Source organism: Spinacia oleracea, chromosome 2, assembly GCF_020520425.1.
Source record: "Spinacia oleracea cultivar Varoflay chromosome 2, BTI_SOV_V1, whole genome shotgun sequence".
NCBI classification, from domain to species: domain Eukaryota; kingdom Viridiplantae; phylum Streptophyta; class Magnoliopsida; order Caryophyllales; family Amaranthaceae; genus Spinacia; species Spinacia oleracea.
In genome coordinates, this window is record NC_079488.1 from 29,891,893 (window position 1) to 30,007,097 (window position 115,205).

Sequence of the window (115,205 nt, forward strand, 5' to 3'; positions counted from 1 at the left end):
TCATCGACATGGACCCTGCATATTGACGGTTCCTCCAACATACGGGGGACAGGTCTAGGCATTGTGCTAAAGTCGCCACAAGGGGACACCATAGTACAATTTGTCTGTTGCGAGTTCAAAGCTACCAACAATGAGGCGGAATACGAGGCTTTTGTCTTAGGTTTATCACTAGCACTTGGCATGGGTATCCGCCGACTTGAGGTACGTTGTGATTCATTATTAGTTATCAGTCAAATTAACAGTTCGTATGCAGCGAAGGACTCAAAGATGCAGGCCTACTTGGAGATAGCGAAAAGGCTCTTCAACAAGTTCGACTCATGCACCCTACAACAAATACCAAGAGATCAGAACACCCAGGCTGACGCCCTAGCCAATCTCGGCTCAAACATCAAACCCAAGCTCACTTCCATCCCCGTAGTCCACTTAATGTAACCAGCCATCACCAAAGACAACCTACCCATCACCGAACAAACTCCACCAATCCAAGTGCTTTCATGGAGTGACCCCTATATACACTGGCTCAAACACAATACCATCCCACCTGGAGTCACCCACGAAAAAACCTTCCGCATGAAAGCTTTCAGATTCATCTTAATCCATAGGGTACTATTCAGAAAATCAGTTGCAGGACCATACCTGAGATGCTTGGATCATTACGAGATCGAGTCGACACTGCGCAACATACACGATGGCGAATGCGGAAATCACGCCGGAGGACGAAGCTTAGCCCACAAGACTCTTACCATGGGATATTACGGGCCCACCATGAAAAAGGAAGTGCGACTCTTGCCAGCGGTTCGCATCCATCTCTCACCAACCTTGTGAAGTGCTCCATCCCATTTGGTCTCCCTGGCCCTTCATGAAGTGGGGGATGGACATAGTAGAACCCTTACCACAAACATCAGGGCAGCGCGTCTTCATGTTGGCAATGACTGATTACTTCTCCAAGTGGATCGAAGCGAAAGCATTCAAACGATTTCGAGATACTGAGGTCATTTCATTCATCAAGCGAAATGTCCTCAATGGATTCGGCATCCCTTCCGAGATCGTCTGCGACAACGGTTCTCAGTTCATCAGCAACAAAACCAAAGAATTCTGCAGCAGATACAACATCACCTTACACACCTCAATACCAAGGTACCCTCAGGAAAATGGCCAAGCCGAGTCAAGCAACAAAATCATCATCAACAACCTCAAGAAGCGCCTTGACGACGCCAAAGGAAGATGGACCGACGAATTACCTATGATCCTTTGGGCTGACAGGACAACACCCAAGACGGCAACTAATCATACTCCTTTCTCCTTGGTCTTCGGTTGTGAGGCAATCATTCCTCCTGAAGTCGAGCTCCCCACAGCAAGAAGCAGTTTCATGGCCCCAGGAATGAACGACTCAGTCCTGGCCTACGACATCGATACTGTCGACGAACTCCGAGATGCAACATTGGTCAGGATGGCATCCTACCAACAAGCAGTCGCGAATAGTTACAACAAGAATGTAAGAGCTCGAGTATTTCAGCAAGGAGATTGGGTTCTGCGCAAAGTCTTTCCAAACAAGAAGGATCCTCGACATGGCAAGTTAGCTCCGACATGGGAAGGTCCCTATCAGATTATAAGACGGACAGGTCATGGCGCATACGAGTTGGTTGACAGAGACGGTACATCTATCCCAAGGAGTTGGAACGCAACACACTTGAAACTGTACCATTTCTAAACACTTGGAATCTTTTCTTTTTTCTAGTTTTTCCTAACATACAGGAACTCTAGCATCTATCGCCATTATGTCGACACCCCTAAAAACGGTATAGGCATGACGTATTACGAACCCGATAACATCTCGGACGCCACCATGGCAAAACACAATTGCAAAGACAAAAGAAGTTAAGCCCCTTATCTGTGTCTTTTTTACTTCTTCCTTTTTTTTAAATCATATCATTATCATACTGACTTAGGCATCGGAGGGCCGTTGGCTCCACCAACGGCCAATCTTCACACCATTGTCTCGTTTTGCAGGTAACAACACGATGCCAGCATGAACTTACACCTAGAAGGAATAGCAAACACGTGTACACTTCTTCTAGTATTTCTCTTGAACCGTTTTTCTTTTCCTCTCCTTGTCGCAACTTCGTTTCATTTCACGTTGCTCTATACTGACTTAAGCATCGGAGGGTTGTTGGCTCCACCAACGGCCAACCCACACGCTCTGCTATGTTGGCAGTATGATGCTCACATGATGACGGATTCGACAAGGAGAGGGTGGATGGATTGAAGTTTACAAAACAGAGTACAGGAAAGCAAACTCGAAATCATACACACATATTCAAGGAAACAACGCAAGGAAACACTGAAAACTTTTTTCATGTTTCTCAAACATACTTGTATACATTACATATTACAAATCTTACATATTACAAAACACAATTTAGGCCATGACAAAAACGCATGTACATTACGTACACAATGGAATACAGATCTACATTTTTTGTCTACAGTATACATTTCGCAGCATCTCGCCGACAGGCTGGAGGCGTCGCCAAAGTCAAACTCAAGGTACGTGCGCAACCTGCAAAACAAACACAAACCCGGAAATATTTTTCCCAAACACAAGCATTCAAACCAACCAAACCTGGAAATTAGAAATCCACACATATTTACATGTCTTGTCCCCTTGACAAGCCCAAAAACACACAAAAGGCTGCCGCCATTAAGACGAACACAACCAATATTTTTCCGACCTTTTCATAGGCCAAACACAAAAACATTGTTTAAAAGAACCATTGTTTAAGAAAACACCATTGAAATTTTAAGGAGGGGGGACAGAGCTACTCCAGAGGGTCTGCTGGACCTGCATTCTCCCCTTGTTACCGTCTTGGCATTGGGGATGGTTGTTGTTGCACCCTCCTCAACGTCTTCCTCATCGCTCACGGCACCAGGGGCGATATAGTCCTCAGGGAATGAAGCGTTGAACTGGGCAATATCTTCCTCAAGAGTCTAGTTCACATGTTTGCCCGCCTTGAAGTCCTCCATCATCTCAGCTTTCATCTTCCAAGTGTAGTAGCCAGCACACTCGAAAATCCTCGCCTTGACTTTGGAGAGAGACGTCTTCAGCTCGTCGACCTCAACAGCTAACGTCTCTTTCTCGGCATTCAACGTTGCAATCTCAGCAGCCCCCTTTTCTTGCTCCGCCTGCAGCGCCTCAGCTCTGGCCGTCGCCTACTTGGCCACACCGCCAAGACGACCAACCTCCTGCTTTGCTTTCTTCATGTCGTTTTTCATTTTTACAATTTGATCCTCTAACATTATGACATGATGGCGTGTAGCCAAAGCAGATTGCAGGGCCTATGGTAAACAGGAAAAGAAAAGGAAGTCTAAATCATTGAATGATGACTCAAGGACGGCGGGCAATAAAGAGTAAAATAAACAGAGTAGGTCATACCTTCCAAGAATCCGAGACACTCTCGACAGTTGCAGCAACTGGGGACAGGGACTCTTGACGCTCTCGGCTGGCCGGCATCCATAGGCGGTCAACCTCAGGCCAAAGCTGGACTCGTGGCGCATCTGCCGACCCATAGTCGTCAGGAAACTCCACTGAGAGCTTCCTCTCCCGAGAAGGAGGCGGCAGCTTTTTCTCAGCAGGCATGGACGACCCGGTCTCCCCAGTCACCGGGGCATCGATGGAAGCCTTTGGTAGCCTCGGAGGTGATATCAGAGTGATGGGTTTAGGTCGAGACACACTCCCCAGTGCCTCCAACCTTCTTCTCATCAGCGCATCCGCAGAGGGAGCCTTGCTAGAGCGTGTCGACGGGCCAGTTCCTGTGCAAAACATTTCGACGACATAGTCTCGTCACAATAGTTGTAACTTATTTTTTGTTTTAAAGGGCAACGAACCCAAAATTGTAAACTAACCCTAACACATGTTTACCTGTTGATATCGACATGTTTGCAGGCTCAGAAATTTCTTCTTCTTGAGAAGGTTCTTCACGATCAAACCTGATGCCGATAAAAGCTTTGTCCTTTAGAGGGACTCCCAAGAGAACTGCAGTCTTTTCTACAGCCTCTACACCGACTCCAACAGTGTCGAATGATGCACCTACAAAAGCAAACAAGTGAGACAAAGTCAATTCAACAAGCCCAAAAAACACAAAAAGCAACAATAAATACCTCTAGCCATCCATTCCCCCGTCAAGAAGTCGGAGTCGGGCCCTAAACTAGCCAACTCTACAAAAAATAATCGACCCATCCACCCGCGGTCATTCGACTTGTCCGCACCAAGAAGAGCCTCTCTGTCATCCTTGACATGCAGCAAGTACCTACCAGCCCCATAATTTTGGACCTTGTAAGTGTAAACTAGGTCTTCAACCCGAAACTCCATGTCCAGTTGGCCAACCAAGTGGTCAACCAGATGCATTACTCTCCAGACCTACGGCATTAACTGCGCAGGCGGCACCGCCAGGGCCTTCAAAACTCCCCGAACCAGTGGAGAAAAGGAATAAGTGTACCCAATTCTGAAGGGGTACTCATAAAAGCACACCCAGCCGTCCGATGTCCAATCGGCCCGTTCATCGGGCTGCGGCAACCGAATTACCGCCGACGGAGGGAAGCCACACTCCTCACTGAGCGCGGCCACATCTTGTTTCCCCCAAGTTGCCGGCCGAGCGTTCTTCTTGTCCAAGATATGGGTAGGGCTGAAAATCGGCCCTTCGTCCAGATCGCACTCCACAACTACCTTCTTGTTCTTTGCGCGGGTGGATTTCGTCCCCATTCGTTGTGACATAGAAGAAATTGAAAAGAGAAAAGAAGGAAAGAAGATGGAAGGGAAGCGGTTACCTGAGAAAGGGAGAGAGAAAGGCGCCGGTTGCTTTTTCTGGGAAAGAGAAGAGAGAGAATGCGGAAATGTGTGGAAGTGGTGAAGCAAGCAGGCCTATTTATTGGCGCAGGTGAGCGGTTGGTCTCTCCAAGAAAAGTCATCATTGCATTAACACCGTCAGCGTTGGGAGGATCAAGAGGCAGTTTCCACCCTTTTCTCGTAAAAACCCATTTCTCCTTTTGAACTTCCCGGAATAAATTCAAAATGGGTTTTGGGGACAATTATTAGAGGGAAAATACCCTCTTGATGACATGGGCAGACGTGGAAAATGGAGCCTACGTGGCTGCCAGCAGGGCGTGTGGTAGCGTCCGTCTTACTTGTTCTCAACGCCTGGAATCAGTGCAGCGGTTACAAACCGTTGATGAGCCAACCTTCATTACGCATTTATTACTCAATTATGTACAATTAAGTACGAAGGTTATATTCTTATTACAAAAGCCTATTAAATGGCTTAGTTGTGTCAGTTTGTATATACGAAATATCAAGCAATAATAGTACTCTCATTCCATGCTCTTACAACTTGCTCTCGTTACTCTAAATTATCTTGCTCAATCGATTGTTAGCACCATCATCAAGGCAAGTTCGTCTCTAAGTAGAATTTGCCCAAAACACCTATCATTGCATATAAAGTAGACGGCTCACTTCCAGACGACTCAAGTCTAGCCGCCAAAATCAAGAAGGAAAGTTCTTGGTTTGAATGGTGGAATGGAGTTCTGTATAAGAAATCATTTTCCATACCTCTTCTACGATGTGTCACTCCTGAGAAAGGGAATGAAATCCTGGACGACCTGCATCAGGGGTTATGTAGCTCCCATATAGGAGGACGAGATTTAGCTGAGAAGGCTCTACGAACCGGTTATTACTGGCCCACTCTGAGAGAAGACGCCTTGTCCATGGTGCAGAAATGTGACAAGTGCCAACGATTTGCTCACCTCATTCACAGGTCGTCTCACCCACTCACTCCCATTTTGAGTCCCATCCCATTTGCTAAATGGGGGATGGACCTGTTAGGACCATACACGGAAGCCCCTGGAGGCCGGCGCTATGTAATCGTTGCCGTTGACTACTTCACCAAGTGGGTGGAAGCGGAGGCACTCAAGAATATACGGACTTGTGATGTAAGGGCATTTATTCAGAAAAATATCATGACTTGGTTTGGAATACCACAAGCTATCGTCTTTGATAATGGGCCTCAGTTTGAGACACCTAAACTGAAGGAATGGTTAGCAGACCACGGCATACAGAGCTATTTTGCTTCTGTTGGACGGCCCCAAGCCAACGGCCAGGTTGAGGCGTTCAACAAGATAATCTCTAAGGGGATTAAAAAGAAACTGGATGAAGCCAAGGGTCTATGGGCTGATGAGCTGCCAAATGTCTTATGGTCAATCCGCACCACGGCAAAGAATTCCACCGGCGAAACCCCATTCTTGCTAGCCTATGGTGCCGAGGCCGTACTTCCTATAGAAATGAGTGAACCTACACTGAGGGTCATGCTATATGACGAGAATGCCAATTAGGAAATGATGAAGTTGGCCTTGGACTTTTTGCCCGAGGTTAGAGGAAATTCGGCACTAAGGCAACAGTTGTACAAGATAAGGATGGCAAGGGAGTACAATAAGAAAGTCTTTAAAAGAGTGCTTAAGGTAGGATATTTTGTTCTCCGAAAAATGGAGCCTATGGGACGAGCCAACGAGCAGGGCAAGCTGACGCTCACTTGGGAAGGACCCTATGAGATCTATGATGAAGTCAGGGACGTAACATATCGCATTCAAGACATGCAAGGCCGACCTATTCTGCGCAGCTGGAATGCAGACAACCTCAAGAAATATTTTTTCTAAAATGTACTCTAACTTCGTCTTTCATAGAAGGATCTGTTGCCTAGAGAACGACCTCTGACGGTCCTGATAGGGTAGTAATCTCTCTTCAAACCGGCTAAATTTGCCTTACAAAGCTATAAATAATACTACTCTACTTGTTTCGTACTATTTATTACTCGCACGTCGAATACTAATTTATCTAACATATGCATGCAAAAAGCCTAATCGTATAAAGGCCTTAGAAGTGGCCCAGATTAGCAACATTCCCAAGCCTAATTAATTGAAGCCTAAGAAGTGGCCCAGATTAGAACAAGTATAGGCTGATCAACTATCAAAATTCTAGAAATCGTTCTCTTAAAACGAACGTTTATTTTTTTCCAAGGCATATAGAATTACTCCTATATGCCGCGGCATAAAACATGCCGCTTCCATTTTAAGACGGGTGCAAACCCCCAAAACAACCATCGCTCTCTTAAAACGAACGTTTATTTTTCCAAGGCACATAGGATTACTCCTATATGCTGCGACATAAAACATGCCGCTTCCATTTTAAGACGGGGGCAAACCCCCAAAATAACCATCGTTTTCTTAAAACGAATGTTTATTTTCTCCAAGGCACATAGGATTACTCATATATGCCGCGACATAAAACATACCGCTTCCATTTTACGACGGGGGCAAACCCCCAAAACAACCATCGTCTCTTAAAACGAACGTTTATTTTTTCCAAGGCACATAGGATTACTCCTATATGTCGCGGCATAAAACATGCCGCTTCCATTTTAAGACGGGGGCGAACCCCCAAAACAACCATCGTTATCTTAAAACGAACGTTTATTTTTTCCAAGGCACATAGGATTACTCCTATATGTCGCGGCATAAAACATGTCGCTTCCATTTTAAGACGGGGGCAAACCACCAAAACAACCATTGTTTTCTTAAAACGAATGTTTATTTTCTCCAAGGCACATAGGATTACTCCTATATGCCGCGGCATAAAACATGCCGCTTCCATTTTAAGACAGGGGCAAACCCCCAAACAACCATCATTCTCTTAAAACGAACGTTTATTTTTCCAAGGCACATAGGATTACTCCTATATTGCACGGCATTAAACATGCCGCTTCCATTTTAAGACGGGGGAAAACCCCCAAAACAGCCATCGTTTTCTTAAAACGAATGTTTATTTTCTCCATGGCACATAGGATTACTCCTATATGCCGCGACATAAAACATTCCGCTTCCATTTTAAGACGGGGGAAAACCCCCAAACAACCATCGTTTTCTTAAAAAGAATGTTTAATTTCTCCAAGGCACATAGGATTAGTCCTATATTCCGCGGCATAAAACATGCCGCTTTCATTTTAAGACGGGGGCAAACCCCCAAAACAACTATCGTTTTCTTAAAACGAACATTTATTTTGTCAAGGCACATAGGATCACTCCTATTTGCTGCAGCATAAAACATGCTGCTTCCATTTTAAGACGGGGGCAAACCCCCAAAACAACCATCGTTTTCTTAAAACGAATGTTTGTTTTCTCCAAGCACTACAAGAAAATAATGATTTTACGACTGAATTTTTTGACCGTAGGAAAAGTAGTCGCTAAAATTTGGTTTTTCCGACTAAATAAAAGATGGTCGTTAAATTTAATTTTTACCGACTAATAACTGGTGGTCGGTAAGTTACGACTACTTTACAGGTAAACTACGACTATTTAATAGTCGTTAATTAAGTCGACCAAAATAAAATTTCGAAAAAAACTTACCGACCAAATTCTTTTAGCGACCACTTATTGTAGTCGGTAAATTCCGACTACATTGTGGGTGGTCGTTGAACTCAAGTTTTACGACTGCTTGTAAGTAGTCGTAAAAAATTATTTGCTGACCGTTTTAAAAATAGTCGGTAATTACCGACCATTTTTACGGTGGTCGTTAAATTACTGACTGTTTTTTCTACTTTTACCGACCACTAGGGAAATTTCTATTTTAAAATATAAAAAGAAACCGACTACTTGGGCTTTCTTCCATTTAAGCTTAGCCCATTTAAAAGGAAAAACCCTAACCCCCCCCCCCCTCTCCTCCTAGTCCCAACCGGTCCTCTCTCCTTCCTCTTCTCCTCTCAGGCGCTCCTCTCTCCTCCCTCTTCCTTCTCTCTCCTTTCTGATGCTTTAATCTCTCATCTAGTCATCTTCCTGTCATATTCAATCTCTTATCTTTCTACTCCTCTTCTTCTTCTCGATTTTAAGATCCGTAAAGATTTTTCGAGTGAATTATGAGATTCCAGTTAAAAAATATTAGAGTAACTTCAGAGATTCATCAGATATCTTCATCATCATCGGATATTGGTGGGTTTTTGTTTTATTTTTTCCGTTTTTTAAATCTTTTCTCCTCAAATTTGTCTGGGTTTTATTTGTTTCTGTCATAAAATTTGATTTTTTTAAATATTTTCTCCTCAAATTTTCGTCATGAAATTTGTATTTTGGATTTGATTTAATTTAATTTGGATTTGATTTTGGGGGGTTTGATTTTATTTGGGGATTTATTTTATTCGAATTACGATTTGATTTAGGAGATTTGATTTGGACTTTAATTTTGATTTGATTGTGGGGATTTATTTTTTTATTTGATTCGAATTTATTTATGTTGGTGATAGTCAGGTACATAACGTTTGAGGAACAACTTGGTGTTCCTTATCATTTACTTGGCAACATAAATTCAGTGATTCGTCATGAGTTAAGTGCTGCTGAATTTCGGTCTCGTGCTTCATCGAAAATTTCAGAAATTACTGGTCGTAGGTAGGTCAAACTCATCCAAGGCAATCAAGCTATTTTCATGCTCCAAAGTCTGAATTGCTGCTGCTCTTCAAGATGTAGCTGAAGCTTACATTCTAGAATACTCACTTTAATTTAGATATATTTAAACTTTATTTTGGTGAATTTTCAATTTTCAGATCTAGTGTGTATTATAATTTTTTATATTACTTATAATTTATTTGCTAATGTAACTTTTGGTATTAATTATTCAATTTTGCATATCTATATATGCTCCACTCCACATAATTGAAGCTAGGAAATCAAACTATTCGTATGTTTTGGTTCGCACCATTCGCTGGGTATTCCCAGTGGATGGATTTGAATTTTTTTTTTTGTTATAAAATTACCGACTACCTCTTAGGTCGGAAAATTACGAAATACCGACTACTAATTAACGACTAACAAAATGGTCGTTATTTACCGACTAACAAAATAGTCTGTAATTTTACGACTACCTAAGTAGTCGGTAATATTTCGACTATTTGTAGTCGTTAAAGTAGTCGTAAATTTTTACCGACTACTTTATAGTCGGAATTTGGCCAATTTCTGACCAGAGTATTATCGACAACCCTTTTTCGACCAGTTTTAGTCGGTAAATTTTTTAGCGACCAAAATCGCTCTTTTACCGACTACATTTTGCGGTCGGAATTGGTATTTTCTTGTAGTGATGGCACATAGGATTACTTCTATATGCCGCGGCATAAAACATGCCGCTTCCATTTTAAGACCAGGGCAAACCCCCAAAACAACCATCGTTTTCTTAAAACGAATGTTTATTTCTCCAAGGGACATAGGATTACTTCTATATGCCGCGACATAAAACATGCCGCTTCCATTTTAAGACGGGAGCAAACCCCCAAAACAACCATCGTTTTCTTAAAACGAACGCTTATTTTTTCCAAGGCAAATAAGATTACTCCTATATGTCGCGGCATAAAGACATGTCGCCGCGAAAAGCAGCTCAACGATCCCCATACCCAAGTTCAGCGGCAATCATACTGATTGATTGACTTGCGTCAATCAATCAACTAAAATAAACTTGGGCATGGGAGTCCTGCACAGAGACTTACAAACGCCTGCTCTGCGGCACAAAGGTAGACGTCCAACAACACACATAACATACACAAATAACAGAGAAGGCATTTAAAAGTCTCAAAATAAAAACATTAACATAAAAATGTGACGAATCACCACCTGTTTGCGCACAAAACGGCGCCAAATCCAAACAAAAATTAAAAATTATCCAAACAAACGCCCTATGCGTCAAACGGAAATAAAATTATTCATTACAGACGCTCGCGGCACCATAAAAACTTGTTTTGAAGAGAAGAAGTGGAGTTAGGGTCTAGCAGGTTGAGCAGCGGGAGAGTTGGCAGAGGTCGACGCGTCTGCACCATCTGGACCGTCGACAGCAGGCTTTTGGGCTGGCTGAGTAGAACTTCCCTCCTCCTGGGCCGGTGAGTTCACCTCTTCACTTTCGGCGTCGGAATCCTCGAGGAGGAAGACCTTGTCGCTCGGCGGCAATGATTGCACCTTGCTTCTCAATCTGTCGTTCAAACCAGGCAAAAGAGAAGTCCTCCATGCAGGCGTCCCAGGCTCGGCGAGTTCTCTCCCTCGCCGCCAGCTTAGCCTCACCCCTGACTTGAGAAATCTCAGCTTGACAAGCCGAGACCATCTCCTCAAGACTAGCCACCTGTTGCCGCAGGCCCACGGCTTCCTTCACCTTGGCTTCGGCTTCTTGGAGGAACGACTGGGCAGAAAGGGCTTCGGCATTGAGAGTTTCAATAGCAAGTACTTGTTCATTTATTTTGATCAAGCACTGCTTCTTGTCACTCCTCAGGACGGCCAGCTCTTTGCTCTGAGCCTCAACGGTCTCCTGCATTTCCAGTCAAACCTTCTCCACCATCGCCATGGCATAGTCGCCGGCATTGGTGGCCCGATGAACCTGCCGCTGAAGCTGACTGGTGACGTCTGCTCACCAGCGTTTGAAGCCCTCAGCTTTAATGAGCAGCTACGAGAAAAATATGAGTTAGAAAAGAAATAATAACCGCAAAGTACAAAAACGAAACGACAACAAAAGTTGGACACCTACATCCAAGATAACCGCCTATATGGCCCCAAACTACGCATCAGCCGCTGGAGGAAACTGCTCCACATACTCCTACGGCACAGCCTTAATCACCGACGAGATAATCTTAGCCTTATCTCGGGAAGAGAAATGCCATGACGGAGGAATGTTGCGAATTTCCTCGTCCAGTGCCGCCTGCCGGCCAGAAGCTGCACAAAAAGAGACGGGAGTTTACAAGAGTACTTAATAAAGATACGACTAAACTCGAGAATCTAACACCTGTGAGGGGGTCGAAAAAGCATGAGGCTAATGCGTGACCTCGTCCCTCGTGGGTGTGACGCTTCTTTTTGTCAAATCAAGTGTAATTGGATTTCCTGTGAGTTTACACCCAATTCACTAGTAATATAGGAGTCGCCATTCAGTTTTTAATGACAATGAGAAAAACTGACAAAACCCGGTTATCGTGACATAAAGGGAGTGCAATTATGTTTGACCACGACGGCCGTAGGTTCCCTTGTGATCCCTGGTGGTGGGGATCGCTCAACGTACACCCGCAGGGTAGAGATTGAGGGTTCGGGGGACTGTAACTACCGAGAGGAGTACTCGCTCTTCGATAACTCCAGAGGCAGGATATCATTACTAGCTCAGCATAAATAATTGAAGGGACATGCGTTAACTATTAAACTAATCTGAGTCGATTTTAACAATATGCAACATATAGTACTAGATTGAACGCGATTATCTGATTTAGATTGTTTTAAGGGAACTAGCATGATAATCCAATTTCCCAAAAATATCATATTCATTAGGCGTGATCGAACAATCAGATTTAGTTAGTTTAACAGTTCATAAAAGGGCGAGGAAAGCAATTAAACCATGGAAAAGGGACACATTACGACGCACCCTTGAGAGGTGCGTCACGGTTCTCAGAAAACTAACCACTTTGACTTTGTTATTTCTCCTTTTATTTAACCAATCTCAAATTATGGGACAGGATACGTTCTGTTCGATTTATGGATCGATTGCGACAGAACGCGTGATCAGTTTTGCAGCGTGAGGCTTAGGCTTAGGGGTTTAGAGTCAATACTCAGAATAATAATTGTGTGTTGTTGTTTTCACGTCGAACTTAAGGCCCTATTTGTAGAAAAGAGTTCGTGGAAAGATAGAATTGTAGCACTCTAATCCACGAGGAATTAGGAAAAAACACGTACCAGGTATTTTCAGCGACCAGGCCTCTTCGGCGCCCAGAGCCAGACGTTGAAAATAGGACCGGGGCTGTTTTTCTTAGTCAGATTCGGACTCTTAGAATCCGGAGTGTATGAGACTTATCTAGTCTTTTAGTGCGTATTAATTTTATGATGGAATGCATCTGGGCCCGTTACGAAATCTAGGCTCGTTAGGATTTTAATTAATACGTAACTCTTACTTTCGAATCATATTAGGAATAGGATTCTCTCGCAATTTCTATCTCATTCAGGATTTATGTTGGAGTGCAACACCTAATTCTGACAGGTTTCTATCTTTTATGACTTGCCACTTTTAACAACTACCCATTACGGCAGTTACTATTTTTAGCAGGTTTCTATAAATAGCAGGTTTCGGGTGAAATGAAAAGGGGAATTGAGATTCGTTATTTTATAGGAGATGCGTTGTCAAGTGGAGATTTACGCTTTCATCATCGAACCTTCCCTTTCGGGAATGGGGACAAAAGTAGGTGTCTACAACACCTATCTGGGTCATCGCTCACCCGGTGACGGGGCGCCTCCGGAGTCTGGGCCGCCCTAGCTGTTGGCTGCTCGTCATCACCATCGAGGATCTCAACCGGCGTCGGCGAAGGAGCCCTCTTGCTGGGCCCAACTCCTCCCCTGGCGTCCCCCCTCTTGGCCGAACCCTCCGGAGTAGGATGCTGTCTTAGAGGAGTCACGGACATAGGAACAACCTCGACAGGGGAATCAGCCGACCTCTCAGCTACGTCCTCCCTCTTAGGACGCCTGATTCCCGCCTTAACCTTGGGACGCTTCCATGCAGTAGAGGCGTCCTTGTCCTCGGCCTTGCGCTTGGGGCCGACCTGACTCTTCTCGCCCTTCTACAATAACAGAACGGGTAACATAAAGGAAAATGCCGAGCCATATACCAAAACTAGAATAAAAAATAAACAACTTACTTTTGCCGGGGCACCTCCGACAATTCCCTTCAGCTTCTGGTCGACCATTTGAGTTAACCACTCTTTGGTGCTAATTCCTCCTTTTTCCTGGGCCGGGAGCTTAGACATGACAACGGCTGCATAAAATATTTTCATACCTTTGTCAGTTAGTAAAAAATATCTAACCCAAATAAGTAGTAATGTCTCGATACCTTGGTCTAACCCATGATCTAGACCAGCCGCTGCCAAAAACACTAGATCTTTAAACTGAGAACATGGCGGGAGCCAGGATTTAGGGATGTTCAAGTTCTTGGTCTGCACTGTCACAGACTCAGCCTGAAAGTGCATGGCAATCTGATCCCACTCATGTGCCGTTAAGGCGGGCAACTCCTCATTTCCCCCAGCAAAGCGGGTTTCCAACTGCCAAAGGCTGAACTTCAGCTCCGCCTCCTCGTCCGCGGTCCGCATCACCACCCATCTCATTCTCCAAAAATGATGTTTTGACGGCTTATCAAAGGTAGTAGCATACTCACCTTTGTTAGCCAATTGGAACCAACCTTCTGCTCCCTTTACCTTCTAAAAACGCACCAATCTTAGAAAAGCATTAAAAGACGGCCTCAGGCCCAACAACTCACACTTAGCTACGTACCCTAGTACGTTCGTCCACGAATTGGGGGTTAGTTGGCACAGACCAATGCCGAACCCATCCAGCACTTCCTCCACGAAAGGGTGGACTGGAAAGCGTAAACCACTCTTGAAAGCTCCACCATACACTGGAAACTCACCTGGGCCCACGTCAAAAATAGTGGACGCCTCGCTTTTAGGAAATCTCATCTCATAACCGGGGCCGGTATTCATGCCAGCGGCATGATTCTCCCCATGTTTCTCCAGCCATTTTAACCACTTCAGATCAGCCCCAATCTGATCCACAGAAATTTGAGCATTCTCTCGCTGTACACCTCCAGCAACAACTTGAGGCTCTCCAACTGCCTCATCCTCGGCACCTTCATCTACAACCTCGCCGTCGCTCTCATCTTGCTCCGACTTCTCAAACGAGTCGGCGGGTTGTCTCGATGGACCAACATCTTCCATCTCTTCCATCCAAAACTCATCAAAGTATGTAACCCCTTGACGGGAGTCTTTAGCTTCACCTGGAGGAGTCCGGCTTATTTCTCCCACCGGCACTCTAATAGATCTCCCTCCTGAGAAAGAAGTGTCCATCTGCTGGCCCCTTAGTCGTAAGTCAGCTATGTTTGTCGTCTTTTTCGTCCTCGCCATCGTGTCCTACATAAGACGCATAATGGGAGGCCGAACTTAACGACGGGCTTAAAAATGAGGGATATTGGTGCGGCGCAGATCAGACCACCATATCCAGAAGTTCCAATCTTAACGGCTCAAGAATCTTGGCACCGTCGGAATAACGGACGGTGCAAAAATTGACGAACACGAGCATGCAAAAAAAAAAAAAAAAACACTGCAGGAATAGAATTTGAGACGGGCTGGTTAGAAAAATTACCTTAAAAAATGTCGGAAGTGATGAATTTGAGATTAGGCGTCACAAATCGTGGACGGGGTGGCCGAAAAATCTTCTTCGTCCTTAAAATTGGCCGGGCCAAAGAATTCGTCAGACAAACTTCTCTGTAAATCCTCTCTCTAGAAAGCAAGAAGGTGGATTTTCGAAAGTAAAAAAAATGAAAATTTTACCTCTCCTTCATATATATAGGGAGGATAGAATTGGAAAAGTCGCCACTTGGCGCTTCCTCTTCGGTTCCCAGAACTTGATTGGTACATCCAACAGTCAAGAACAGGTACTACGAAAACAGTTTTACTTTACTACCCGTCTTAAGGGCAAATGATTTGGGTAAAAATACCCCGCTTACGTGGCCCAATTGCATTGAGCCACGTGGCACGCCTCAACCTGCTAAAAGGCCTACTTGGCAGCGGGTGTGGGCAGAAATACCAAGCCCACGTGGCCCAATTGCATCGAGCCACGTGGGGCCTCCCAACCGGTTAACTGACTACTTGGCAGTCATCATGAAATGGACAAATGATGATGAATGACTGAGGTAAGTGTACAAACTGTTAGGTTATGATACATATGACAATTCATAAATCATGCGGAAACAACCATTAAGCCAGGAATACATATTATTTACACATAATCATTTAGCATAGTTTAGATGCATACTCTTTGTTGCGTGCCTTCCCTAGCTGCGCCCGAACCGAACAAGAACAAGTCTTTAGGACTCCAAGTGTCGTCCCTCCGTAGATAGTCCACAGCACGTCCGGATCCGCCTTAAGATTGACCAACTAGAATCGCCCTTAAGGTACTATTAATTTTCGGCACTTTTAGGCAAGATGTGTGACTGAATTTTTCTCTCAAAAACTCACTTTGAATACTTGAAAACTCGTTATAAATTGTGAACCCAGGCCACATATTTATAGGGGTATGGAAAGAGAATTGGAATCCTACTAGGATACGAATTAATTAAATTAGAATCCTAGTGGAACTCTTATTTAATTAATTTATCTTTTAGGATTAGGAATTTAATCATTAAACGAATCCTATACGCTTTAGGTTTCGTATGCGAACACAAACACACATGCACGCACAGCAGCCCACGAGGGGCGCCATGCGCGCGCGCGCACAGCCCGAGCAACGCAGCCCACGACTGCCGCAGCCTTGGGCGCGCGCTAGGCCTGCCTTGCGGTGGGCCTGGCGCAGCCTTGGGCTGGGGTGTTGTGGCGCGCGTTTCCCTTGCTGGACGTGGGCCTGGCTTCGTGCTGGGCCTTCGTCTAGCAAGCTCGTCCGATGCTAATTCGTACGACGCGCTTCCGATTAATTTTCCGATTCCGGAATTCATTTCCGATACGAACAATATTTAACATTTCCGATTCCGGAATTAATTTCCGTTTCGAACAAATATTTAATATTTCCGTTTCCGGAATTATTTTCCGATTCCGATAATATTTCCGATTCAGACAATATTTCCGTTTCCGGCAATATTTCCGATTCCGGCAATATTTCTATTTCCGATAATATTTTCCGATACGTACCATGTTTCCGTTTCCGGCAACATCTACGACTTGGATAATATTTATATTTCCGATTCGATCCATATTTCCGTTTCCGGCAATATCATCGTTTCCGGAGTATTCTTTTCTTGCCTGTGACGATCTTAGCTCCCACTGAAACCAAGATCCGTCGATTCCGAATATCCATAGATGGAGTATTTAATGCCATTAAATACTTGATCCGTTTACGTACTATTTGTGTGACCCTACGGGTTCAGTCAAGAGTAAGCTGTGGATGAATATCATTAATTCCACTTGAACTGAAGTGGCCTCTAGCTAGGCATTCAGCTCACTTGATCTCACTGAATTATTAACTTGTTAATTAATACTGAACCGCATTTATTAGACTTAACATTAAATGCATACTTGGACCAAGGGCATTATTTCCTTCAGTCTCCCACTTGTCCTTAGGGACAAGTGTGCATTTCCTAATTCCTTTGTCGCTTGATGCTTGCTCTTGAACATAAGGTAAGAGTTGTCATCCTTATTATGTCCAGAGGTGTTCCTCGGTTTCAGAGTTCAACTGATCAAATAAACAGATAATCATAGCCTATGATTCATCCGAGCACGGCCATGCATTTCACAGTTTCTAGCTCTCCGAGTGGCCTTGTACAACTTTTAAGCATCTCATCACGATTTATGGGAGGACAATCCCAATCTTGCGATCTTGAGATTAGACTTCGTTTGATAGGTGATTACCTGAGCGTTGCCTTTATAGCCTCCTTTTACGGTGCGACGGTTGGTCAACGTCAAAGCAACCAGTTCTCAAACAAGTAATCTCAAATCACTCAGGTATTGAGGATTTAGTGTCTAATAATTTTAATGAAATTTACTTATGACAGACTTTCATCTCTTACAGTAAAGTTTCATAGGTCTTGTCCGATACTAGTCTTCCCAAAGTAAGTATCTATGCAAATGATTATGACATTGCCATGTCCACATAGTTCAAGAAACAGAACTACTAGTCATCTTGCATTCTAGTCGTCTAACGTTTTCTATGCGTCCAATTTTATAAAACTCCGATTAGGGACCATTTTCAACTTTTGACATTCAAGTTTACTTGATAGACATTTCTTAGTCACAGGACTGGTCCTGACAGTCTATCTTGAATATATTGTCAAATTGAAGGGACTCATCATTTAATACTAAACCAAGATTAAATGGAATGTGAAAATACATTTCACATATGATAAATGTTCAACCCCAATGTTTTACAACCATGGGCCTCAAACCCATCTTTAAAACAGTTCATGGAATTCAAAGCTATGCTTAATTTCCAGTGCTACAACGTGAGTGTTGCTTCTCACTTGTTGCATAGGTTTAGTTATCATGCTTTGCCAATATTAATATCCCTTTCATCGAATGTTTTTCGAGATAAGATGATAAGATCTTTTGAGTTTGTTTATTATGTGATCTAGTCTTTCTTACTTCGATAGTGGTTCTACGTATTTTGCAATGAAGAACCATCAAGTTAGCAGACATGTGATCCACCCAAGTTCAATGAAGAACTCATTAATATAAACAACTCTGTTTTATTGCTTCTTAGGAAATAAGTACTTTTACTTCAACTGTTTAGGTTGCTAGTGATGCTTTGTTTGGATTTACTTATCCAAGCAGTTCACAGACATGTGGAAGACTTTCCAGCTGTATCTTAGAACATAGAAATTAATATTTTAATTTCCCACGCAACAACTCATGGTCTCCAATCCATGTTGCCATTTCAAAACACGATGCTCTATAGCTCGTCCTTATCAATGGTTAACTCCAAAGGGTCTTGCTTGATCCTTTGCCAGTGTTTATGCGTGTAGCATCAATATTTAGCATATCTTTATTTCCTTGAATCAAGAACTATTCCTATGTACCTTTTCAAGTACCATAAGTATTCTTGATCTCAATCTAGTTGATCTTCACTTAGATCAATAGAGATTGGTATATGTTCGTCATGCCTAAAGTCATACGATACGTTTTTGGCGATCCTCATATTATATCATATATGATAAATTCTTTTGTAGAATAATTCCCAATTGAATTCTATTCATGTAACTTTAGCTTATCTAGTTTCAGTAGATACTAAATTCAGCTAAATTCTTTGACATATAATATAGGTTAAGAATCTCATTTAGACTCTTTGATGTTTAACTTAGTAAATGCTTATACATAGTTCAAACATCCTTTACTTAGATTTATTCACATGGGTCGAATATCTCCAATGGAGACTTTCGTGTTTGATTTAGTAAATGCCATTACTTAATCCAAAACAATATCATAAGATCTTTGTAAATAGATCTTAATACCCAGTATGTACTAAGTTTCGCCATGGTCCATCATTGATGAATAATCTCAAATCTAAGTCATTGGCATTTGAATGTTATTTTACAATAGAGAGATATGTGTATAATACACATAGGACCAATTAAGTTTTTATGTACTCCCACTAAACTTCTTATATATCTATAAGAATCATGTATATTTTATGAAACTAAAATGCTTATTAGCTTCACTAAAATACACTTCCAATTCCCAATTGCTTGCTTAAATCTGTACTTATATTTTATAAGCTAGCTTTCCTTTTCAAGCATTTATTTGGATCCACAAATCCTATGACATACCATGTACATATTTTATTCCAACATTTGATTGAGGAATACGTTTTGTCATCCAATTGCTATATGTACCAATATGCAATCATTGCTTGAATTATAGACTTGAGCATTACGATTATGCATGAGGTTTCAACACAATCCACAATGTGAATTTGCTTGTAACCTTTTAGCAACTAATCTAGCTTTGTGTTGTGAACACAATTTCATGTTTGATGGTTTTTATCCTTAAAACAAACTTGCAACCAATAGGTGTGAAACTATTCTTGCAAATCATCAAAATATTGAGTATGTTTTATGGCCTTTAACCATTTAAAACATTTGAGTCTATATATGGCCTCTAACCATTTTAGGGAAGCTGGGTTTCGTCATAGCTTTCTTACAAGTCACAAACTCATTAATCTACATGATAATAGTTTGACTGCAAGTTGTAGGTTTCTTCACTATCTAATAGAAGAATTGCATAGTTTCAGTGACCTGAACTCCATGTTTCTTCACTATCTAATAGAAGAATCTCATAGTTTCAGTGACTTGAACTCTATGCCTACAAGGGTATAGAACATCAAACAATAGAATATCAATAGCCACTTGAAAGTCCTTTGAATATTCTGTTCTCCTTGAAGCACTTGTAAAGTCTTCTAAGAGATGTCAATTCTTTAAAGCCACTTCTAAAGTCCTTAAAGAATAAGTTCGGATTTTCTGAAGCACTTCGAAAAGCCTCCGGAATGTCCGTTTTATGTTTGTTGTTCGCCTCGAAGACTTTCGAGGTCTATTTTCTCCCACTTGTCATTTTGGAAACGAATTCTCCAAAAGGACATTATTTCTTGCAAACAAACATGATGTTCTCAAAAATTCGTGGTAGAAACAATACCCTTGTGTCTCATTTGAATAAATCACAATGAAACATATATCTATACTTGGGCCTTAGTTTGTTGAATAACGAACACTAAGCTCCCACTGAGTTTAGGAACTCTTTAGATATATTATGAAAAGATATTTTGAAATTACTTTTCAATAGCTTTGACGAATTTGGTTTAGTTTGGTGGTAGTTGAGCATTTTGTTTTAGAAATTATAGGAAAAGTCTTTATGATCCATCATTGATCGAATCAAGTACTAATTGACTTCGATTATTCCAACTAAGATATGCCATATCTTTTGGACCTAGATTGTGAAATTACAACACACAATCATTGATGATCATATTTGGTCTCAAGTAATCATCAACATGATCTAACCTAGATCTTTATGATTTCTTGCCAAGTGGATTTTATACTTCTGAATCTTTGAACTAGCCAAACAGATTCAACTTATATCACATTTGAGTCAATAAACCTATATTCACTCAAATCCATGTGAAATAATAAAGTCATAAAATCTTTCTTTAGCTTTGAACTCTATTGTCTAGGCGTTCTAACAATAGTTCATATCTTTTGTTACTTTCAACAAGTAAGACTAGTCGTCTTAAATTGATCTTGAAATCAATGAACTTTCAAAAGTCCATTAAAATAGAGCTTTTGAATGTTAACTTGTTGATATGGTCTAAGCAACAATGCCAAAGATAAGTGGAACTCAAATCAAGGGTTTGATTTGAACCTAGTAAAGTTTTTATTTTTAAAGAGTTGTTTGTTTTAATCAAGCATATTGACTCAACCCGTAAATGACCATTTCATTCAAATAAACAAACAAACATTGTTTTTGTTTTTTTTTTGAATGTGAGTCTTTCTGTGTTTGAAAACAGAAATTTAGGTATGCTGATTATGGAACAAAATAGCCATTAAGTTCCAGCCTTTGAAAGGACTTAAAACAAACTAGATGACCCTACAACTAATGTAGCATTGCCATGCTTCATTTCCCACTTGTAGGTCATTAGTGTATCCTAGCTTCCATTGTTTGAGTTATTACCGAAGTAAGAACCTCAAGCGGTATATGATACCAAGGAAGTTTGATTGCTAGGTCACTTCTCTTTGAACATAAACTTATAGGTAGAAACAGAATCGTAAATTCCTTTCATTTGTTCCTCGTTTTCCTATTTCTTGTACCCTTTCTTATAGTCTTAAGAATTAAATTCTTTAGTGTTGACTTTTATACTTTGTTAGACATGTCCAATGTCACCCCAACAAGGTTCTTACCATTTAATTTATGTTGAATTTTAAGTTTCAACTAGATGATCTTACCAGAAGCTTCTAAAGTTCTCTAAGCATCGATCTATTCGAATGTCTAGGGACTAGACTCATTCGAGAATTAAATGGACAAAGATATTAGGTTGTTAACCATTGGTAAAGCTGAGCGTATTAAACTCAATGCTTTATGATCTCAAAACTTCATTGTATTTTGAATTCACAAGCACCAATTGGTTTGCCATTCGATTTTGATATTCGAAAACAACCATAAAAGTCGCTAAAAGAAACGTACATTTTAAATTGCTCATTTTCTCTCATTTCCGTGAATCGTTCTTGGATTCACTACCAATCGAGGAAATTTACTGTTACCTTTCTAAAAGGATTTACTGCAGTGCAAGATATTTAATTATAAACAACATACATTGAAGCATGCAAAGTCTAAACATTTATCATGAGTAATAACTTGAAAATTAAAGCAATCATGCAATTTCAACAAGTTATTAGCATTTTATTCGAATTTATTGTTCCGGCAGGTGTGAATAAAATGATTCCAAGATCCTAAAATCATTGAAGAACTAAGCACAGTTTGTCGACTTAATCCTAAAACATCTTAGGTAAGCAAAAGCCTTTTGCCAATAGTCTAGAAACTATTCTTGGTTGATAGGTATGTCTAAGAACTTATTAGGTAAACCTATCGATTTTGCCAAGACATAAAAGGACTCCTTACTTATATCGTTGAGTTTCACCAAAACTAACATGTACTCACAATTATTTGTGTACCTTGCCCCTTTAGGACAAATAAGTAACACCTCGCTGAGCGAAAACTATTACTAGATTGATGTAAAGGATATCCAAGCAAGTGTATATTTTGGCATGGCACCTTTTAACTCAATTTTTAAGTTTGGAACTTAAGGCTCTTACTATGTTGGTTAGATTTTAAGTGAACTAAAATCCTTAATCATGCAACATAATCAAGCTTTTGATCTCATGCATTTTAAGACATATTTAAAAGCAATAAATAACTTAAAACATGCATAAGATAAATGTGATCTAGTATGGCCCGACTTCATCTTGAAGCTTTAACTTCAAAGTCCGTCTTGAAAATCTCCGTTGGAGGCACCATTTTCTTCAAATAGGATAAGCTATAATGAAAACTAATTACAACTATTTGATGGTACGCAGACCATATTTGAATTGAAAAACAACTTTGGTACTTTAGACCAATTACATTCAAATTAATGGTACGCAGACCATATTTTCTATCCTATTTGGGCCATACTAGTCACTTCATAAACTGCAAAACAGTACATATACAATATATACCATTCACCCATTCATTATCATGAATGGCCCACATAGCTGGTTAGTAAAACACATTATGCATCACGTAAACATTTGCAACAATTAATCAAGGGCACCAATAATCTACCAATTATTCAGTCCTTATTAATTCTAATCAAGTTGTTTTAACCTTAAGGATTTGTAGACCTAATCAAGAGTTTATGACTAAAAGCGCTCCCACTTAAACCAATAAATTCATATGCTTTACTAATTTTAAACATAAAAATGTATTTCTAGTCTAACCGAAAACATACAAATTTAATTAAAATTTAAAGCTCATATAAATTTATAATTGAATCCAAAAAGTTTAATTTAATTTCAGTCGTATTTAAATTAATTCATGATTTTAATTTTAGTAAAATAATTAGAATAAATAAAATTTATTATAATTACAATATTCAAAATTAAAATCCAAGAAAATAATTTAAATTATTAATTTTAAAATTAATTAAAATTACGTAAACTGAAAATTTCAAATTAAAATTTCAAAACGATCTAATCGCAACGCAAACACCTCACGCATCGCACGCCCATGGGCCACTCGCACACAGCCATCGCTGGCCATGTGCGCGCAGCCCATGCGCTGCGTCGCATAGCTTCTGCTGCTATCCTTCGCAAGCCATCGCGCGAGCTGGTGCTCCCTGCGCGCGCGCCAGTGCTCGATGCACGCGAGCTAGCGCTCGCTGTGCGCGCTCGCCAGCGCTCGCTATGCGCGCTCGCCAGCACTCGCTTGATGCGAGCTAGCGCTCTCTGTGCGCGGCATCGACGCTGGGCGTAGCACTCGTGGCACGCGAGCTTGCGCTCGCTGCGCGCGAGGCTGCGCGCGCTTGCGCGAGGCAGTGCGCGTTGTGGCGCAGCTCGCTTGCTGCCCACACGCGACTGCCGTGCCTTGCCTTCGCCCATGCCCATTCGTCCATTGCTCATAGCCCACGACGCAAGGCAGGGCTGTTGCCTTGTGCTCGTGCACCATGGCCTTGCTCATTGCATTCGTGCCGCATGGGCGACGAGCTCCCTTGCTCGTCGTCACATGCCCGCACTATACAACACCCCTTAAGGGTAACACGTAGCGTCCATTGCTTTGTGCGTGCAAGTTAATGAACGAATCGCATAAAATTTAAAAAATTTATATTTAAAATTAATGACAAATTAATAAATAATATTAATTTCATAATTTTAGGGCGAAAAATCGAAAATTTATTATTCAATTGATTTCCGATTAACATGGATTCAAGCCTAGGTCATAAAAATTTAAAATTTATCATAAATTTACAATTTTTATGGTGGTTTTTAATCATAGGTATCTAATTAAATTATAATTAATTATGAAAATCAAATTAATTCTAAATTATTCTAATTTTCAACAAATTAATCATAATTACAAATTAGATTGCATAATTAACAAGGCTAGGCATTCAAACTTGTTAAACATATACAGTAGGTCAATCAAAAATTCAAGATTTATCAACAAGAATCGCAAATATTTAATTTAACATCTTAAATTTACGAAATTTTGCATTCGAAAAACTAAAACCTCCGAAAAGTCATAGTTAAGTTTCGAATTTGAGAATTCTGGGTTCGGCAGAAAAATATTCTTTTTGTCAAAATTTTAGAATGCCTTTTACATGCGGAATTGACACAAAAATCACTCGATTTGGATGAGTAACGAAGAAACTGCCGAAAAACTGCGTACGTATAATTAAATAAACGCAATTTGCAATTAATTAACAATTACGAAAATTAATCACCCCTTTTAATTCTTGCAAATTTGTAATATTTAACCATGTTCATGCAATTTAGATTATGAAAATAATAAGAGGCTCGTGATACCACTGTTAGGTTATGATACATATGACAATTCATAAATCATGCGGAAACAACCATTAAGCCAGGAATACATATTATTTACACATAATCATTTAGCATAGTTTAGATGCATACTCTTTGTTGCGTGCCTTCCCTAGCTGCGCCCGAACCGAACAAGAACAAGTCTTTAGGACTCCAAGTGTCGTCCCTCCGTAGATAGTCCACAGCACGTCCGGATCCGCCTTAAGATTGACCAACTAGAATCGCCCTTAAGGTACTATTAATTTTCGGCACTTTTAGGCAAGATGTGTGACTGAATTTTTCTCTCAAAAACTCACTTTGAATACTTGAAAACTCGTTATAAATTGTGAACCCAGGCCACATATTTATAGGGGTATGGAAAGAGAATTGGAATCCTACTAGGATACGAATTAATTAAATTAGAATCCTAGTGGAACTCTTATTTAATTAATTTATCTTTTAGGATTAGGAATTTAATCATTAAACGAATCCTATACGCTTTAGGTTTCGTATGCGAACACAAACACACACGCACGCACAGCAGCCCACGAGGGGCGCCATGCGCGCGCGCGCACAGCCCGAGCAACGCAGCCCACGACTGCCGCAGCCTTGGGCGCGCGCTGGGCCTGCCTTGCGGTGGGCCTGGCGCAGCCTTGGGCTGGGGTGTTGTGGCGCGCGTTTCCCTTGCTGGACGTGGGCCTGGCTTCGTGCTGGGCCTTCGTCTAGCAAGCTCGTCCGATGCTAATTCGTAAGACGCGCTTCCGATTAATTTTCCGATTCCGGAATTCATTTCCGATACGAACAATATTTAACATTTCCGATTCCGGAATTAATTTCCGTTTCGAACAAATATTTAATATTTCCGTTTCCGGAATTATTTTCCGATTCCGATAATATTTCCGATTCAGACAATATTTCCGTTTCCGGCAATATTTCCGATTCCGGCAATATTTCTATTTCCGATAATATTTTCCGATACGTACCATGTTTCCGTTTCCGGCAACATCTACGACTTGGATAATATTTATATTTCCGATACGATCCATATTTCCGTTTCCGGCAATATCATCGTTTCCGGAGTATTCTTTTCTTGCCTGTGACGATCTTAGCTCCCACTGAAACCAAGATCCGTCGATTCCGAATATCCATAGATGGAGTATTTAATGCCATTAAATACTTGATCCGTTTACGTACTATTTGTGTGACCCTACGGGTTCAGTCAAGAGTAAGCTGTGGATTAATATCATTAATTCCACTTGAACTGAAGCGGCCTCTAGCTAGGCATTCAGCTCACTTGATCTCACTGAATTATTAACTTGTTAATTAATACTGAACCGCATTTATTAGACTTAACATTAAATGCATACTTGGACCAAGGGCATTATTTCCTTCACAAACACGTTTTTCAAGCCTCTTAAAGGCCCATGGCCCAACATAGAGAATATTATGACAATGACACTTGTCACATCATGGTAAACTAGCCAATCATGTGACCGCTTCCTAGGGTTTTCCCCCAAAAGAGGGAGGCTATAAATACAACCAATTCCCATGGAATTGACACAAGTTCCTAGATAGAGAAACACCCTTCAATTTCAGAAGTTACTGCTTTATTTTTACTAAGTACTTCTTCCTTAGACCTTAATCTTACTTAAGCATCGGAGGGAATATTCCTACGGGAATATTCTTGTTTTGCAGGAAAGCCGCCCGACGTGGACTGGACTAAACTCTACGTGGAACCGGATACCTCCTCGTCATCATTAATAGGAAAAACTCCCACAACATAAGGGACGTGAAGGCCAGGGATTCTGTTAGTGGTAGTTGAGATTAGAGGGGAACCAACCCTAATGAGAATTCTCTATAATAAGGACAAACTTTTTCTGATAAAAACACGTACACAAACACTCCAAGAGTATCTTATCTTCTAAAAAAGTTTTAAAGAGTTTTCTTAAAACAGTTTGTGTCCTAGTTAAGTTAAAGTTCCTAATATATCTAGGCTTTATTAATACTAAGTGTTCTCATATAAAACGAATTTTATTTTTGAATGTGAAAGGATTGTGTGATCCTTGTAAAGGCTTAGAGTTAAGTCTGGGAGAAAGAGAGGAAGAAGAGTACAGTAATCAAAGTAGAATAATGTAAGGAACTCGAGTTTGAGTGGAACTCGAGCTGTAGTGTTATTGTAATCGATGTATTACTTTAATATAAAGAGTCTTGAGGTTTTTCCTTCTTGATTAGTATCAAGAAGTTTCCTCAATTGTTTATCTTTCGTCTCTGTGTTTATCAGTTCCTTCGTTGTTTCTAAGTTCGACAAGAAATTTCACTAAAGTTCCAATTACAATTCACCTCCCCCCTCTTGTACGTGTTCCTACTCGAATATCACATGTCTTACTACATATTACATACGAAGTAATTTATATGCTTGATACGCTAATTTGACCAAAATATTCGATATACTAATATGCTGATTTGACCAAAAAATATTGAGTAAATATATTTTCCATTATTAATATAATTATTTGACTAAAATATTACCAAAAATCATTTTAGTAAATTATTATGTCATATATTGTTTCTATAATCTATAAAAATAATTTTGTTCCATACATAAACAATTACAGAAAAGAATAGAAAAATAAAAAATTATAATAAAGTAGAGATTTATTTTAGGAAAAATAATTTTGGCGGGAAAATTTTGCACCAGAAAGTGACACATGTCACTTCTAGTGCATCTCTGTTTTAGTATAATATATAAGTTTTTCATTCCATACTTTCTCCTTTGAAAAAAAATTGCATCATTTGAGGTTTCACGCTTGTTGACGCACAACTTAATCCTTAATATCTCTAACTATACATTTTAAAAGTACATTTCAAGACAAGTTAAATAAGTTCTCATATGAATATATTTTTTCTTATATATAGGAGAGTGTAAATGGTGCAAATATAAAAATAATACAGAGGAAAAATAAGATAATCTCAAAAATGTTAATATAAGTTTAGATAATATATATGTTAACTATATTCAAAAGAACTTCAAAATCATATAATGTCGGGCAAAAGGTCCTGCACACACTAGGTGTACAATGAATTTATTTACATCGGGGTAACTTTTACCCAATTTTTGGTAATTTTTAATTTTTTAATAAATTTTTGTTACAATTTTTTTTGATGGATAAACATTTTAAAGAGTTACATATTTACCTTTACACGTAGTACATTATTAGCTAGTGATTTTGAAGGGATAATTTTTATTACAACAAAAAATTTTGTCACTAAAAATTGATAACTTTACATTATACCGTGTAACTTTTAAAGATTGACTTTAACTTACGATTCAATATTTATTGTACACCACCTTTAAATAAGAATTTAAGAACTTCAGGACCATGGAGAAGTCATTAGCGATCATATAAATATGCCGAATATATATTTCAACAATGTATTATAAAATAATTATAAAAATTAAGTTGATATTTTACAACTACGCATCGAGATGAATGAACAAGATTTTACATGCGAGTATATTTGTCTTAAACTGTACAAAATATATAAGAGCAACTCCAATGGTGAGCTACAAGGTGTTGTGGCTAAGTTTGTCATATCAAATTTCTAGCTACAATTGATTTGAGCTATAAATTTTTACATTGGTGGGTACAATACCTTGTAGCTCCCTATAATATTTAATTTAAATTTTTTATTTATTTGAGCTACTTTTTTTTTAGTTATCTATCCAAAATAGCTACAAGGTTTTAACAACGACTTTTGTCATTGTTGTGCCAATGGTGGGCTACCTGCTCACATATTTTTTTTTTTGTGAGCATATCCCTTTTTAAGCCATAGGAGTTGTCCAAGTTCTCCTGGATAAAATTTGAAATTTCTCTCTGCATTTTAAAAGGTTTTGCATGGTATACAAAAAATTTATTGTACATTTTTTTTTGAAGGAAAACGGACGGTACCGTTAGTTGTCTTTATTAATTAAGCAGAAATCTGAAGCAATTACATCGTCTAGCATACGTGGACAACCCCCAACCCAAACTCGCGTATTAAACTCGAGCGGGCTTAGGTGAGCCATAGTATGGGCAGCCGCATTAGCCTCTCTAAATACATGATAAAATTTAACACTTGTAAAACAACTAGCTAGATGGACTATTTCTCTAACTATCAATCCAAGCTGCGAACCATTCCTTTGCTTTCCATTGATCAGATCGATCACTCCCTTGTTATCACACTCTACTTCTACCACTCTTGCGTTACCTTGTGCAGCCAGCTTGAGCCCCAAAACGACCGCTTTGGCTTCGACTACTGCCACCACCCAATTCTTGTTTTCTTGCTTGCACGGAGCCCGCACCACACTCCCTTCCTCATCTCTAATCACCACCCCCATCCCCACACCAACGCCTTCGAAGAGAGCCCCGTCAAGGTTTACTTTAACTGCACCCCTACCTGGAGGGTGCAAAACCACCCTCTCCCGTGGTCTCCTACACTCGCGTGGCCTCCCTCCCTTAATCTCCTTATTCCCCCAAATTCCATCCTCCCCCTCCCTTGCGTCGCTAAAAGCCTTCAGTGCTGCAGTGGCAGCAGCCACTAACTCACCTGGCAGTCTCTCTTGCTTGCCATGGAACACCGCGTTTCTTTCGTTCCAGCACATCCAAGTAACCATCGCTACCTTACTCGCTTCCTCTCCCTGTAGATTAGCCAGCCACCAGTTTACCCAATCACAAACGTTCTCTACCTTTGGACACTCCCACATACAGCTTAACTCATCATCATCATCCCACACTCTCGCCACAAACTTGCAGTCCCTTACAACATGAACCGCCGACTCTGCTAGCCTCTCGCATCTATTGCACCAAGGAGGTATGCTATCCACTCTCTTGTGAAGGCCCAAGGCCGTAGGTAGAGCACCACTACTAAGCCTCCAAATGAAAACTCAAACCTTCGGTGGGACAGCAAGACCCCAAATCCTCTTCCACATTTTTGATACTTCGGATGACGAAAATCCCTGACCTTGTAGCCCATTAAAAAACGTTATAAAGTTGTGACCCGACTTGACCGAGTACTCACCGGACTTCTCATAGCTTCACACTAATTCATCTTCGAAGAGGGTAGAAGATAGGGGTATTGACACCACCTCTTGGGCTTCGAATGGGAGAAAGCATTCATCCACTACATCCTCCTTCCAACTACTGCTTTCATGGTCTATCGGGTCAGCCACAAAATTGCACCCGCTCACCTCTTTCCGCGCAGATATAACACGGTATGAGGGAGGGCTTCCTAGCCATGGGTCGTCCCATATTTTCACTTTTCTTCCATCTCCTATGATCCACTTTCATCTTTTCTCTAGAACCCATTTACTACCCCATATACTCCGCCACACAAAGCTCGGCCTATACCCAATATTCGACTCCAAAAAACGATGTTTGCGAGAAATAGCGTGCCTTTAGGATTCTTGATGAAAGAAGTTCAGGCATATTTAAGACCCTCCAGGCTTGCTTAGCCAGCAAGGCAACATTAAAATCGGCGATCCGTCTAAACCCCATTCCCCCACGAACCTTGCTGTGGCACAGATTGTCCCATGAGACCCATGCTATCTTTCGTGCATCCTCCTTACCTCCCCACCAAAACCGACTTATCATACTCTGGATATCCTGGCATATCCACGTTTTGGTAACTTATAATATATTTTTATTATATTTTTATGTTATGAGTAATTTTTTATGGATAAACTTTTTAAATAATTATAGGGTTGCCTTTATACATTATGAGTGTTTTTGGTGAGACTTTTTTTATTAAAGAAAAGAAATTTTGTCACAAAAAAGTAAATAACTTGTACATTATATCAAAATGTTTTTTAAACATTTTATGGTAACTTTACATTCATTTTACGATATTTATTGCACACTGAATGTAATTAAGAGTCTATACTCCATGTAGTCTTTCAAATGTAATAAATACTTAACTATGAAATTACATTTTGGTTGTCAAAAAAAAAAAAAAATTATATTTTGAAATCATGAGAATTTAATGGGGAATTATTTTCTGAGTGTGTCACCATCAACTAGACAACTACAACAACATGGATCAACCTGCAATAATAAAACCTCACATATCTCCTCTGGTTCTGTCCTCGTACTTAACTGCTTTATGAGTTTCTCCTCTCTTTAATTCTTTCTATGAACAGAAAAATACTATGAAAAATCTACCAAAAATAAACAGATCAAGTTTAATTCTGATGATAATACTAAACTTAGTACTACAAGTACTAATTATGTAAACAAAGTTAAGCGAACAAGGAAAAGTTTTCCTAGAGAATCCTCTTTTCAGCGTACCTCCATTTATCGCGGTGTCACTAGGTAATTAATCTTGATTATCATCTTTGTTAATATCAAGAACGGATCTGGGATCTTCTGCTAGCTTAATATTGGCAGATTAATTATTTTTGTAATACTTTAATTTTTTTAATGGTGGTTTTTACCCTAATCCGATCCTTGTACATAGGCATAGATGGAGCGGAAGATATGAAGCGCATTTGTGGGATAAGGATTGTTGGAATGATACACAGAAAAAGAAAGGAAAACAAGGTTTAATTCATCAATTCCTTTTTTTTTGTTCTTGAAACCTGATTATAGATTTTATTTCATTTTTGACATTCAGGAAATGAACAAAGTTAAACTTAAAACAAAACTAAATTTGGTTCCCCAAAAAAAAGATGTTGCACCGAACCCCTCTTATATTGCTGCCCTTGCCCGATCATGAGCCTTCTAAACTTGATTTCGATCTACCATATATATTACACAACCAGAAAACGCCTGACTATTCCTTCCCTAACGACAAATATAGTTATACTCCGTATTACGTATTTGATTCATAAAAAGGTATTTTTTGAAATATACTGATCAATTTTTTTTTTACCTTTTCTATTTCTCGTTGTGATCTACAAATCGGGAATTGGAACCTCCAAATAACAAAATCGCAGTAGGGTGATGATAAAGGTCGCAAGTTGCGACAATATTTAGTTGTCACAATCTTACGTGTCGCAGTTTAATTGGTACATATAGGCGCCACGTAGGCTATGTGTCATCAGGATATTTTTACTAACAATTCAATATTTTTACTATGAAAATATGTAAATAGATTAATCGATATAAAAAAGGAAACAAATTAGAATATTAAAATTTTCTTACCTTTTATGAAACATGTATAATAGATTATATAAGTTAAATATTTTAGTTTCCAATTTAAATCATGACACATAAGCATGACATGTCATCATTGTGACACGGCTTAAAGGTCGCGTGTTGCGACCTTTATCATTTTCGATCGCAGTATATCTTGGTATGTTGTCTATGATTCCATACCCCTTATCGCGCAGTAGAATTTTGTTAGGGTGTATTTAAGCTCTGTTCATTTCGCCTAGTCTAATTTGATTTTTTAAAATTTTGATATGTTTTTGGTTAGATTTTTTCTTGTTTATTTTAGTCTGATGTGGTACGGTATGAATACTTTATGTGGGGGGTGTTTTGCTTTTTCTAGCCGGATATAATTTTAACAACAATAAGTAATAAAGTATAAGGCGAAGAGATCGAACATAACGTTACCGTCTGTGCATGCATGCAATGTATCGTGTATGTTTTCTTCAGTCAGATGCTTTAGATACTCCCTCGTTCTATCTCTTATTGTTTCCCCAATGCATAAAAAATTCCTTTATTAGGTGAGTGGGTTGAGAAGAGATAAAAGTGGTGGAATCAAAAGTATTTTATGTGATAGTACACTTATAGCCCTCACAATCATTTTTAATATTGCAGCAATCTTATAAGAATGGATTATAATGATAAATAGCTAGGATAAACAAAAAGAGACAGAGAGGGGTAACGTATTTCGAGTGTAATGATTAATGAAGATAATTTTCCCCAAAGATGGATAATCAAATCCTTCCTCCCCGTTATGTTGGACCATATTTATATGTTTCATAGTTTAATACTTTAATTCAACTCAGAGCACCAATAACAACCTACAAGGGCTACAACCTCTATGACTTTCTTTGCTGCATAAGCTTTTATATTCATAATCTCCCCCCAAACTACAATGGTAAGCGACAATCTCATGTTCCTTAAGAGGGAACCATACAACAATAAACGTGAAAAGTAACAACACTATTATTGGTGGGACACTTTTGTAACTTCGGCATTATTCTCCCAAGCAGTTCCTCAATTTTTATTTAATTTAGAGACAAAATGTTAATAATCTGTCTCGAATTTGAGATGTTTATTGTACCCGTCTCAAAATCTTTAATGCATAATTTTGTAATGCTAGTTAAAAGATTGAGATTTGACCTCCAACTTATTAATTAAAAAACAAAGTGATCAGTTATTATACATGGAGTTTAAAAATTCCGTCTCAAATTTGTAATGGATTTGCCAAAATTTCATCCCAAAGGATTTGAGACGACTAACCCTCCTTGCGTCTCGTTGGCTAAAATCATTTACATGATTGCTGGAGAACAGGGGTTCAAGGGTTGGTAGGAGAGAGATCAGAGGGAGTATAGAAAAAGGATTTGAGACGACCTTTACAAGGACGTCGTATTTTCGTCTCTAATCATCATTTTGAGACGATTTAGATTAATTGGAGACGAAACTACTGATCTCTATAAAGTGATTGTTTTATAGTATAGCCATTACTTGTAATTGAAGCATGCGAAGCGAGAGGGTTAGTCATTGTTAACTGTGGCGCGGACACCTTGATTATACAACAAAAAAGTACAAAGTAGTTTGCATGAGTTTGTTTTACTCTATCCTTTTACCATGTGTTTGGCCCCCGTTCAAAATTTACGAAGCAACTAGATCTCACAAGTCACAACTTACAAGTTACAATTACCCACAATGGTCAAACTCTTTTTTTGACATCCGCTAAACATACAACAACAACAACAAAAAAAAAAAAAAACTAAAAACCTGATCTGGTTCCAATTTGAACTCTTGGATACTGCTTCCAATGGTCAAACTTGTTACTCTAACTCTTAGGCTCTATTTGACAAGTTGTTTTAAACATCTTACATGGTAATGTTCTGTTATTTTAAGTCATGTTAAGCGATACGAGTAGTTTCTTGGTCGATAACTTTATATAGAATAGTATATTGAGTACCTTTTCAATTTAACGTCTTTAAATTTTCATGTAAACTACCTTTACAATTTTAAAAAATTCACCTCTTTAAACAATTAATTACTCCTTCCGTCGCGGAATACTCGCACCGTTTTGACTTATTGTACTATTCACTTAATTCACTTTGACCCTATTTCATTTCTAGTGTATGAAAACAAAGGTTAGTGTTGTGGGATCTTTTACGGTGATGACGTGTCACGCGTTCCTGGAGGTATAAAGTATGAGCTGGCACGAATCTCTGGCTACCTGCAAAACAAGAATATTCCCGTAAGAATATTCCCTCCGATGCCTAAGTAAGTATAGGCTAGAGAGAAAAGTAATTGTAGAGAGAAGGCAGAGAGAAAAGTTTAAGGTAGATGGGAATGAATTGATTGCCCCTCTTACCTTGGGATCTGAGCTATTTATAGAACTAGGGTTTCTTGGGAGTTGATCCCTCAACCCTAGCTGCAAGGTGCGTTTGCTTATTGGGAAGTAAGGACACATGTCCTTTGGTCTATTTAGCAAATGGACCCTTTTGTAAGTTGGGCCTGGGCCACCAACAAAGGTGGGCCTTTTATTAAGCCATTGCTCTTGTATATGTAGGCGCGCTTAGGTCATCTTCCGATCTTTGGACTCGTAAATCGCTAGAGATGGGCTGCCCTCACTATTCAGCCCATGAGCCTTATGAGGAGATATTTAGGCCCACATCATTTGCCCCTCATGAGTAGTGAAAATGGACGTTAGTTTTTACTTCTCTTAGATTATCCTGTGTGGTAATGACGCTTGGCAGGGGCAATCATTTCTTACCCCTCTATAAATAAGTTACCATTTTGAGTGATTTCCCCCTCATTTCTAAAAATCACTTGAGAGACATAGGAGAAGGCGATTTTCGGCGTCCAGCAACCACCAGGAAGTACTGCAACGCCACCCCAATCTTCAAGCCCTTGTTCTTGAAGTTCATCATTTTAAAGGAACTGAATTTGTTTGGAAATCTTCGATTTAATCCAACATGTAACATTTATTTCAATGAAACGTGTTTTTGTTAACTTTTGTTATTTTTGGTCATTTCTCTTGGTACGTTGATCTGGTCAAAGACTGAAGATGACGACCCGCTATTTTGACGTCTTCATTTTTTCAAGTTGTTCCCGTCTTGAGCCAATTCTTCAGCCTGTGCAAGATATCATGGTACAAATAGACGAAGATTCATGCTTCGAGGGAGAATCTTCTTCTCCCATGGACGAGGACGTTCCCAACAATGAACTCGCAGAAGGTGCGCCAGCGGGCCCGTCCAGGAGTGAAGAAGGTCACCTTCATCCTTGCGAGATTTTCCCCCTTCAGACGTGGCTGCATTATTTGACTGAGCAGGGGGCTGATTATGGGGCGTCCTTAAACCTTGGTTCCGGATACAAATTCTGCATATCGGCCGATATGGATTGCACTAGCTTTGGCTTGGTGGAAGGGGAGTTTGCCGTGTATAGCTCCTTTCTAAAATTAGGCATGAGGTTTCCTCCTCACCCCTTCGTGGTGGAACTTCTGGACGGGTTCAACATAGGGTTGAACCAAATGTCTCCCAACTCTTGGGCCGGCGTGTTTGGATACATTGCCAGGTGTGAACTTTAGGGCATCACCCCTTCTTTCCCGGCATTCCTCATAATAGCTTCTATGTCCAAAGTCCCTCAGGCCACCGAGGGCTGGCTGGCTCTTAGTTATAAGGGAGTGTATAGGACAGTCATGGGCAAGGCGTCCAAATGGCACCACTGGCGAAATAAGTGGGTCGTTATCAGGACGTCTGACCTGGAGATGTGTAACCGAATGAGGCAGTGGACGTTTCAACCCAACTTTGTTGGAAGAAGTGGTTCCTTTCCTCCAGTTTCCGCTGCCCTTTGGGGCCAAATCTCATCTCTTTTCATGGCCAAGCCGCTCACCGTGGGGAGCAAGACTGCCTATATTCCTGAGGGGTGGTTGCCTCACTTGGATCAGTTGGACGATCCTACCTTCCTCTCGGCGGTGGGCTTGTGTCCGTATATGCCGAGAGGTAATACCTTGTAGCACCAGTATTTTGTTGTTTTGTCCCCCCCTTTTTTTTATGGTTTCTTGACGTCTTCCTCTTTTATTTTTAGACGAAGCTATGGAGAAGCTGGATGACGCAGCTAAGGGCCAAGTGGACATGTCGTCCTGGCTGGCTGAGGTGCTTGACACAAGTACCTTCCAGGCTCTGCAATGCCCAAAGGCCGCTGAGCAGACCGACCCAGAACAGGTCGCTCAGCAACCTGATCTTCCCGCGGAGGAGAAGAAGGTATTTATTACTTGTGCTTTCTAAAATATGTTTCTTTCAGTATTTGCAACTGATGTTACGCTACTTTCATAGGGGTCGAGGAAGGCCGCTACGACCGCTGCGCCGGCCTCCAAGCGCAAAGCTGGTGGCACAGGCAAACCTTTCTTCAAACCGGCAGTTTCAAAGACGTCTTCGTCAGCGAAGGCGTCTCGAGCGTGCCAAAGGGAGTTTGCCTCTCCTAGTTCTCAGAAGGCTAAGAGGGTAAATGATCCGCTAGGGGGAATTCCCGAAGACGTCCGGCGGAACATTCCTCCGAGGACGGCAGAGAGGGCTAGGAATTCGGGGGGTAAGTTTTACTCCAACATCGTAACCACTTGCCGTTCTTCGTCCGGCAGTTCTATAGTTTCTCCTAGAGATTCTAAGGCTGTTGTTTTTCCAATAGAAATACCCGACCCTCAGAAAGCCATTGATGCTGAGTTGGATCAGATCCCTTCTTCAGGCCGGTTTTCTTCTCGGGAGCGCGTCAAGATAATGAATGCCATGCGAATTGCTATTTCTCCAAAGTATGCCGAGACTCTTCCTGAGGCGGCTGAGACTCAACTTGCTGCCATGCAGTCCTCTGTGCTGGATGTGAGTTTTATTGTTTTTTAGAAGTTATTTTTGTACAAAACGGTATGCTTTCAAAATTTACCCTTGCTGCCTTGCAGATGTTTATACTGCTAGATTGTTGAAGAAGTGGCGTACTTCCCTTGTGCATGAAGAGGCTAGACACCGCCTTCTTGCTAGTCAATGCGGCGATCAACATTTTGCTGGGCTAGAGGAGCTCTGTTTCAAGAGGAAGGAGGAGATTGACGAGCTGAGCGAGTCCCTCGCTTCTCAACGTGCTGAAAACAAGCAGCGTCTTGAACAGATTGATCATAACTTCCAAGAGCTGGAGGATCTATCTGTGAAGACAAGGAAAAGGAGGCTGAGTTTTCCTGTCTTGACACCAAGTCTAAGGAGCTGGAGTTACAGCTGGAGGCGGCTCGTAAGGAGCTGGCCACGTCCAAGGAGGTGCGTACCCAGTCTGCCGTGTTGGGTGAGAATTCGATTCGAGGGGGTATTGAACTCGCTTGGAACGCTGAGTTCGCCAATGAGCGCCCCTTCAGCTGGTTCGAGAAGTTCATAGACTACCAGGTGGAGGTGGAGAGAGCCTTGAAGGAAGGATTCCCTCCCCCCTGAGTATGTTCCCGGTGATGACTATGAATGAGGCTTTTCTGGGAGCCTTGTATTTATTTTGGGCTTATTTTTGCGACGCCTTGATTAATGGCATTATGTGCATAACTCTGTAACTATGACTGACTTATTGGAATAGCTAGGCGTCTTTTGAACGTTTCTGCTTTTTGCCTTATATTATTTGGCGTTCCTGTTTATTTTATGGTGTGTGTTTATTTCATCATTTATAGCCGACGCCCCTAAATAGGGACGGCAATTTATTATTCGCCTTGGTCTTTATTGCCAAGGTCTTTAGCTACTTTATAGCTGCTGAAAAATGTGTATCCCATGTGTTCTAGGTGATCAGCCTAGCGAGGGTGCTAATCTAGGCCACTTCTTAGGCCTTTAAACGACTAGTCTTTAATTCTTAGGAGAATATTATTATATGGGCCTCGTTAGGAGATTTGATAACGTATTTGACATAAATAAACGTTCCCTAGCAAGGCCGGCTTGCAGGGAGATTTTCATTTAAAATTCATTAAACCGTGCTACATGATGCGTCTATAGTGTTGACGTCTTCATTCTTACAAAATGGTCGTTACTTAACATAGATGTCAACTTAGAAAAAGTACTTCTTAAGGTTGTCCGTATTCCAAGTACGCAATATCGGACGCCCCAACATGTCTTGAGTCCGGTAGGTCCCGTCTCGAACTTTCTCATAAATCTCGTATGGACCTTCCCAGGTGGGGGTGAGTTTTCCTTGTTCATTGGCACGTCCAACGGCCTCCATCTTTCTTAGCACAAAATCCCCGACTTTTAGGATTCTCCTAGAGACCTTCCTATTGTACTCTCTAGTCAATCGGAGTTTGTATAGTTGCTGGCGCAAAGTCGCGTTCCCTCTGGTTTCTGGTAAGAAATCTAAGGCCGTCTTCATCATTTCCCAATTCGCGTTTTCATCAAATAACATGACGCGCAAGGTTGGCTCACACATTTCGATAGGTAGGACGGCTTAAGCTCCATAAGCTAATAAGAATGGTGTTTCTCCTGTGGAATTTTTTGCCGTTGTTCGTATGGACCATAAAACATTGGGTAACTCGTCGGCCCACAACCCTTTTGCTTCATCTAGCTTCTTTTTCATTCCTTCGGAGATGATTTTGTTGAATGCTTCCACCTGTCCATTTGCTTGAGGACGGCCAACTGATGCAAAGCATGCCGTGACACCATGATCCTCTAACCAGCTTTCCAACTTGGGTGTCTTGAATTGTGGCCCATTGTCAAAGACGATGGACTGGGGCACACCGAATCTTGTAATGATGCTTTTCCAGATGAAAGCTCTAACATCCTGTGCCTTAGTGTTTTTCAGTGCTTCGGCCTCTACCCATTTGGTGAAATAGTCAACAACAACTATCACATAGCGCAATCCCCCTGGGGCCATCGTATAGGGGCCTAGTAACTCCATCCCCCATTTGGCAAATGGTATCGGACTGGTGATGGGAGTTAGTCTTTGAGCCGGTCGTCGGATTAGATGAGCAAACCGTTGACATTTATCACATCGCTTAACCAAGTCAAAAGCATCTTCCTTGAGAGTGGGCCAATAATATCCAGTTCTTAAAGCTTTTTCTGCCAAGGCCCTTCCTCCTATATGAGAGCTGCATAGCCCCTGATGTAGATCCTTTAGTACTTCGTGCCCCTTTTCTGGGGTTACGCAGCGAAGAAGAGGCCATGAGAAGGCTTTTTTGTATAAACTCCCATTCCATATCTCGAACCAGGTGCATTTCTTTTGCAATCTTTCTGCCTGCTTGGGATCTTCATGGAGTACTCCATTCATTTTAAAATTTACTATATCATCCATCCAAGTGGTCGTTCTGTCTAGGATAGCCGTTCTCAAGACATCAATTCTCTTGGTCTGCTTCACTTCCCAGAATACGTGACGCGGAGTGTCACAAGACGCAGAACTGGCCAGCTTGGATAGGGCGTCTGCTTTGCTGTTTTCAGACCGCGGGATATGTTGTATTTCGAAGCTAGCCAGTTGTCTCTTGTCATTTTTCAAGTGGGCTGGCCTAGTCATTTCCCCAATAAAGTCAGCAAAGGCCTGCCCCTTTATTTCCTTTCGCGGTTCATAGGAAATATCAAATGCATTGAGTTCAACTGCCCAATTGAGCATTCTCCCGGACGCTTCCAGGTTGATAAATGGCCATTTCAGAGGTTGATCTGTGTATACTATCAACCGATGGGCCAGGAAGTAAGGACGAAGCTTCTTACTAGCCAAGAACATAGCAAAACCAAAATTTTCAATGGTTGGGTACTTAAGCTCGGCGTTCTGTAGCATGTGGCTGATGAAATAGACAGGTAACTGTATTCCCTCTCTCTCTATGAGCAAGACGGCGCTTAGGGAATATTCTGAGATGGAAAGGTAAAGGCATAGAACCTCCCCTCGGAGAGGACTGACCAGGCGCGGCAGGGTGTGTAGATGTTCTTTCAGACGGAGGAAGGCAGCCTCTGCTCGGGGCGTCCATTCAAACTGGGTCCCTTTTTTGATGGTGTTGAAAAGGTAATGACACTTATCTCCGGCTCTAGACAAGAATCGTCCCAAGGAGGCCAGGCATCCAGTCAGGCGTTGCACATCTTTAACTGTCTTTGGGGACGTCATAGTGATGACTGCTTGTACTTTGTCAGGATTGGCCTCAATGCCCCTTTCATCAATTAGAAAACCGAGGAACTTGCCAGAAGTGACTCCGAAAATGCATTTCTTTGGATTGAGCCTCATTTGGTATGTCCTGAGAGTCTCGAAGGTCTCCCGTAAGTCGCCGAGGTGATCCGTCCTTTGTTTGCTTTTAACAATCATGTCGTCAATATAGGCTTCTATGTTCCTTCCAAGCTGTTTTGCAAAAACTGTGTTCACCAAACACTGGAAGGTGGTTGGTGCATTTTTTAGGCCAAACGGCATCACCTTGTAGCAGTATAGGCCCTGCTTTGTGACAAACGATGTCTTTTCCTGATCTTCAGGCCATAGGGGAATCTGATGGAATCCAGAATAGGCGTCTGTAGACGCCTACTTTTGTCCCCGTTCCCGCAAGGAAAAGGTTCCATGATGAAAGCATAAAAACTCCACTTGACAACGCATCTCCTATAAAATAAACGAATCTCGATTCCTCATTTCATTTCACCCGAAACCTGCTATTTATGGAAACCTGCTAAAAATAGTAACTGCCGTAAAAGGTAGCTTCTAAAAGTGGCAAATCATAAAAGATAGAAATCTTTCAGAATTAGGTGTTGCATTCCAACATAAATCCTAAATGAGATAGAAAACCGCGAGAGTCCTATTCCTAATAGGATTCGGAAATAAGAGTTACGTATTAATTAAAATCCTAACGAGCCTAGAGTTCGTAACGGGCCCAGACGCATTCCGTCATAAAATTGATACGCGCTAAAAGACTCGAATTAATCTCAAACTCTACGGATTTCAGGAATCCGAATCTGACTAAAGAAAACAGCCCAGACCCTATTTTCAACGCCTGGCTCTGGGCGCCGAAATCTTCGGCGCCCAGGCCTGGGCGCTGAAAATACCTGGGTACGTGTTTTTTCCTAATTCTTTGTGGATTAGAACTCTGCAAATCTATCTTTCCACGAACTCTTCCCTATAAATAGGCCCCTAAATTCAACGTGAAAGGACAACAACACACAATTATATTCTGAGTATTGACTCCAACCCTTAGCCTAAGCCTCTCGCTGCGAAACTGTTCACGCGTTCTGTCCCAATCGATCCATAAATCGAACAGAACGTATCCTGTCCCATAATTGAGATTCGTTAAATAAAAAGGAGAAATAGCAAAGTCAAAGTGGTTAGTTTTCTGAGAACCGTGACGCACCTCTCAAGGGTGCGTCGTAATGTGTCCCTTTTCGATGATTTAGCTGCTTTCCTCGCCCTTTTTATGAACTGTTAAACTAACCTAATCTGATTGTTCTATCACGCCTAACAAATATAATATTTTTGGGAAATCGGATTATCATGCTAGGTCCCTTAATGCTATTTAAATCAGATAATCACGATCGAATTAGTATTATATGTTGCATATTGCTAAAATCAACTCAGATTAGTTTAATAGTTAACGCATGTCCCTTCAATTATTTATGCTGAGCTAGTAAGGATATCCTGCCTCTGGAGTTATCGACGAGCGAATTACTCCTCTCGGTAGTTACAGTCCCCCCAACCCTCAATCTCTACCTTGCGGGTGTAGATTGAGAGATCCCCACACCAGGGATCACAAGGGAACCTACGGCCGTCGTGGTCAAACATAATTGCACTCCCTTTATGTCACGATAACCGGGTTTTGTCAGTTTTTCTCATTGTCGTTAAAAACTGAATGGCGACTCCTATATTACTAGTCAATTGGGTGTATACTCACAGGAAATCCAATTACACTTGATTGAATAAAAAGAATCGTCACACCCACGAGGGACGAGGTCACGCATTAGCCTCGCGCTTTTTCGACCCCCTCACAGTGGCGACTCCACTTGGGATAGTGAAGGAAATACTCGTGCTTGTAGGTAATCAAAATAGCCGAAGGGTGAAACGATCCTACCCCGCGTTTATTTCCCCATCAAGTTGGGACGACCTGAAAATCAGCATATTAATGTGAACGGGCAGAACATCATAACGAATCTCGGCTCCCTCGGGAGTTGGGACTAAGGATACCTTTTTTCGCCAATAGGGGGGTGCATACGCCGCGCATGTTTCCCACTCGGTACTTGTGCAGGTAGTACACCTATCCCGAACCCAATCGCTCGCCCATTAGGTCCCTCTCGCCTGCATGCCCCCTTGGCTTGCACTTGCAGGTTGGCCTCTTGAGCGAAATGCGTCTGTTGAAGACACTACCTCGACCGGGGCATGTGTCGGATCTACGATAGAAGCGGTACCAAGCCAGGCGCAAATAAACTACCCATAGAAGCCTATCATAAACTACGTGGCATATTTAATTTTCAAATCCATGTTTGTAATGTAGTTATGTGTAGCGAAATATGTGATTGTGTGTGACAAACTATCCTAGAAAACCAACGACCTTAAAAAACTGCCCTAACATTCATAGACTAATTTGCCAAAGAGTTATACCGAAACACGTGTTCCGCAAACCTGAATGATCGCCACAAAATAAGCGACGCTCGGGATGGCCTGTAACGAATCCCACAAACGCTGCTACGCGTAAATGACGTTACTAGGCAAGCACGCAAGTCGAAGTCGCATAAACAGAAGACAGAAAACGAGAACCAGCCAGGGACGCATTTTCAACGCCCCTGGCTGGGCGCCAGAATTTCTCACGCCCCTAGTTGGGCGCTGAAGTTGCTGCTTGGCCTCCTGGTCAGGCGCGGCAGCCTCGGTGCCCGAGCGAAAGGAAAATACGTAGCGCAAAAAAAAATGTTCATCAAAAGAATTGCTACGAGGGCGTAAGAGAAGCACTCGATTTCAAAAAGCGACTCGTGAAAAAATTAATAACTCTTTGTGTCGTTGTTAGGCCTCCTACGACGGCAATGCTCGGCACCAAAACCGAACATGCTAACAACTATGTATGTCACACGGGCAAGTGTTTCGAAAATCCAAAGAATGACCAAAATAAAAAAATAAAAAAAACCAAAAAGTGTACCGACAGAAGAAAGAGCGAAAAACCAATTTAGAGAGTCGAAGTCTAGACTAAGTAATGCTTGAAACTTTGGGAACCTAAACTTTAGCTTATCTTATGCCTAGGACCAGTCCTGCCACGTGGTGCAAATCAGGGAATCAACGGTTAGTGCGTCTCGAAGATACATCACCAACACCAGGTTTAGTAACTCCAAGCTCCATCCGTCGTCCCTCATTTCAAGGATCTCCGCTTCCCCAACCTCGATTCGCACCTTCAAACATGTCCATCGAAGATTTGCGAGACCAGATGGTCCAAATGACCCAACTTATGGGCCAACTGAAAATGGAAAATGAAGCTTTAGCGGCTGGGCAAGCCAAAAATGACCTCGAAAACGAGAAGAGGATTGAAAAAATGGTCCTGCAGCAAACCATGGGGAGCAAATACTTCTCCCTCGATCCTGAACCTTTTCCTGGCAAATTACCAGAAAAGTTCAGTTCATCCGACTTACCAAAGTTCAAAGCCACGGACAACCCCCATGATCATCTACTGAGCTTTGTGAATACCATGAACTTGAAAGGCGTGGACAAGTCCATGTACTTACCTGCCTTTCCTTTGTCCTTGGAACCTGTGCCGCTCAAATGGTACTATCACCAGGACACTAAGCTCTTCCCCACTTGGGAAGACTTTGTCAATGTCTTCATCAAGCAATACTCGTCGAACATGGACTTCCAAGTCACCATGCGCGAGCTGGAAGTTCTCTTCCAAAAGAAAAATGAGGGTTTCACGACCTACTTTGCTAGATGGAGGGACCAGGCGGCCCAGCTAATCAATAGGCCTCCCGAAACAGAATTGGTCCAAAAATTCATTGACAACCTGGACCCGGCTTACAGACAACACCTTAGGTACCTGGGACTCGACACTTTCAAAAGAGTTTATGATGTGGGAATAAAGATCGAGGACGACCTCGCCAAAACCATACAGAGCAAACCCACATATAAGACCAACACCTATAATCGGGGTAACACATCCCAAGCCCAAGAAGTCCATGCTGTAGAAGAGGCTCCCGCCCGAAGAAACCCTGTAAGATGGGTCCGAGACCGAAAGTTTGCCCCACTCGGGTCAACTTTGGTACAAGCCTTTGAAAGACTAACCAATCAAGGAAAGTTGAGACCTATAGGCCCCACCTGCGACCCTCCTGTCAAAAACAAATATTGGGTCGAAGGTACTTACTGCAAATTCCATCAAGGAAATGGGCATGACACTGAAAACTGCTGGACTCTAAAACATACGATCCAGGACATGATAGAGGATGAAGTAATACCTCTCCCTAACGTTGGCAAACCCAACAACAACAAGAGCCCACTCGGCTCTTGTCACATCTCTCTCGACCAACCAGAGAATTTCGACCCCACGATGTATATTACACCTCAAGGTGCACCACTCGCTGTGGTCCCTATGGATCGAATCGAGAGGGAAGTGTGCGGTGTGTGGAACGATGATGCTGAAGATATCTACCTATCTCAAGTCTCGGGCCAGAACTTCTTCACTGAAACTTGGCCCGGGTATGCTCTCGTTGGCACCACCCCTCAGGAGCCCGAGGTCGACAACCTCACCCGATCCGGAAGAATATATTAACCGGATATTCACCCACCTCCTATGGACGACATCCCGGTTTGGCAAACTCCTGAGAATGGACGGCACGCCACCGTCGCGGAAGTCATTGAAAATCCTCTCCTGAAACAAATAAAAAGAACCAAGGCTGAGATTACCATCTGGGATCTTATGTGTACTTCGAAGGAACATCGCGAAAAGCTTATTCGCTCACTTTACCTCATCTCAGTACCTACAGACATCACACCTGACTCATTGGTTAGCCATGTCACGAGAGATGCCGGAGAAAAGGCCATAGTTTTCACTGATAAAGACTTACCCAAAGAGGGGGGTGCTCACAATAAAGCCCTTTACCTAGTGGTTGGATGCAAAGGACAAAACATCCCCCTAGCGCTCGTAGATAATGGTTCGGCGGTTAATGTCTGCCCATTGCGAACCGCCCATTGCTTGGGGCTAGGAAACGATGACTTCCAAACCTCCACGCACGGGGTACGAGCTTATGATAACTCCCTAAGGCCTGTATTGGGAAAAATCAACCTTACCATACAAACCGGGCCTGTGGCACGCACCACGGAGTTTCAAATAATCGACATCAAGCCCACTTTCAACCTCCTCTTGGGGCGACCTTGGCTCCATGACTTAGGAGGTGTGGCTTGTACCTTGCACCAAATGGTTAAACTTAACCATAACGGGGTAATACTAGAAATCCGCGCCCCTCCTCTCGATGTCAGTTGTACTATGGTGGAACGGCCGAAACTGCAAACGACCTTTATGGGTTTCAAATGGAAGAAACAATCCAGTTCATCAAAGATTATGATCCAGCATTCCTAGACCCGCATGCATCCCGAGTCATCCCTAGAATGCTGTTAGCTCAAGGCTATTTTCCAGGAACCCCATTGGGCATAAGGAAGAAGGAATGCACATTTCATCCTTTTCCCGACAAATCTACTCCCTTTGGCTTAGGTTATGAACCAACGGAGGAAGATATTGCTGACCACCTATCTAGGCTACGCCTTAACATAACCAAACAAACCACCCTCCTTCCCCCATATCAAAGGACCCTTAACGGGATGTTCGTTCGGGAAGGAGAAGAACACCCATGCTGTGATTTCCCTGAACCCTTCGTTCAGGATGGCTTGCTAAAACCCGGATTTGAAATTTTCCATGACTGCCACACCTTGGATGAGGCACCCCACCTCACCAAGACTAAAACAGCTGAAATATTGGACAACCAGGCTCTATGGACATTGTTTAACGAATCGAGGCCTATGGAGGACGAGATTGTGATGACTACCCTAGCTTTACAAGATGAAGGTTTCGATCCAACCCGGTTAATCTCTCCTGCATCAACACTAGACGAGGTCGAGAACGGATGGGTGAAGACATATCAGTGGGTCAACGCAAAAGGAATGGAATTCAAGATGAGTACCGGTGAAGGACCGAAGTTTTATGAGACTAAACCCCAGGCTTGAGCCACATAGAGCACCATTAGTAAAAAGCGCCTAGTAGTTCTTTAGATTGATAGAAAAAAATAATAGAGACTTTAGATGGTCCTAAAGCCCTTTAGAATAAGGGTCAGTTTTATTTCAGTGTGTTTTCCTTACTTTCCGAATCAATAAAGGCGTAATATTTCTCCTAAAAAATTTTATTCTAACACTAAATAAACACCAAATGTACTTGCAAACTACAAAAATAAAGAAGCGGCCCACTCTAGGCCCAACAAACAAAGCCCACTCGGTTTTGAAATAGTGCCATGGGAACCAATTCCCGAAACCCACAAAATAAACCACACTATCCCATTCATGTCCCCAAAACCTAAAAAGCCAACCAGTGTCATCATAAGAGCCAATCCATGCAACCCAAAATCAAAGGAAAACAAAAATTTAAAAACAATGCAAATGTTACCAAAAAAAACAGATTCATAAAACATAGATTCCATCATACCCTTCACTAACAACCCACCTCCAAAGCCTACACAAAGATCTTCATAAATTCCGCACCCTAACTCCATTTTCAAAACTGTTTTGAGTCACCATTAGAAAAAATTAATCTGGACAAAAATGCGTTTCACGCTAACAATCAAAAGAGCCTCCAAAATAGCCTCAAAATTAACTTTAAATACGAAGCAAAATATCAAGGCAAAAAAAAGAAATAGAAATAAACGCAAGAACATGTGAAGCAAAACGTCAAAAATTGACCGCCCAAGTTATTTTCAGCGCCCAGGGCTGGGTGCCGAAATTTCTGACGCCCCAGCCTGGGCGTTGAAACTCTCTGCCTGCCAAAAGTTTTCTTTTTGAAAGTGCTCGTCATTTTATCCGCACACAACGGAAAAATAACGAACACTTGGGGGGTACAGTACGTATCCAAATAGGTTAACCAAGAATATAGCTATACAAATTAGTCGAATTTCACGCAACCTATGGCAAAAAAAATGGCAGATGAAAATAATGACAAATACTTCACTCATTTGACCGATTAAGTAATATGTTTCCACTTCAGGACATATCTACCGAAATCCGGCATACTAGAACTTATTCTAAAGCTAGAACTACGCGCGACCTGATTCTGACAAGATACGTAGGCAATCCTTACCAAGGATTCGGTCCAAATAAAAAGTATATTCTTTCCAAAAAAAGTGTTAGACATATAAAATACATAAAAAAAGAGGAGAAACAAAAATAAATGAAAACTAAAAATACGCCTTTATTAAAATATAATAAGAAGGAAAACAGAGTGCTAAAAATAAAAACAAACACAACTGAAATAAATAAAGGGCACCTACACCCTAGCAAGAACTACACTACTCTAGTTCTTCCGGATCATCAAATAAAGTCTTGTAGAGAGCAATGTTCGCAGGATCCACCCCCACAGTCTTCTGCGCTGCCCCAATATCAATCTCCATAAGAACCGGCTCCTGGACACTAACTTCCAAAGATATCAAGGCTTCAGAAACATTCTCAATTATAGCCCGCTCAGCCTCGAAGGCACAGGCAATGGTGGGAGAAGTACATTATTCCGGCGACGATCTCCGCGAGAGCTTGCATTTCTTTTAACAACAGCAGGCCCCTTCATGTTAGGCATCTTTTTAGGCCTGAAACTGGAACGGGGAGGAACTTCCTTTCGCTTTCGATCAGGACGAGCTTTCGCAGTCTTAAAACTATAGGTACGAGGTTTGGCAAAATCAGGACCCTCATACTTAACACGAATACGAGGTATCAAAAGCTCAGCCGGCTCCCCATTACGAGCCTCGGTCCTCACATCTTTGTCATCGGAGCTTATCCACAACTTGTAATTTTCAGAAAGACCCACAAAGCCATTTGTAGCCACGGCCCAACGCGGAAGACCATCATAATACTTGGCCCACGCTAGGACCCGTGTTTGTGCAAAGGCCGCTACCTTAGGTGGTACTGTATCAGAAAAGGGGATAGTCTGCCTTAAACCATATTGACGCATGACTCGGTAAGGGAAAATATAAATGGGACGAGATAGCCCCAACAAAGAAACATAAACCGATACATCAGAACCCCCTGTCATAGTAGGCAAACCCCACCATGGTACCACCCACTTAATAGAACAAATGCCATAAATAAAAAAGGAGGTCCATTCGGCCTCGTCCTGGCCTTGGTGCAAGTATTTTCGGTTACCCAAAGCTATAGGGCGATAATTTTTAGGATCGGCAGGAGCTTCCAAAAGTCTAAGCCGTTCCGCAAGCCAAATCTGCAAAAACAGGTACGATCGAATCAAAAGAATGAAAAGAAAGAAAAAACGGTTCCTGGGGCGTAGTTTCAACGCCCAAGACCAGGCGCCGAATATTCCAGCGCCCAGCACTGGGCGCTGAAACTCAGCCCCAGGCAGAAAGAAATATATGCAAAAAAAACATACATGTGCGCAAGGAAAAGATCGATTACCTGCAGCAATAGGGGGCTCCCCTTAAAATATTCAGATTTGGCGCCCTTCTTCAGTTCATCCGCACTCAGCAAAGTCTCAGCAACAACCAACGGCATAATAGAATAGCAACTTTCCATCTGGCTAATCAAAGGGATCAACCTTATGTCACCGAACTCACCATTATTATTCGACAGCAAGTAATGATTCAACAAGCAAAATACAAGGGCTCGAATGTTCAATTTTTGTTCGGTCATATTCTTACTAGGCCTAAAATGATGTTTTACAAGTTTTGCCAAGTTAACCTTATCGTCTACAACAATTTCAGCAAACATGTTATCATCTAGCCCTAGGAAAGCCCTTATGGTTGTTTTACCCTCTTCAATAGTGCCAGGGGTAACAGGAGTAGCATTAGTAGGATAACCAAGGATCGCAGCAAATTCATCAGGCAAAGGACATATTTCATTGCCCCGAAAGGCAAAAATATGATGATCGGAGTCCCAAAAGCTTAGGGCAGCATGCAGAAAATTATAATCAATATAATTTGTTGTAAGCCTAAAAGTGCCTCTAAGTGGTATTCTTTTAACAAAGCTTTTTCTGTGGGAGTAAGGGCCCGTAGCCAACGGCTAACAATTCGTTGGAGTGAGAAAGTAGGGATCGACATTGCAAAAGCAGTAAATAATTAGAGCACAGCAAAAGGAGAGAAAGGATTTGAGAGTGGTGGAAAATAAGGACGTATCTAGCCCCTATATATAGCTGAACGCACCCAATAACATCCTGATCCCATTCGGAAACGTGTTAGGAAATCCGAAAATCAAATATTACCAGGAAAGGACTTTCAGCGCCCACGCCTGGGCGCCGACATGTTTAAACGCCTGAACTTGGGCGCTGAAAATGCAGCCCAAGGCCCAGATTTCACAAAGCACGGAACAGGAAAGGACTTAAGACCGTGTTGCTAAACACGAGGCCCTATTGCAAGTAGGATCAAGCCCAAAGCACCTTTAGCTCCCAAATAAGCAAAGAATAATAATAACATTGAAACTTGGTCGAAACTTAGACTCGTCTCAGAAAATACTTATGTACACTTTCAAAAAAGGCAAGTTAAATATCCTGGTCATTCTTCGAAACACCAAAAAAATGTGTCGTGAAGTCATTGGTTTTCCAAATAAAAAATGTTTGTCTGTCAAAGGGTTAATCCGGGCCAAGCTAAAACCGGATGTCGCCTGAAAACTAAAGTCGCACTCCACGACTTCGCTCAAGTAGCACACTACTATAGAAGGTCGCTCGCACATACGAGCATGACCCCAAACATGATTACAAGATGCGAAAAACAACCGACGAGCGCCAGTGCTTGGGGGCTCGCGAAAAAATAGACTCCAACGAGGAGCGTGCGATCAAAATCACATTCCCAGACTGCGCCATACACCATATCATGTTTGGATATCTCAAAAAAAAAATATTGTTAAACAAAAATATACACAGTGTGGACCCACTTATAGGACACATCTAATCAGGAAATATTACGACCCACCAACAGGTTGTAATCACAAAGCCCTTCTACATAGGCAAAATAAGAAATTCAAAATGGGCTCGCCCACCCTCAGCGGGCGGGGTCTGCGTCACTAGCCGCGCAGGTCCTCAGTTTTCGAAAGAAATAAAATCTTCAAATTTAAAATAGGCTCGCCATCTTCAGCCGGCGGGGTCTACGGCGCAAACCAAGTAGGTCCTTATTTTCAAAAAAGCAAAATAAATTTCAAAACAGATTCGTCCACTTCTATCGGACGGGGCGTCCACCCTCAGCGGACAGGCTCGCCCACCTTCAGCCGGCGGGGTCTACATCACAAACCGCGTAGGTCCTTATTTTCAAAACATCAAAACAGATTCGTCCACTTCTATCGGACGGGGCGTCCACCCTCAGCGGACAGGCTCGCCCACCTTCAGCCGGCGGGGTCTGCATCACTAACCACGCAGGTCCTTAGTCGCTGCAGCGATAACCTTTTTCGGTTTTCCCTTTTTCCAAAAATTAAAGGATTGGTTTTCCGTTTTTCTAAAAAAGAACGATGTGCTGGATTTTCCTTCGTTTGACGTCCTATAAAAACAAGGGGGTTTTCTCGTTTAGCTAGCCCTGAAAATGAGAATCTTTAAAAACGTTTTACCTCGTGATTGGGCTTGGCCAGGCCCAATTACACTTTACAGCTTTAATTTCGAAAACATCTGTAGCTACTCCCAATGACAAAGTGAGGGAGTTTCTACGCACCTTTAGATCCTTCCAATGACAAAGTGAGGAAGTTTCTATACTATCAGTTGACAAATCCCAATGACACGTGAGGGATATGTCGACACTTCAAGTGATGACCCTTAAGTCAAATGTTATCACTCGGGGGCTCGTGAGACCCTCGCAAAACAGGTCACATACACCATGGCTTGTGTGACGCACTCCGTCTAATACTTTGACCATCGTCTTACTCCAAGACTCTGTCAAAGTGGGGGCTAACTGTAGACGCCTACTTTTGTCCCCGTTCCCGCAAGGGAAAGGTTCGATGATGAAAGCATAAAAACTCCACTTGACAACGCATCTCCTATAAAATAAACGAATCTCGATTCCTCATTTCATTTCACCCGAAACCTGCTATTTATGGAAACCTGCTAAAAATAGTAACTGCCGTAAAAGGTAGCTTCTAAAAGTGGCAAATCATAAAAGATAGAAACCTGTCAGAATTAGGTGTTGCATTCTAACATAAATCCTAAATGAGATAGAAAACCGCGAGAGTCCTATTCCTAATAGGATTCGGAAATAAGAGTTACGTATTAATTAAAATCCTAACGAGCCTAGAGTTCGTAACGGGCCCAGACGCATTCCGTCATAAAATTGATACGCGCTAAAAGACTCGAATTAATCTCAAACTCTACGGATTTCAGGAATCCGAATCTGACTAAAGAAAACAGCCCAGACCCTATTTTCAACGCCTGGCTCTAGGCGCCGAAATCTTCGGCGCCCAGGCCTGGGCGCTGAAAATACCTGGGTACGTGTTTTTTCCTAATTTTTTGTGGATTAGAACTCTGCAAATCTATCTTTCCACGAACTCTTCCCTATAAATAGGCCCCTAAATTCGACGTGAAAGGACAACAACACACAATTATATTCTGAGTATTGACTCCAACCCTTAGCCTAAGCCTCTCGCTGCTAAACTGTTCACGCGTTCTGTCGCAATCGATCCATAAATCGAACAGAACGTATCCTGTCCCATAATTGAGATTCGTTAAATAAAAAGGAGAAATAGCAAAGTCAAAGTGGTTAGTTTTCTGAGAACCGTGACGCACCTCTCAAGGGTGCGTCGTAATGTGTCCCTTTTCGATGATTTAGCTGCTTTCCTCGCCCTTTTTATGAACTGTTAAACTACCCTAATCTGATTGTTCTATCACGCCTAACAAATATAATATTTTTGGGAAATCGGATTATCATGCTAGGTCCCTTAATGCTATTTAAATCAGAAAATCACGATCGAATTAGTATTATATGTTGCATATTGCTAAAATCAACTCAGATTAGTTTAATAGTTAACGCATGTCCCTTCAATTATTTATGCTGAGCTAGTAAGGATATCCTGCCTCTGGAGTTATCGACGAGCGAAGTACTCCTCTCGGTAGTTACAATCCCCCGAACCTCCAATCTCTACCTTGCGGGTGTATATTGAGAGATCCCCACACCAGGGATCACAAGGGAACCTACGGCCGTCGTGGTCAAACATAATTGCACTCCCTTTATGTCACGATAACCGGGTTTTGTCAGTTTTTCTCATTATCGTTAAAAACTGAATGGCGACTCCTATATTACTAGTCAATTGGGTGTATACTCACAGGAAATCCAATTACACTTGATTGAATAAAAAGAATCGTCACACCCACGAGGGACGAGGTCACGCATTAGCCTCGCGCTTTTTCGACCCCCTCACAGCGTCCATGAAGCTCATCATGGCATGCCCTGCCGTTGAATCAACGAGTCGATCTATCTTTGGTAATGGAAAACTGTCTTTGGGGAAGGCCTTGTTTAAATCTGTGTAATCGACGCACATCCTTCACGTCCCATTGGGCTTGGGTACAAGAACCACATTGGCTACCCAATCTGGGTACTAACATGGGCGTATGAAGCCTGCGTCCATTAGTTTTTGTACTTCGGCGGAAGCAGCTAGATTTCTTGCCTCACCATGATTTCTTTTCTTCTGTCGTACTAGTTTCATGGCACTATCTACATTCAATTTGTGCACGGCTACTGCTGGATCAATGCCGGGCATCTCTTCTACTGTGAAGGCAAATATTTCCTTATATTCTCTTAGCAGCTGTACCAGTGCAGCTGCCATGGGGTCGTCAGGCGGGATTGCAATGGGAACAGTTCGAGATGGATCCATCAGGTCCAAGACTATATCATAGTGTGCTCCTACTGGCTCAAGACGTCTGTCCGCACTATGGGCCATAGGTGTTTCTTTGAGTTTTCGCTTTCCTTTTAGTGGTTTCAACTGTTCGCTCCTCTTCGAAGAGGCTCCCCAGGCTGCCGGTTCTAACGTAGATAGATAGCAATCTCTGGCCAATTGTTGGCCGGTTTCCGTAGAGGGCTCCGATGCGACCATCACTTCCTACAAATTTAACTAGCAGTAAATGGGGGACAATCACTGCTTTTAGGTCATTGAGTGCTGGGCGGCCAAGTATGATATTGAAGGAGGTGAGGCTTGCTATAATTGTAAATCGGACGGCACCTTCTTTAGTCACTGGAGAGGTGCCAATGGAGATGGGAAGCAAGATGGAGCCAATAGGACGGATGATACTTCCCCAGAAGCCTACAAGAGGGTTGTACACTTTTGTTATCATTCTTGGATCATGCTTTAATTTCTGCAGGCATTGCAAGCTAATTATGTCTGACGAACTCCCCGTGTCTACCAGCACTCTCTTGACCTTGAGATTGGCCACCTTAATTTCCAGGACCAAGGGATCATCATCATATGGTGCCGCCGTCTTGCGGTAATCATCTTTAGAGATTTCTACGGGAGGTAGATCCATTTGCTTAGGGCAGAGACGAGGTAAACTTGATTGTCGTCCGTCTCTAGATGGTGCTCCTGACGCAATCCCTCCTGATATCACTGCTACAAATCCTTCGTCTGAATAGCCATTGCTGTTGTCAGAGGTGGGGGAGGCGTCTGACACCGTGAGATTGACGTCTGACACCTTGCTCTTTCCCTCAGTGGCGTTATTTGTATCTGATAGACAGAGATACTGACGTAGGTGTCCTTTAGCCGCGTAACCATCCAGTATCCTTCTCAACATCCGACATCATTGGGTGTCATGCCCCTCTTCTTTGTTAAAGATACAGAACGGAACCCTCTTCTTTGTTTGGGAGACCGTTGTTCGATTCCTAGATTCCTTCCCTCATCCAAGAGGATAACTTCAAGAGCCGTGTTGTATATGAACAGGTTTTCTGCTGACGGCTTTTTTCGTTTTCTCTTTACTTCATTTCCCCGACCAATTTCTTTCCGCGCGAGGTTCACGTGCCGTCTTCTAGAAGTCATTGTGGGGGGCCTCTGTGTAAGGTGACAATCCTGAGACTTGCAAACTGTCCATCGAGATGGTGGACGTCCTTCTTTTACATGCTGAATTTCTTCCCTCAGGAGCCGTCTTTTTCCGGGTAGGCCGCAGTCATCTGTTACCTGCTCCAACACTTTGCAGCTTCCTTGCACTGGGTTGGCTTTGCTGAAGGATATGGTGATCTCTTCTTGGAGGACATGCTGAAATCCTTCTTGCCACTCGTCCCTGACGTTCTGATGGAGACCATTCAACAGATACTGCAGGGACCTCGCGGAAGCTGGATGACTAACTGAGGCGTCACAATTCTTGCTGATCTTGCCCTTGACAGGAGACTGCGCTTCGTTGATAGTAGACCGCGCTCCCTCCATACTTTCTTCGAATTGATGTTCAACCATGATACTATACCTCCCCACAAACGACGCCAAATATTGTGGGATCTTTTACGGTGATGACGTGTCACGCGTTCCTCGGAGGTATAAAGTGTGAGCTGGCACGAATCTCTGGCTACCTGCAAACCAAGAATATTCCCGTAGGAATATTCCCTCCGATGCCTAAGTAAGTATAGGCTAGAGAGAGAAGTAATTGTAGAGAGAAGGCAGAGAGAAAAGTTTAAGGTAGGTGGGAATAAATTGATTGCCCTTCTTACCTTGGGATCTGAGCTATTTATAGAAATAGTGTTTCTTGGGAGGTTATCCCTCAACCCTAGCTGCAAGGTGCGTTTGCTTATTGGGAAGTAAGGACACATGTCCTTTGGTCTATTTAGCAAATGGACCCTTTTGTAAGTTGGGCCTGGCCACCAACAAAGGTGGGCCTTTTATTAAGCCATTGCTCTTGTATATGTAGGCATGGGTCATCTTCCGATCTTTGGACTCGTAAATCGCCAGAGATGGGCTGCCCTCACTATTCAGCCCATGAGCCTTATAAGGAGATATTTAGGCCCACATCAGTTAGTATATTATATATTGTTGGTTTCATCTTAATATATACTAGATTATATGTCGTGCACGCACGGATGTTCTAAAATTATTATTTGATTATATTTTTTTTATAAAATATGTATTCCCTTAAAGCTAATGAATAATTAATAAATATTGAACATATTCATTTAATCAGTTATTGTTTCTGCCGGAGAAACTGTAAATATAATATATTGGGAATTAGCTTAACCGATGACGTATTTGACCGTGATCTCCTTACAACAAACCACCCGTGATATCGTTTTTAGAACAGTCCCTGAATATGTCCGAGGAACCTTCGTATGATACTTAAAATTAGATAAGTGATTGTTAAGTGAGAAGAACTAGAGAGAGAGTAACTGATTTGCTTTTTTAGGTAATGATCAGATAGCCTTTTTTAATGATTACAGCAGAGTATTTATATGATTACACGGGGGTAATTATGTAATTACGTCTATTTCTAATGAACAGTTGTCCTTGAATAAGGAGACCTCAGGGGCTTTTTAGTCTTTTATATCGGATTGGGCTGGCCATGTATGCGGGCCAAAACAATTAGCCCCACGCTCGACATAGGAGATGACGTCTTCGGTATGTCGTGTGTTGAGCGGATTTCATACGGGGTAGGCCTTGTTTTTCTCCTTTGTTTATATCAACGTCAAGGAACCACCCCTCTCTTGTAGTTGAGGAGCGCTCCTTGTATTTCGTCATTGAAGTTGCAACAGGTGGTCGACCGTGGGACTTCTCTCTGTCCAGTCGAGGAGCGTTTGTTGTATGGGGATACAAACCACCCCTCATTTCTCTCCTCAATTGGGTTATGTGGACGTTTGAGAAGGTTCTTTGTCGCCCGAGTAGGAATTTATAGTTCACAAAGTAAGAATTCACGGTCGAAGAACCCACCTCTAAAGGTCGAGGAACCCACCTCATGGCTTAGGGACCTCCAATGGTCGAGGAACCCACTTCTAATGGTCGAGGAACCCATCTCATCGATTAGGGACCTCCAATGGTCGAGGAACCCCCCCCCCCCCCCCCCCCCGTCGAGGAGCTTCATATCCTCGGTCGAGGGAGTAATCATTGCTCCCGTGCTTAGCGCTTCAATGACAGTCCTCTATGGTCGAGGAACTTCATTGCTTTCGGGTGATCCGCGGTCTTTGGTCGAGGCACTTGTTGCCTCCTTATGCGTCAACGAAGGAATCGTTCGGTCGAGGATCTTGTTCGGGAAGTGACATTCGGCCTCCTATCTTCGGTCGAGGAAGGGTGCATTGTATATTTCAATGATAGCCCCTTTTGGTCGAGGAACTTCCTCGCCTATGGGCGCTCCTTGGCCCTCGGTTCCTCACGAGTTGGGTATTAACGGGTCTATGTGCCGGTCGAGGAACGCAGCGTTGGGTGTATTAGAGAGCCGGTCGAGCAACGCGTTGAGGAAGGGCCTGCTATTTGGCCGCGTCTCGTCGAGGAACATCCACTTCGATGTGGTTGCTGCCTTGGTCGAGAGGTCTACTTCACCATCTTTCGAGTAGTACCACGTCGAGGGATGTAATAATGGTGGGATACCTCGACTTGGTCGAGGGATTTAATGAGCCCCATTAATTAAACTCGAGTAAAGTCCCACCTCGATAAGAGGAAGGCGCCTTTGGATGAAGGTCTTTTAAATACTTTGAACGATATGCTCAAGTACGCCTTCGTGGAAGGTCTTTATGCACTTAATTTAGTTTTAAGTGTTCCCTTTTTGAGTTTAGGGCCCTGAGGAGGGGTAATGAGCCCTGCGAATCTCTGGAGGTAGGCCCAAACACGAAGGGGCAACATGTGTGACGATGGATTTAATCATCTTGGCGTGCGTGGTGTGGTAACACTTATGTCGACGAGTTAGTACGGACGAGTGACATCGTACATGAACATGTACGGTCGAGCGATTAGTGGCTCGCGGGCTCAAGTTGGAGAGCATGTTGGGCCTTTTAATGGATTCTTGCTTAACCCTAGCCTTTTCTTCCAGCCGCTGCCCCTTTAGTTGCCCTAACTCTTGGAGTTTTAGTATAAAAAAGGGGGGAGGTGCCTCTTTTTATTGCTCATTCATTCTTCTATCAATCCTCAAAAGATTATTGCAATAAGCTTTTATTTGCGTCGAGGGAGTCAGTCTGACGGTCTCGCCACCGATTCACCCTCATTGAAGGATTCCGTCGGCCCTTAATCCTCGATTGGCACGGTCGAGGAACCTGGGTATCCTCATCCGAGGAGTTAGTCGACGCATCATTCGGTTGCCCTCCGCCATTTATCGGTTCACCACTAGTCGGCCGTCGACGCATTTTGGATAGCCCCAAAGCAGTTATTCGCCGACGCTTGGAGGGGATGCCTTTTTGCTATATCGGTGTCATTGAGTGGTACCGTTGACAAGCTTAATCGGGGGTCGTCGGTCTTCTGTTTTGCCAGTAACAGCAGCTCGTTGGTGGAATTTCATTGGGAAAGGTGTTTGGCGGATCGTGTTCCTGGTTCTTTTGGTCGACGGAGGCACGCTTCAAGAGGTATGCCATTGCGTCTCCATCTAAGTGTAGTTTTGATTTTTTGTAAGTAAGGGTTCTTTCTCGGACCGAGTACCGTTGTACTATGAATAAACGGGGTATTCGGTCCGAGTTGGTAACCCCGCCTACCTCCCCCGAGAAATTTGACTTGTCTCGGGAAATAAAAGTGGAGGGGGTTGGACTTGGCAGCAACGACTTGTCCTTGATGTCAAGGTATATCTACCTCCTGTTACTGTTATACCGAGGTTCATTTCCATTGTCAGTTTCTCTGGGTTTCTTCTCTTTTTCTCATCCAACGACCTCCTTTTACCTCTTAAGGTCAGTCTCGACCGAGGGATTGCAGATCTCCGTGGATTGAATGTATCTCTGTGCCCGGACCATGGCTTGGGGTAGGGTAGATATTTGCTCGTCGGCCAAGACCCAACGAAATCGGCTTCTTGCCTTTAGCCCGGTCATGAGTGCGGTGAAGGCAACGAAATCTTGCAAGTTTGGTATGTTCAAGGACTCGTCATTGAATCTCTTGATGTATTCCTTGAGGCTCTCATTGTGTTGTTGTTAGACGGACATGAGATGCATACTGGTCTTCTTGTAAACCTGTCCGACATTGAATTGTGATTTGAATAGAGCTTCGAACATTGAGAATCTTGTGATGACACCGACCGATAGCCCAGAGAACAATGAGAGAGCCATCCCTTTGAGAGTGGCAGGGAAGAACCTACACCATGCCGCCTCATCTCCTGTCTGGACAGTCATTCGAGCCTTGTAGGCGTCCATGTGGTCATTCGGGACAGAGGTCCCGTCATATGGGTCGATAGAGGGCACCTTGACTTTGTTCGGGGTTGGTGCTTCAATGATCTGCCTGCTAAAAGGACTTAGGAAGCTGAGGTTTCCGAGCTGCACCTCATCACGAGGGGGGGTTGGTTCCCGTCTCCTAGTCCGAGGAGGTTCTCTCTCTGTCTGGGTGTTTCTATCCGCCCTTCTTCAAGATGTGATTGAGTGTTCTTCTTGACCCCGTTCTCGAGAGGATCCATGTCGAGATCTTGGAGGTTCCACTGGGGTGGGGGAGCGTCGAGGATGATCAAGGGACCTTCTCGAACTCTCATGTTCACTACTGGAAAAAGGCTTATTTACATCCCCGCATTTGCCACGCCATTCTGAACATGCGAAGCAAATAACAAATTTTAGCATAAAATTTAGTCATTTGCGTCGCAAATTTATAATTCTGCGTGGCAAATGACTCTAGGAGCACCCTAGAGTCATTTGCCACGCAGAATCATAAATCTGCGACGCAAATTACTCAATTAAGTGCATCGCAGATTTATAATTCTGCGTGGCAAATGACTCTAGGAGCATCCTAGAGTCATTTGCCACGCAGAATTATAAATCTGCGATGCACTGGTTGCAAAACGAATATTAATTCATTCGCAAAACGAATATTAATTCATTCTGACTTAGGTTATTGCTCGACAAATTAACACTGTGCCCTAGCTCCCTAACGAAACCACCACCAACACCAACACTAGCTGCTTTAATTTGTTCTCACCGGCGGCACTGCCGTCGTTGCTTCGCCACCTTCCATCGTTGCAGCGCCGGCGTTCCTTGGCTGATTCAAGTACTGCGCGCGAACAATTCACTGCTTCCCCTCACTGCTGCGCGCTTCACTGCTTCCCCTCACTGCTCCGTTTTTAGAGCCGCCGCCCACGCCGCCGCCCACGCCGCCACCCACTCAGCCGCCGTCGTTCATTGTCGTCTCTCCCCTCTTAGGTATTGAATAGTTATGATATTTATTGAATTTTAATTGTGTATTTTAATTTTAATTGTGGACATTATAATTGAATTTTAATTATGCATTATAATTGAATTTTAATGGTTGATATTATTTGTTGAATTTTAATTGGGTACATTTTAGGATTCAGGTTTTGTTGAATTTTAGTTGTAGGTTTTGTTGAATTTTAGTTGAATTATATTTTAATTGGGTGCATTTTAGGAAAACACCATCTTATGTTGCTTTTACTGGAAATCAGTGCTTTGTTGGTGATGCTGCCAAGAATCAAAGTGATAGAAACCCTGCAAACACCATCTTTGGTTTGTTTTTCTTACTCTTCTCCGACTTCAGCTTCATTTGAGATGCTATTGGTTTCCCAATTATGTTGGTTTTATAGTCTTCTGCCACAATGTCGTGAATCATGATCTTATAGTTTTGCACTGTTTGGTAGAAATACCTTCTCATTCACTCACACTACTAGCCTCTTGCCTTACAACATACATTAGAGTGAATGTGGTGGACAAACATAAGATGAATTGATGTTGTTGTTAAAAGAATCATGATATTAGTTGCCTCACATTACGAATACACGAATATTGTCTACTACGTTTTTCATTTGATTGTAACATGTCTCGTGAACTTGTACAAATTACTAATACATGAATGTTGTCTACAGTTTTTTACTTTTTAGCTAGTAATCGGCCTAATGAACTTGTATATATTTTTATCTCACAAAGTACCAGTTCTCCTTTTAGCTAGTATCAGTGTATCCACCTTCCTAAATAATCAGCCGTGCTCACTGACATTTAATCTGAATGTCATGGTTTCCAAACAGAGAAGAAAGCTATTCTTCCTTCTTCATTTGATAACTTATTCAAACTCTGATTAGGTTCTTACTCTACACTTTTGATTGTAAATAGGATATGAGGAAGAGAAATGGAAATACTTTTTAATTAGGAGAAACATACCCATTCTCATGCTTTTTCTTCCCCCCTTCCCTGTTTTCTTTTGAACCCCATGTGCAATAAGGATCTGATCTTGATGATCATATTGTGGAATAAGCCTATGTTTCTTTGTGTTATCTTATTCTTTGTGTTTGTTCATATCAACAAAATTACAGATGCAAAGAAGCTTCTAGGAAAGAGATTTAGTGATGTAACAGTTCTGATATGAGCTGTACAGATCAGTGCACAAAACTGATCAGAACTGATCAGAACTGTGCACTGATCTGCACAGAACTGATCTGAGCTGTGCAAATGAGTGCACAGAACTGATCAGAATTGACCAGTTCTGTGCACTGATCTGCACAGCTCAGATCAGTTTTGTGCAGATCATTGCACAGAACTGGTCAGTTCTGATCAGTTCTGTGCACTCATCTGCACAGCTCAGATCAGTTCTGTGCAGATCAGTGCACAGTTCTGATCAGTTTCGTGCAGATTTTCGCACCCCATTTCCCTTACGGTACACCGAAACAAGTTCAAAGTTGGGTTCGAAAACTTCATTTTTGCCTAAAAATGACTTAGAACGATCAAATTAGCCTTAAATGTGAAATAATAGATTGTAAAGAGCCTTAGAAAGTTATAAATATGCATATTAAAGGTGTAATAAGTTTGAAAACATTCCTTAGGTTCTATCGTTCAAAGTTGGGTTCGAAAACGTCATATTTGCCTAAAAATGTCCTAGAACGACCCAATTAGCCTTAAATGTGAAATATTAGATTGTAAAGAGCCTTAGAAAGTTGTAAATATGCATATGTAACGTGTAATAAGTTTGAAAACATTCCTTAGGTTCTTTAGTTCAAAGTTGGGTTCGAAAACTTCATTTTTGCCTAAAAATGACTTAGAACGACCAAATTAGCCTTAAATGTGAAATAATAGATTGTAAAGAGCCTTAGAAGGTTGTAAATATGCATATTAAAGGTGTAATAAGTTTGAAAACATTCCTTAGGTTCTTTAGTTCAAAGTTGGGTTCGAAAACGTCATATTTGCCTAAAAATGTCCTAGAACGACCCAATTAGCCTTAAATGTGAAATAATAGATTGTAAAGAGCCTTATAAAGTTGTAAATATGCATATTAAACGTGTAATAAGTTTGAAAACATTCCTTAGGTTCTATCGTTCAAAGTTGGGTTCGAAAACGTCATATTTGCCTAAAAATGTCCTAGAACGACCCAATTAGCCTTAAATGTGAAATAATAGATTGTAAAGAGCCTTAGAAAGTTGTAAATATGCATATGAAACGTGTAATAAGTTTGAAAACATTCCTTAGGTTCTTTAGTTCAAAGTTGGGTTCAAAAACGTCATATTTGCCTAAAAATGTCCTAGAACGACCCAATTAGCCTTAAATGTGAAATAATAGATTGTAAAGACCCTTAGAAAGTTGTAAATATGCATATTAAACGTGTAATAAGTTTGAAAACATTCCCTAGGTTCTTTAGTTCAAAGTTGGGTTGAAAACTTCATTTTTGCCTAAAAATGACTTAGAACGATCAAATTAGCCTTAAATGTGAAATAATAGATTGTAAAGAGCCTTAGAAAGTTGTAAATATGCATATTAAAGGTGTAATAAGTTTGAAAACATTCCTTAGGTTCTTTAGTTCAAAGTTGGGTTCGAAAACGTCATATTTGCCTAAAAATGTCCTAGAACGACCCAATTACCCTTAAATGTGAAATAATAGATTGTAAAGAGCCTTAGAAAGTTGTAAATATGCATATTAAAGGTGTAATAAGTTTGAAAAAATTCCTTAGGTTCTTTAGTTTAAAGTTGGGTTCAAAAACGTCATATTTGCCTAAAAATGTCCTAGAACGACCCAATTACCCTTAAATGTGAAATAATAGATTGTACAGAGCCTTAGAAAGTTGTAAATATGCATATTAAACGTGTAATAAGTTTGAAAACATTCCTTAGGTTCTTTAGTTCAAAGTTGGGTTCGAAAACTTCATTTTTGCCTAAAAATGACTTAGAACGACCAAATTAGCCTTAAATGTGAAATAATAGATTGTAAAGAGCCTTAGAAAGTTGTAAATATGCATATTAAAGGTGTAATAAGTTTGAAAACATTCCTTAGGTTCTTTAGTTCAAAGTTGGGTTCGAAAACGTCATATTTGCCTAAAAATGTCCTAGAACGACCCAATTAGCCTTAAATGTGAAATAATAGATTGTAAAGAGCCTTAGAAAGTTGTAAATATGCATATTAAAGGTGTAATAAGTTTGAAAACATTCCTTAGGTTCTTTAGTTAAAAGTTGGGTTCAAAAACGTCATATTTGCCTAAAAATGTCCTAGAACGACCCAATTAGCATTAAATGTGAAATAATTGATTGTAAAGACCCTTAGAAAGTTGTAAATATGCATATTAAACGTGTAATAAGTTTGAAAACATTCCTTAGGTTCTTTAGTTCAAAGTTGGGTTGAAAATTTCATTTTTGCCTAAAAATGACTAAGAACGATCAAATTAGCCTTAAATGTGAAATAATAGATTGTAAAGAGCCTTAGAAATTTGTAAATATGCATATTAAAGGTGTAATAAGTTTGAAAACATTCCTTAGGTTCTTTAGTTTAAAGTTGGGTTCAAAAACGTCATATTTGCCTAAAAATGTCCTAGAACGACCCAATTACCCTTAAATGTAAAATAATAGATTGTACAGAGCCTTAGAAAGTTGTAAATATGCATATTAAACGTGTAATAAGTTTGAAAACATTTCTTAGGTTCTTTAGTTCAAAGTTGGGTTCGAAAACTTCATTTTTGCCTAAAAATGACTTAGAACGACCAAATTAGCCTTAAATGTGAAATAATAGATTGTAAAGAGCCTTAGAAAGTTGTAAATATGCATATTAAAGGTGTAATAAGTTTGAAAACATTCCTTAGGTTCTTTAGTTCAAAGTTGGGTTCGAAAACGTCATATTTGCCTAAAAATGTCCTAGAACGACCCAATTAGCCTTAAATGTGAAATAATAGATTGTAAAGAGCCTTAGAAAGTTGTAAATATGCATATTAAACGTGTAATAAGTTTGAAATCATTCCTTAGGTTCTTTAGTTCAAAGTTGGGTTCGAAAACTTCATTTTTGCCTAAAAATGACTTAGAACGACCAAATTAGCCTTAAATGTCAAATAATAGATTGTAAAGAGCCTTAGAAAGTTGTAAATATGCATATTAAAGGTGTAATAAGTTTGAAAAAATTCCTTAGGTTCTTTAGTTTAAAGTTGGGTTCAAAAACGTCATATTTGCCTAAAAATGTCCTAGAACGACCCAATTACCCTTAAATGTGAAATAATGGATTGTACAGAGCCTTAGAAAGTTGTAAATATGCATATTAAACGTGTAATAAGTTTGAAAACATTCCTTAGGTTCTTTAGTTCAAAGTTGGGTTCGAAAACTTCATTTTTGCCTAAAAATGACTTAGAACGACCAAATTAGCCTTAAATGTGAAATAATAGATTGTAAAGAGCCTTAGAAAGTTGTAAATATGCATATTAAAGGTGTAATAAGTTTGAAAATATTCCTTAGGTTCTTTAGTTCAAAGTTGGGTTCGAAAACGTCATATTTGCCTAAAAATGTCCTAGAACGACCCAATTAGCCTTAAATGTGAAATAATAGATTGTAAAGAGCCTTAGAAAGTTGTAAATATGCATATTAAACGTGTAATAAGTTTGAAAACATTCCTTAGGTTCTTTAGTTCAAAGTTGGGTTCGAAAACTTCATTTTTGCCTAAAAATGACCTAGAACGACCCAATTAGCCTTAAATGTGAAATAATAGATTGTAAAGAGCCTTAGAAAGTTGTAAATATGCATATTAAAGGTGTAATAAGTTTGAAAACATTCCTTAGGTTCTTTAGTTCAAAGTTGGGTTCGAAAACGTCATATTTGCCTAAAAATGTCCTAAAACGACCCAATTAGCCTTAAATGTGAAATAATAGATTGTAAAGAGCCTTAGAAAGTTGTAAATATGCATATTAAACGTGTAATAAGTTTGAAAACATTCCTTAGGTTCTATCGTTCAAAGTTGGGTTCGAAAACTTCATTTTTGCCTAAATATGACCCAAGGAAACAAGTAAAGTAGTGATTTATAATTGCACTTACATGTAAAATATTCTTTGCATTTACATGTGTACGTAAACAAAGTATATATAATTGCATATTTTATCGAATGTGTAGTGCTTTTCGGAGTTACAAGAGATTAAGTGGACAATCTAAGGGAACTAAATTAACATGGATTCCAGCACAGGTATAATTAGTTTATTATTTATCTAAGAATCAAGTTTTTCAAAATTATAACATACAATGTGATAGAAATTTTACTTGTGTTATTTATTTTAATGCATGTAGTGTGCTCAACAACCGGGATCACTAGAATGTGGCTACCACGTCATGCGTTTTATGTACGACATAATAATGAATCATGGTAATAGTCAAGATCTTACTAAGGTATGTTCTCATAAACTACGTACTTTATATAATAAATTGAAGTACACAAAACTATTATATTGATCGATCGTTGATAAATTGAATTATTTACACTATTTTAGGATTTTTCAAGAACATTGCCTTATTCACCGGAGGAGATTAATGAGGTGAAAGGTTTTTGGGCAGATTACTTCATGAACAATGTCGACTTTTAGCTTAATTTGTAATATGAACTCGATCTCTGGCTAGATACCTTTGTTGTAGTAATTTTATGTTTGTTTTGTAACATGTTGGTTGATCTATGACGAATTTAATTGCCTTTTATTGAGAACGTTAATTACGTTGTAAACTATTGTGACAGGTATCATTTATATATGTATTCCCGGTATTGGGAAGCGTCTACTTTCAAAGACGATCATGTCGGAATTTCCAATAAAATATTAAAAAACCAATTTTAAAAAAAAACAAAAAATAAGTCATTTGCCACGCACGTTAGCTTAATGTGCGAGGCAAATGACTTAATTTTTTGGCGCTCAAATTGTCATTTGCGTCGCACATTAAGCTATTGTGCGTGGCAAATGACTTTTTTTTGGGCGCCTGAAAGTCATTTGCCACGCACTTTAAGCTAATGTGCGTGGCAAATGACTTTTCAACATGGTGCCTGAAAAGTCATTTGCCACGCACATTTGCTTAATGTGCGACGCAAATAAGGGTCATTTGCATCGCACTTTTGTGCGATGCAAATGACTTTTAGTCATTTGCATCGAGATCTTTTGCCACGCACAATGTGCGATGCAAATGTGCTTAAAAGTGCGATGCAAATGACCCTTTTTCCACTAGTGGTTGAGAGTGAGAAGAGACCCTCCCGGCATCTCCCTGTCTGATACGAGTTTAAAAACTCGTTGTGTAATTAAGGATAGTTGATTAACAAGCTAGACCTTTAGCTCGTTGATCGTGATTGCAAGACAAGACCTATTGACTCACAATCGGCTCTTTGAGTAGGAAACACGTCCAAAAACAAAGAAAAGGCAGAATTATAATCAATAATTCAAAGTAAACTGAAAACAAGTGTTTATTCTTCAAATTGGTTGTTTATTCCATTCAGCAAGCTGGCTATAAATAGCCTAAAACAGCAGCCAAAGAACGGCAGTTACAAAGCTTTAAACAGCCATTTAAAAGCCATTTAAGGGCCTTTAAATTCGGTGGTTACAAAGCAATGAGAGCCTCCCTAATGCAGTCACTAATTTGCAGTTACAAAGGGCTTAAAACCCTCCTTACAATCAACAACCTTTAAAGCTATTGAAATGACTGAATTTAAATGGGATTAAAACAATTTTCCCCTGAATTAAACAAAAGAAAATAACAATCAGACTTTAACCAACGAACCACCTGGATTAAACGGACCATCTTGATTAAGTGCAACGTACCACCTTGATTAAACGGACCATCAAACGAACTCATTCAATCCAAGTCACCATGCACACAAAATGAGCCATTGAACCTAAATCAAACGAACACATTCAATCCATGTTAGCATAAGACCGTCACCTTGACCATCAACTTCATCCATGACCGTATCATCCCCTCCCCCTTTAAAAGGAATTGACCTCAATTCAGCAAGGCCATCATCATCAAGATAGGGTGAGAGATCACCTACATTGAAAGTAGCATGGACACCATAATCTCCCGAAAGCTCGATCTTGTAAGCATTATCATTCACACGTGTAACCACCTTGTAAGGACCTTCTGCCCTAGGCATAAGCTTGTTTTTGCGTTTGCTTGGAAGACGCTCGTTCCTCAAATGAACCCAAACCAAATCACCTTCGTCAAACACCCGAGCCTTGCGATTCTTATTTGATTTCTGTTTATAAGAGGCATTGATAGCTTCAATAGGGTCACGAACATGTTGGTGCAGTTTCATCATAGACTTCAACTTGGCATCGGCATCTTTGTGAACCAACACATCTTTTGGCAATGGAATCAGATCCAATGGCAAGTAAGGATTAATCCCATATACCACTTCAAATGGAGAATGACCAGTAGCATAAGTAGGAGAACGATTATAAGCAAACTGAGCGTGAGAAAGCTTGACATCCCAATCCTTTTGCGTTTTACTTACCAACCCTCGCAACAACGTTTCCAAGGTTCGATTTGTAACCTCCGTTTGCCCAACAGTTTGAGGGTGATGTGAAGTGCTAAACAAAAACTTGGTTCCCACCTTTCTCCACAATGTGTTCCAAAAGTAACTCAAGAACTTGGAGTCACGATCAGAAACAATAGTTTTGGGAATTCCATGCAAACGAACAATCTCTTTATAATACAAATCAGCCACATTACAAGCATCATCCGTTTTGTGACAAGCAACGAAGTGATCCATCTTTGAAAATCTATCAACCACGACCATAATAGCATCCTTACCTCTTTGAGTACGAGGCAAAGCCACTATAAAATCCATAGAAATGTCTTCCCAATGACGAACTGGAACCGGCAAAGGTGAGTATAAACCGGGCTTGAAAGAACTCTTGGCCATATGACAAGTCACCCATTTATTCACAATGTTTGTTACATCGCGTAACATTTTAGTCTAAAAGAAATGCTCTCTCAAAATTTCCAAGGTCTTGGCTATGCCAAAGTGACCAGCCAATCCTCCACCATGAGCCTCACGAACTAGTAGCTCACGAATTGAGTGTTTAGGAATACAAAGACGATTGCCTTTGAAAAGAAACCCATCTTGCAACATATATTCTCGATAGGCACCAACTTCACATTTCTCAAATGCGACTCCAAAGTCACCATCATCACGATAATAGTCTTTCAAGGTCTCAAACCCCAATAGACGAACATCAAGTGTAACAAGCAAAGTATACCTTCGTGATAGTGCATCAGCTACCACATTGCTTTTACCATCTTTGTACTTCGAAGAAAAATGAAAGGATTGCAAGAACTCAACCTATTTAGCATGCCTTGGACTCAATTTTTGTTGCCCATTAATATACTTCAAAGATTCATGATCAGAATGCAAAACAAAGTGGCTAGAACGCAAATAATGACTCCAATGATCCAAGGCTCTAACAATATCATAGAACTCTTTATCATAAGTGCGATAATTCAAACAAGCACCCCTAACTTTTCCGAAAAATAAGCTATGGGACGCTTACCTTGGATCAAAACAGCACCAATTCCCACACCATTAGCATCACACTCGACCTCGAAAGGTTGAGAAAAATCTGGCAGCGCCAAAATAGGAGCAGCACACAAACGCTCTTTAATCACATCAAACGCCTTTTGAGCCTCCTCTCCCCATACAAAAGCACCTTTCTTCAAGCAACTACTAATAGGACTAGTAATGGTACTAAAATCACGAATAAAACGTCTATAAAATGAAGCAAGACCATGAAATGAACGCACCTCACTTATAGTTTTAGGACTAGGCCATGATTTGATAGCCTCGATCTTGGACTGATCCACAGACACTCCATCCTTCGAAACCACATAGCCCAAGAATACCACATTGTCAACAAGGAATGAACACTTCTCTAGCTTCCCATAGAGTTTTTGAGCTCTAAGGGTTTCAAAAACATCCCTCAAATGAATCAGATGCTCCTCTTCGTTCTTACTATACACCAAGATGTCATCAAGATATACCACAACGAATCTGCCCAAAAATGATTTAAGCACTTCGTTCATTAGCCTTATAAACGTACTAGGAGCATTAGTGAGACCAAATGGCATGACGGTCCATTCATACAAACCATGCTTTGTCTTGAAAGCCGTTTTCCACTCATCTCCTTCACGCATCCGAATCTGATGATAACCACTCCGTAAATCAATTTTTGAGAACAACTTCGAACCATGGAGTTCATCTAACATATCATCAAGTCTTGGAATTAGAAAACGATACTTGATGGTAATGTTATTCACAGCCCTACTATCAACACACATTCGCCATGTCCCATCTTTCTTAGGCACAAGCAACACCGGAACAGCACATGGACTCAAACTTTCTCTCACATAGCCTCGATTCACAAGTTCATCAATTTTCTTTTGCAACTCCTTTGTTTCCTCCGGATTGCAACGATAGGCAGTCTTATTAGACAAAGAAGTTCCTGGAATAAGATCAATTTGATGTTCAATACCACGAATAGGAGGCAAACCTGGTGGTAATTCATCGGGAAATACATCTTTGAACTCCAACAGCAACTCGGCAATGGGACTGCCTTCTTTCCAATTTTGGCCTTCGATTGGACTCTCCTTAGCCACGAGAAAATATACCAACTCTCCATGATCTAGAGCTTGCTCAATTTCTCGTTCACTAACCAACATGGTGAGATTCGGCTTCTTTTTTGCTTCACACTCATGGATCGAACCGCTTGAGATGACATAGGCTTTAGCACAATTTTCTTGCCTTTGTATCTCAATTCATACTCGTTGCTTCTTCCTTTATGAACCACGTCCCTATCAAACTGCCAAGGACGACCCAACAAAATATGACAAGCATCCATAAGAATAACATCACAAAGAATCTCATCCACATACGAACCCGTAGTCAAACCAACCCTTACTGCTTCGACACTCACACTATTACCATCATCTAGACAATGGAGTGCGTATGACCTAGGATGGGCAGTAGTGATTAAGCCTAATTTTGACACCATTTCACTAGAAGCAACATTGGTACAACTCCCCCCATCAACAATCACACTACACCACTTATCCTTCACTAGACAATTAGTATGAAATAACTGATCTCGTTGGTCCAAATCAGTAGGTGAAATCTGAGTTTGTAGCGCTCTAAGAACCAGATTTGTGTCATAAATTGGAGCCTCATATCCCTCTTCCTCCACTTCATGATCACTCTCATCAAATACAAACACGTCCCCCAACCTCTTCTCCTCTTTAAACAACTCCTCACGGCACTCAACAGCTTCTCTCAAGGTCACTACCCGTTTATTTGGACACGCATTTTGATAATGCCCAAACCCTTGACACTTAAAACAACGCACCTTGGACAGACTTGTTTCTTTGGTTGGGTTAGTTAATTTTGGGGCAGCCGTAGAATTACTTGAACCTACGGTACTAGGTGATGTGCTTGGTTTCAAGACAGTTTCGGATTTAGCCCAATACTTGGCCTTACCATCCATACTTGACCCTCCCCCATATTTTTCCTTCCCTTGGTTTTCCAATTTTAAACAAAGTCCACAAAGAGTATCAAAATCAGAATATGGATAAAGGTCTACGGTATTGGAAATATTGTAGTTTAAACCCCTTAAAAATCTGGACAATGTTCCTCAATCTCCTCAATTTCCCCCATTAAGGACAACTTTTCAAACTCATCTATATATTCAGCCACACTCATTTTTCCTTCCCTCAATTAAGCAATTTTACGATAAGTCATTATTCTATGAGTTGTTGGCACATACCTTTTACGTAGCTTACGTTCCAAAGACTCCCAAGAGGTGATTTTCTCCTTCCCATCACGAATTCTCTTGGATTTTAGCCCCTCCAACCACAATGAAGCTCCTCGTCCTAGCTTCAATATGGCATATTTGCAACGCTTCTCATCATCAATGTCCTTGAAATCGACATTCGCTCTATCTTGCGCTCCCACTCCAAATAAGCTTCCGGATCTGTTCCACCAGCAAATTCAGGAAGTTCCGTGACTTTGAATTCATCCACAACCCGTAGTGGATCACGTCTAGGATGCCTTCGAAATCCCCCATCTCGAATGTTCTTCAAGGCTTCTTGGAGATGTTGTAGAAAGTCTGGATCGTCAAAATCCTTTTTTTCTTTTTTTTTTGCTCGTAAGAATCACGAACCTTGCTCTGATACCACTAATGATACGAGTTTAAAAACTCGTTGTATAATTAAGGATAGTTGATTAACAAGATAGACCTTTAGCTCATTGATCGTGATTGCAAGACAAGACCTATTGACTCACAATCGGCCCTTTGAGTAGGAAACACGTCCAAAAACAAAGAAAAGGCAGAATTATAATCAATAATTCAAAGTAAACTGAAAACAAGTGTTTATTCTTCAAATTGGTTGTTTATTCCATTCAGCAAGCTGGCTATAAATAGCCTAAAACAGCAGCCAAAGAACGATAGTTACAAAGCTTTAAACAGCCATTTAAAAGCCATTTAAGGGCCTTTAAATTCGGTGGTTACAAAGCAATGAGAGCCTCCCTAATGCAGTCACTAATTTGCAGTTACAAAGGGCTTAAAACCCTCCTTACCATCAGCAACCTTTAAAGCTATTAAAATGAATGAATTTAAATGGGATTAAAACAATTGTCCCCTTATTAAACTGAAGTAAACAAAAGAAAATAACAATCAGATTTTAACCAACAAACCACCTGGATTAAACAGACCATCATGATTAAGTGCAACGTACCACCTTGATTAAACGGACCATTAAACGAACTCATTCAATCCAAGTCACCATGCACACAAAACGAGCCATTGAACCTAAATCAGCTTTGGTTCCAATTGTTAGCATAAGACCGTCACCTTGACCATCAACTTCATCCATGACCGTATCACTGTCTTCCCTCGTTTCTTCGAGAGTTGATGATTTCGCGAGCGTCGAGCTCACTTCTCCTGAGTCTTCGTCGGACAATCACATTTCGAGCATCGCTTCGGCCATGCCTCTGGGGTGGCGGGGGTAGGCTTCTCGATGTCTGGTGTCTCCCTGTGTGTCGAGGAGGATTCAGTGGTAGTTCATGGTCTCTTTCAGACCGAGGAGGACCTCTCGTAGAGAGTGTGCTTCTGGGGGGCTGGAGGCGTGATCTTGTCTCCCGTTGGGCTAGGAACTCCTCCGATGACCTTGGTTACCCTCTGGGTCGAGATGGGCCTTCATTACCATCCCGGAGGTTCAACACGGCGACCTTGAGGCTTTGCTACAAAGTGTCGTTGAACTGTTCAGCCAGTCTCCTTAAGTCTTCCTGTGTGACGGGCAAAGGTCCCTCGACTTCTCCATGAGGTTGCGGGTCGCTGGCATGGATCGACTCGAGCATGTGATCGTGTCGAGAAGACAGCACTAGACCTCGACGCAGCTGATCGTCGACATGTCTGGAGGCCGAGGACCTTCCTTGAGAGGGTGACTGGGTAGGTGAGGGGTGTCGAATATGTGACGGTCGTCGAGCACGTCTGGTGTTCACCATGGCTTTTTGTTAAGCGTTCCCCACAGACGGCGCCAAACTGTTTCTGCCAGAGAAACTGTAACTATAATATATTGGGAATTAGCTTAACCGATGACGTATTTGACCGTGATCTCCTTACAACCAACCACCCGTGTTATCGTTTTTAGACAGTCCCTGAATATGTCCGAGGAACCTTCGTATGATACTTAAAATTAGATAAGTGATTGTTAAGTGAGAAGAGCTAGAGAGAGAGTAACTGATTTGCTTTTTTAGGTAATGATCAGATAGCCTTTTTTCATGATTACAACAGAGTATTTATATGATTACACGGGGGTAATTATGTAATTACGTCTATTTCTAATGAACAGCTGTCCTTAAATAAGGAGACCTCAAGGGCATTTTAGTCTTTTACATCGGATTGGGCTGGCCATGTATGTGGGCCCAAACAGTTATTATGAAACTTTCGTCCTACGTATATTTATATCCTTAATATTCTAATTTGATCAAAATATTAAAAGAAAATATATTTTCCATTATCGGTCTACCTATATTTGACTAACCGATATATCCAAAATAATTGTTAACAAATTATTATTATTATTATGTATCATGTATTATTGTCATATTAATCCAATAATTTTTTCCATACATAAATTGTTTACAAAAAATGAAGACAATAAAAATAATAAAAATAAAATAGATATATTTTAGGAAATAGGTTTTTGATGGGAAAAATTACACTAGGAAGTGACATGTGTCATTTCTGGTGTCTGTTTTAGTATAAAGTAACTAGTATAGTACTCGTGAGATGCACAATTTATAATTTAAATATAATTTTTTATGAAATTTGATAGACAATTACAATCAAAATAGAGTTAATATATATTCTCCAAATAAAAAATAATTAATGATGGATAAATTTGTTATTGCACATTCAGCGTCTTACTTAAAAAAAATTAAACAAATAAGGGTACATAGATAAATTATTTTCATTCTCATTCACCAATTATGTCAATCAATAGAGATCTCATCTGCCCTTCTCTTCGATAGTAATATTCACTTAATACTCGCACAATCACCCCATCAACCTAATTACCCGACCACTTAACACCTTCCTAAACCATTTATTTTATTCGGTTAGAGATGAATTTGTGGCGGGGCAAGACTTGCACACCCGCAACCCCCTACAATTCTCATCTTCATCCCCTTCATCCACGACATGAACTATACTCACCCCTCACAATCCCCGTCTCGAGATATATAAAATAAAATTTATCCCCTCTTCATCATTCCCCTCCCGTGTATCCACACCCACCTCAAATCCACACGACTGGATGTTTTTTGGTACGAGAGTTTTGAATTTTAAAACTCTATTATTAGAGTTACTGAGTTTATAAACAAACCATTATAACATATAAGTTAATTATATATATTCATAATGAATCAAATGGAGGATTAACGACTCGGGAGGTCCAATCTAAAATCCATCATTGTTCGTTCACCCGCAACGAATATATTTTTAACCCTATTATCCAGTAAATTTCCTCCATCAAGCCCACTTGGGGCGGTGCACTATATTCGACAAATATTCCACTTTTCCTTTCAACTAAATTTCAAATGACGTAAGTTTATTACGAAGTATTAAAACTTATTGTGTTAGCTATAATATTGAAAAAAATTAAAAGTTATATACATAATTAGGATTGGGTGAGTGTTCTCAAATCCTAATCAATTCAAACTCGTCTAATCACCAAGTTGAGTACATGATCCTTATACCCATCCACCAAAAATCTCTATTTGTTAGTCAACATTAGTAAATCATCTACGTTTAACTTTATCATCAACTATACCCAAGCTAAAATTCAAACTCGCCTTATCATCAAGTGCATGTGATTCACCATTTACATATACTCTGTATGAATTTTATTTTGCACAAAATTTTAATGTGATGTTGCAATCATTTACATTAACATATACAAAATATTTTGTTCTTGCAAACATATTAATAATAATGAAACTTAATCATCTGGATCTTATGACTTTGGAAATAGTTAATTACGATATATTAGTCAAAATATATATAATATATCTAATTTTCTCTAGGGAATAACACAACAATAAATTATCTACTTTGATTAAAATACTTTTCCCATTATCTTTTTTCTATTTCTTTATTACTCCCTCCCCCACTTTCTTTATTACCTTTATTAGATTAATTCAACTCTCCTTCCTTAATACATGTGTCGGTCAACACGTGACTCCTTATAAAATAGGGAGGGAATACGTAACTCAATTGTTTAGCCTAAAATATTTAAAGGGATTTTTTTTTAGTAGAGTGGACCACGTGTTAGTTGAACATCGATTTTCTTGTTTCCTAATTCTTCCATTTTTTTTGGACAAACCACTTTTATTTCCACGGTTGTTAGTAAGTAACTTGAACTATTAATATCTTAAATTATCAATTAGTAAAAATTATTAAAAAAATAGTATTATTATGTAAGTATTTAAACAAATCGAACACAATGCTATGGTGTACATGACTATATTAATCATAAAGTATTAACAATCACCCAAAAAACAGAAAAGTAGAGCGATGTGTGAACATAATAGCTAGTGTAAAAATCAAAGAGTTGCATCTAAAATTTTTAGGAATTACGCCGTAGAGTAGGTGATATATTATATTTCGCAAGTTTTGCTCATGTTTAAATAAGTTACATAATTTATTTAAGATAGTAAAATATTACTATCAATGGCGGTGAGAATTATCAAATTTAATTAGTTGCTAAAAATACTATGTATAAAATATTATAGATTATTACAGTATTTTTTCATACACATTTATTCATTCTTGATTGATTTTCTAATTTATTTGAATTCGAATTATGTAAGTACGAAATACATATCAGTGGACGACTCTTAACTTTTTGTAAAAATCCTACTACGTACTCCGTGTAATGGATAATTTTTTACAAAAATATAATCTTATATTGGTTATATTTGTTACCAAATATAGAAAATATAATTTAAAAAATATTCCCTATATATAAAATGATATTTTTTTTTAATGTTTTGAGGAGAAGAGAATCAAATATGTTTATGAGGTGAAAGTTAACAAAATACTCCAAGATAATAAATATTTTAAGAATCAAGTATTTTATTTTTGTGTAATTTGTTTATATCTATAAAAGAGGAAAATCAAATAGCGACACTTGTCAGCTCCATATTGATTTCCTCTCTTTTGGTATATTATATAGATAGATTTTCAAATATTAATATTTTATAAGTATTTTTAATATATAGTTAAAGATTGGTGGTCAAAGTTTGACAAGCGTGTCCAGTCAAAACGGTGCGAGTATTCCATTACAGAGGAATATAACGAACAACTCATGTAATTATATGAGATATCGTATTAGTTTCAGTTACCACCTTTTCAATTTCAACAAACTTATCAGTATCAACTCTATTTTAGTAAGTGTAAGCAGAAGCCTTAGTCCATTGCAAGCTGGTTAAATTTCCCTACTGCCATTGTTGCTCTCATAGCCTTTTTTAAACTAAAAAATAAAACCGTTTCATTCACAATATCTTAAAAAAAAAATGCTCATTTTATTTATGCATAAAATGATACGGAATATAAGATATTCTCCTATTAGATTGTCTGATGCTTATTTAAATACCGTTACTTAAAAATAGGTCTTCCCATCAAAAAATAAAGAAAAAAAAGTTACGGACTCAAGTACCTAACCAATCGACGTGGTGTTCTCCTATCAAATCGTAGAAGGTAAGGTTACGGTGCATTACAAAAGTGGGAAGTTGCTACATGTATTCCCAGGGTCCAGGGTATTAAATAGTAACATACCCTGGATTCCCATTAATTGTTGTCATATAAGTAACCCCATATGGGATTGAAATTAAATCTAAAATTTAAAAAGATATTTGAATTTGAAAATTTACACAGACAAAGATGTGAAACTATTTTATACCCTGAGGGTACATGTAGCCTTCTTAACAAAATTGCACATAAGGGATCCTGTAATTTGTAACTTTCAGGGCATGTTTGGATTGAGGGTAATGTATTAAAGGGGTAATAAAAGTCAAACTAAGGTAATTGAAGGTGATGATGAGGGGATGAAGTGGTGGCAAAGGGAACAAGCAAGTGTTGGCAAGAATAAAATAAAAGGGAAGGGGGAACAAATACCCTCATCATGAGGGGGAATAGTTACCCACCATCCCACTAGGGTGATTATTACCCTCATTTGGGGGGTAATTACTTCCCCCTTCCTCCCTTCTCCTCACAACACCACCACTACCACAGCTTCTCATCACAATACCACCACACCACCCTCCTTGCAACCACCTCAATTCACCTTCATTGTCCTTTTATTATGGTGGTTTGACTCTTATTACCCCCATAATCCATTACACCCAATCCAAGCGTGCCCTCAAGAACAATGAGTACAACTCGAAAAACGAAATAATAGGACACTTGTAGAAAACCCTAATTTCCCCGAGGAAGTAAATTTCAATAACTGTTAATTTGTTATGTATAAATAAAAGCATAACCTTACAATTCTGTAAATATATTGAAATTCCAATGGTATCAAAAATGGAAAAAGGGTAAAAAAAAATAACAATGATATAAAATAAAAAGAACAATGATATATATCGTACCCCTGTCATATGTTTATAAACAATGTTCCTTAACGATTAGCCGCCTCTCCGTCCTCGATTCCCCCCCAAATCTTGATATGCAATACTTTTTACATCAGTGATCAATTTGATTAGGTGCTTATGTTGATGAGATAGCAGCAGCCCGAGCTTATGACTTGGCCGCACTAAAGTACTGGGGCAAAGAGACCAAACTAAACTTTTCAGTAAGTTAATTATTTAAATGAGAATTTACCAGTATATATAGCTGTAAAAATGTGTTAATTATGTGTTAATATATGGATGTACGTAGTTATCAACCTATGCAAATGAAATGGAAGAGATGGATGGATGGATTGTGCAGAGAAGAGTATTTAGGATCACTAGAAAGGTAATCAAATACTTGTATGTTATACGTAGTGCTAACATTGTAATAGTAGGTAGTATATCTTTATTAATTTGGTTAACACTCCGGCGTGTTGTTATTTACAGGCAAAGTAACGGCTTTTCAAGAGGGGTCTCAAAATACAGGAGTTGTTAGGTATCATCGTATGCACATTAGATAAATATGTTACTACCTTCGTTTTTATATATAGTTAATTTTAACTCCAGCTAACATATTTATTATTTGCACGAATATTAAAATAAAGGTGAGAGTCGGGCGTAAAAAAAATGTTGGATTAAGTAGAGAGAGAAAGGTGTAATAAAAGGTGTGTGGTTTTAAGACAAAAAATTGGATAAAATAAGAGATAATGTTGAACAGTGTAAATATTCTGAGTAAGGACTAAAGAGAAATACTCCGTAAAACAATAAAAAGTCTTGCGTGTCCCGAATGTAAATAAAGTTATTGAACATCGGGGTAACTTTAACTTTATTCATTTTTATCACCTTTAACATATTTGATTAACTTCTATATTATGAAGTACTCCCTCCATTCCTTTTTGTTGTACCCATAAGGAATGTTGGGGGTATTTTAAGAAAACTGAATCTTGGGTTATATTGGGATATGGGTAATGATTGGGTGTAAGAATAATGATTGTGTGTAAGAAAAAGAATAAAGTAAAGAGAGAGAAAGTATTAAATTAATTGGGGAAAAAGTAGATATTTATTAAAGTAATGAATAAATTGAGTTACAATTTCTGTCACATGGGCTGGGGGACCCAAATGAAAAAATATGGACCAATCACAGTACAATGAGTCACGTATTTTTGGGTGAAAAATTTGCCCAAAATTCTGACTCCCACTTTTCCCTCCAAAAATTCCACCAAATTTTCAGAAACAATTACACATTGACTTTGTTTTTCCCTCCAAAATTTTGAGGGGTTGAAAAAGTGATATGACTTTATAAATAGGCTGACTTTCCCCACAACACCAAAATTCTGATCCAACTCATGTTCAATAAATACAAACACACACCAAAATTTATTCCTCAACTCAGCATTAAATAGCTAAAAAACAGGGGACTTAATGGCTTCAGATCAAGAGGAAGACGATTTCCTCGGTTTTTCTGATGATGAAGGCGACGGCATTAACTCCGATTCTGACTCGGAGGAAGGTGATGATGCTGCTGACTTGGTACAAGCTTCTGAAAGTACTGCTGCTGATTTTGGGGACATTGGGTTTAATGAAGATGTACCAAACAGCACTGAATATGTACAGCAAGTACCAGAAGTAGAAGGGGAAGGGCAGCAGCAAACTACCAACTTTCAAGAGGTACCATTTCTTTTTGATTTGAACTTTCCCCCACCATCAGAAAATGCATCACCTCATCATCATCAAACAGCAACACACACAACAGATCATCACAAGCCAAGGACTCCAAGAATAAATAATGAATTGAGGCTAGAAATATTGGTGTTCCTGCTCAATAGAAAGATTCCAGATTCAGAAACTTTGTTGTATGGGGCAATAAGGGATGCAGTCATAGAATATGATTACACCAGAAAAACCATAGGCAAAATATGGGACAAAGCAAAGAAACAGAAGGCAGCAATGAATTCATATATTGTGCAAAGCCAATATCACAGATGTGGAAGGAAAAAGGTTCAAGTCTCCTATGACTCAATTGCAAAAATAGGCATGGGGGACAGAACATGCATCGTAGATCTTGCAAGAATGCTGAATTTGGGACCAACAACAGTATGGAGGCTCATCAAGAGGAAAATTATAAAGCCACACTCAAGTCCCTTGCATCCAGGCATTTCAGAAGCATGCAAAATGGCAAGGATAAGGTGGGAAATCAGACTGATAATGGACTACACTATACCACAAGAACCAACATATTACAGCATGTATGACTTCATTCATATTGATGAGAAGTGGTTTTATTTGACTCAAAAAAATCAGAGAGTTTATCTTGCAAACAATGAACCCTATCCACACAGAAGTGCAAGTTCAAGAACCAAGATACCAAAATTCATGTTCATGGCAGCAGTAGCCAGACCAAGGTGGGGTGAAAATGGGGAATGTGAATTTGATGGTAAAATAGGCATATTTCCATTCACAAATGCAATTGCAGCCAAGAGGACATCAAAAAACAGACTCAAGGGGACCATTGAAACAAAGCCAGTGAAGTCTGTAAATCAAATAGAGACAAGGGCAATGATGATCAACAAGCTACTTCCAGCAATCAAGGCCAAGTGGCCACCACATGAAGGGGAAAAGGTCATCTATATCATTCAAGATAATGCAAAGGCACATATATTGCAAAATGATCCTGAATGGCAACTACACTACAAACAAGATGGGTTCACTTTTGTGTTGACTCAACAGCCAGCAAACAGTCCAGATTGCAACATCTTGGACTTGGGATTTTTCAGGTCAATACAATCACTTATGCACAAGAAAATGCCTAAAACTGTGGAGGACTTAAGTGGAGCAGTGTATGATTCTTTTAATGAGTTGCATCCTAAGACATTGTCTAATGTGTGGATGACATTACAGTTTGTTTCTAATGAGATTCTAAAACACAAAGGCAACAATGATTACCAACTTCCACACAACAAGAAGAAGATTTTAGAAGATGAAGGCAGACTGCCAGAGCAAGTCAAGGCACCTATATGGGCAGTTAATGAATGCATGCAACTCTATGATGAATGGAAAGCAAACCAGTGAAGCAAAGTGAAAAAAATTAGATAACTTTTTGTGTTTTGGGGACATGTTTTTAAATTGACAAGTAAAACCAATGTGTCACTTTTGTAAGCTTAAATGCAAGCATAACATGTAGGCAAAACATTTTGTAAGCATATCTTTTGGAAGCATCAATGAATGAATCTCATGTTTAAGTTTAGTAAAGTTTTTTTTCTTCATTCTTATTCACATCAATATAGAGTAATCAAGGCAAGGCAATAAACAAGGCAGCATTGGCAGAAAAAGTACAAGGCACAAGAGGTAAGGCAGCATTGGCAACACTATAAACAAGGCAGCATTGGGTTATTAAGAACAAGGCAGCATTTGCAATATCACAACTCTAAACACATCGGCTTCAAAATGGAAATAAATAATAATATCACATCATTTTCAGATGGAAATTATTCCCATTTTGAAACCGATGCGTCAAAAGATGTAATTTTGACAAAAACAATCAATTCATCATTGATAACACATGGAATATGCCTCACATAAACAAAGAATCATAAATATCTCAGAATGTCCCCAAAAATCATTGAATCAAACCCTTTCCAATTAAACTTAGCTCCTGAAAAACATCATGGATGCTAATGGTGCATGAGTTTGATTGAAAAACAAAGGGTTTGACACTCATAAAATGAAGACTCATCACAGATCACAAGGCATAAGTACACAACTTTAACACATCACATCTCTAAACACATCGGCATCCAAATGGAAAGAATGCATATCACATCATTTTCAGATGGAAATTCTTCCCAATTGGATGCCGATGTGCCAAAAGATGTAATGGACAAGGAAACAAGAACAAAGCAGCAAAAACAAGGAAGCAATGAACAAGGCAACATCATTGAATCTCAGTTAAGTTGTTTTACATCATTGACAGATTTGATCCTAAATGATTTACAACCTCACCACCAATTCACCAAAGGGGATACTAGATCAATCAATGATGTGACATGATCTGTATTCCCTTTGGTAATTGGTGGTGAAGGACATGTTTAGAATCAAATATCTCAGGTTATCAACACATACATCACAGAATATCAACACTAACATCATTGAATATCATAAACACATTATACATGTTTTGCAAGACATGAATTGCCTCTCCTGTCTAACATGACATAAGATCTCAGAATGTCCCCAAGCATCATTGACACAAACCCTATCCCCTAACACTTAGCTCCGGAAGAGCATCAATGATGCTAATGGTGCACAAGTGTTATTGGAACATTGGGTTTGAGTCTCAGCAAATGAAAGACTCATCACAGATCAAGCATAACAATAACAATCAACAATGCATCAGATCACCATGAACTGATCAAAACATAGGGTTTGAACCTCATCAAATGAAAGACTCATCACAGACCTCCACTGATTCATGGGACATGAAGCATTAAACAGATCATTAACATGTAGGGTTTCATTTCTCATACATATTGACACACATCATTGATCAAGTAGTTTCAATACTATCATATCTTTAACATTCTTCTGCCGAACGGAATGATTGATATTCACATTCCATTGTGTGAAATGACATTCACTCCGTTCGACAAAAGAAGTTAAAGGACAATTATCAAAACAAAGATCTCAGAATATCAACAATCACATCATTGAAGATCACAAACCTCCTAATATTGATCTCAGAATGTCCCCAAGCATCATTAAAACAACTCCAAACCACAAACACTTAGCGCCCGAGAAATATCATTACTGATACTAATGGCAGCACGAGCATTTGTGGTTAGTAAGACTTGTTCCTCAGCAATAAAAAGACTCATCATCGATCACAATAAATAAAGGGACATTATTGTATCCTAAAGGGACATGCTTGGACATTAAGCATTCAACACCAGGCCACACTGAGAGGACTGAAATAACTCAAACCCTATCCCCAAATTATATTCATTTCATGCCTTTACTAATCCAAAACATAGTTATACTGATCAAATCTCATACTCACCAAAGCATCATATTTATCATACACAAAACATACCATAAAACAGGGGACATTAAGCCATCAAATCATGTTCATCACACAGACAACATCCATACAACTAATCACAACATCATCATCCAAACAACAACACCCCTGGCCAACAACAGAATCACAGTTGTTGGCATCCACCTTATGACTCCACAGCTAGCCAGCATTCAATAAAATGAAAAAAGGGAGAAAGGAGACAGACTTATCTAAGCATCATCAGATGCTGAAGCCGATTATTTTCCCTTTTCTCCTTTCTTTGAGGAGGGATAACCAGATGAAAGTTGTCCTGGAGACCCAACAGCATCACCATTCTCATTTTCACACTCTCCAACATACACCAGATCAAATGAATCAGACCCACTTGGTTCCTTGCAATCAATAGGGGACAAACAACATGATTAGTGCCATCATAAAATAACAGGGGACCATGAATTAAAATCAGATTTAATCAAACAACTCAAAATAAAGTTCCAAATAATTTCAGATCACCATGGTTACCACATGCAATGAGATAAATGAGAGCAAATCACACAATAATTCCATTAAAATCCAACTAATTTTCCGAATACATCCAGATCCCATTTTTACCCAAAAAATGTGAAATAATATCCCAAATACATCCAGATCCCATTTTTAACCACATGCAATGGGAAAACAGATCAACAAAACACATGAATATTCCGATTTTCTTCAAATAATTTCCAAATAGCTCCAAATAAAATCAGAACTCAATTTTAACAACATGCAATGAAAAAACAGAGCACAAAATAAAATCAGAACTCAATTTTAACAACATGCAATGAAAAAACAGAGCACAAAATAAAATCAGAACTCAATTTTAACAACATGCAATGAAAAAACAGAGCACAAAATAAAATCAGAACTCAATTTTAACAACATGCAGTGAGAAAACAGAGCAAAGAATAACATAAAAAGCCCGAATGAATCCAACAAATCTCCAAAAAATTCCCAAAAAATTCGAAATAATACCAGATCTGCATTTTTAACACATGCAATGGGAAATCAGAGCAACTTATCCAAAAAATAATCCGAGTTTAATGAACAATACTCCAAATAAATCCAACATTTATCAAATCCCACTTTTTTAGACATGCAAACAATCATCAAACCATTTTAATAAAACCGACATCAATAACCCTAAATAAATCGCAAAAAATCAAAAGTAAAACCTCATCGGAATCTCCTTCACCGAAAAAAACGCAGATCTGAGGGAGTGGGTTTCCGATCGTCATATTTTGACTCAACCTCCTCTCCTGGCTCCACTTCCCTCTTCCGAAACCATTCTTCCAAATAGTTTCGAGTACTCGTATTTTCTTTTTGGGCCAAATACAGATTGTTTTTATATTCGGCGGAGTAGGAATGCTCGTTATTGGGACAGTTGCACTTGGATCCCCAATCACAGTTGGAATCGGGGATTCTTTGACCAGAAGTTCCCACCCCAGAATCACCTCGAGTTCTAGACAAAGAAGAACCCATAAAGTACCAGAAAAACAAAGATCAGCGACGATTAGGGACCAAAAAGGGGAAAAAAATAGAGGGGATCTGATCGGAAAATGAATCCGAGTAATTTTTATGAAAGTTTTTCGGCGAAAACGTTTCAGATTTGTGAGATTTGGAGAGGAAAACCCAGATCAGAGGCGGAAAACCTAGGGTTTTCTCAAGAACAGGGGAGGGATTTTAAGAGAGAGAGAGAGTGAAATAAGAGAGAGAGAGAGATCCGAAGAGGTGAGAGAGAGAAATCAAAATGAGAGGTGAGAGAGTGATATGAGATAGGGACGGGTTATAAAGGGAGGGGGGTGGGGTTAGGTTAATTAATTAAATAAGGTGGGTGGGGTAAAAGTGGGTGGGAAAGGGTAGAATCTTAGGGTATTTTTGGTAAATAGTGGGGAATCTTAGGGTAAATTGGTAAAAAAACTATGGCCAAAAATAGTAAAGATTCAGTAGGGGAACAACAAAAAGAAACGCCAAAAAAGGAAATGGGAACAACAAAAAGGAATGGAGGGAGTATTTTTTTAAGGTACATTTTGTATAATAAAGGTTATATCTCCGGTTACCTTTACATATTACTCCCTCTGTATTTATTTAAAGGATACACTTGCCTTTTCCGACCGTATTTATTTAAGAGATACACTTGCCATTTTTAGTAACTTATCAACCCCACCATCTGGATCTTATGACTTTGGAAATAGTTAATTACGATATATTAGTCAAAATATATATAATATATCTAATTTTCTCTAGGGAATAACACAACAATAAATTATCTACTTTGATTAAAATACTTTTCCCATTATCATTTTTCTATTTCTTTATTACTCCCTCCCCCACTTTCTTTATTACCTTTATTAGATTAATTCAACTCTCCTTCCTTAATACATGTGTCGGTCAACACGTGACTCCTTATAAAATAGGGAGGGAATACGTAACTCAATTGTTTAGCCTAAAATATTTAAATGGATTTTTTTTTAGTAGAGTGGACCACGTGTTAGTTGAACATCGATTTTCTTGTTTACTAATTCTTCCATTTTTTTTGGACAAACCACTTTTATTTCCACGGTTGTTAGTAAGTAACTTGAACTATTAATATCTTAAATTATCAATTAGTAAAAATTATTAAAAAAATAGTATTATTATGTAAGTATTTAAACAAATCGAACACAATGCTATGGTGTACATGACTATATTAATCATAAAGTATTAACAATCACCCAAAAAACAGAAAAGTAGAGCGATGTGTGAACATAATAGCTAGTGTAAAAATCAAAGAGTTGCATCTAAAATTTTTAGGAATTACGCCGTAGAGTAGGTGATATATTATATTTCGCAAGTTTTGCTCATGTTTAAATAAGTTACATAATTTATTTAAGGTAGTAAAATATTACTATCAATGGCGGTGAGAATTATCAAATTTAATTAGTTGCTAAAAATACTATGTATAAAATATTATAGATTATTACAGTATTTTTTCATACACATTTATTCATTCTTGATTGATTTTCTAATTTATTTGAATTCGAATTATGTAAGTACGAAATACATATCAGTGGACGACTCTTAACTTTTTGTAAAAATCCTACTACGTACTCCGTGTAATGGATAATTTTTTACAAAAATATAATCTTATATTGGTTATATTTGTTACCAAATATAGAAAATATAATTTAAAAAATATTCCCTATATATAAAATGATATTTTTTTTTAATGTTTTGAGGAGAAGAGAATCAAATATGTTTATGAGGTGAAAGTTAACAAAATACTCCAAGATAATAAATATTTTAAGAATCAAGTATTTTATTTTTGTGTAATTTGTTTATATCTATAAAAGAGGAAAATCAAATAGCGACACTTGTCAGCTCCATATTGATTTCCTCTCTTTTGGTATATTATATAGATAGATTTTCAAATATTAATATTTTATAAGTATTTTTAATATATAGTTAAAGATTGGTGGTCAAAGTTTGACAAGCGTGTCCAGTCAAAACGGTGCGAGTAATCCATTACGGAGGAATATAACGAACAACTCATGTAATTATATGAGATATCGTATTAGTTTCAGTTACCACCTTTTCAATTTCAACAAACTTATCAGTATCAACTCTATTTTAGTAAGTGTAAGCAGAAGCCTTAGTCCATTGCAAGCTGGTTAAATTTCCCTACTGCCATTGTTGCTCTCATAGCCTTTTTTAAACTAAAAAATAAAACCGTTTCATTCACAATATCTTAAAAAAAAAATGCTCATTTTATTTATGCATAAAATGATACGGAATATAAGATATTCTCCTATTAGATTGTCTGATGCTTATTTAAATACCGTTACTTAAAAATAGGTCTTCCCATCAAAAAATAAAGAAAAAAAAGTTACGGACTCAAGTACCTAACCAATCGACGTGGTGTTCTCCTATCAAATCGTAGAAGGTAAGGTTACGGTGCATTACAAAAGTGGGAAGTTGCTACATGTATTCCCAGGGTCCAGGGTATTAAATAGTAACATACCCTGGATTCCCATTAATTGTTGTCATATAAGTAACCCCATATGGGATTGAAATTAAATCTAAAATTTAAAAAGATATTTGAATTTGAAAATTTACACAGACAAAGATGTGAAACTATTTTATACCCTGAGGGTACATGTAGCCTTCTTAACAAAATTGCACATAAGGGATCCTGTAATTTGTAACTTTCAGGGCATGTTTGGATTGAGGGTAATGTATTAAAGGGGTAATAAAAGTCAAACTAAGGTAATTGAAGGTGATGATGAGGGGATGAAGTGGTGGCAAAGGGAACAAGCAAGTGTTGGCAAGAATAAAATAAAAGGGAAGGGGGAACAAATACCCTCATCATGAGGGGGAATAGTTACCCACCATCCCACTAGGGTGATTATTACCCTCATTTGGGGGGTAATTACTTCCCCCTTCCTCCCTTCTCCTCACAACACCACCACTACCACAGCTTCTCATCACAATACCACCACACCACCCTCCTTGCAACCACCTCAATTCACCTTCATTGTCCTTTTATTATGGTGGTTTGACTCTTATTACCCCCATAATCCATTACACCCAATCCAAGCGTGCCCTCAAGAACAATGAGTACAACTCGAAAAACGAAATAATAGGACACTTGTAGAAAACCCTAATTTCCCCGAGGAAGTAAATTTCAATAACTGTTAATTTGTTATGTATAAATAAAAGCATAACCTTACAATTCTGTAAATATATTGAAATTCCAATGGTATCAAAAATGGAAAAAGGGTAAAAAAAAATAACAATGATATAAAATAAAAAGAACAATGATATATATCGTACCCCTGTCATATGTTTATAAACAATGTTCCTTAACGATTAGCCGCCTCTGCCGTCCTCGATTCCCCCCCAAATCTTGATATGCAATACTTTTTACATCAGTGATCAATTTGATTAGGTGCTTATGTTGATGAGATAGCAGCAGCCCGAGCTTATGACTTGGCCGCACTAAAGTACTGGGGCAAAGAGACCAAACTAAACTTTTCAGTAAGTTAATTATTTAAATGAGAATTTACCAGTATATATAGCTGTAAAAATGTGTTAATTATGTGTTAATATATGGATGTACGTAGTTATCAACCTATGCAAATGAAATGGAAGAGATGGATGGATGGATTGTGCAGAGAAGAGTATTTAGGATCACTAGAAAGGTAATCAAATACTTGTATGTTATACGTAGTGCTAACATTGTAATAGTAGGTAGTATATCTTTATTAATTTGGTTAACACTCCGGCGTGTTGTTATTTACAGGCAAAGTAACGGCTTTTCAAGAGGGGTCTCAAAATACAGGAGTTGTTAGGTATCATCGTATGCACATTAGATAAATATGTTACTACCTTCGTTTTTATATATAGTTAATTTTAACTCCAGCTAACATATTTATTATTTGCACGAATATTAAAATAAAGGTGAGAGTCGGGCGTAAAAAAAATGTTGGATTAAGTAGAGAGAGAGAGGTGTAATAAAAGGTGTGTGGTTTTAAGACAAAAAATTGGATAAAATAAGAGATAATGTTGAACAGTGTAAATATTCTGAGTAAGGACTAAAGAGAAATACTCCGTAAAACAATAAAAAGTCTTGCGTGTCCCGAATGTAAATAAAGTTATTGAACATCGGGGTAACTTTAACTTTATTCATTTTTATCACCTTTAACATATTTGATTAACTTCTATATTATGAAATACTCCCTCCATTCCTTTTTGTTGTACCCATAAGGAATGTTGGGGGTATTTTAAGAAAACTGAATCTTGGGTTATATTGGGATATGGGTAATGATTGGGTGTAAGAATAATGATTGTGTGTAAGAAAAAGAATAAAGTAAAGAGAGAGAAAGTATTAAATTAATTGGGGAAAAAGTAGATATTTATTAAAGTAATGAATAAATTGAGTTACAATTTCTGTCACATGGGCTGGGGGACCCAAATGAAAAAATATGGACCAATCACAGTACAATGAGTCACGTATTTTTGGGTGGAAAATTTGCCCAAAATTCTGACTCCCACTTTTCCCTCCAAAAATTCCACCAAATTTTCAGAAACAATTACACATTGACTTTGTTTTTCCCTCCAAAATTTTGAGGGGTTGAAAAAGTGATATGACTTTATAAATAGGCTGACTTTCCCCACAAAACACCAAAATTCTGATCCAACTCATGTTCAATAAATACAAACACACACCAAAATTTATTCCTCAACTCAGCATTAAATAGCTAAAAAACAGGGGACTTAATGGCTTCAGATCAAGAGGAAGACGATTTCCTCGGTTTTTCTGATGATGAAGGCGACGGCATTAACTCCGATTCTGACTCGGAGGAAGGTGATGATGCTGCTGACTTGGTACAAGCTTCTGAAAGTACTGCTGCTGATTTTGGGGACATTGGGTTTAATGAAGATGTACCAAACAGCACTGAATATGTACAGCAAGTACCAGAAGTAGAAGGGGAAGGGCAGCAGCAAACTACCAACTTTCAAGAGGTACCATTTCTTTTTGATTTGAACTTTCCACCACCATCAGAAAATGCATCACCTCATCATCATCAAACAGCAACACACACAACAGATCATCACAAGCCAAGGACTCCAAGAATAAATAATGAATTGAGGCTAGAAATATTGGTGTTCCTGCTCAATAGAAAGATTCCAGATTCAGAAACTTTGTTGTATGGGGCAATAAGGGATGCAGTCATAGAATATGATTACACCAGAAAACCATAGGCAAAATATGGGACAAAGCAAAGAAACAGAAGGCAGCAATGAATTCATATATTGTGCAAAGCCAATATCACAGATGTGGAAGGAAAAAGGTTCAAGTCTCCTATGACTCAATTGCAAAAATAGGCATGGGGGACAGAACATGCATCGTAGATCTTGCAAGAATGCTGAATTTGGGACCAACAACAGTATGGAGGCTCATCAAGAGGAAAATTATAAAGCCACACTCAAGTCCCTTGCATCCAGGCATTTCAGAAGCATGCAAAATGGCAAGGATAAGGTGGGCAATCAGACTGATAATGGACTACACTATACCACAACAACCAACATATTACAGCATGTATGACTTCATTCATATTGATGAGAAGTGGTTTTATTTGACTCAAAAAAACCAGAGAGTTTATCTTGCAAACAATGAACCCTATCCACACAGAAGTGCAAGTTCAAGAACCAAGATACCAAAATTCATGTTCATGGCAGCAGTAGCCAGACCAAGGTGGGGTGAAAATGGGGAATGTGAATTTGATGGTAAAATAGGCATATTTCCATTCACAAATGCAATTGCAGCCAAGAGGACATCAAAAAACAGACTCAAGGGGACCATTGAAACAAAGCCAGTGAAGTCTGTAAATCAAATAGAGACAAGGGCAATGATGATCAACAAGCTACTTCCAGCAATCAAGGCCAAGTGGCCACCACATGAAGGGGAAAAGGTCATCTATATCATTCAAGATAATGCAAAGGCACATATATTGCAAAATGATCCTGAATGGCAACTACACTACAAACAAGATGGGTTCACTTTTGTGTTGACTCAACAGCCAGCAAACAGTCCAGATTGCAACATCTTGGACTTGGGATTTTTCAGGTCAATACAATCACTTATGCACAAGAAAATGCCTAAAACTGTGGAGGACTTAAGTGGAGCAGTGTATGATTCTTTTAATGAGTTGCATCCTAAGACATTGTCTAATGTGTGGATGACATTACAGGTTGTTTCTAATGAGATTCTAAAACACAAAGGCAACAATGATTACCAACTTCCACACAACAAGAAGAAGATTTTAGAAGATGAAGGCAGACTACCAGAGCAAGTCAAGGCACCTATATGGGCAGTTAATGAATGCATGCAACTCTATGATGAATGGAAAGCAAACCAGTGAAGCAAAGTGAAAACAATTAGATAACTTTTTGTGTTTTGGGGACATGTTTTTAAATTGACAAGTAAAACCAATGTGTCACTTTTGTAAGCTTAAATGCAAGCATAACATGTAGGCAAAACATTTTGTAAGCATATCTTTTGGAAGCATCAATGAATGAATCTCATGTTTAAGTTTAGTAAAGTTTTTTTTCTTCATTCTTATTCACATCAATATAGAGTAATCAAGGCAAGGCAATAAACAAGGCAGCATTGGCAGAAAAAGTACAAGGCACAAGAGGTAAGGCAGCATTGGCAACACTATAAACAAGGCAGCATTGGGTTATTAAGAACAAGGCAGCATTTGCAATATCACAACTCTAAACACATCGGCTTCAAAATGGAAATAAATAATAATATCACATCATTTTCAGATGGAAATTATTCCCATTTTGAAACCGATGCGTCAAAAGATGTAATTTTGACAAAAACAATCAATTCATCATTGATAACACATGGAATATGCCTCACATAAACAAAGAATCATAAATATCTCAGAATGTCCCCAAAAATCATTGAATCAAACCCTTTCCAATTAAACTTAGCTCCTGAAAAACATCATGGATGCTAATGGTGCATGAGTTTGATTGAAAAACAAAGGGTTTGACACTCATAAAATGAAGACTCATCACAGATCACAAGGCATAAGTACACAACTTTAACACATCACATCTCTAAACACATCGGCATCCAAATGGAAAGAATGCATATCACATCATTTTCAGATGGAAATTCTTCCCAATTGGATGCCGATGTGCCAAAAGATGTAATGGACAAGGAAACAAGAACAAAGCAGCAAAAACAAGGAAGCAATGAACAAGGCAACATCATTGAATCTCAGTTAAGTTGTTTTACATCATTGACAGATTTGATCCTAAATGATTTACAACCTCACCACCAATTCACCAAAGGGGATACTAGATCAATCAATGATGTGACATGATCTGTATTCCCTTTGGTAATTGGTGGTGAAGGACATGTTTAGAATCAAATATCTCAGGTTATCAACACATACATCACAGAATATCAACACTAACATCATTGAATATCATAAACACATTATACATGTTTTGCAAGACATGAATTGCCTCTCCTGTCTAACATGACATAAGATCTCAGAATGTCCCCAAGCATCATTGACACAAACCCTATCCCCTAACACTTAGCTCCGGAAGAGCATCAATGATGCTAATGGTGCACAAGTGTTATTGGAACATTGGGTTTGAGTCTCAGCAAATGAAAGACTCATCACAGATCAAGCATAACAATAACAATCAACAATGCATCAGATCACCATGAACTGATCAAAACATAGGGTTTGAACCTCATCAAATGAAAGACTCATCACAGACCTCCACTGATTCATGGGACATGAAGCATTAAACAGATCATTAACATGTAGGGTTTCATTTCTCATACATATTGACACACATCATTGATCAAGTAGTTTCAATACTATCATATCTTTAACATTCTTCTGCCGAACGGAATGATTGATATTCACATTCCATTGTGTGAAATGACATTCACTCCGTTCGACAAAAGAAGTTAAAGGACAATTATCAAAACAAAGATCTCAGAATATCAACAATCACATCATTGAAGATCACAAACCTCCTAATATTGATCTCAGAATGTCCCCAAGCATCATTAAAACAACTCCAAACCACAAACACTTAGCGCCCGAGAAATATCATTACTGATACTAATGGCAGCACGAGCATTTGTGGTTAGTAAGACTTGTTCCTCAGCAATAAAAAGACTCATCATCGATCACAATAAATAAAGGGACATTATTGTATCCTAAAGGGACATGCTTAGACATTAAGCATTCAACACCAGGCCACACTGAGAGGACTGAAATAACTCAAACCCTATCCCCAAATTATATTCATTTCATGCCTTTACTAATCCAAAACATAGTTATACTGATCAAATCTCATACTCACCAAAGCATCATATTTATCATACACAAAACATACCATAAAACAGGGGACATTAAGCCATCAAATCATGTTCATCACACAGACAACATCCATACAACTAATCACAACATCATCATCCAAACAACAACACCCCTGGCCAACAACAGAATCACAGTTGTTGGCATCCACCTTATGACTCCACAGCTAGCCAGCATTCAATAAAATGAAAAAAGGGAGAAAGGAGACAGACTTATCTAAGCATCATCAGATGCTGAAGCCGATTTTTTTCCCTTTTCTCCTTTCTTTGAGGAGGGATAACCAGATGAAAGTTGTCCTGGAGACCCAACAGCATCACCATTCTCATTTTCACACTCTCCAACATACACCAGATCAAATGAATCAGACCCACTTGGTTCCTTGCAATCAATAGGGGACAAACAACATGATTAGTGCCATCATAAAATAACAGGGGACCATGAATTAAAATCAGATTTAATCAAACAACTCAAAATAAAGTTCCAAATAATTTCAGATCACCATGGTTACCACATGCAATGAGATAAATGAGAGCAAATCACACAATAATTCCATTAAAATCCAACTAATTTTCCGAATACATCCAGATCCCATTTTTACCCAAAAAATGTGAAATAATATCCCAAATACATCCAGATCCCATTTTTAACCACATGCAATGGGAAAACAGATCAACAAAACACATGAATATTCCGATTTTCTTCAAATAATTTCCAAATAGCTCCAAATAAAATCAGAACTCAATTTTAACAACATGCAATGAAAAAACAGAGCACAAAATAAAATCAGAACTCAATTTTAACAACATGCAATGAAAAAACAAAGCACAAAATAAAATCAGAACTCAATTTTAACAACATGCAATGAAAAAACAGAGCACAAAATAAAATCAGAACTCAATTTTAACAACATGCAATGAGAAAACAGAGCAAAGAATAACATAAAAAGCCCGAATGAATCCAACAAATCTCCAAAAAATTCCCAAAAAATTCGAAATAATACCAGATCTGCATTTTTAACACATGCAATGGGAAATCAGAGCAACTTATCCAAAAAATAATCCGAGTTTAATGAACAATACTCCAAATAAATCCAACATTTATCAAATCCCACTTTTTTAGACATGCAAACAATCATCAAACCATTTTAATAAAACCGACATCAATAACCCTAAATAAATCGCAAAAAATCAAAAGTAATACCTCATCGGAATCTCCTTCACCGAAAAAACGCAGATCTGAGGGAGTGGGTTTCCGATCGTCATATTTTGACTCAACCTCCTCTCCTGGCTCCACTTCCCTCTTCCGAAACCATTCTTCCAAATAGTTTCGAGTACTCGTATTTTCTTTTTGGGCCAAATACAGATTGTTTTTATATTCGGCGGAGTAGGAATGCTCGTTATTGGGACAGTTGCACTTGGATCCCCAATCACAGTTGGAATCGGGGATTCTTTGACCAGAAGTTCCCACCCCAGAATCACCTCGAGTTCTAGACAAAGAAGAACCCATAAAGTACCAGAAAAACAAAGATCAGCGACGATTAGGGACCAAAAAGGGGAAAAAAATAGAGGGGATCTGATCGGAAAATGAATCCGAGTAATTTTTATGAAAGTTTTTCGGCGAAAACGTTTCAGATTTGTGAGATTTGAAGAGGAAAACCCAGATCAGAGGCGGAAAACCTAGGGTTTTCTCAAGAACAGGGGAGGGATTTTAAGAGAGAGAGAGAGTGAAATAAGAGAGAGAGAGAGATCCGAAGAGGTGAGAGAGAGAAATCAGAATGAGAGGTGAGAGAGTGATATGAGATAGGGACGGGTTATAAAGGGAGGGGGGTGGGGTTAGGTTAATTAATTAAATAAGGTGGGTGGGGTAAAAGTGGGTGGGAAAGGGTAGAATCTTAGGGTATTTTTGGTAAATAGTGGGGAATCTTAGGGTAAATTGGTAAAAAAACTATGGCCAAAAATAGTAAAGATTCAGTAGGGGAACAACAAAAAGAAACGCCAAAAAAGGAAATGGAAACAACAAAAAGGAATGGAGGGAGTATTTTTTTAAGGTACATTTTGTATAATAAAGGTTATATCTCCGGTTACCTTTACATATTACTCCCTCTGTATTTATTTAAAGGATACACTTGCCTTTTCCGACCGTATTTATTTAAGAGATACACTTGCCATTTTTAGTAACTTATCAACCCCACCATCTAATTAAATCATCTATCTACACCCCACCCCACCCCCCAAAATGATATGGTCCCTACTTGTTTACTTATTAATACTAGTTGTTGGACCGTGCGCTAACGCGCACGATCCCCCAAGGTATACAAACTTATTTTGCATAAGTGTTACGTAAAAGACTGTCATGTACAATTTTACGTTAATCCTAGATTCCTAGATTAGCAATGCTAAAGTTCTATTTGCATGTAATTGATAATACGAAATCATAAATACGTTTACAACATTAGTGTCATTGATATTGTAGCATTCCACAAGCAACATTAAAATCACTACAATTGTTATTGTAGCATTCCACGTGCAACATTAGCAACGTGCTTCTATATTTAATGAAACTATTTAATGAGAAAAGGCATAAATTATACAACCCGTCATTAGAAAATCAATAAAGAATCTTATATTAACACAAGGTCGCATCTTCAATCGTGACAACATTAATAAGGCAAAGGTTATAACCGTAAGTACTCTATTCTTAAGGAAAAGACAAAAATATAAACATGAAGGAAATGGGGGTAATTTAGATAATTCACTATTGTGTGAATAGTAACCAAAGTATGAGACTTTATAAGTGTTAGGATATCTATCCAACCCCACGTGCTTTATTATTTTATTTCATTCAATTGTTTTTTTTAATACTCGTGCCCGATCAAGTGTATCCCTTCAATAAATGCGGAGGGAGTATGAGTTATTTTGAAAGGGTAATATTTATCGAGAAAAAATTTATCACGAAAAAATAAACAACCTTTACATTATATCACAATAACTTTATTTTATGCATTTTGAGATAACTATACATCGAAAAATCTTGCAATATTATCAGATTAAAACGAAACATGTTAACGACGTACTTTAAAAAATTTTATTAGTACAGACTACAGAATATATGTTAATGTTTGACTCTATATGCTGTGACGGGCATATATTATGGAAAATAACCGTTTTCTGTATTTATTTGGAAAAATTACTTTAAATAATCTAACATTTCGACGATTTTCTGTTAATAATCCAACCTATGGATTATTATCTAATAATCCAACCTTTGTACCCCATTAACTTTTATTATACCCAACCAGTCACCAAACCGATACAACAGGTTGCCTAACACGTGTCATTCATCCATTAGTCATAATATTTCTTGTATCCTTTTTTTTCTTCCCTCTGTTATTTTTTCCTTCTTCACTTCATCCCTTCCTCTGGAAGGAGCAGACCCCCCCCCCCCTCTTTTTTCCCCTTCCTCCATTAACTTTATTGCAGTTCTAAAGTTGATCAACAATGCATATATATAAACAAAACATGAATAAGCTATCTTCGAACATACAATAGATTGAATTGATTGTTGAACAGAAAATTTTCACACTTAGGACCAACTACCAAAATTTCTAGCAAATCAATTAAAACTCCAGTCATCAAGAAATTTTAAATTAAACAAGAATCATATTAAAAAAAATATGTATTCAGGTGCAATGACTGTATAATTGCCGGATTGACTTTGATCTCCCTTCAATCAATTAATTCTCTCTTTGACTCATTGTGAAAATTTTGATACTTTCATGCTTCTTCAATTCGAGTTGACCCATTAATTCGTGGTTTAATCTGGAAGGTGGATAGTAGGGTTCGGGTACCTCGTGGTTTGCATCCTTGTCGGAAGCAACAGGTTCAAATATGGCTTCAAAGACGTCGTTTGATTGCTCAATGCCATTATTTTCTTGCAAAGTTGTTTCCAGTTTTGATGTCGTGGTTTGATATTGAGAGGGTACTGCCATTGTTCAAGCTCCAAAGTTTAATGGATTTCGCAAATGAATGGAGGAAAGAGAAAGATGGGAGGAGAATAAAAGTTGTGAATTTTAAATGTGTATTTCGGTAGGAGGGTCTGTTGGTGGTAGGTATCATGCAATTTCAAGACCCATGTTAGAAAAACAAGAACAACAATGAATTTAGGGGGGATTGGATGAACAAGGAAGGGTTTAATTAATGGGGTGTAAAAGAGAGAGTGTGGGATAATGGATCGGAGTTTGATGATTCTTGTTTGGTGCTTGCAATTACGTAGAATGACATTCATAACCTGTGTAGTGTTTCTAATTCTAGGAAATACCACATTGTTGAATGTTGTTGATGATGATGGAGATTAAGATTGATTGATTTGAAATTGATTGTGATTTTGCTAGCTTGTGGAACTGATGTACAGATTGGATGATGAAAGGGAAGAAAAAGAAAAATTAAGAAATAAAAGGAATTAAAAAAAAGTTAACCTTTTTAGCTGGTTTCAAGTCACCTGGGTTCAATAAAAGTTAATGGAGGGCAAAAGTTAGATTATTAGATAATAATCCGTACTTTAGATTTTTAACAGAAAACGGTTGAAATATTGGATTATTTAAAGTAATTTTTCCTATTTATTTTGCCAAGTGGGGAAATAATAGCGAAGTGCTAAAGGTTGTAAATCGCAATAATAATAGCAAAGTGCTAAAAACATTGAATTGGATTTAATAGTTTGACTTTTCTCTGTGTGCGGTGTTTATTCAGACATCATCAGAATGGAAGATGGGAAGCTCGGATAGGCAGGGTGAATGGAACCAGATATCTTTACCTTGGAACATTTGGTTCGTAATTCGTATGACCTTTGTTTGTTTTGACTTGTCATCTTCCATTGTTTGTTTTGTTAAATCGAAAATGATAAAGGTCGCAACATGCGACCTTTAAGCCGTGTCACAATGATGGCATGACATGCTTATGTGTCATGATTTAAATTGGAATCTAAAATATGTGACTTATATATTCTATTATACATGTTTAAAATAAAGGTAGAAAAATCTTAAAATTCTAATTTGTTTCTTTCTTTATATCAATTCAATTACCTTATTTTCATAGTAAAATTTTGCATTGATAGTAAAAAATTTATGATGACTCATAGCATACGTGACGCCTATATGTACCAATTAAATTTCGACACGTGAGATTGCGACAACTAAATGTTGTCGCAAAACATTTTCTTCTCTGATCCATTACATACCTTTTTCTCTCCTTTTAGCATTCTTCTCCTTTCTACTTCCACTTCATTTTCTTGTAAAGAAATAAACAAAATGAATTTTTTTACAAATAAACTTGATTTCCCTTGAAAATTAATTTCCATGTAAAACAAGCGAACCTTTTTACACTATCTTTCTCATGTTTCTTAACATTTAAATAGTACTACTTCCATTTTAAGTAATATTTATACTTTTCGATTTAATCCGTTTCATAATATTATTTACATTGTATTTTATAGTCCCTCCGCTCCCTTTTGATCTTCCTGTTTCCATAAACAGCGTTCCTATTTAATCTTCATGTTTCTATTTGTGGACATGATTATTTACCATAAATTTCCCCACTATCCCTTATTTAATTCATTCACATTTCTAATTTCTCCAATCACCCATCCAACCCCACTTTTATAATTTTTTATTACTTTATAAAATATCTTCTCTCTCCTTCATTTCTTTATTACTTTCCTTCATTTCTATATTACTTTTTCTTATACCCAATTATTATAAGATTCCATTTTCATAATTTGTTGGTAATTATAATGCATTACGGGTCGGTTTAATTGTGATAATGCTTGTAGGCCCGTTTCATTGTTGTCGTGGGTATTGGTTTTGGAGTATTGTCTAGGAGTTGCGGTTTATACCAGATTCCTTATAAATACTCATTTATTTATTCCAATAAAATAACCCAGAGATACAGAAAAAACAAAAAAACCCTAAATAAATATTATCTCTGTCATTATCGTCCCATAGAGATCTGAGCAGTTCTTGAAGTAATTACAGCCTTCCAATCGGGGTACAGAGTTGGAAGGTAGCTGTGTTACCCTTGGGGAGCAATCGTCACTGAGAACCTTGTACCGGTGGTGGGGAAATACGCTTCTAGGGCAGGCGTAAAACCCGTCACAGCTTTTGAGATCAATTATTGAGTATTGTAATTCTTCCTTATTATTGTTAATTTCATGGTTACAACGCATTATTTCCAACAATCTAGAAGCGTATTTTATTTGTTGGTACTATAAATAATTCAAGTGACCGTGTGCATAATGTTAAGAAGAAACTATGTTGCGGTCCATCCATCTAAAGTAGTTGGGAGGCGTAAATTGGTTTTTACATGGGTGGAAAAATTAAGGACCTACATTTGCTCGCTTAATTGTGATTTTAGTGACAACATCAAACAATATATAGTATACCGTATATGATCAAGACGTACATGTGGTCGGTTAAATTAAATCTTTGTCGATTATCAAAATCAAGATCAATTTGTGGAAGATTTTATTGAACATCCATAGATGGGAAAATACCTCTGGAAATTTGATAATCAGAATAAGACAATTGGAGTTAAATCATATCCCTTGGTTTTCACATCCTGATGTTGATAGCCATATATTGCGTTTTAATTAATTAGTTATAATTGATGGATAATAATTACACTTTACTGATTCCTCTTGATGGCCTCCACGTGAATTTGGAACAGAACAATATGAAGGGTTTAGTTTGATTTTGGCTAGTACGACGCACTAAATTGGATAAAATCAGAAACTTGATTAAAATTTTGATATGTTGATGTGCGGTCAATGTGGCCAAATCCTCTTGCCGCGGGTAGGTTGTGGCTAGTCTTATTGTGTCGCGGGTAGGTTGTAGAGTAGGCTGCCCCATGACATATTTGTATGACAATACAAGCAAAACCCGGTTTACAAACATGAGATAAAGTCATTAGTTGAGGAGGGTCAAGTTCGTATATCCGACATTTGCATTCCAACAAGTTTGTGCGGTAAAAGGAAAGTTCCTTTCCTTTAATTTACCTTTGTAAACTTTAACTTATTCGCATAATTTATTTTATGTGCCCTCTAATGCAAAAGTGGGCAATGTGAGGGTTAAAGCTAAAGTTCGAAGACTAACAAGTGTGTTAGTTGTGATTTTGTGTGTTGGACACTAACAAGGTTGTGCAGGTTCATTATACTTGGACGCGTAGCTAATGTGAATACATGTTTGCAAAGCTAGCAATAAAAATGAGGATGCTCGTCTACTACGTTGGAGAGCACTATCATTAATAATAGTGTATCCATCATGCTTGATGTCAGGGAAGTTTCTTATCTAAACTTTATGTTGGCAAACTCTAACTTATTTACATAATATGTAGATATGTCCCCTCCTTTGATGTGTGGTACATTGTTATCTGGTACTTTGTTTGTCAATGTGGGGGTGTGAGTTAATGTTTGAGGCCAATGGGCTAGTTTACTAGCTAGAAATGAGGAGTATGTTGGAAAAGGAATACTTAAGCATTGATATGAGTAGTTTTATTAAACTAATTCATGCTATTGGTTTTATTATTAGCATATTTGATGCATATGTGTGTGTCCCTATATGTCGTTGGCTTTGATAGTGTTCATATGCCTGTGTGAACCATATGTTTTTGCATTGTACACACGTTAATGCGTTAAATGAGACTAAAGTTTCTATTTCTCAATTTAAGATAAAAGTCAAAGTGAGACAAATGAATCGGTAAAGGTACGTCCTAACCACATTTGAGTTTGTAGAGGCTTTGTGGTAAGTACCAAATTTTAATTGAGTGGCAATCATACTAGTTTATAATCCTAGCATATTGTGGAAATTTATGTAGAAATAGTTTCTCATAAATTGAATATGCTAACATGCTTGAAGTTCCACTATTGTATGATTAATTCATGACTTGATGATGCTTGTGCTGTAAGCATACCTTGTAGATAATCCTATATTGCATAGGTGGAGAGCGTGGAAGTGATCTTCATTATTCACCAAAAGGTACAATGGGAAGAGGATCAAATAAAACGAGTAGGTTTGAGATCCCCATGGAGTCAATATGAATTTATGGCAATATCATTGGATCCTACAAGTCAAGATTCATACAATTAGAAAAGGATATTGGATGATGGCTCATTGTGGGGGTAAGTAATTTTATCTCATTTCTTTATATTGTCATTCACTATTTACTGTATGTGTGAGTTGTCAGGTACAATGAGTTAATTGGCAAAGAGAGACACATTCGTGAAATTTAGACACGAGAAGATACAGTTATTTGTGAATGTGATACCCTCCTTGAGTATGTGAGATTAAAGAGAAAATATTCTTTAAGTAAGGTCTTGGCACGAGTTGGTGTCAAACTAGTTAAGGGGAAGGGTTTTAAAATCTATATCGTGTTCAATTTCTACGGAAAACACTTGTTAGGATGAGCTTATGCTCTTAATGAATCTATATCCCAAATTTGGGTGGTTCTATGAGAGAACTTGATGGATTCACCGTTTTGTGTGAGGTTGAGTATTTTACTCTTAATGTATCTAGCCTTATGGTCCCCTAGAATGGGTGGTACTATAAGAAGCCTTGATAGATACACCGCTTTATGATTGGAAGGTTAATCCTTGTTGTTCTTATGAGTCCATAGTCCTATTGTGTGGATGGTTCTTATTGTTGAACTTGATGGATTTAAGATTAAAGTATCTAGCCTCATTGACTTCACTTACAAAGTGATTTCATGAGAAGACTTGATAGATACATTGTTCAATTTGCGAGGATGAACAATATGTTCTTAATATATCCATAGCTCCTTTGAGTGGTCCTAATTGAACGGACTTGATGGATATACCGATGGATAAGGTTGGAATTTAGTCCTTAATGTCTTCATATCCCTTTTGGGTGGTTTATGTGGTAAAATAGACTTGATGAGACACCTATGTGAGTAAGAGGGGATGGCATCCTTCTATGAAAAATATGTTTGTTATTTTTCTAATAATACTCACGAGAATCCAAGGGAATGTTGGCCTCGTATGACGTTTCATGCGGTCGCGGAATTTTTCAAGCTTCTAAAGGGGAAGCGTGTGGTGTTGGGTTTCTTCAATAGTCGTAGAGTTCAATCTTCGAATACTTTATTGGTTGTTGAATACCTCGCTCCACTAATGTGTTAGTTCAAGTCTTTAGACACTAACATTTATGCGCTAAACCTTTCATTTACTGCTCAGATTTCAAGATCTCTTGTCTGTATGCATTAGTGGGGGATTGTTGGTAATTATAATGCATTACGGATCGGTTTAATTGTGATAATGCTTGTAGGCCCGTTTCATTGTTGTCGTGGGTATTGGTTTTGGAGTATTGTCTAGGAGTTGCGGTTTATACCAGATTCCTTATAAATACTCATTTATTTATTCCAATAAAATAACCCAGAGATACAGAAAATATAAAAAAACCCTAAATAAATATTATCTCAGTCATTATCGTCCCATAGAGATCTGAGCAGTTCTTGAAGTAATTCCAGCCTTCCAATCGGGGTACAGAGTTGGAAGGTAGCTGTGTTACCCTTGGGGAGCAATCGTCACTGAGAACCTTGTACTGGTGGTGGCGAAATACGCTTCTAGGGCAGGCGTAAAACCCGTCACAGCTTTTGAGATCAATTATTGAGTATTGTAATTCTTCCTTATTATTATTGTTAATTTCATGGTTACAACGCATTATTTCCAACAATTTTCACTCCAAATTTTAAATAGGAACATCAAATCGGAACAGAAGGAGTAGTTCATTTATTTTCTTGTGATTTTGTAGCAACTGAAGAAGAGGCCGCAACTGCCTATGACAAAGCAGCAATTCAATATAGAGGACTCGACGCCGTGACCAACTTCGACCTTATCCGATATACAAATTTATTAAAACCAAGCCCTCACACTAATAATGTTGATGAGCGGGTCCCACATAAGCTAATGGAGGATGATAAAAAAGTTGTTAGAGCACACAATTGATGATGCAATTGGAATTGATGAAAGTATTTGGGGACAACCGCCAACAACCGATTGCTCGTCGGCATTGCTAGATTTCCGTGATTATGGCACCGTTCAATCTACGTCGTCGTCTGTGGATGGTAACAATGAAAAATACAAGTATTTATTAAGTGATGTAGACTCACTTCTATGTGATTTTGAAGCTATGGAGGTCAAACAAAGTGAAACATTGTGGAAACCAAACAACTCATTTGATGAACAACAACCTATTAGCTTTCACAATTATATTGAGCCAAATACGCTTATGGAGGATACTATGAACGTCGATTACGACATCATGAAGGGACAACCGCTATCAGTTAATTGCTCGTCGACATTGCTAGATTCCGATGGTCGTGGTGTGGTGTACGGTTCATCCACGACGGGTGATATAAGAAACAATGACAAAGACTTCTTCAGTAATCTTGACTCATTTTTATGTGATTTTGATTTTATAGAGCCTTAGCAATGGCATATATACATGTGATGTAAATACATATCTAGCACGTGTACTCAAAGTTAATAAGAAGCTGATAGACATGAAACTTTATTGTTTTCAACAAAGAAGATGAACAAATTGTCAAGACATCGAGTGAAGCTTCCTAAAGGTGCAAGCATGAAGACTATAACATATGAGATTATGTTTAGAATTTATGTATGTATTTAATATTGTTTATACGTAATTTGGAACGAAAGGAACATAAGTATTTTGGACGTTTTTAATTGAAAATATTAACTCTAACTATAAAAGAGTTTTAATAAGAAAATCCTTGTTAATAAATAAAATTAATTTAATAAATATACACATAGGATTCTAACTTGTATTTTCCTTGTTTTCCAAACAAAAGATTTTCCATCAAAAGAATACAAAAAAACGACGCTTATACAGTGTTGTGGATTATGGGTGGCATTAAAAGAATTACAACGATTTCAATAAGCGTCGTTAATGTTACCTCATTAAGCATCGTTAAATATATGAGCGTTAGAGATGCTCAATGTTATAACGGAAGCAAAAGTAAGGTGAAGTAACGTAAATAAAGAACGCAAAGATTTAACGTGGTTCACTAACAATGTGTTAGCAACGTCCACAGGCGGAGTGGAGGAAAATTTATTGACTTTGAGGAGTACAGATTACAGAATACAACTAGGTTATGACCTAGAGAGTTTATATAGTACTCTCTAGACAGGTGCGGAAAAGTCGGGCCCCGAAAATAGGCCCAAAACAGATAACCCTAGTCCAGAATAACATATACCGTAAAGTTTAGGGACGTTGCCCCCGAACCCCATCGGGGACCACGTTGCGTACCCGAACCCCTAAACCAGGGGCGTCGACCCTTGACCCTGACTCGCTGACCCGGCAATGAGATCCCCGTGCTGGGGCGTTGTGTTACGTTATGAACAACACTTCCTCCATTCTTATTTATATGACACAATTGAGTTTTAGACACTATTCACAAATGATCCTTTGACTTCGTTTTGTGATTTATACTTAAGAAAAAACATAGTCGTGTAGTGTCTTGTTAGATTCGTCTCAATAAATATTTTTTAAATATCAACTTTTTATAATTTTTTCGTATCTATAATTGAAGATATTAGTGTTTGAAATCGTGCATTGGCAAACGTGTCTAAATAATTGTGTCATATAAATAAGAATGGAGGAAGTATAATTCATGCGCAAAAACCATAAAGCCAAGAATCCAAATTAATTGCCACATAGTCAATTAGCATAATTTATTATACATACTATGTGATGCGTGCCTTCCCTAGTGCTTCCGAAACGAACAAGAACAAGTAAAGAGCTCCAAATTTGCCCTTCCGTAAACACGTTCGGATCCGCCTTAGGTTCAACCAACTAGGATATTCTCTAAGGTTTTATGCACTAGGGAACTCACAATATTTGATAGGCAAATATTAAACTCGGCTGAATTCAATGTATGTTGTATATTATAAATTGTGATCATGAACCATATATTTATAGGGTCCAATAGGGAATTGCAACCCTACTAGGAATCGAATAACTAAAGATTTTAGGCATTTAGTCAAACGCAAACTCTTTAGTTTTCTAGGAATAGTTAAACTCTAACTACGCTAGAATTGTATTAATTGTAGGATTACGAAAAAAATGGCTTGAGGCCCAAGCTACTTGCCGCACAAGTAGACTTAGCGCCCAAGCTAGCTTGGCGCACAAGCAAGCGCACGGGCTGGCAGCGCTGCAGCATGCGTGGCTTGAGGCCCACGCTACTGCTCGCAGCTTGCGCCCATGCATTGAAGGCAGTCCCATTGCTGGGCTCTGCTTGGCGCGCGCAAGCCTGTTGGGCGCTGAGTCTGGCGACGTTTGCGCTGAGCCTTGCGTCTCGCGGGCTTGCTCGTCGAGCAGTCGCTCGTCGTGCTTCCGATTTTTTTTCCTATTTCGGAATTTATTTTCATTCGAACAATATTTACGTTTCCGATAATATTTACGATTCCAACAATATTTCCGATTTCGACAATATTTCCAATTCCGGTAATATTTCCGTTTCCGGCAATATTTCCGATTCCGGCAATATTTCTATTTCCGTTAATATTTTTCGATACGAACCATATTTCCGTTTCCGGCAATATCTTCTTCTTGGATAATACTCCCTCCGTCCCAGATTAGTTTTACACTTTACTTTTCCGTCTGTTCCAGATTAATTGTTACACTTCTAAATTAGGAATGACCCCAGAATTATTATATTGTCTCTCTCTTCCCACTAAATTTTTTTCCCCACACCATCTCTCATTCAATCAAAAATACCCCACTAAGTCCTACCACATCTACTTTTTCAATAAAATAATAATTGATAACCAAACAACCACTTATCATCTAAAACTTTGTGCAAAGGTAAGTGTAATAACTAATCTGGGACAGAGGGAGTATTTATATTTCCATTTCCTGTAATATCTTCATTTCCAGAAAATATTTTTTCTTTTCCTTTTGATGAGTTTAACTCCCACTGGAACCAAGATCCATCATTTCCGATTGACTATAAATAGAGTTCTTAATTAATAATATTCACTTAGATACTTGATCCGTTCAAGCACAATTTGTCTGACCCTACGGGTTCAGTCAAGAGTAAATCCAGGAATCCAAATTAATTGCCACATTATCAATTAGCATAATTTAAGTTCCATACAAAGTGATGCGTGTAGGGGAATACAGTTAAACATAATAACATGTGCGGAACAATCCCCAAAGCCAGGAAACATGTATAAAGCACAGATTAAGCAAACTTACATTCGAAGCGTGTTTTCCACAACAATCCGTCAACGAACACGAACAAAGAACTCCACTTGTCGTTCCTCTACTTGGTTCACCGACACGATCAGATCCGTCTTGATTATCGTAGCTTAGACAATCGATCAAGAGTTTGTGCTTTTGGGAAGAACAATTCTAATGGAGGCACAGAGAGTTTAGGGTTTCTCTTGCCTGAGGTTAGAATCTGATTTTTGCATTAGGTTATTGGAAAACGTGAGTTGGAATAATATTATAACCCTTAGGTTATAATATCAACCGGCCACGGCACATAGGCCATGCGCCAGCCAGCCACGTCCGTGCAAGCCCACACGCGCACAGCCACACAGGCGCTGGGCCTTGGGCCGCGCTGTGTGCGCTGCTGCTGCTGTACCTCGCGTGCGCGCGCGCGCCCAGCCATGGCTTGGGCCTTGCGCGCTGGCTCGCTGCTACGCCCAATGGGCCTTGCGCGCTTGCGCGCCTTGGCTCCTTGGGCTGGCAGCGTTGCCCCTTTCCGTATCCGCGATTAATATATTTCCGATATATTATTTATCATTTCGTATACGACGAATCACCGTCGTACGATACGATTTATTCGTTTCGCCTAGCTTACGAATATTCGCGATACGATATACGATTCCGATGCAAGGTCATATCGTATAATACGTTTTCCAACTAATTCCCGAAAAGCTATTAAATGAATATCCGATTCATTTAATCCGGTGATCTGTTACGTGTCATTGGTGTGACCTTGTAGGTTCAGTCAAGAGTAAGTTGTGAGTTCAATATCCATTAGAACTCACTGATCGGAAGCATTGCTCCAGCTAGCTGTTCCGATCACTTGATCTCACTGAATTAATTGTTCGCAATTAATCTGAACCTTGGTATTAGACTTAATGCACCTTGGGTGAAGGACATATTTCCTTCAATCTCCCACTTGTCATTCAGACAAGTGTGCATCCACATTCCTTTGTCACTTAGTGTTACTTACTGAACATAAGGTAAGATCCAAGCCATCCTTATTAGGTCCAGAAGTGTTTCTCGGATTACAGAGTTCAACTGTCAAACTTTTGCAGAAGGTTAAGCCTAACCATTCTGAGCACGGCCATGCATTTTACAGTATCTAACTCTCCGAGAGGCCTTGTTACACAACAACACCATATCCTATCAAATATAGGAGGACAATCCATTCTTGTAATCTATGAACACTCACTTTGATTCATAGTACGCCCAATAACTGCTTTTATAGCCTCCTTTTACGGTGCGACGTTTAGCTAGTATCAAAGAGAACTAATTCTCAAACGAGCAGACATAATCGCTCATGTTCCGAGGAACGGTTTCTAATCACCATTAATGAGAACTACCTATGACATGACTTTAATCTCTTAAAGCGTTCTCATGGTCAATCCGATACAAGATCCAATAAGTATCTATGCAAAAGATTCTGACATCCAGTCATTCTAGTTCAAGAAACAGAACTAAGTAATCTATTTGCAATCTAATCTTCATTAGTCATTGGTCGTCCACCTTTCAATGACCTGGATTAGGGATCCTTTGTGACTTCAATATTCAAGTTCACTTATGGGTGTTTCTTTGTCAAAGAATCCATCTTGACATCCCATTTGAATGATTTGAATCACATGGACTTATCATTTAATTCTAAACCACAATTAAATGAATATGAAATAAATAAATTTCATAAATATGAAATGGTTAAACCAATTGTTTTAAACATAGATCTAACAGATGTTCTAAAACAATACTTAGAAAATCAAATCCATTCTCCAACATGCTTGATTCCCATGGTTGCTACATGTGCATTGTGTTTCACTTGTGGCAACGGTTTAGTCAATGGGTCCGCGACGTTGTCGTCAGTTCCAACCTTGCAAATCTCGATTTCCTTTCTTTCAACAGTCTCTCAAAGTATATGAAATCGCCGCAGTATGTGCTAGGACTTCTGTTGGCTCCTAGGCTCCTTTGCCTAGGCAATGGCTCCGCTATTGTCGCAATACAAAGCCACTGGTCCTTTAATGGAGGGGACAACACCAAGTTCTTCGATGAACTTCCGAATCCAAACAGCTTCCTTTGTTGCTTCTGAGGCAGCAATGTACTCGGCTTCAGTTGTAGAGTCCGCAATAGTGCTTTGCTTAGCACTTTTCCAGCTTATTGCTCCGCCGTTGAGGCAGAACACAAACCCAGACTGTGATCTGAAATCATCTCTGTCGGTTTGAAAGCTTGCGTCCGTATAGCCCTTAACAATCAACTCATCTGTACCACCATAAACCAGAAACTGATCCTTAGTCCTTTTCAGGTACTTTAGGATGTTCTTGGCAGCAGTCCAATGCGCCTCACCTGGTTCTGACTGGTACCTGCTCGTTGCACTGAGTGCGAACGAAACATCCGGCCTTGTTCAAATCATAGCATACATGATGGATCCAATAGCCGAAGCATATGGAATTCCACTCATCTTTCTACGCTCATCAGAAGTCTTGGGACACTGATTCTTGCTTAGATATACGCCATGTGACATGGGTAGATGGCCTCTCTTGGCTTCCATCATATTGAACCTAGCTAGCACTTTGTCAATGTAAGTGCTTTGGCTTAGTCCAATCATCCTCTTAGATCTATCCCTATAGATCTTGATGCCCAATATGTACTGTGCCTCTCCTAAGTCCTTCATTGAGAAACACTTCCCGAGCCAAGTCTTACAGACTCCAACATAGGAATGTCGTTTCCAATAAGCAGTATGTCGTCAACATACATGACTAGGAATGCAATTTTACTCCCACTGACTGTAGACACCTACTTTTGTCCCCGTTCCCGCAAGGGAAAGGTTCGATGATGAAAGCGTAAATCTCCACTTGACAACGCATCTCCTATAAAATAAACGAATCTCGATTCCCCATTTCATTTCACCCGAAACCTGCTAGTTATGGAAACCTGTTAAAAATAGTAACTGCCGTAAAAGGTAGCTTCTAAAAGTGGCAAATCATAAAAGATAGAACCCTGTCAGAATTAGGTGTTGCATTCCAACATAAGTCCTAAATGAGATAGAAAACCGCGAGAATCCTATTCCTAATAGGATTCGGAAATAAGAGTTACGTATCAATTAAAATCCTAACGAGCCTAGAGTTCGTAACGGGCCCAGACGCATTCCGTCATAAAATTGATACGCGCTAAAAGACTCGAATTAATCTCAAACTCTACGGATTTCAGGAATCCGAATCTTACTAAAGAAAACTGCCCAGACCCTATTTTCAACGCCTGGCTGTGGGCGCCGAAATCTTCGGCGCCCAGGCCTGGGCGCTGAAAATACCTGGGTACGTGTTTTTTCCTAATTCTTTGTGGATTAGAACTCTGCAATTCTATCTTTCCACGAATTCTTCCCTATAAATAGGCCCCTAATTTCGACGTGAAAGGACACACAACAACACACAATTATATTCTGAGTATTGACTCCAACCCTTAGCCTAAGCCTCTCGCTGCGAAACTGTTCACGCGTTCTGTCGCAATCGATCCATAAATCGAACAGAACGTATCCTGTCCCATAATTGAGATTCGTTAAATAAAACGGAGAAATAGCAAAGTCAAAGTGGTTAGTTTTCTGAGAACCGTGACGCACCTCTCAAGGGTGCGTCGTAATGTGTCCCTTTTCGATGATTTAACTGCTTTCCTCGCCCTTTTTATGAACTGTTAAACTAACCTAATCTGATTGTTCTATCACGCCTAACAAATATAATATTTTTGGGAAATCGGATTATCATGCTAGGTCCCTTAATGCTATTTAAATCAGATAATCACGATCGAATTAGTATTATATGTTGCATATTGCTAAAATCAACTCAGATTAGTTTAATAGTTAACGCATGTCCCTTCAATTATTTATGCTGAGCTAGTAAGGATATCCTGCCTCTGGAGTTATCGACGAGCGAAGTACTCCTCTCGGTAGTTACAGTCCCCCGAACCCTCAATCTCTACCTTGCGGGTGTATATTGAGAGATCCCCACACCAGGGATCACAAGGGAACCTACGGCCGTCGTGGTCAAACATAATTGCACTCCCTTTATGTCACGATAACCGGGTTTTGTCAGTTTTTCTCATTGTCGTTAAAAACTGAATGGCGACTCCTATATTACTAGTCAATTGGGTGTATACTCACAGGAAATCCAATTACACTTGATTGAATGAAAAGAATCGTCACACCCACGAGGGACAAGGTCACGCATTAGCCTCGCGCTTTTTCGACCCCCTCACAGTGGCGACTCCACTTGGGATAGTGAAGGAAATACTCGTGCTTGTAGGTAATCAAAATAGCCGAAGGGTGAAACGATCCTACCCCGCGTTTATTTCCCCATCAAGTTGGGACGACCTGAAAATCAGCATATTAATGTGAACGGGCAGAACCGCATAACGAATCTCGGCTCCCTCGGGAGTTGGGACTAAGGATACCTTTTTACGCCAATAGGGGGTGCATACGCCGCGCATGTTTCCCACTCGGTACTTGTGCAGGTAGTACACCAATCCCGAACCCAATCGCTCGCTCATTAGGTCCCTCTCGCCTGCATGCCCCCTTGGCTTGCACTTGCGGGTTGGCCTCTTGAGCGAAATTCGTCTGTTGAAGACACTACCTCGACCGGGGCATGTGTTGGATCTACGATAGAAGCGGTACCAAGCCAGGCGCAAATACTACCCATAGAAGCCTATCATAAACTACGTGACATATTTAATTTTCAAATCCATGTTTGTAATGTAGTTATGTGTAGCGAACTATGTGACTATCTTATGATTGTGCGTACGAATAATGCTAGACAAGTAAAGCTAGAAAACCAACGACCTTAAAAGTTGCCCAAACATTCATGAACCAATTGGCCAAAGAGTTATACCGAAACACGTGTTCCGCAAACCCGAATGATCGCCACAAAATAAGCGACGCTCGGGATGGCCTGTAACGAATCCCACAAACGCTGTTACGTGTAAAGGACGTTATTAGGCTAGCACGCAAATCGAAGTCGCATAAACAGAAAACAGAAAACGAGAACCAGCCAGGGACGCATTTTCAACGCCCCTGGCTGGGCGCCAAAATTTCTCACGCCCACTGCTGGGCGCTGAAGTTGCTGCCTGGCCTTTTGGTCAGGCACAACAGCCTCGGTGCCCTCGCATGAAAAAAATATACGTAGCAAAAAAAAAAACTTTTCGTAAAAGTTGCTGCAGGGGCGTATGAAAAGGCACTCGACTCTAAAAGCGACTAATAATAAAAAAATAAATAACTCTTTGTGTCGTTGTTAGGCCTCCTACGACGACAATGCTCGGCACCAAAACCGAGCATGCTTATTAAACGACCTTGAATGTCACATGGGCAAAATATTCAAAAAATAATGTTCGAATAAAGTCTTCAAGAAAAAAATAAATGTTCAAATAAATCCGAGTCTAGACTAGGCTATGCCAAAATACAATCCAAATCCTAAGTCTTAGTTGTCTTATCCATAGAATCGGTCCTAATGCTTGGTGTCGTTCTGCAAGTTAAAAGGTTAAACCATATTGAGTCTCCCTTCCTAACATTTAAATCAATGAGCACCCATATGTAATTGTCATCCCTTGCTAAGAATCCACGGCCTCAATACTCTCTCTCACCAATAAAAATAATATTTAGTATTTGCAAAATGGAAACAGTCACATTCTGGAAATCATTCCCCCATAGTCGCACAACCCCCAAAGTGAACCTAAGGTGTTAATACCATTGGCAAAGAAAAAATTAATGACCCCAAGGCTTATAATCACATTGGGTCACGACTATCATAGTCCTCTCGAGTCACTCGCTCCCTGAAATACTACTAAGTACGGACTAAAAGATTTTCCATGAATGCAACATGACCAACCATGAAAATACCCAAATCGGCATACCATAAGGCTACCATTGGGGTAAAGCAATACACACTAAGAGAGAAGCCGCACTAATGATTCTAGTCTTGCAAAAATAAAAATTCGATCTCCCCAATTAACTACCTTGCCAACATTAAGCAAAATGGCGCATGACAAATGAACACCCAAGGGTTAAAATCTAAAGTGTCAACCAACGAAAGTTATGGTCCGACTAGCCTAAGTCTGAGAGTCGCTTGGTCAAGTATTATAGGCTTACGCCATGTCATTATTTTGAGTCTAGGCCACCTCCTTGTATTCATACACGGGTTATAATCAGAAAGATTAATGAAAGTTTGAGTCTAAATCACAACTTCCAATTAAATCCCAGAAACTGGAATCTGAAAAGAAACAAAAAATTATTTTCAACGTAATTCTTTCGTTAAAATTCAATAAGGTAAAAACAACATTTTGAATCTACGCTATTTGCACATTTTAAGAAACGAGTAAATACGCTTGCAAAGTAAGACAATTTAAAGGTCCACCCTAGACCTACTAAAGTTAAAGGTCCACTATAGGCCTACCAGACGAGGCTCATTCAGTCTCGCCTCGTGACTCAAAGACCACAACCATCTACCTTTTAGCCCAAATAAAAAAATTGATTGAAGGATTTATGTTGGGGAGAAATCCCGAGCAAAAAGAAAAAAATAGAAAGAGAAAAGGGAGAGCGAAAAGAGCCATGAAATACTTAGCCCGTACCTCCCAAAGTGCGAAATCTACCCAAGTGAACGAAGGAAAAGAATTGAGTCAACCAATCCAAATCATAAAATTCTACGATGTCTACCCTTTCCAATCCTTATGCTCTTAGACGCCTTCGCTCTGGGGTCCCTGTTCAGCTCATTTAACCCATCCATGTTCTCATTGCCATAACCCAAGAAACCATTACCTCAACTCTTGTTTTTGAACTTGTTATCAACCGTAAACCACGCACGTCCATTGACACGTGCGTCATGCCCATCATTTCCAAAGTCCAAACCTGCTCTTACACCACCATTAGCATAATGGCCATATAACTTGTTTGGATACATCCTGTTGATATACCCTTGAGCCGTCCCCATGCTACTCATTGGCCTTGGTTGATGTAAACTCATGACACTAGTTTGAGACTGCAAATTGTGAGTCCTAGCGGATGTAATCTTCATGCTTGACCAATACCTATACAAATTATCCTATCTCATTCAACCCATCCTTCAAACCGTCTTGAGTCACGAATAAAAAAAGGAAAACAAATAAAAAGTACAAAAAAGTAATAAATAATAAAAAGGGAACTTTGCAAAGCGCCTCTAAAGTTAGTCTAAAAAGAAAAAGAAGCATTTAGCGCACCAAAAAAGATCCGCCCAGAAGTCATTTTCAGCGCCCAGGGCTGGGCGCCGAAATCTTTAGCGCCCTTGCCTGGGCGCCGAATCTCTCTGCTTGCCAAATTTTGTCCAGAAGTGCTCGTCATTTTATCCGCACATACACGAAAAAATAACGAACACTTAGAGGGGTACAGCACGTATTCAGATATACGTACCACCAAAAAATACATGTACTCAAAAACCTGCTATAAAACAAATTTTTGGCAGCAGATTTAAATAATAAACTTCACTTATTCTACCGTTTCAAATAATATGTTTCCATCTCAGAACATACTTATCGAATTCGGCATTCTAAAAAACCATTTTCTAGGCTAAGAACTACGCAAGACCTGATTCCAAATTAAAAGGCGGATACGTAGGCAATCCATGATTCGGTCCAACCAATTTGCAAAAATATTAAAGCCTATAGAAAAACAAGAATAAAAAATAGAAGTCCCTTATTGAAATTTAATTACTTGCAATCCAAGTCGAAAGAAAAATTTAAGTCAAAAGGAGAATCCAAGTCACCAAGATGCCAAAATTAATGAGCACACATCGAAAAATAATAAAGGCACGAACCCTTGCCAGAAGGAGCACTCACACTCCTAGGCACTTAGCCAAGACTCAAAAAGATCGCTCTGCCTCAATTGAATGGGGGCTAGCGCAAGCGTCCGTGACCTCTAAAGTACTGGACTTGACCTTCCCTAAAGCAAACTAACTCACTTAAAGACTTTCTTTCACCACTAGACATAGTCGCTCACTTAAAGACCTTCTTTCACCACTAGACACAGTCATCATCGCCAACAAGTAGTAAGGGCAGTAAGCTTGCAATAAAGAGGATTGTTCTACGGCATTGCCCCATCGTTCCTTCGAACTCAGGGCACCCGTTCATGGTAATTCAAATGCTTGCGAATCTCCTTTGAAAAAATCAGACATTGTCAATAGGACTTGGCACTTAACCAAGGCTCACCCTACTCAGACATATGACACGGGCATCTAAAATCGAAATCTAAAAGCATCATTAATGGGAAGACATAATAGCAACTGGGGGCTAAAAAATTGAAATGAAAAGAGCTAGGGAAAGAACTAAGTATACCTTGACCTTTTGTGCAGACATACACCAAGTAAATCTAAGTCAATTTGAAAACGGTTTATATTCCCGCAATTCTGGAAAAAATGGCCCTAAAAGCCTAAAGCATATGCCAAACGGGCACAAGTATGTCTTGACGCCTGCACCCTGGCTTCCAGCAAATCCTTAGACAGCATTCCAAAATCGTAACAGTATTTTGATTCACTCATGTAATCTTGTACGAACCCTTCTATAAGTCAAACTTACTTAGAACACCTCGGATTGTACATAGTAGGACTCGGATTTCAAATAATTTTCAAAGAATGCATTTATCTCGATGTTGCAAGTGAGTCAAAAAGATCTATAAATATGATTATGGGTAAAGAAAGGCACCTAGCTTTTGGTCAAGGCACACTTCAACGTATGATTACCTTGACCATGGCAATGTCGCACAATACGACATTTACAAGAAAAGTAGCAAATTACTACCCGAACGTACCTCGCACTAAACGAGTCTGGTTCAAACTATTCATGATCCATGTCACCATGAATGCATAAAGACGTATGCAAAGCATTATAGTACCAAGCCAATCCCGTAGCTACAATTGGGGGCTTGAGAAAAACACTCTAAAAATGCTCGAAATGACGATTTTATCGCAAATTCTCGACGCTAATGCTATACATACATCATAGGGGCACAATCCTAAGCTTTAATCATGTAAAACGAACCTTAGAATGGCTGCAACCCCTCCCAAATTCTAAGCATTACTTAGAGTATATAAAGTCGCCCCACTAACAAGGGTAACTGAAAATCGCGAGTCACCAAAACTCCGATCAAACCACTGCACATAACGCTCGCCCTATAAAGCGCCCGTTACACAGTCTACATCGCTCCAAAGCAAAAGCGAAAGAAAAAAAAAGAATCAAAAAAAAACCGTCAAAATTCTGCCCATGAATCATTTTCAACGCCCAGAGCTGGGCGCCGATATCTTTAACGCCCCAGCCTGGGCGCCGAATCTTTCTGCTAGCCAAGTTTTGCCCAGATACAAAAATAAGAAAGAAACACCTATGAATCATCGCATCGAACGAAGTAATAAGCCGTGCAAACCCACGCAGAAGGTGCTACACTTGTTCGAGCACTTGAACGATTCAGCACGATGAAGTACTCCAAATAATGATATCCCAACACTTGGAGGAATGTTCTAAGACACGCCGTTAGGCCACACAAGCCTGCGTTGCACCATAATCCCACAGTACAAGTCTAAAAAAGGTAAGGCACATTGCACTAATGCAAGCACGACCAAGAGTAAGAGGCAAAGACTACTTATCGCCCAAATGCAAGCCACACGACTTCTACATTAAGGATTAAAGGTAGAAAAACATTACCTACCACGGAAGGGATAGCTCGCACCTACACGAGCGAAACCCCAAGGCATCTTTCTCGAAAGAACCTACAAAATCGTATGCCAAAAGGAAGCATCCCAACATGCATACTTGGGGGCTCCAAGCTACGAAACAACCATAACAAAATGAAAAATCTCGAAGCAAATGTTTGAACAATCGAAAGGGCACGATGTTTGAGCCCACTTCATGAATGGACCTGACCCCTATCAAGCTTCTAAGCAAACTATTCAAAATCAGTCATTGCTCAAAAAAAAAAATGATTCAAGCAAACTGATTAATGGACCGCACACAACGGCCATTCTATGAACGCTCGTTCGCACATACATATCATCATTCACGAACACGTTCAAAAAATATAAGAGCGATCAAAGTCTTACACCTCAAGGTATGTTCCTCGGGCCATATAGACTCGCCCGACTATTGCAATAACTGTACACCTTAAGAGCAACAGTTCCTTAAAATAATCGCCCCAAAGCGACAAGCACCGTAGTCCATCAATCGGCTACGGCTTCTCAAGAAAATCATCACGTTCTAAAAACAAAGAAAAAACAAAAGAAAAGAGAATACATAGAACTTCCAAGTGAAATAAACGAATGAACAAGAGGCCAACTGTGTCATCAAAAGACCAGCCCAAACAACACTTTCAACGCCCCACCTGGGCGTGAATTATTTCAACGCCCAGGCCTGGGCGCCGAAAATAAACCCAGGCTCAAAAAGGCCCTAACTTCTATTGGGCCCTGCTATATTCATTCGGCTTGAAAATTGCCGATTTCTTCACTGAAAGTCGCACCTC

General features: G+C 39.5%; 1 protein-coding gene, 1 long non-coding RNA gene and 1 pseudogene across 2 annotated transcripts; 2 read left to right on the plus strand and 1 right to left on the minus strand.

Moving 5' to 3' along the window:
* Positions 1-29,806: 29,806 nt before the first annotated feature.
* LOC130467311 (AP2-like ethylene-responsive transcription factor At1g16060) lies at positions 29,807-101,415 on the plus strand (annotated as a pseudogene).
* Positions 59,420-64,839, plus strand: LOC130467802 (uncharacterized). The gene is made up of 4 exons (XR_008927680.1): positions 59,420-59,507; positions 64,341-64,410; positions 64,512-64,610; positions 64,712-64,839. It is a non-coding gene; the product is annotated as an uncharacterized lncRNA (long non-coding RNA).
* On the minus strand, positions 91,549-92,946 carry LOC110802565 (uncharacterized). Its single transcript, XM_056836625.1, has 2 exons — positions 92,611-92,946; positions 91,549-91,788 (listed from the first exon to the last, which is right to left on the minus strand). Exons 1-2 carry the CDS (start codon positions 92,914-92,916, stop codon positions 91,627-91,629), a joined length of 468 nt encoding a protein of 155 aa, XP_056692603.1. The 5' UTR covers positions 92,917-92,946; the 3' UTR covers positions 91,549-91,626.
* Positions 101,416-115,205: the final 13,790 nt, after the last annotated feature.

Bases quoted from the DNA above. Each gene is read 5' to 3' on its own strand.
- LOC110802565 (XM_056836625.1), bottom strand. From the start codon at position 92,916: ATGGGTTCTTCTTTGTCTAGAACTCGAGGTGATTCTGGGGTGGGAACT. The intron at 91,789-92,610 runs GTATTACTTTTG...ATTGATTGCAAG, and splicing joins GTGAAGGAGATTCCGATGAG to GAACCAAGTGGGTCTGATTC.